The 124,665-nt window shown below is 50.4% G+C and overlaps 5 protein-coding genes across 10 annotated transcripts; 3 read left to right on the forward strand and 2 right to left on the reverse strand.

Moving 5' to 3' along the window:
* Positions 1–8,892: 8,892 nt before the first annotated feature.
* P2RX2 (purinergic receptor P2X 2) lies at positions 8,893–12,059 on the forward strand (the record flags this gene model as incomplete). 2 transcript variants are annotated; one of them, XM_082853350.1, is made up of 12 exons in its annotated part: positions 8,893–9,068; positions 9,364–9,499; positions 9,615–9,686; positions 9,797–9,872; positions 9,954–10,050; positions 10,224–10,304; positions 10,437–10,575; positions 10,955–11,085; positions 11,322–11,412; positions 11,533–11,598; positions 11,685–11,762; positions 11,955–12,059. In XM_082853350.1, the coding sequence occupies 12 exons, from the start codon at positions 8,893–8,895 to the stop codon at positions 12,057–12,059; spliced, it is 1,248 nt and encodes a 415-aa protein (XP_082709476.1). The 2 variants fall into 2 exon arrangements, with proteins under 2 accessions (XP_082709476.1, XP_082709475.1); XM_082853349.1 differs by having other exon boundaries at positions 11,685–12,059.
* A 2,935-nt stretch (positions 12,060–14,994) lies between these two features.
* Positions 14,995–70,012, reverse strand: POLE (DNA polymerase epsilon, catalytic subunit). The gene is made up of 49 exons (XM_082853323.1): positions 69,912–70,012; positions 64,869–65,010; positions 64,342–64,422; positions 63,866–63,910; positions 63,620–63,712; positions 63,155–63,309; positions 60,398–60,539; positions 60,191–60,271; positions 59,350–59,457; positions 58,919–59,029; positions 58,559–58,644; positions 58,262–58,381; positions 56,669–56,801; positions 56,462–56,575; positions 56,139–56,351; positions 55,755–55,862; positions 51,393–51,521; positions 51,216–51,318; positions 50,978–51,124; positions 50,423–50,568; positions 46,487–46,635; positions 45,344–45,436; positions 44,956–45,100; positions 42,564–42,721; positions 41,991–42,186; positions 41,138–41,352; positions 39,527–39,629; positions 39,013–39,093; positions 38,777–38,899; positions 33,149–33,361; positions 32,720–32,929; positions 32,316–32,459; positions 30,800–30,940; positions 30,440–30,593; positions 30,257–30,363; positions 29,857–30,033; positions 29,528–29,751; positions 29,174–29,394; positions 28,719–28,923; positions 27,426–27,599; positions 26,356–26,481; positions 24,513–24,645; positions 22,850–23,033; positions 21,705–21,836; positions 21,397–21,590; positions 17,095–17,295; positions 16,606–16,731; positions 15,840–15,929; positions 14,995–15,716 (listed from the first exon to the last, which is right to left on the reverse strand). The coding sequence occupies exons 1-49, from the start codon at positions 69,971–69,973 to the stop codon at positions 15,603–15,605; spliced, it is 6,852 nt and encodes a 2,283-aa protein (XP_082709449.1). The 5' UTR covers positions 69,974–70,012; the 3' UTR covers positions 14,995–15,602.
* Positions 70,013–70,146: 134 nt separating this feature from the next.
* On the forward strand, positions 70,147–79,907 carry PXMP2 (peroxisomal membrane protein 2). Its single transcript, XM_082853476.1, is given in 6 exon segments — positions 70,147–70,439; positions 72,113–72,229; positions 73,755–73,798; positions 73,801–73,916; positions 76,774–76,893; positions 79,354–79,907. Coding segments are annotated over 5 exon segments (507 nt in total). The 5' UTR covers positions 70,147–70,317; the 3' UTR covers positions 76,882–76,893; positions 79,354–79,907.
* A 2,764-nt stretch (positions 79,908–82,671) lies between these two features.
* PGAM5 (PGAM family member 5, mitochondrial serine/threonine protein phosphatase) lies at positions 82,672–89,483 on the forward strand. Of its 2 annotated transcripts, none has more exons than XM_082853475.1 (6): positions 82,672–82,868; positions 85,221–85,399; positions 86,358–86,483; positions 86,550–86,638; positions 86,807–86,940; positions 88,567–89,483. In XM_082853475.1, the coding sequence occupies exons 1-6, from the start codon at positions 82,678–82,680 to the stop codon at positions 88,715–88,717; spliced, it is 870 nt and encodes a 289-aa protein (XP_082709601.1). In that variant the 5' UTR covers positions 82,672–82,677; the 3' UTR covers positions 88,718–89,483. The 2 variants fall into 2 exon arrangements, with proteins under 2 accessions (XP_082709601.1, XP_082709600.1); XM_082853474.1 differs by having other exon boundaries at positions 82,677–82,868; positions 86,810–86,940.
* A 1,447-nt stretch (positions 89,484–90,930) lies between these two features.
* On the reverse strand, positions 90,931–115,029 carry ANKLE2 (ankyrin repeat and LEM domain containing 2). Of its 4 annotated transcripts, none has more exons than XM_082853137.1 (13): positions 114,834–115,029; positions 107,445–107,915; positions 104,659–104,865; positions 103,433–103,626; positions 103,167–103,355; positions 100,272–100,394; positions 98,565–98,631; positions 97,191–97,363; positions 95,721–95,827; positions 94,699–94,889; positions 93,756–94,398; positions 93,076–93,207; positions 90,931–92,769 (listed from the first exon to the last, which is right to left on the reverse strand). In XM_082853137.1, exons 1-13 carry the CDS (start codon positions 115,018–115,020, stop codon positions 92,628–92,630), a joined length of 2,826 nt encoding a protein of 941 aa, XP_082709263.1. In that variant the 5' UTR covers positions 115,021–115,029; the 3' UTR covers positions 90,931–92,627. The 4 variants fall into 4 exon arrangements, with proteins under 4 accessions (XP_082709263.1, XP_082709265.1, XP_082709266.1 ...); XM_082853138.1 differs by having other exon boundaries at positions 92,590–92,769; positions 93,045–93,207; XM_082853139.1 differs by lacking the exon at positions 104,659–104,865.
* Between the last annotated feature and the right edge of the window lie 9,636 nt (positions 115,030–124,665).

A 124,665-nucleotide genomic window follows, 5' to 3' on the forward strand; every position in this document is an offset into this window, starting at 1 on the left:
AAGAAATCAAAGAGGAAATCAAAAATACCTAGACAAATGAAAATGAAAACACAATGATCCACAACCTATGGGATGCAGCAAAAGCAGTTCTAAGAGGGAAGTTTACAGCAATAAAAGCTTACCTCAGGAAACAAGAAAAATCTCAAATAAACAACCTAACCTTACGTCTAAAGCAACTAGAGAAAGAAGAAGAAACAAAACCCAAAGTTAGTAGAAGGAAAGAAATCATAAAGATCAGAGCAGAAATAAATGAAATAGAGACTAAAAAAAATAGAAAAGATCAATGAAACTAAAAGCTGGTTCTTTGAAAAGATAAACAAAACTGATAAATCTTGCAAATAGAGATTATCATACTAAGTGAAGTAAGTCAGAAAGAGAAAGACACATACCAGGTGATATCACTTATTTGTGGAATCTAAAATATGACAGAAATGAACTTATCTGTGAAACAAAAAACAGACTCATGGACATAGAGAACAGACTGGTGGTTGCCAAGGGGGAGGAGGGGGTGGGGGAGGGATGGAGTGGGAGGTTGGGGTTAGCAGATGTAAGCTTTTTTTTTTTCTTTTTCTTTTGTGGTGCATGGGCCCCTCACTGCTGTGGCCTCTCCCGTTGCGGAGCACAGGCTCTGGATGCGCAGGCTCAGTGGCCATGGCTCACGGGCCCAGCCGCTCCGCGGCATGTGGGATCTTCCCAGACCGGGGCACGAACCTGTGTCCCCTGCATCGGCAGGCGGACTCTCAACCACTGCGCCACCAGGGAAGCCCTAAGCTTTTATATATAGAATGAATAAACAACAAGGTCCTACTGTATAGCACAGGGAACTATATTCAATATCCTATGATAAACCATACTGGAAAAGAATATTATATAAAATGTATATACATAGATGAATTAAATTCTTTATGTAATAAAGAAACAATAATACTTTGGATGTATTAGGTTAAATAAAACATATCAAAATGAAAAAAATATGATAGAACTTTAGCCAAAATCATCAAGAATAAAAGGGAGAGGGTCCAAATCAATAAAATCAGAGATGAAAAAGGAGAATTTACAACCAACACCACAGAAATACAGAGGATCATAAGAGCAACTATATACCAATAAAATGGACAACCTGGAAGAAATGGATAAATTCTTAGAAAGGTACAATCTTTCAAGACTGAACCAGGAAGAAATGGAAAATATAAACAGACCAATTACCAGTACTGAAATTGAAGCAGTGTTTTTGGCCATGCCACATGGCTTGCCGGATCTTGGTTCCCTGACCAGGGATTGAACCTGGGCCCACGGCAGTGAAAGCACGGAGTCCCAACCACTGGACCACCAGGGAATTCCCTGAGTCAGTAATTTAAAAACTCCCAAGGAACAAATATCCAGGACCAGATGGCTTCACAGGTGAATTGTACCAAACATTTAGAGAAGAGTTAGCATCTATCCTCTGAAACTATTCCCAAAAAAATTGCAGAGGAAGGAAAAGTTTCAAACTCATTCTATGAGGCCACCATCACCCTGATACCAAAATCAGATGAAGATATCACAAAAAAATCAAATTACAGGCCAGTATCACTGATGAACACAGATGCAAAAATCCTCAACAAAATACTAGCAAACTGACTCCAATAATACATTAAAAGGATCGTACACCATGATCAAGTGGGATTTATCCCGGGGATGCAAGGGTTTTTCAATATTGGCAAATCAATCAGTATGATACACCACATTATCATACTGAGGAATAAAAACCATATGATCATCTCAATAGATGCAGAAAAAAGCTTTTGATAAAATTCTTTAACTTATTTAAATATGTTTATGCAGATTGTAGATTTTAACTGACACCTTAACTGTCACCACTGACTCTGTGGTTGGGGCCATGCTTGTTTCCTCCCAGCCTGAAGTTTGCATTAGGACTTTCCACTTTTAATTTTCCTTCCAGGACGCTTCAAGACAACTCACCTGAACCTCACAATGAGCGTTTGGGGTCCAGACACAGGCTTCGCACTGACTTTGAGAGGCTGCTAACGGGAGAGTTCTAACGGGGCGGGTGCACACGGCAAAGCCACCTTCCTGGGGGCACCCTGCAGCTGTCCTGTCGTCCTCAGCATGATCATAACACTCTTCTCAAACAGTGAAAGAAATCACTAAATTCTTGGACAAACGAGATTTTATAACATACCTTTTCTTCTGAGAAAAGATAAGGAAAAAACATTATACGTTTTCAGAAGACAGAACCCCTGCCACAGCTGGCCGGGCAGGACTTTGCCCAGGGGGAGGAGGGTGACCTGCAGGGGAGAAATCTCCCTGTTCGTGTGGGTTTCTTTCTATCCCTGAAACGCCAGTATTTTGCCCTGACATTTTAGGTGTGAACCTTTTTTTTTAATATATAAATTAATTAATTTATTTTTGGCTGTGTTGGGTCTTCGTTTCTGTGCGAGGGCTTTCTCTAGTTGTGGCGAGCGGGGGCCACTCTTCATCGCGGTGCGCGGGCCTCTCACTACCTCGGCCTCTCTTGTTGCAGAGCACAGGCTCCAGACCCGCAGGCTCAGTAGTTGTGGCTCACAGGCCTAGTTGCTCCGCGGCATGTGGGATCTTCCCAGACCAGGGCTCGAACCCGTGTCCCCTGAATTGGCAGGCAGACTCTCAACCACTGCACCACCAGGGAAGCCCCCGGTGTGAGCCTTTTTAAAAATCCTCTTGCCTGGGGCCCACCAAGTCCATTTATCACTTCTCCCCAGTTTCTCTTCTTTCCTGAACCGTGTGACAGCCTCTCAGAGCTGCTCACACCTCTCCTCCCTCACGACCTCTGTTCGTGGGGTCAGTGCCAGATGTTGAACGCGCAGTTGTTGGGGTCAGGCCACTAGTGGGCCACACACAGCGACCAGCCCCTGGCCTGTGGAGAGCCCTGTACTGTGTGCTCCTGTAACCCGTGCTGGGCAGACTGGCCAGCCACTCCCCTTCAAGGCACAGGGAGAAACCGCCTCTGCTGACGGCAGCATCCGTGGGCCCAGGAGCAGGGCAACACCCCAGGGAAGGGTCTCTGTTGCCTCCAGATCGCAGGCAACGAGGGAGCAGGGCCCCATCCCACCGTGGCCCCCTGGAGGTCCCAGGACTCTGTAGCCCTCACTCCCCATCTTCCCCCCACCCAGTGCCTGGCAACCATTAATCTGCTTTCCAGCTCTATGGATCTGCCTGCTCTGCACATTCCATATAAGTGGATTCATACAACAGGTGGTCTCCAGGGACTCCCTTCTTTCAATGAGCAAAATTTGTTCAAGCTTCACTCACATTGTAACGTAAAAGGTCCTTCATTTTTTTCATTGCAGAGTCATTCTGTTGTATGGATATACCACATACTATTTATTTATCAGTTGATGGACATTTGGGCTCTTTCCAATTTTAACCATTATGGATAATGCTGCCGTGAACACTTATGTACAAGTTTCCATGGGGACACGTTTTCGTGTCCTCTGGGTGTTCCACCTAGAAGTGGATTGTTGGGTCCTGTGATAACTCTAGGTTTAACCTTTTGAGAGACTGCCAGACAGTTTTCCAAAGCGGCTGCACCACTGTTCATTCCCACTGGACATAAAAAGTATCTGACTTTTCCATATCCTCACCAACACTTGTTAGTATCTTCTTTTCAATTACAGCCATCCTGGTGGGTGTGAAGTGGTCTCTCACTGTGGTTTTGATTTGAATTTCCCTACTAGTGGATGCTGTTGAGTAGAATTTCATATGCTAACTGGCCATTTGTGTATCTTCTGTGGAAAACTTCCTATTCAGATCCTTTGCTCCTTTTTCAAATTGGTTATTTATTATTGAGCTGTAAGAGTTTTTGAGGTACAATCCCTTATCATATTTATGATTTGCAAGTATTTTCTCCCATTCTATGGGTTGTCTTTTTACTTTCTTGATGGTGTCCTTTGAAGCACAAAATTTTTTTAATTTTGGTGAAGTTCAATTTATTTATTTTCTCTATTTGCTTATACTTATGTTATCATTTATAAGAATCCATCACCAAACCTAAGTCCACAAATATTTACACCTATGTTTACTTCTAAGAGTGTTATGGTTTTAGCTTTTACATTTAGGTCTTTAATCTTGAATTAATTTTCATATATGGCGTGAGGTATGGGTCCAAGTTAATTCTTTTGCATATGGATATACAGTTGTCCCAGCACCATTTGTCGGAAGACTACTCTTTCCCCAGTGAATTATTTTGGTATCATTGTCAAAATCAATTTATTTTATTCTGGTTTACATATTTATATTTTCTTTCTTTGTTCTCAATTCAGTTCCATACATCTACATTTCTATCCTTATGCCAGTAAGTGCAAGTGAATTGTTGGGTCCTATGGTAACTGTTCTGATTACTGTAGCTTTGTAGTAAGGTCTGAATTTGGAAGTGCGAGTCCTCTAACTTCACTCTGCTTCTTCAAGATTGTTTTGGCTACTCTGGATCCCTTGCATTTTTATATGAATTTTAGGATCAGCTTATTCATTTCTGCCAAGAAGCCACCTGGGATTTTAATAGAGATTGTGCTAAAGTTGTAGGTAAATTCAGGAAGAATTGCTATTTTAACATCATTAAGCCTTTCAATCCATGAACATGGACTGTCTTCCAACTTACTTAGATCTTCTTTAATTAAAAAAAAAAGTTTTATAGGTTTCAGATAAGGTGGGCACTAGTCCTGTTAAATTTATTCCTAAGTATTTTATTCTTTTGAATACTATTGTAATGGAACTCTTTTCTTTTTATTTATTTATTTGTGGCTGTCAGGTCTTAGTCGCAGTGCGGGGTGGGGATGGGGGGCTTAGTTGCCCCGAGGCATGTGGGATCTTAGTTCCCCGACCAGGGATCGAACCCACATCCCTTGCATTGGAAGGCGGATTCTTAACCACTGGACCACCAGGGAAGTTCCTGGAACTGTTTTCTTAATTTTCAGATTGCTCATTGCAAGTGTTGTAAATATAACTGATTTTTATATATTTCTGTTTTTGGCCACACCGCCTGGCTTGCAGGATCTTAGTTCCCCGACCAAGGATTGAACCCAACCCCCCTGCAGTAGAAGTGCAGAGTCTTAACCACTGGACCCTCAGGGAATTCCATATATATATATATATATATATATATATATATATATATATGTATGTATGTATGTATGTATGTATGTATGTATGTATGTATGTATGTTTTTTGGTGTTTTTTTTTTTTTTTTTGCGGTACGCGGGCCTCTCAGTGTTGTGGCCTCTCCCGTTGCGGAGCACAGTCTCCGGACGCACAGGCTCAGCGGCCATGGCTCACGGGCCTAGCCGCTCCGCGGCATGTGGGATCATTCCCGGACCGGGGCACGAACCCGTGTCCCCTGCATTGGCAGGCAGACTCTCAACCACTGCGCCACCAGGGAAGCCCATTTTTTGAGAATTTTTGCATCTATATTTTAAGGAATTAGTCTGTTCTTGTGATGTCTTCCTTTTTTTTTTTTTTTCCACAGAGCAATGCTAGCTTCATAGAATTAGTTGAGATGTGTTCCCTCCTTTTCTAAATTTTACAAGTTAACATTTAAGGAAGTTAAATTAACATTTAACACCAATCCTGGAAGTTCTAGCCTGAAAAATCAGACAAGAAAAATAAATAAAAGGCATCCAAATCAGAAAAGAAAGTCTCTGTTTGCAGATGACAGGATCTTATATCCAGAAAATCCTAAAGAATCCACAAGAAAACTACTACAACTAATAAATGAGTTCAGCAAAGTTGCAGGGTAGAAGCTCAACCCACAAAGATCAGTTGTGCTTCTACATACCATCAATGAACAATCAGAAAACGAAATGAAGATAATTCTCTCTACAATAGCATCCAAAACAAACCAAAAAACCATAGGAATAGATTTAACCAAGGAAGTGAAAGAGTTGTATAAGAAAAATGAAAAAGCATTGTTTAAAGAAATTAAAGAAGATGTAAATAAATGTAATGACACCCCATGTTCATGTATTGGAAGACTCACTATTGCTAAGATGGCTATGGTACCCAATGCAAACTGCAGATTCAATGCAATCCCTATCAAGATTCCAATGGCCTTTTCTGCAGAAATGGTATGGCTGCTCCTTAAATCCATATGGCATTGCAAGGGGCACTGAATAACCAAAACAATATTGAAAAAGAACAAAGTTGGAGGACTCACATTTTCCAATTTCAAAATTTTCTATAAAGCTATAGTTATCAAAACAGTATGGTGCTGGCATAAGGATAATACAGATAGGACAATGGAATAGAATAGAAAACCCAGAAATAAACTCTATGTCTATGGCCAGTTGATTTTCAACACAGATGCCAGACCCTCAGTGGGTAAAGAATAGTTTCTTTAACAAATGGTGCAGGGACAACTGAACATCCACGTGCAAAAGAATGAAGTTGGAGCCCTACCTCACACCATAAGCAAAGATTAACTCAAAATAGATCAACAATCTAAATATAACAGCTAAAATCATAAAACTCTTAGAAGAAAACAGGGGTAAATTTTCATGACCTTGGATTTGGCAGTGGATTTTAGAAATGACACCAGAAGCAGAAACAACAAAAGAAAACATAGATAAATTGGACTTCATCAAAATAAAAGACTTCTGGGTTTCCCTGGTGGCGCAGTGGTTGAGAGTCTGCCTGCCGATGCAGGGGACACGGGTTCATGCCCCGGTCCAGGAAGATCCCACATGCCACGGAGCGGCTGGGACCGTGAGCCATGGCCGCTGAGCCTGTGCGTCCGGAGCCTGTGCTCCGCAATGGGAGAGGCCACAGCAGTGAGAGGCCTGAATCCCGCTAAATAAATAAAGATTTTTGTGCATCAAAGGTCATTACCAATAAAGTGAAAAGACAACCTACAATGGGACAAAATATTTGAAAATCATATATCTGATAAGGGTCTACTATCCAGAATACATAAAGAATTCTTACAACTGAACAGAAAAATTTTTTAACCCAATTAAAAAATGGGCAAGGTGGGACTTCCCTGGTGATCCAGGGGTTAAGAATCTGCCTTCCAATGTGGGGGCCATGGGTTCAATCCCTGGTCTGGGAACTAAGATCCCACATACCACGAGGCAACTAAGCCTGCATGCTCTAGGGCTCACATGCCACAACTAGAGAGCCTGTGCGCTGCAACTACTGAGCCTGTGCTCTAACTAGAGAGGAGCCTGCATGCCACAACTAGAGAGAAGCCCACGTGCTGCAACGAAGGGCCCGGGTGCCACAACGAAAGATCCTGCAACTAAGACCCGATGCAGCCAAATAAATAAATATTTTTTAAATGGGCAAGGGACTTGAATAGACATTAATCCAAATAAATTATATAATTTCACCCACTAGGATGGCCATAAGTGAGTGGAAAATAACAAGTGTTGAAAAGGATGTATAGAAACTGGAATCCTTGTATATTGCTAACTGGAATGTAAAATGGTTCAGCTGCTTGGGAGACATTTTGATGGTTCTTCAAAAAGTTAAACACAAAATTACCATATGACCCAGAAATTCCACTCCTAGGCATATACACCAAAGAATTGAAAATAGTTGTTCAAATACTTGTACCCGGATGCTCATAGCAGCACTAGTTACAATAGCCAAAATATAAAATATAAAAGCTCAAATTGTCTATCAGTGGATGAACAGATAAATTGTGGAATATCCATACAGTGCAATATTGGTCTGCCATAAAAGGGAGTGGAGTACTGACACATGCTACAACCCAGATGGACCTTGAAAACATTACGCTAAGTGAAAGAAGTCAGACACAAAAAGGCAAATATTCTACGATTCCATTATTTGAAATATCCAAAGTAGATAAATCCATAGAGAGAAGGTAGATTGGTGGTTGCCAGTATGTGCAAGGAGCAGGGGGACGGGAAGTTCTTGATGGGCATGGGGTTTTATCTGGTGATGATTAGAATGTTTTGGAAGTAGATGATGGTGGTTGCACAATATTGTGAGTGTACTAAACTTCAATGAATTGTTCATTAAAACGGCTAATTCAATGCTATGTGAATTTCACCTCAAAAATGTGTAAAACATTTATCATTTTGTGAAATAGTACGATGTCTGGGATTTGGTCCAAAATAATGAGGTGGGGGTAGAGGTACAAAAAGTAAAAACAAAAACATGTTTCCTCCGAGCTGTATAGGAAACAAAACAAGAGACGGAAATGGGTAGAAGCCTAGAGTGCGGAAATCCAGGTGAGAAACGCGGCGGGGCGCTTTGTGTGGGGGGGAAGGGGCTAGAACCCAACAGCCCTGACGTGTATCTGTAGACAAAAGCAAGAGGACTGTTAGGGCAAAGAAAGAGATCCAGATTTTTTGTCTGAACCCTGGAGGCAGGGGTGCCTTTGCCGAGCTGCGGGGAACCGCGGACACGAATCAAGGATTGCTCTTGGGAAATCATCTCCTTGTGCACCTTAAACTTACAAAACTTCACGCGTCGGTTGTATCCCAACAAAATTGGGTAAATATACATATATTTTTTTAAAGGGATTGCTCTTCGGGTTTAGCGCGCGCTGCGCATCAGACACCGGCGGAGACGCAGAGGAGGCGGGCAGTGCTCTGCCGCGTCTTCCCCCCGAGTTTTAAGTGTCCTCCCGAGGGACGCGAGGGCCTGCACCGTCTTCGCGCCCTCCCTGAGCGGGCTGGGGGCGACGGCTGCCGCGACCCCGACCCTGCCCGCTCGGGGCCCCACCTGGCGACACCTGCCAGGTGCGCTGCGTGTCTACGCCCGGCGCCCCCGCGGCTCGGGGACCGACCTGGGGCGGGGCGAGGCGGGACCGGGCGGGGAGCGCGAGGCCACGCCCGGGAGGCGGCCACGCCGGCGCCCCCCAGCCCGATTTCCTGTCCCAGCAGCTCGGGGCCATGGCGGCGGCCGAGCCCAAGACCCCCGCGGGGACGGCCGCGGCCCGACGCCTGGCCCGGAGCTGCTGGTCCGCGTTCTGGGACTACGAGACGCCCAAGGTGATCGTGGTGAAGAACCGGCGCCTGGGCATCGTGTACCGCACGGTGCAGCTGCTCATTCTGCTCTACTTCGTGTGGTGGGTGCGCACGGGGGGAGACCCGGCGGCAGGGGGTGTCCAGCGGGGTCAGGAGCGTACGGGAGGGCGCCACCGGGACGTCCCAGGTTGGAGGGGCCGCTCTGGGCAGGGGGCGAGGAGAATGCCGGCGGCCGCCGCCAGGCTGGCCCCTCGGGCGCCGCAGAGCCTACCCGGCCGGCCCCCGAGAGACGGTGACGCAGCCTCGATCCCGCCGGAGTCGAGCTGACTCGGCAGGGGAGGGGTCCCGGGCCTGCCGCGGGGTCGCCTCCAGAGCCGGCCCTGCCCGTTCGCACAGGTACGTGTTCATCGTGCAAAAGAGCTACCAGGACAGGGAGACGGGCCCCGAGAGCTCCGTCATCACCAAGGTCAAGGGCATCACTTCGTCCGAGAACAAAGTGTGGGACGTGGAGGAGTACGTGAAACCCCCCGAGGTGCGCCACTCGGGCCCCGCCCCCGCCCCCCCCCCCCCCGAGCACCCCGAGGGTGGGACCGAGCGGCGGCCGAGCTGCCCGGCGCCGGCCGACCGTCCCTTGTTTCTGAGCCCAGGGGGGCAGCGTGTTCAGCATCATCACCAGGATCGAGGTCACCCCCTTCCAGACCCTCGGAACCTGCGCCGAGGTGAGGTCGGGTAGAGAGCAGAGCCGGGGCGGGAGGGAGGGGCCCTGCCTGGTCCGCTGTGCCTGGGGGAAAAGAGTGTCGGGCCCCTGACCAAGCAGCCTCCTCCCTAGAGTATGAGGGTCAGAAACGCCACGTGCGACTCGGACGAGGACTGCGTGGCTGGGCAGCTGGACATGCTGGGAAACGGTCAGTGTGTGCCAACTGGGGGCGGGGGCGGGCCGCGCCCCTGAGGGCGCATCTGCCACCTGAGCGCGCGTCTGCCCACAGGCCTGCGGACCGGGCGCTGCGTGCCTTATTACCACGGGTCCTCCAAGACCTGCGAGGTGTCCGCCTGGTGCCCGGTGGAGGACGGGGCCTCAGTCAGGTGTGCACACCCGCTGTCCCCACCCACCTGGGGCCAAGCTCCTTTGCTCCTTTCTCCTACCTGACCGGAGTCGGGGTGTGTGGGGGGAGAAGGACGGGAGGGGCAGCGCAGCAGGGGAGCCTGGGGGACCGGGAGAAGGGGAGACTAAACACACCCGGTTTGTGCCTCCTCAGCCAGTTTCTCGGTAAGATGGCCCCCAATTTCACCATCCTCATCAAGAACAGCATCCACTACCCCAAATTCCAGTTCTCCAAGTAAGAGCCATTAGCGCGTGGCGACAAGGGATGGGCTGCGGGGGGGGGGGGGGTTGCCTCTTGGAATGTGTTGTTTGGGGGTGCATGGCTTCTGCTCCCTCCCCATCTGATGCCACTAGGCCTTGTCTTTAGGGGCAACATCGAGAACCGGAAGGATGGCTACCTGAAACACTGCACATTCCATGAGGTCTCTGACCTCTACTGCCCCATTTTCAAGCTGGGCTACATCGTGGAGCAGGCAGGGGAAAATTTCACGCAGCTGGCACACTCGGTGAGGGCACCAGGGAGAGTGGGTGGGACAGCTGTCCGTCCAGGTGCTGGCTCCCACCTGCACACAAAGGGTCTCATTACAGCCGAGTCCGTCTGCAGTCTTGGCCAGCCCTGGCCCTGCTCGGGCAGAGGAAAGAGAAACACGATCGTCTGACCCATCTGGGTGTGCATGGCTCCTGCTAAATTATTGACTCCTGGCATCCCCTTGTGCCTCAGAAGCAGGGCACTCAACGAGCCCCCTTCCCCAGCTCTCTGCCCTGAGCTGCCCTGGGTGCCTCACAGTATGCACCCCACACATAGCCTCAGCAGGACCTTGGGGCTGTTGAAGGTCCTCTCTGTGAGCCCACCCTGACCCCGTGTCTGTGCCCACTTCTGGACAGGGTGGTGTAATTGGGGTCATTATCAACTGGGACTGTGACCTGGACCTGTCGGCGTCAAAGTGCAACCCCAAATACTCCTTCCGGAGGCTCGACCCCAAGCATGTCCCAGCCTCATCTGGCTACAACTTCAGGTACCTTGGCCTTGGGACACTGGGTCCTCGTCTGCCCTAGCCGTGGAGGTCCAGGAGTCAACAGGGCAGGTGCCCAAAGGTTCAGGGGCGCCAGTGGTCGGCTGAGTCTTGGAGCTGCCCCATTTGGGCAACAGGTGCACCCCCCGTCATGCTCCTCAGGGTCAGGTGGCCAAGTTTCCTGCACCCGGGTCATTCCCTCCCAGATTCTGACGTGCTTCCGGGTCATTCCGCCCTAGGTTCGCCAAGTATTACAAAGTAAACGGTACCACCACCCGCACACTCATCAAAGCCTACGGGATCCGAATTGACGTCATCGTGCACGGACAGGTAAACCAGCCCACCTTGCCTACCTGAGGCTTGGGCTGGCCCAGCCTCAATCTCTCCTACCACACCCCACGCCTCCCTTGAGCCCCACTCCCGCATCTCAGGCAGCCTCTTTGCCTCCAGGCAGGGAAGTTCAGCCTGATTCCCACCATCATTAACCTGGCCACAGCGCTGACCTCTATCGGGGTGGTAAGGGATGCACACTAGGGTCACAGGGGGTGGGGGGACGGGGGGGCAGGTGCCAGGCCCTTACGCATTGGTCTTGCTGGTCTCAGGGCTCCTTCCTGTGCGACTGGATCTTGCTAACGTTCATGAACAAAAACAAGGTCTACAGCCATAAGAAATTTGACAAGGTGTGTACTCCAGGGCCTTCCTCAGGCAGCTGGCCTGTGACCCTGGCCCTTGTTTTGGGCCAGGGCCCTCCCCCACCCTATCCCTGCTCCGCAGACCCAGGCCAGGCTGGCCAACCGCAAGGTGAGGGGCAGAGCCAGGCCTGGGCTGTCCCACCCCCATTGCCTTGCCCCACCTCTGCCCCGTCTGAGCAGATGGTGGATGCTCCCAAGCGGGGTGCAGGACCAGGGCTTGGCACCTCTGAGCCTTCCCAACAGGACTGCGCTCTCACAGACGCCCGAGGATTGGCCCAGCTCTGAGCCCACTCCCACCTTCTGTCGTGCTGCACTGAAGACCTGGGCCTGTTGGGGGCCCCTGAAGTCTGTGGCCCCAGGAGCGCCCCACTCCCCAGGGCAGCATGGCTTGGACCTTGGACCTGGGCCCTGCCCACACACCTCAACACTGCGTCGCAGCAAAACCAGCAGCCAAAGGGCCCCGTGCAACCAGGCAGTGGGATGACATGAAGGGGACGGCACCTGATCCCGGCCTGTCCATCTTGTCCCCCAACTGCCCAGGGGCCTGTAGGGGGCAAGTCCCCACCTCCACCTTCTCCCTAGCTGTTCTCCTCCCAGGCTCTTTGCTCCTCCCCTCACCCTCCACCACCCCCCCCCCCCAGACCCTTCACTCACCTCATAGCCAGGAAATCACACATCCAGAATCCAATAAAGCTGTGACCAGACCCTCCTGGCCTCGTCTTCGGGGAAAAGCATGTTCAGGCTCTTAAAAAGACAAACATGCAATGGCAGGTCTTTGCGCACGGGGTCTCTCTTTTGGTGTGCTTGGCCCTCCGTATCGCTCCTCTAGCCAGCCTGCGTGCAGAGTGTGTGGATGTGTCTGCTGCCCCCACGTCCAGCCAGGCTACAGTCATGTCTGACCTGGGGGCCAGTGGAGGTGGGGGACACACAGGCTGAGAGCGCACAAGGACCCCTAGACGACTCATCCCAGCATGTCCTTCAGGCAGTGCACTTACCAGCTTCCTGCAGGGCTCATCCCGGGCCCCAAACCTCAAAATACAGGAAAAGGCTCCTCCTAGACCCCAAACCTCTCAAGGAGGAAGAAAGCCAGGAGGGAGGCGATGAGAGTTGTACCCAAGGAAAACGAAAGCTTAGGCTCACACCAAAATGCCCGCCCGGGCCCTGCGGCTCTATTTCAAATGGGGATTGGGGTGGAGGAAGGAATTCGGTGCTGGGGAACAGGGGTGGACAGGGCAGAACGAGGTTGGAGGAGTGTGGGAAGCCGGCACTAGCTGGATCAGGCCTACCGGTAATCTGGTTACGGCCTTGGATGCTACAGTGGTCATTCCACTTAGCAGCTCTGCCTGGCCAGGCCCTGCTCTGAAGACACCACGACCTGGTTGGACGGTGGTTTCCCCAGCAACGGGTATGATGGTGCACAGACCTGAGGAGGCATAGTCCCTCCCACAGATCCTTTCACCTGTGACCCCGTCACTCCCAAAGTAAGTCAGAGCTGGCCTCCCCACCTGCCAACGAGACCAGCACCACTCACTGGAGCCACAAACCCTTGAGAAGCCCCCACCCAGCCCCCCTGCAGATTCTCCTATGCTCGTCAGCTCCCTGGGTCACTCAAATGCCTGTGACATCCAGCTCTAGTTTTAGAGAAACCAGCTTTTCCAGTTGGAGCTGGGCTGCAGCTCAAGAACCAGGGCCAGGGGCTCAGGTTTCCCATCCCCAAGCATGAGAGTGACCCTAGGACCTCCACCGCCCCAGATGCCCCCAGCCCCTAAGCTGGCCTCGCTGGCACCCCCGGCCCCGCTGCAGGGAGCACAGTGGGGTGGGGTGGGGCGAGACATGCAGCCCCACCTCCTCGTTCCTCCGTGCTCCCCTGGGACTTCTCCAGCTCTGCTTCCAGGAAGCGCCGTTAGCCCTCCTCCTCCCCCCCAACTCGGCCCTAATTTGATTTGATCTCCATCTGGGGGCTGACGGGCTCCATCCCCTTCCAAGCCGAGTCAGGTTTCTTGCAGTCACTGGGCCTGGATGCGCCTGGTGGGCAGTACCCAGGGGCCAACAAACCCAGACAGACAGACGTCAGTTACTTAGTCTTCTTTCCTTCCTTCCAGAAACCCAGGCGCAGTGCACAAACATACACACAGTGAAAATTGTAGGAAATGTCAAAGTGTAAAATTAAAACGAAAATCCAAAGTGTAAATTGAGATAACGAGAACAAATTTAAACCAGGCTCCACAGCCAACAGTGGGGCCCCCACTGCCCACCCGTTTGGGGTTTCTGAATTTACGATTCACTTTTTTTTTTTTTTTTTTTTTGCGGTACGCGGGCCTCTCACTGGTGTGGCCTCTCCCGTTGCGGAGCACAGGCTCTCCGGATAGGCAGGCCCAGTGGCCATGGCTCACGGGCCCAGCCGCTCCGCGGCACGTGGGATCTTCCCAGACCGGGGCACGAACCCGCGTCCCCTGCATCGGCAGGTGGACTCTCAACCACTGTGCCACCTGGGAAGCCCCTGTGATTCACTTTTAACATGTCTGTGTTCTCGCCAATTTGGCTGGTTTTCTTTTGCTTCCAGTTGCATTTAGTTAGAAATGAGGTGCACAGAGTTGATCTTATGTTCTGGGGCTGCTGCTGGCAGAACGGAGCGAGAACTCATGCTCAGCAAAGGGTCCCCCAGCCTGGCCCATTCTCCTCTTTCAGCCCCACCGGGGAGGAGAAAACAGCACGGCGCACATCTCTGTGCAGCAAGGGGCACATCTCTGTTCCCCTCTGTTCAGGGCCCTGAACAAGCTGGTGGTGAGTGTCGCATTTTAAAGGGGGTACAGCCCAAGGACCCTCTCTGCCTTGGGGTCACAGGTCTTGTACTGATCCCTGAGGCTGAGAAGCAAGAACAGAACTGCCTCAATCCCGATAAAACTGCTGTTGCCCTTTTCTCCATCCTCTCCCAACCACTCCTCAGACCTGAAGGAAAGAACCTAGTCTGGCATGTGAAGAAATACTTCTCTAGAATCCAGGTGCTAACATATGATGTCGAAGTCCGCGATAATGGCGCGCCTCCTCCCTCCCCGGGGCCCTCAGGCCTCCTGCTGCAGTGGCCCCCTCACAGCACAGGCAGATTCAGAGGGAGAGGTGCCACGCCCCGCTGCGGCTGAGCCCCAGCCTGAGATCCTCCCCTTCCTCAGCCTTCCCGCCCCCCGCCCAGTCTCGCTGCTGCCGACGAGGTGACTACGCCATGATACGGACACTCCGGCAAAGGCTGCTCTGACTGGGAATCTCCACAGACAGAGGGGCCCAAGCCCCAGAACTCAGTGTGTGAGAGACGCCCAGGTCTCCACAGGTTCAGCCAGGGTCCCCAGGATGCGGCCCGCATGCCGCTGGCGTGGACTGTAGGACAGCCACCTCTCCCGGAAGCAAGGAACTGGAGAGCTGGGGCTGCAGACTCCCACTCAGGTGTCCCTCGCCCTGCGTCTGGCTTCCAGCCACCCTCAGGGGCTCGGCTCAAACATAAGACCTCCAAGGGCACCTCAGGGCAGCAGAGGAGTGGGCAGGGAGGGCCGTGCAGCAGCAGAGGGGTGTTCATCCAGCGAGAAGGCAGCCCTGGGACCCCTCGCTGGAGACGCTTCTCGGGCCTAGAGAGGGCTGCCCCAACCGAGGCTGGGCCTAGAGAGGGCTGCCCTGGCCGAGGCTGGGCCCCGGGAACCTGGAGGTGGAGCCACTTCCTGCTCTGGCTGGTTCACGCTTCTTCTGGGCTGCATGACCTGCTCCCTGAGGGTCGTCTTCCTGGGTGCCCGTCTTGGATGTGGGTAGTCAGAGAAGAGAATGGGGACGCTGCCCAGCTTGCTAATGTCCCAGCTGGGGGTTCTGCTGCAGCAGCCACTCCAGGGTCTCCATGAGGTACGACATGCCATAGTGCTGGGCAATGTTCTGGAAGGTTCTGATCTGCTCCATGAAGACCTACAGGAATGACCAGTCACAGTGAGAACTAGTCCCAGAGGAGGCACAGAGATGCAAGGCCGAGACCCAGAAAGGGCCAATGGCCGAGGGGCAGCAGGGCTGGCTGTCCACGGGAGGCCCCACCTTGGTGTGGATGGTGAGGGAGAAGGTCCCGGCACAGCTACAGTACGTGGCCATGTTGGTCTCCTTCACACCCCGGCACTTCAGGCAGATCTGCAATGAGAAGCAGCCCCAGTCAGGAGCCTCCCTGGTCCAGGCCAGGGCTGGCCAGTCGCTTGGCACCTGACAGGCTTCCCTCCCCCATGGCCTTCACCTCAATTCTGAATAAAATCTGAGACTCGATAATGGGCTTTATCCAAACATCCCAACTGCTTCCCAACACCCTCCCGGTGGACACCCTACCCTTGACTCTGAGTCCGGGGCTCCCCCATCCATCACACCAGGCACCAGCTGTTCCCTGTCTGGACCGCAACACCTTCCTCGGGTCTTTGCTGAGATGTTCCCTCTTGGTGAGGCCACTCCTCCATCTAATGCTGAAAGCTTCCCTCTTGCTCACACACTGCCTGTTGGTTCTCTTTACTCTTACCATCACTTAGTTGTCCTGTTTACTGTGTATCTCCCTCCACTAGAATAAAAAAGGTCCATGAAGCCAGCACTTGGCCCCTGTAGGTGCCTAACAGATGCTGTAGGAATGAATGAGTCACCTGGGCTCATGGACAAGGCCTGACCCAAGAGGTGGTTACCTTGGAGGACCAGGTAACGATGTTGAGACCTGCGTACACCCCTAGTTTCCCGTGGGTGCGAACTGCTTATCAACAAACCCTCCACCAACTGGAGGGGCGGTCGGGCTGGGTGCAGAAAAGCCCCAGCACCAGGCCCCGCTGCTCACCAGGTCCTGCAGGGTGAAGGCCATCAGTTTCTTCTGCAGGGCTTCCACCAGGGCCATCTCAATGACTGACGAGTCGTAGGCTACCTGACAGTTGGGGCAGAGCCACTGAGGCAGCACAGACCCATCCTAGGCAGAGAAGGAAAGGGACCAGGTCACCTCCCTCAGCCCCAGTATTGAGAAGGGACGGAAAGAGAAAAGCTCGTGGTGAGAACTGTGGTACCGCTTGCTCACAGCTCCAGGGCACACTCACATCACCACTGTCATCACTTACGTGTTTACCAGGACAAGGCTCTGGCATGTGGCAGCGGCGTGGCCTGAAAAGGGTGTTTGTTTCTAATTCACATCAAAGCTAGCTGGGGGCCCAGTAGGTGTAGCCCAGTAAAGGTGGAGACTGGGGTCACTTGATAGGGAGTACTGCAGGACCCCCCGATCCACTGATGCCTGGATATTCTGGCTTTACCAGCAAGGGGCCTGACGGAGCTGGCCCACCTGAGAGAAGGAGGGCTCTTTGCACAGGTCCAGGTCCCGGCAGAAGTTACAGCTGCGGCAGATGACCTCAGGGAGCACGTAGGAGCGGCAGGGGTCTCGGAACTGGGCCTCCTCCGAGAACTCGCCGACATCTACCAGGCGAAGCAGGTCTCGGTTTAGCTTGTTCACCTGGTTTGTGATGTTCGTGTCCAGAGACAGGACCTGCAGAGAACAGAGCCCACATCAGGGACAGCTCCCGGGGCCTCCCTGCTGCTGTTTGGACCAGAAAACCCCACAGCCAACTCTCTAAGCTACTGTTTCTCAGCATCATCTCAACTCTTCCTGCCTTCTGTACATCAGTGATTCCCCGACTCGGGGCCATAAGAGTGGAGTGGAGGCCCTGCCCCCAGGCCTTGTGGTCGCTGTCAGCTCCGGGGAACTCTGGGACACACCGAAGTGTGCTCTACGTGTTCTCCTTACTGGCTCCTTCTTCCTCAATGACAGGCAGTCCTAAGTCTACCAGAGCTCTACAGTCTCACTGCAAAGGGGTTGACTTCAACCTTCCACGGTGGGGGGGCTCCCAGGCCAGCCGAGAAACGCCTCTGCAGCACACGTGTGTGTCAGTGCCCGCAGTGCTGGCACTGGAAGTCGCTCCTGCAGAGCCACAGGAGACTCATTAACCCCCCATCTGTAAACAAGAGAAGACAGCACTGGCATGTTTCACTGGCCTCTCCCAGCCCTACAACTCCTGTCCTAGCACAATGCCAAGAGCACAGAACCAAACGCCACTTAGAAGACTTCTTTAGGAGGAGCGTTTATGGTCGATCTGAAACAAAGTGGGTGGATTTGCAAGCACATTTATAATGAGGATCGACAGCCTACTGGGCAGTATTATTTAAAATATATACATTATACATGTCTTTTACATAGGGAGAACACTGGATGTAATTAAGAGACAGAAAAAAATGAAAGTGAATTTACCAAAACATTAAGGAAGAAGTAATGCTGATTCTACACAGTATCTTCCAGAAAACACAAGAGGGAGAACACTCCTAACTCATCTTGTGAGGCCAGTATCACCCTGATACGAACACCAGACAAAGACAGTACAACTATAGTAAAAAAAAAAACTGTCACACACACAGACTCAAATATCCTCAACAAAATACTGGCAAATTGAACCCATTGGTATCACGACTAAGTGGGATTTACCCCAGGAATGCAAGGCTGGATCAACATTTGAAAATCAGTGTAATTCACCATATCGAGACTAATGAATAAAAACCAATACAATCATCTCAACTGACACAGAAAAAGCCCTTAACAAAATTCAACATCCATTCATGATTAAAACTCTCAGGATAGGACTTCCCTGGTGGTGCAGTGGTTAAGACTCCATTCCTCTGATGCAGGGGGCGCAGGTTCGATCCCTGGTCAGGGAACTAGATCCCGCATGCTGCAACTAAAGATCCCGCACGCAGTAATGAAGATCCGGCGTGCTGCAACTAAGACCCAGCGCAGTGAAATTTAAAAAAAAAAAAAAAATCAGTGCCGTTAAAATAGCACCAAAACCATAAAAACCTGAGGTGCAAATATGTGCACTATTTTTATGCTGAAAGCTCCAAAAACACTGATGAAAGAAGTCAAAGACAACTTAAATAAATGGAAAGATATAGTGGTTCATGGATTGGAGGCCTGAACATTAAGATATCGATTCTCCCTAAATTAATCCAAGACTCCAAACAACTCCAATCAACAATCCAAGAGGATTTTTTTTTGGTAGAAATTGATATGCTGATTTGAAATTTATAAGGAAAGGCAAAGGAACTAAAATAGTCAAAATAATTTTGAAAAAGAAGAATAAAGTTAAAGCATTCACACTACCTGGTTTCAAGACATATTGATAAAGTTACAGAAATTTAGACAGTGTGGTATTGGAGAACAGACAGATATTCAGATTGATGGAGACCCAGAAACAGACCCACACACATATATATGGCCAGTTAAGTTTTGAAAAAAGCACAAACATATTTAAATGGAGTAAGGCTGATTTTTTCAACAAATAATGCTGGAATAATTGGATATGTTTATGCAGAATATGAACCTCAATTTATAACATGCACATTGCACAAAAATTAACTCAAAATGAATCACAGACTAAATATAAAACCTAAAACTATAAAACTTCTAGAATCTAGAAGAAAACATAAGAGAAAAACTTTGTGACCTTGGTTAAAGCAAAGATTTCTCAGATATGACACCAAAAGCTCAACCCTTAAAAAGTGACAAATTAGATAAAAGATAAGACCCTCTGCTCACTGAAAAATGGAATTTTGAAAAGGCAAGCCAAATTCTGGGAGGAAGTATTTGGAAATCACAGATCTGATAAAGGACTTATATACGGAATATATGAAGAACTCTCAAAACTCAACAATAAGAAAAACAACCCTGATTCACTTTGCTGTACACCTGAAACTAACACAGCATTGTAAATCAACTATACTCCAATAAAAATTATTTTAAAAAGAAACAATTTTTAATAATGGGCAAAAGCTCTGGACATTTCACCAAAAACACATGGAGAGCAAAGAAGCACATGCATAAAATCTCCACATCATTAGCATTAGGGAAATGCAAGTTAAAACCACAATGATATACCACTACACACCTATCTGGACAGATAAAATCTTGAAAATCAACACCACCAAGTTCTAGCGCGTTGTGGAGCAACTGGACTGTAGCCATACACCACTGATGAGAGGCCTGAAAAGTGGCAAAACGGGGCCACTTTAGAAACAAGCACGACATGACCCAGCCAGTCCCCTGCTAGGTTTCTATCAAGAATGAAACTTATGTTCACCCAAAACCTTCTCTATGAGAATGTTTACAGCAGCTTTACTAACAGTCACCAAAAACGTGAAAACAACCTGAATGTCCTTCAACCGGGGAACTGCGGTTCTCCCACACAACAAGGGAGAAAAAGACTCAGCGATGGAAAGGAACGAAGCACTGAGACAAGCAATGACATGGAGGAGCCCCAGGTGCATTCTGCTGACTGAAGGAAGTCAGACCTAAAAGGCTACATGACCAACCATTCCACTCGTGTGACATTCTGGAAGCGATCACAACGCAGGGACAGATAACAGATCGGCGGTTCCAGGGCTGCAGGCGCGAGGAGCTGAGCCCGAGGGGAAGCGTGGGGGAGTCTCTGGGGTGGTGACCGCTGTGTACCTACCTGGCTGCTGCTGGCCAGCCCTATCCATGTGTGAAAACTCGAACGACTGCACTGCACGGAGAGTGACTTTTACTGCATGCAACTTTCAAAAAGTAAATGAACACAGGGACAGACAGATCAGAGCGTGCCAGGGGTGGGGACTCTGGTTCTGTATCCTGAAGGCGTGATTGGGTACCTCACGGAATGCACACTAAAATGGTGAATTTTCCTGTATGTAAATTATACTTATTCTTTTAAACATGTATTTATTTCTTTACTTGGCTGCGCCAGCTCTTAGTTGCGGCACGTGGGATCATCGTTGCTGCATGTGGGATCTTCAGTTGTGGCACGTGGGATCTAGTTCCCTGACCAGGTACTGAATCCGGGCCCCCTGCACTGGGAGGGCAGAGTCTTAGCCACTGGACCACCAGGGAAGTCCCTGTAAATTATACTTTAATAAAAATAAAACTTAAAAATTCTGAAGTCTACCAAGGAATTAAAATGGTACACTAAACCATTTCTTCACCACAATCAGAAGCCAATTGATCACTGTGAAACTGTGATTTGCTGGGAGGTAATTTAACAGACAGGAAAATGCTCCGTAAGGGATAACGCCGGCTGGGTCCTCATCTGGTAATATTATGCCATCGTTTGATGCAGCCTGCCTTTCCCAGAAAGGCATTTAGCATCCGAGCAAGCTCTCCTCTTAGGTTTCACAGCAGCCCAGACGTTTTGGGAGCCCTGTCCAGTTCCTAGTCTGGCCCACCAGCCCCACGTGATCCATGAGCACCTGCCGTTCCACTACTCACCTTTCACCAGCACCACCAGGTCATCCCTCCCCAGGGTCTCTGCATCCCCTCTGCCCATGGCCAGACCCTCTTAGCCACAGTGGTCTCATTCTCAGCCCCAGGCCCCATCAGAGGGCCTTCCTCACCTGCCCCACCTCTCAGCACCTGTGCTCTCTGAGCTCACCTGTCCCTCACTGACTTGTGCCCCCTCAGCGGAGTGAGAACAGAGGTCTTTCCCACAGCGGCTGCATGGAGTGGGCGCAGTGGGTGTTTCTGGAAGAAAGGAGTGACCTGCACACACGTCAATGGGAGTGTCCTCACCTTGCACACATATTTGATGAACTCCAGAGCGGGGTTATTGAGGAGGAGGTGAGAACCGGGGAGGACAGGAAACATTTCTGAGAGCTCAGTCGAGTTCCGAGAGCCTGTGACTTTCTTCTGAATCTTCTGTGTGATGGTGAAGAAGTTCTGAGTGAGTTCGTTTGCCACATAATCTTGTGAGAAGGTGATCATTCCTGGGAAGAGAAGCAACACGATGCCTGCTCCCTATTTTGCACGGCGATCGCGACACCGAGGGAAGGACCCCTGAGGAGCACACAGTGGTGGCCCCCCGTGGCAAGGGCGCTCACCTGGAAGGGCTCCGGCCTCTCCCTGGGCCTCCTGGGAGAGCTGGCTGGCCCCCCTCCTCCTCACAGGGGTGCTGCCCGGGGCGCTGCGCCTCAGCTCCTCCTTCATGCTGTGGTACACGGCCACGATGTACGCTGCAGAGAGAGGGCAGGCTCAGGCCACAGGCCCCGAGATTTGCCATTGCCGCCAACATCCCAGAATCCGGGGGCACCCTGTGGCTAGTCACACTGCCGGCCAGACTGGCTGAAATGTCATTAGTAGCGATGATTCTATTTGCTGCACTAAGATGAGCCAAAGTCAATCAGAGAAATGGGGACACGCAGGGCACTCGCTGACGCCCAAGCTCAGGCAACACGTGTCAACCTTCACACTGGACGGCAAGACAGAGGGCTCGCCTCGACCCCCAGGCACAGCACACTTCTCCAAAGTCTCTACCAGGCCCACACATTCCAGAAGAGAACTTAAGAAAGCAAAGGGCTCAAAGACAAGTCGACAAAATATAAATATAAAATATAAAATAACCACAATGGAACTACCTCTGTCGCTATGTACGTGGGTGCACCTATATCTACGTCTATGCGTCTGCTGACAATTTATGATTTAATTTATGATGCTCTTCATCAACTGTTCTAATGATTAGCTCTGAATTATAACAGGTGTTTAATCTACACACTTCGTTTACACATCAAGCTAAATAATTTGATTTGTAACACTAAAACTTTTTCTTCGTTTTAAAAAATTTTGTTGGAGTATAGTTGATTTAAAATGTTGTGTTACTAACACTAAACCTTTAGACCCAGATGAAATATAGGCGTTTCTTACACCGTAAGTTGAGCCTCAAGGACCAGCCAGTGGGGCAGTCGATTCAGGAAGTGTCTAAACTTTTCTACTTGGGGTTTACCTTGATCACTATACGTGCACGCGCACAAACCTCGGGGGCAGGGCCACGAAGCCTTCGTGACGCCCCGAGAAGGGCAGCCTTCCTCACGGTGAGCTTCTGCGAGGGCCGAGGGTCTCCTCCCTGCCTCTCACAGTGCTGTGCAGCCAGGGCGCCCCTCAGGGGCCCCCGACTCCGGGCGTGCTCCCACCAGGGCCACGTTATTCCCAGTGCGTGGCTCAGGCGCTATGGAGAGTGTGGACGACTCACCTGAAACGATCATGAGGAAGTAGCTCTGGCAGGAGGCTGCCTGCGGCAGGAACTGCAGGATGTTCCAGCTGTTTTCCAGCAGGTCCTCGACATCCAGCTCCTGTGCACCTCCCTCCTCCTCTCCCTCCTCAGGTTCCTCCTCAGGCTCCTCCCCCTCCGCTCTGCCCTCTTCGGGGGAGTCTTGCTGGGACACAGAGACAACCCCAGTCACGTCTGCGCACAGCAGCACCGCCCAACGGGTGCCCTGTTCGCCCCCCAAGCCCAGGTGAGATTCCTGCGGGACGGCTTTAAGAATAAGGTCATTTATGGAATGTGCCTGGTGCACAGAAGCACTCAGTACACAGCTGACTGCTACTCTCGTTTGCTCTTTCAGAGGATTCACTTTAAAATTATTCAACTCCCACCTCCCAGGAAGGCAAGAATGTTCAACATCTGAACTCTGACGGCCGCCATCCTTCAGAGCAGCAGCCACCACTGCCTTCCCTTGATTCGTCTACATGGCCTGCACTTCCTTCTCTCCCATCGTGGTCTCAGTGGCCCTCCCAACCCCAGCACCAAGGGCAGCCTCTGTTTCCTATCTGCTCTCAGCAGCACGGCTCCTTCCTTCTGGGGCCGCTCTCCCTTTGATGCCTGAGGCCCCATCCCCCCAGTTCCCCTACCCACTGGCAGCTTCCTCCATGGGGACCTGCCCTGGGGGCACTCAGGCCTCTCAACCCACGCTCACCCCCAGGTGTTCTCACCAGCCCCAGCTGCCAGGCTCAGCAGCTGGGATGACCCCAAGTTCCCACCCCCAGCCCCTCCCCTGACGCCCCTGCCACCACCTGACCTCTGCATCTCCACCTTGTGCACGTCAAGCAAACGTCAGGCTCGGCAAACACCACATGCTGCAGCCAAGCACAGCTCCCTTCTCCCCATACTCGCTCTCCTGCCCCGTCCATCGGGCTTCACACACCCAAGCACAGGCCCACCTACAACCTACTCGCCCAGACATCGCCCCTGTGCCCCCGGGCGTCACCCCACATTCATTCTGCTGGCCCATCCACTCCACCTGCAATGCCCACCAGAGTCCTTCTCCCTGACTCCACCCTGCCCCACATCCTCCCCTGGGCCGACACTAACCAGGCTCCACTCAGACCTTGACCTCCTGCGGTGCTGTCCACTCAGGATCCAAGTGGAAGTCAGGCCCTGACACTCCCCCACTCAGAATCTCCCCATCACTGAAAGCCAAGTGTCCATCACAGCCCTCAGGCCCAAGTGGCCTGGCCCCGGCCAGTTCTCTGCCCATACCTGTGACCACTGTCTCTGCTTGTCCTGTAACTCACGGCAGCCTAACACTGCAGTTCCGTCACCCCCTCAGAGGACTCCTCGACCTCCCCATCCAAATCGGCCCCTCCCCCGTGGCTCACTCTCTATCTCTACCCTGCTTTTTGTTTACTCCGAGCCCTCATCATTGCTGACACTGGCGTATACATCTACTTGTTTGCTTGTTCGTGATCTTTGCCCTCACAGACTCCGTGAAAGCAAGGACTACATGACCGGGGCCTAGAACCGTGTGCCTGGCACTCGGCCTGCGACCCTCAAGTGTGCACTGAAGGGACCAACGTGGACCCCTAAAGTTGCTTCAGATTCCAACCTCTGCTCTCTAAGACTGGTTACCTCTTACCTGTCCACAGTGAATACTAGATGGAACATTTCCTTTGATTCCACCATAGTTAGAGGGATCCATCCAGAGAAGAAATTCCCAGCATCGAGAGAAAGAAATTGTCAAAGAATGGAAGATCTCTTTAGAATGGATGCTAAAACAAGCAAAACAGAAATTGCTTAAATGAAATCAATAGTTTTCCCCTTTTTTCCCACTTTCCCCACTTCTTTTATTATCTGTTTAACCCTCTACTTATTTAAAGAGGGATATAAAGTAGACGCACATTTTATCATCCCTCAAAGTTTCTAGGGGACACGGGAAACATGATACTAGGGAGGCATCTGCGTCCAGCCACGAGGGGCCGGTGCCGCAGGGATGAGAGGCGAGAGCGGCACAGAGCAAACCCCACACTCAGCAGAGCATGGATCACACGCAAGTGTGAGAAAACCACACCAGGCCTGGGGTGCTTGCTTCCCGCCGCTCTCAGAACCTCGTAACTCAGAGGCACGTGCAGCTGTGCTCACAAAGTCTTGCTTCAACAGTGGGAATAATGAGCCCTAGACTAAACACTGCTCTGGCTCTGCCTATACATCTCAAAAAATGCCCCAAAGGATCAAACTGTTTCCAAGTAACATAACATAAAGCTCAAGAATATTTACAGGAATGCAAAAGTACCCAACGGACAAGCCAAGATTCTTAATGTCTGGCATCCCATCCTGTATCACCAGGTGTGCAAAGAAGCAGAGAAAACACAACACATAATAAGGAGAAGAATCTATCAACTGAAGACAAATCAGAGCTGACAGAGACGTAATAACGAGCAGAACAGGAATTAAAACCGTTATTAGGGGGCTTCCCTGGTGGCGCAGTGGTTGAGAGTCTGCCTGCCGATGCAGGGGACACGGGTTCGTGCCCTGGTCCGGGAAGATCCCACATGCCACGGAGCGGCTGGGCCCGTGAGCCATGGCCGCTGAGCCTGCGCGTCCAGAGCCTGTGCTCCGCAATGGGAGAGGCCACAACAGTGAGAGGCCCGCGTACCACAAAAAAAAAAAAAAGCCCGAACAAACAAAAAAAATCCCTGTTATTAGGGGCTTCCCTGGTGGTGCAGTGGTTAAGAATCTGCCTGCCAATTTAGGGGACAAGGGTTCAAGCCCTGGTCCGGGAAGTTCCCACATGCCGTGGAGCAACGAAGCCCGTGCGCCACAACTACTAAGCCTGCGCTCCAGAACCCGCGGGCCACAACTACGGAAGCCCGTGTGCCTAGAGCCTGTGCTCCACAACAAGAAAAGCCAACGCAATGAGAAGCCCACGCACCGCAACGACGAGTAGCCCCCGCTCGCCGCAACTAGAGAAAGCACGCATGCAGCAAGGAAGACCCAACGCAGCCAAAAATAATAATAAATTAATTAAAACAAAAATAAAAAACCTGTTATTAGAACAGTATTGCATGTGTTAAACCAGAGGGAAGACTGACCATATTAAGTAGACTCTAGAGATGTATAAAACCCAAACCAAGCTTCTAGAGATGAAAACTGTCAGTGTGAAATGAAAAATATACTAGATGGGATTAATGGCTGATTGAACACTGCAGAAGATCAGTGAATTTAAAGACATAACAACAGAAATTATCCAAAAAGAAACAAAGAGGAAAAAAAAGACTTTCAAAAAAGATCCATCTGCAATTCTATGCCCAGCAAAAATATCCTTCAAAAACAAAGGTGAAATAAAGGCTTTTTCAGATACCCAAAGGCAGAAAGCATTCGTTACCAACAGAGCCATGCTACGAGACACGTTAAGGCTGTCAGCAGCAGGTGAATGGATCAGATAAGACACAGATGAATGAAGGGTACAGGAATGCTGACACCTGTTGGTGATGTACTCCACGTAGGCAAGGGCGTCCTCCACCCGCCGCTTCTTGGTGCACAGGATGATGCGGTTGAAGTTGGCATACACGACTGATGACCCCAGGCGCTTGAACTCAGCAATGAGCCTGCAGACCAAGTTCAGAATCAACGGTCAAGACACCAGAGAAGACCAGAAGACACTGTGAGAAAAAAGCTGATCGTCCTGAAGCAGAAAACATACTTAGAACCCAGAAGCAACAAAGAACAAAGAGGTCTGCATTGCAAAACCCTACCGTAAACAAAACCAAAGACAAAGACTGAGGAAAAAGTGTGCAACTCACATCACAGAAAAATGGCTAATTTTTATCTAGAAAGAACTCATACAAATTAATGAGGGAAAAAAAACCCCAAATCTACAGAAAAATGGGCAAAGGATATGAAAAGGAAGTCCAATTTCATTCATAATAAGGACTGCATATTAAGGGTATACCAAGAGAGCATTTTATCCCATCTGGTTGGCAATAATACCCCGCATGGCGGCGTGGCCTGGAGTGGGGACATACATTCCCAATCATATCTAATAGCACAATGAACTGTACGACCTTTACAGGGAGCTCTCTGATAATACTGATCAAATTGGTGTTTACCCATCTAGATTTATCTGATAATATCGATCAGATCTGCAACAGCGTCACTTCCTGAAGACTATTCTACAGACATGTTTGCACGATCTCATCACGTACAAGGCCACTCCACGTTGGTCACTGTGACAGCAAAAGTTGTGGAAGCAGCCTAAATGTCCATTAGCGTCGTACATCCACACACAGCTCTCTAAGATCTACTGTTAACGAAGGCAAGCGAGGTGCAGAACAGTAAGCACAGTGTACAATGACTTATGAAAAAGCAACAAAGACTATGCATCGCACAGCGTGTCTCTGGAAGCTGCGATGGCAGCTAAGCTCTTCCTGGGACCCATCTGATCGCTATGGTTCAAGTGGGCTCTTGACTCCCAGAGGTGCTGACTGCCATCTTTCTGGCTTGGGGACTGAGGGATCAGCATAGCCCGGAGAAGGCCACGGGCAGCACTCACTGCAAGAAGAGCTTCTTCATCATGCTGTGCAGCATGCGGTGCAGGGTGGGGTCGTGAAGCAGCGAGGACGGGGACCGGAGCCAGCGGTAGAAGTGCACCACCTGGTTGTCGGCGTAGATGTTGCGGTACTGCGTGATCTCCTTCACCCAGCCCACCACCATGCTCTTCAGGATCCTGCAGGAGGGGTTCAGAGGGCGCCCCCTCTGTTGCTGGCACCAGCTCTTCCCTGTTTTGCTGTCACCTTTGCCCCCTCCCTTCTCACTGTTCAGATCCATTCCTCGGCCCTCTGTGACTCATCTGCACCCCTCAACACCACCACACTCAACACAACCTTCCACGTTTTCCCTACGGCTGGTGCCAGGACAGAGCTGAGAAGACGGGGGTGCCCCACAAGAAGGCACCTCACCTGCTGGGAGAACCAGGAGAAGACTGACCCCAGAGACCTGCAGGGCCCTCCTCCCTTGGGCCAGTCATGGGCCTAGCGATCTGCTTCACCACGACTGCCCTGGTTGTGTCGCCCCAGGTGGCTCGCAGCCATCCCCGCCCCGTGGCAGCTCTGCTGCCAGCACCTCTCAGGACACAGCGGCCGCTTCCCTGCCCAGCAGCCCTCGGCCCTGACCACACCGTGCCTTCGGGCCCTGAGCCTCTTCTCCACCAGCCCCCTGGCCTGCAGCCCGCTCCTTCCAGCTCTGTCCGCCTTCTGTGAGAATGCAACAGGAGTGGCGGTTGGAGAAAACCATTCTTGAATCCCAAGACTTGCTCCTGAGCACCAACCCTTCCCCTCAACTGCAGCACGACCACAAGCACGGGGCCTCAGTTTCCTCATCTTTACAACGGGCCACAGTCATATCACCTGGTGGGCTGTGGAGAGCACACATGCTCCCTGCCCGTGTCACCGCTGCAATTCGCACCCCCTTCTGTGTGGCTTAACCCACTGTGCATGTCCTGCTGTGCATCCCACAGCAGACACTCGATACACACCCGCACCCCAAGTAAACTGGCGATTTCCTGCAGGCACGCCTCTGGCCACAGGAACTGTCAACCCATACCTGGAGGGCAGCAAAAGACCCATGAGCAGAGGAAGGAGCCTGGCCCTATGCTGGTTTCTGGCAAGGCGGAGGGAAACCCCACTGACACTGTCTTAGCTCTTAGTTTCCGAAACAAGGACAGAAGATAAAAGGATTTCTACTGCTCCTTCTAGAACCCAAACTGTTGTTTGGCCTTTGGAGAGGAGAGGGCACAAGAAGAAGAAAAGGTCAGGTGATGTTCTCAGGGTCGCAAGCCCCTGGGTACCTGAAGGTGCTGGAGCAGAGGGCCGTCTCGTCGTAGCTGGTGGGAGCGCTGGCAGCCTGATTGCCCGTGATCATGTCCTCCAGGGAGGCCTGCTGGATCACATCGAAGCTGATGCCCATGCTGTTGGCCCCCTCCATGTCATTGACGTGGTGAGATTGCAGGATGGTGTTGACAGCCAGGTTCTGAATGTCCAGCTCCACGCACACTGCACACAGACACCACCGCTTATGCACTGACCCCTCCTGGGTGCGGAGCCTGACCCCAGCAAGCACTATCTCAGAAAAATCCCTGAGGCTGCTGTTGGGGGCGGCCAACTGCAGAGCACACACCCGCAGAGCCCTGCAGGCTCGGCTCCCAGGCTCTCGGCCCAACAGGGCTGAGCGTTCCCAGCAGCACAGAACGGCAACAAGCGGCAGAGGCAGCAGCCCAGGCCCCCAAGCGCCTCACCCACCCACCTGTGGAGTAACAGCCTGAACTGTTGACCTCCACAGGGGCTCGGTCATCGAACTCCACGACAAGGCGGTTGTCGTCAGCCTCCTTCCCGCCCAGGTCAGGCCGTGATGTGGAAGACAGCCAGAGCAGGTGGTTGTGGCGCTGGAGATGGCGGGCAAAGAAGAGGTCGGAGCCAAACGTAGAGATGTCCTCTGGCAGATTCCCAACGGGGATGTGGAAGTACCTGCAGGGGCACGGGGTCAGCCAGCCCCAGAGGGGACAACGACCAGGGAAGCGGGGAAGGCCGACTTGCCACCAGAGACCCGTGAGGCCAGCCACAACCAAGATGGGCAGAGACACCCCTCCACTCGGCTCACCTGCTCATCTCGAAGGCCTGTGACAGACAAGTGTCCAGGTTGAGGTAGTGCCGGATCATGCGCCGGGCTCCGTGGCGCTGCCAATCCAGGACCCCGTAGCTGACCTTATCAGCCACACGGACAGGCACTAGCGGGAACTCCTCCAAGACGGGCACTTCGCCAGCCAGCCTCTTCAGCTCCCAGTTGGACTGAACAGCGATGAGTGTGGGCCCACGGCGCTCCTCCTGGGCGCAGGGAAGGAGACAGCTAGGTGGACCTGGCCCAGGGGAGGGAGGGAAGGAGGGAAGGAGGGAGGGGCTCCCGCAGTGTGGGACCCCGACGGCACGCACTTTGTAGGCCAGCAGGAAGCGCTGGATGGCTCTGCAGATGACCTTCAAGTCTGTTTCAGCCCGAACTTCAAAAGTGTGTTTGCTGGGGGGCAGGAGCTCAGGGCCCACTTTCTCCAGCAGAAGGCTGTGCTCGGCTGAGTACAGGGCACTGAGGCTGGGCATCTGGTTGCTTCGTACCTAGACAAACAAGGGCTGGGTCGGCGCCTCTCCCCACAGGGAAGGAAGTGGGCAGCCCGGAGTGGACATGGGTGGCCGGGCTACCTCTGCGGATCCACTTCTAATTGCTGGGCGAAGGCTTTTGGAAACAAGGCAGCAGTGGGGTCAGGGGTGCGAGAGTTCCGTGCCCAGGGATATGCTCCTCCCCCAGCGAGGCTCGCCCACAGCCTGGCCCAGAACTCACGGTATCCAACACAAACACAGACGCCTTGCGCTGTGCGGGCACGAAGATGCCGAAGAGAGCTTTGTGGCCCTGCGCGTGGTGATACAGGTAGATGTGGCGGATGCTCCCTGCAGGAGGACATGGCCTGTCACCCTGAGATAAGCAGGAGGTGGGTCAAGCAAGGGCGGCTGGCACATGCCATACCTGGTTCCAGGTAGCTGAACTGGGCCAGAGAGCGCATCTCCAGGTGCTCAAGAGCGAAGGTTTCTGCTTCCCAGCCTGAGTGATGCCTCACCAACTGTTTATTGACCACACACACACAGCCCAGCTGCACCAGGGCCCGAAACAATAACGGAACCTGGAAGGGGGGCAGACAGAGTGGTGTGAGGATTGACGGGGGAGAGCACAGGCCCGTGGCCATCTTCGGCAGACATGCTGCTGAAATTCACTGTGTCCATGAAGTCCACAGCCAATGCTGCTAGCCTGTCCATGCCTCTGTGGGGTTTGTTTCCCTCTATTCCATCCGGATAGATCCTTGCACAGTTCAGCTGGGAAAACAGTTACCTGAGTCTCGTACACGCCCTCGATGTCCGGCGCCGCCAGCTCAGTGTTGATCTCGTTGATGTGCTCTTGGTACATGTCCTCTGGCACCGAGTACTCATAGAGATTGTAGACCACGTTGGAGCGAGGAAGGACCCGATTCACCTGGTGACACAATATGGCGATGATCTCACCCCACAACTAAGTCGTAATGTGTGCTACAATGCACAGGCAAACACATGTGCGCACACTCTTACAGCCATGCATCGTTTAAACAGGCCTAGAACCTCTGGTGCCCACAACCATGGAGTAAACCCCTACAGCCCATCTCTCCCAATGAGTAAAATGAAAAGGTCTGGGCATAACTTCAAGAAGCTGCCCGAGGCTTCTAAAAAGCAGACAAGCTCCCAGACTGTGAGGGGCAGGTGTTCCCGCTTTATATTCCTCTTTTCTCTCCTGGGTTTAACCTTAAGGGTGCAGGAAGCAAAAACCGCGAGAGAAGCCATGTTTTCCTGGACAGAAGACTAGGAAAGGAGTGTGGGAATCCTGGCGAGGAGGGAGCAGGAGAGGGGTGCCCAAAGGGGAAAATATCCTACAAGGAAGGATGTCCTCCTACAAACTTACATCACATCACATCCAAGAAAGCTACAGAATTCCAGATCATCTGTCCTCTGCTGCCCAACACCCACCCTGTCCTCTCTCTAGATCCATATTTTGCTGAATATTCTGGTCAGAATCGAGTTTCACCTTCTCCAGAAGGCTCCTCTGTCTAGTTGCCAGTTACCAATACTCGAATCTCATCTCCTCAACTAGACATCAACCTGTTAATCGGTTCCTAGCACCCAACCAAGAAACGTGCTCATTTGCTCAGTGAACGAGCTCTGGGTGGAGCTGACTGGGAGCTCGGCCTCTGAAGACACCACAGCTGAGAGGAGGACGCCTGCTGTAGGACCCCACGTATGTGAAATGTCCACAAGAGGCTAATCTAGAGGTAGAATGTGGACCAGTGCTTACTGAGGGCTGGGAGAGGGGAGAGACTGCTAAGGGGCCCGGGGTTTCTTTGGGAGTGATGAAAACGTTCTAAGATTGACAGTGGAGATGGCTGCATAACTCTGTGAATACACTAAAAGCCAACGAATCGTACACTTTAGATGAGTGAACTGTATGGCATGTGAATTAGACCCCAATAAAGCCGTTAACATCAAAAGAGCCTATGGAGACAGAGCCTGCAGCCTCTGACTAATGTCCACCCAGTCCTTTCCCTGCTACATGGACGTCAGATGCAAGAGGACGGCGCAGCAAGGACAATGACACCCACAGCTTCCATCATTGAGCGTTCACTTGGCGCTTCACAGCACCATTTCAATTAATTTTTACAGCATCCCAAGAAGGTCCTCAGGAGATGGAGGCTCCAGAACACCTCGCTCAAGGTCACAAAGCTCACTAGGTCTTTGCGTGGCCTCCTCCATAGTGGAGACAACCTCAGAGGCTGAGCAGACAGCTGACCTCAGTGATCAGCAACGCCAGCTGCCCCCCGTACCTTCCGATAGGAAGGGCCCTCCTCCGCTTTGGCCACCCGCTGGTTCACATAGAATACCCGGGGAATGTTCAGCTTGATGCAATACAGGTCACTGCTGATGACAGCCCACAGCCTGAACAAGCCAGCCTGGCCGGTCTCGCTGATCTGAAAGGAAACACAGGTCGCACAACAGTGCGTGTCTCACCGTGTCACAGAAGGCACTCAATACCTGTGGACAGGCCATCTCCCAGGTGGCCTCCAGCACCAGGCCCTGTCACAGAGGCACAAAGGTAAAGCCCTGCCCTTCCTGCTCCATTCCAGACCAGGTCCCCAGGATCGTGAGCCATCCAGATACCCCTTCGTTCCCATAAGCCATGCTCCCGCCCTCAGGGGTGTCCCGCCCTCCCACTGCTAGCTGTCCGCACTTGCACGATCTGCCACGGGAGGTCCAGAATGCTGCGAGCAGTTCTTCGCAAGAAGCCCCCCAGCCCTGTGGAGGGCCCCTCTCGGATGGTCCCAGGCCTCGGTGCACCTTCTGGCCCCGCCAGACGCCGCCTCTTCTTGTGAGCGAGGCGCTGTCGAGCCTGTAGCTGCCACTTCTTCTTGTGGAACTGGAGCCAGACCAGCCACTCTTCCTGGGATAGGGCAAGAGGAGGAGACGGGAAATACAGTTGAGCACGAGTGAAACAGAAACACCCTTCCACAGTCCCCAAGCGCTCTGTAAGAACTGGGTACATCTTGCCAATTTGCTCAGGGGTCAAGGCCCAGTTCAGGGCCCAGACCCTGCAGGGAGACGGCTCGTCACAGGTCAGGCCTGACCAGCGTCCCTGCTTCCTCCCCCTGAGGATTCTTGCCTGGGTGGATCCAAGCCCCGGAGGCTGCCCCAAGATCTCCTGCCAGGGCACCATCAGCTCCAGGTCCTGCGCCTCCTCCTGGCTCTCCCAGTGGCTACGCCTCCTCTTGGTAGCAACGGGCACTGCCGAGTGCAGCGGCTTCACAAGGCCGAAGTCCTCCATGTCGGGGGCGCCAAGGCTCTGGGCACCTTCTGAAGTTTGTGCCACGCCCACCTGCAAAGATCCAAAGGAGCCTTAGAACAGCTCTCTCTAGAAATCACCGTAAGTGCACCTCTGAATAAGGTAAAATACTTGTATGCAAACGTATTCATTTACAGACTAATCTATTTTTAAACTTTTAAGAGTGAAAAGGTCAGACAGAAAATGTCACTCAGGCATCACCATTATGAAGTGAATGTTTACATTTTTCTGTGCTTGCTTCAGAACTCTCTCCTCTTCATAAGAAATAAAATACTGCAAAGAATAGGTAAAGGCCCCCTGTTTCTCCCTCCCAGCCCCCAAGCACAGTGCCTACCACTCCCCACACATTTTGAATTTTTACTCCGTACCTATAAACCCATATACCATTACTTTAAGCTGCAGTTTTATATGAACAGAGACACATGGTACACAACCTACTGCAACTTGTTTTACTCAATAACGTATTTTTGAAATTGATCCCTATTGATGCATGTGGACATTGTCCATTCATTCTAACTGTAGGATATTCCATTATGCAAATAAATCAGCTTACCTATCCATGACATTCTAAAATGAAGAATGGTTAATTTCTACTCTTTCAGAACTAGAAACTGGGTTCGTCAACAACCATCCTTCCACATGCTGCCTGAAGACCTTGTGTTCGCACTCCCACCAGAAATACAGATAAGCTCCTATTTCCCCACGTGTGCTAATAGTTGGTGTCACCATACTCATTTTTTGGTGTGATGTGGTATCTAAATACTTCATTTTTCATTTACCTGACAGTGGGGTTGACCCTGGGGCAGTCAGTCTTCTAAAATGGCCCTGATGACCCCCACCTCCAGCTGTTCATGCCCCTGTATGACTCCCTCCTGAGTGTGGGCTGGACCCAGTGACCTGCCTCAAATGAACAGATTACAACGAAAGTGACAGGATGTCATTCTGAGATTAGATTATAAAACACAGTGACCTCTGAACTGCTGGCACTCTGGCTCTTATCCAGTGCTTGCTCTGAAGTCAGCTGCCAGGCTGTGACCTGCCCTCTGGATAGGTCCATGGAGCAAGGAAATGAGGACGGCTCCACTAGTGAATCCTGCCACCAGCTACCAGAGTGAAGCACCTCCTTCCCCAGTTGCTGGGGAAGCCTTCAGATGAGACCACAGTCCTGATGACACCTGACTGTAGTCTGTGGGAGACCTTGAGCCAGGGGACCTTGATAAGCTGTCCCCAGATCCCAGAACCACAGGCCACAGAAAGTGCAAGATAATAACACACCTGTGGGACTTCCCTGGTGGTGCAGTGGTTAAGAATCCACCTGCCAATGCAGGGGACACAGGTTCGATTCCTGGTCCAGGAAGATCACACATGCTTCAGGGCAACTAAGCCCGTGCGCCACAACTACTGAGCCTGAGCCCTAGAGCCCGCGAGCTGCAACTACTGAGCCCGCGCGCTGCAAACACTACTAAAACCCATGCATTCTGGGGCCTGCATGCCGCAACAAGAGAAGCCACCACAATGAGAAGCCTGCACACTGCCACGAAGGGTAGCCCTTGCTCGACACAACTAGAAAAAGCCCGTACGCAGCAACAAAGACCCGGCGCAGCCAAAACAAAAAACAAAAACACCTGTGTTACTTAAGCTGCTACGTTCTCAGATTACTTGCTACATAGCAACAGAAAAATATACACATGCTTATGGACCATTCCTAACTTTCGTACATTCCAAATATCTTCTTCAAATTATGACTTGTCTCTTTATGGTGACTTCTGTACTATAAAAGTGTGTGTGTTTTTTACTTTTTATTATAAAAATTACAAAAGTAATGAATATCCATGGTTCTTATAACTCAGATTCAATAAATACCAACGTTCTGCCATTCTTGTTTCAGACTACAGAAAATTTACATTTTAATTAATTGAATGTATCTGTCTTTCCCTTTGTGATCGTTTTTTATGTATGCCTTAAGAAGCTCTTTCTACCTCAGCATCATAAAGATAGCCTCCTGTGTTTTTTTCTAAACAGTTGTTTTCTTTTTCAATTTAGATCTGTATTTGGAATTTGTTTTCATACTCAGTGTGAGATAGCTACTTACTTCTTGAAATATGAAAAAACATTTCCCCCAGTATCATTTATTGAATAAGCACTCCATTCTCCTTAATAATGTATAATGCTACCTCTGTGACAGACCAAGCTCCCATACGTATTTGGATCTGTTTCTAGGGTACCTATTAGCGCTACTGCTGTATGGTCTTGCCTTAATAAGACTTTCTTGTGTGTCTTGTTACATACTAAGACAAGCTTCCTCTTGTTAATCTTCAAAATTGTTTTTGTTTTTCTTATACTTGTTCTTCATATGAATTTTAGGATTAGACTTTCAAGTTACATGAAAAAACTTTTTGCAGGACTTCCCTGGTGGTCCAGTGGTTAAGAATCCGCCTTTCACTGCAGGAGGCGCAGGTTCAATACCTGGTTGGGGAATTAAGATCCTGCATGCCGGCCTTCCCTGGTGGCACAGTCGTTAAGGATCTGCCTGCCAATGCAGGGGACATGGGTTTGAGCCCTGGTCCGGGAAGATCCCACATGCCACGGAGCAACTAAGCCCATGTGCCACAACTACTGAGCCTGTGCTCTGGAGTCCAAGAGCCACAACTACTGAGCCCACACGCCACAACTACTGAAGACCGCACGCCTAGAGCCCATGTTCTGCAACAAGAGAAGCCATTGCAATGAGAAGCCCACACACCGCAATGAAGAGTAGCCCTCGCTCACTGCAACTAAAGAAAGCCTGCACACAGCAACAAAGACCCAACGCAGCCAAAAATCAACAACAACAACAACAAAATCCTAATTGTTTCTAGTATAAGATAAAGCTACAGATTTTTATATATCAGCTTTGTATCTAATGATCTTGCTGAAATGTCTTACTAGTTAAAACAATTCCTGGGTTTCCTTACATTTTCTGTGTTAACAATTATATCACCTGCAAATGACGAGTTTTATGCCTTTCTATCCTTAAAATTTAACTTCTTTTCCTTGTTGAATTATGCTGGCCAGGACTTCCAAACAATTTTGAATAGAAGTGATGGTAACAGGCACCCATCTCCTGTTCCTCAACTTTAATGATTCTCATGTGCCATGAAATATGATGTGTGCTATTGAGTTTCGGCAGAGACTTTACCAGAGAAACATCTCATCTTTTATGACTTTGCCTGCTCAAAGTTTTATCACGAACAGACATTAAAGTTTATCAAATGTTCTTTCTTGCCTCTATTGGAAATGATCCCATAAGTCTTCTCTTTTGATGATGATGATGAACAGATTTTTCCTAAAATTAACTGAATTAGCAGATCTCTGAAGTTAACACCTGCCATTCCTTGCATAAGTCCTGCTTGTACACAATGTTACTGTTTTTATACGGTGCGAAATTTAGTTTGTTACTATTTTTGTACCTGTTGTTTGTTACTGCCAATGGCCTATAACACTCCTTCCTTTTCCTGGCCTGTCAGTTTGTTACCAAGGTAACAAGTGTTATCAAGATTACCAAATGAGCTAAGGAGCCTCTTTTTTTATTCTCTGGAATAATTTGTTTAAAAAGTTCGGTAAAATCCCTCTGAGAAGCCATTTGGGTCCAGTGTTTGTTTCTTTCTAATTATGATTCTTTTTTTTTTTTTTGCGGTACGCGGGCCTCTCACTGTTGTGGCCTCTCCCGTTGCGGAGCACAGGCTCCGGACGTGCAGGCTCAGCGGCCATGGCTCACGGGCCCAGCCGCTCTGCGGCACGTGGGATCTTCCCGGACCGGGGCACGAACCCGTGTCCCCTGCATCGGCAGGCGGACTCTCAACCACTGCACCACCAGGTGCAGGTTAATTTGAATAATTTGGTTAGGTTAATTTGAATAATTAGGTTAATTTGAATAATTCTTCTAGGATACTATCCATTCCATCTAAGTTTTCCAATTGTTTAGGAAAGGTAACTACTTATTTATTTTCAGGCTTTATTATATCTGCAATGATAATGTTTTCATTAAAACAAAACCTGAAATACCTATCTTGACAAAGATTTGTCTATTTCATAAGTCTCTTCAAAGATCAAGGTTTTGGTTTTACTGTTTGTTCGTTCATTTCTGCTCTTGCCTTTATAACTTCTTTCTTTCTACTTTCTTGGTTTACTCTACTGTTTTCGAATTTTTCACAGCTATAAGCTTACTTAATTTTCTACTGGTTTTTCTTTTCTATTATATGCATTTAAATAGATTATGTGTTATTTGTAGTCCTCTTTAGCTGCATACTACAAATTTTGATAGTATTTTCATTCAGTAAGTACTTCTAATTTCCATTTTGACTTCTTTGATCCATGAATTACTTATAAATGTGTTTCTTTTTAGTTTCCAAACAATATGGTCTGTATATAAATTATTTGGAATCTGTCGCAATGCACTTTGCAGCATACAGACAGTCTTATTTTAGGTGTTCTTGAAAAGAATGTGTATCCTTTAATTACTGGGTGCAAGGTTCTATTTGTTAACTAAATCTAGTTAGCTACTAAATCTAGTTAGCAATTGTGTCATTCCAACTGTACCCATTTTTACTAGTTTTTGGTCTGCTAGATCTATCAATTGAGAGAGATGTGTCAAAATCCCAAACTGATTAGATGTCAATTTCTTCTACCTTAGGTAATTTTTACATTAATTAATTTGAAACTAAACTATTAGAATTGTTATATATTTCTAGTGAATTGTGATTTTCAGTATAGTTTAATACCAGCCTTATCCCTACTAATATTTTTTGGCCTAAATATTTTTTTGGTCTGGCATTAATATAGCTACATCAGCTTTGTTTTGGTTAATATTTACCTGATATATATGTTTTTTCATCCTTTTAATCATTTTGAGCCCTTTTAAGTATAGCTCTTATAAATAAGATAGTTAGACTGTAAACATTCAACCTGAGCGTCTGCTTTTAGCAGGTGAGTTTGTTCACTGCTCTGGCTGAAGCTCACCTTCCATTTTCAGCACCTCAGAATTTTCTTCTTGCTCTTCTGATTTTAGCTGTGCTTTTCATTACACTGTCTTCAGTAGTTTTTGGAGTTTCTAACAGAATTTTTTTTTTTTTTTTTTACAGTTTAGACAACTGAGGTCTCAAGGTACAGTGATGCATTCCAAGTTACTGAGTCTAATTAGTATATCCTCCATTTACACATAGTTCCTCACCCTAAACTGATGATTCACAAAGTTTCTTATCACAAAAGAAGAACACTGGGAGGAATTAAAGGATAAAGTATCAATGTGTACATTTTTAGAAAGAAAAAAAACATTGTAAATGCCTGAATGGAAGGAAGCATCCAAAATTATGGACAGCAGTGTGGAGACTTTGGTGCCCTGTGTGCCCGTGGGACACTGCCCAGCACCAACCGTCACAGCCTCTGTTGGCCTGGGCCAGGCCCCATTACCTGTCTCTTGCCCTCAAGGACGAAGAGCTCACTGATCTTCTTCTGCTTGTAGACATCGTTCTTCTCCAGCAGTTTTTTGTGCAGCCAGTCAGGGTGCTTGACACGTGGTACTGGGTTCTTCACCTACATAAAGGTGAGATCGATCACTTGTCTGATGCTGTTAGTCTGGGCCAGGCCCAGGTTTCTGTAGCTTTTAGGTCACACTGCGCCCTGTTTCCACCAGTTCTCAACCTCACCTGCTGCAGAGCCGCAGGGATTGTGATGATCTTCTGTATGGCACTCCCCAGTCGCTCGATGTAGTAGTCCCAGTCCAGAATCTGAGCGCGCAGGAAGCCAGCAACAAGCGGGGTGTGCGAGAGAAAAGCAGCAGCGGCGGCATGCTTCACGTGTCTTACTTAACCCTCTCAGAAATTCTAAGGTAAAAGGTCCCATTTCGCAGAGGAGGAAACTGAAGTGGAGAGTGTAAACGACTCTCCCGGGATCAGAGCTGGTAGGGGCCAAGCCAGCACGGGAACCCTGTGCCAGACCCCAAGCCTTGGTCCATCCAAGAGAACAGTTAAAAGGGCCTCCCCAACATTTAGCTTCTCCAGTTTTGCCCTAAAATGTAACTATTTCCTCATTCATTACATAACAGAAAGGAGGAAATCAAGAGTGAAGTCTCCAGCCAAAAAGGAGACCTGAGTCAGGGATACTCTGCCCTGTCTAGTTTTCCTCCTAAACTTCTGAGAGTAGGAAAAAACCAACACTCACTGTCCGAATATCAAAGTCTTGAAGGGAAGAACTCTTAAGCCATTTCCGGAGAAAGTGCTTCCTCACCGTGGGCTCTGCCTGGAAAATGGCGAGTGGAATGGCCCTGGGCAAGAAGAGACACAAAACTCAACAATGTGAAAACCTCCCTAAACCAGGTCATAGCACTTATCAAGTACACACATATTCTACATGGAAATAAGTTATTATGACCTACTTTGTAACCTATGTTTCTATTTATTGTAGTTATTTGTATAAACTATACCTATATCTGATGTTTATCATACTTAATAACTAAAGAATACTTCATCATATTAAAATACCACGGTTTAATGTACAATCCCCTACCATTGGCCATCTGGTCTGTGTTTGGCCACTGTTAACAGAGCTATTTATACAAGTGTCCTTACATAAGTTATATATTCATGTGCATGTATGTAATTAAACACTTAAAAAATTATTATTCATTGGGTAAAATATTAGAGAGCCCACCTGCTCACCTGAAAATGAAGCCAGTTTTCACATCATTAGCAAAGCAATAGGGCAACTGTCACTACCCCTTTCTTTCATTGGAGGAAGTATTTGTTATTGTGAAATATCATGAAGAAACTTAGAAAGAACACAACAGACACCTGTGCACCCACCACCCAGTCCTATCAAACTGGCCCTGCCGTTTTTATTTCATGGATGAAAAAATAAAGATGACGATGAAGTCCCCAGTGCAGCTCTCCTGACCCTCCTCATATAGAAGTAAACACCATATTTTTCTCGGTGTTTATCAATCCCATGCATGCTTTATAGAACTATTTTGTGTACCCATAAAAAAATAAGAGTACTTTCTATGTGTGTAAACTTAAACAGATGGAAGTACACTGCATGTGTCGCCCTGCAGTCTGCTTTTCTTGCTCTATCAGTGATGTAACACGTAGCTGTGATTCAATCATCCCAACTCGAAAAGCACAGCATCAGTCTCCTCGGGGGTGTGAGTGATCTGGAGTCCTGTCCTAAACCTGAAATGGACCGTGTGATGGGGCCCATCGTAGCAGACCCTCCAAGACATCCCCACTCCCCTATGCCTGACTGAGAGGGTGCTCTCAGTCTGGTCTCCCAAGAACCCAGATTCTCTGAGCTCCAGGTGGATGGGCTCACCACGCTCTCTCAGGGGTCCCACCAGGGCCCCAGAAAGCCTTCTTGTCATCTGATCTGCAGGGGGTCTGAGGCCTAGTTCCTCCCTTTTCTAAATCCAGACTATCCCTACACTGTTTTTTTAAATATTTATTTATTTTTGGCTGCATCAGGTCTTAGTTGCAGCACAGGGGATCTTTTCTTGCAGCGAGCAGGCTCTACAGCGCACGGGCTCAGTAGCTGCGGCATGCGGGCTTAGTTGCCCCACGGCATGTGGGATCTTAGTTCTTCGACCAGGGATCGAACCCACGTCCCCTGCACTGGAAGGTGGATTCTTAACCACTGCACCACCAGGGAAATCCCTCCCTGTACTGTTTAAGGAAGCTCATCTCTCTATGGAAGGACAGAGGTTCCACAACAGATGCAGGTTTTCAATGTGAGCATACGAGACCCTTAAGGAATTCCTTCCTTAACACTGGAAACCCGTACCTCTCTGTGACCGGAGACCCCTCAGGCTTCCGGGAGATGATGTAGCGGCAGCTCAGCCCTGCATCCTTCACCATCTGATCCCCCAGGAACTCAGCCAGGCGCCTGGCCGTGCTGATGGATGTAGACTTCTGCTCCCCATAATCTTCCAGCTTCCGAGACATGGAACGGTTCTCAGAGATCAGCTCGAACAGCTCGGAATCAGGCATGTTAGCTGCCTGGAGAAAGAGGCAGTGGGCAAAACGTCACGCAGAAGGAAGGGAGCACCACCGTGAGGCTACCCGAGACTTTCCTCCAAGTGAAAGTCTGCGTTTCTCTAGCCTGATGAGCTGAAGGCAGCAGTGTAATAGGGCTGTCTCATACCAGCATACAGCAACACTTACACCACACACAAAATCGTACCTTTTATTAAAGTGTGCAGAAAAATATCAAGAAACGTTTATTGAGCTATTAGCACAAAGACTGCAGAAAAAGAGAAAAGACAGAGAATTGATTTTTCTCCTAAAAGGAAAAGAAAGATGGGGAAAGGAGGAACCAGCAGGGAAAAGAGGCATAGGCCAGCCGGACAGCAGCTGGACCAACTGAGGAGCCAGCAGCTTCCTTCAGCGATGAGGAGTCCAGGGGGCCTATCTGAGGACAAACAGCTTACAATTCGTTCATTATCATGCTATTTGTTTCCTTCACAGAATTCTGTCACTGGTTATAGAAGTTAAGGGGGAATTCTGAGAGGCCCTGGAACTAAGGAAGTAGTGGGAGCCCATCAGAATTATTAGCCTTGAGTTCACCTGTCACCTTGCTCACCAGGACCCTCTCTGACTGCAGGACCCTCAGAGCCAGGTGAGGAGGGTGGCCTTACCTTGCTGTACAGCACGTCCAGCCAGTAATCGGCCACCTTGGCAACAGAGCCATACGCCTCCTCTAGGGTGCTGCCCTTAAGGAAGGCCTCGAATACTGAGGACTGGAAGATTTTAATCAGCTGCAGCTCCCCACGGCGTTTGACCTCGAAGCCCTTGAGCTCAGCCAGGGAACCATCCTCGTTGAATACGGCATACCTAGAAACACAGGCAAGCACAGCAGAGAGGGAAAGCCTGGGATGCTGGCTGCTTCTCCTCGCCCTCGGCCTTCCTCCTGCTCTTACCCACCCCTCTAGCATCCATCAAGCAGCAAACATCTCTCCATCCTGAGGTTTATGCTTCTCCAAACTAAAAATGACTTAAGGGCCTGCCATCTGTAGAACCAGAATATAACAGGTGGAGAACAGAGTTGGTAGCATCAGTGTCGAGAACAGCTTTCCAAATTGAATCAAAAAGGCCAAAAAACTAGAACTGAGGTCTGTTCCCATCCTGGCTCCTGGTCCACTTCCTGGAGGAGTTGTTAAACCTAGTCTATCCATTTCCTTTCCTAAGCATAAAGTCTGTGGGATTCCTACCTCTTCTTCAGTTTCTTGCCTTCTTCCTTGGAGGCTGGAAGAATCATGGCAAGGTAGGGTCCGTCAACCTCAAAAAAGATGCTGTTCTCTGAGCGGGAGACATAGGTGAGCGAGGAAGGCTCAGCCAGCTCCTGGTACTGCTCATTGGTGAAGCCTTCCTGCACAGCAAGAATGAAGAGGGGCTCAGCCTCACTTGTGATCGTCCAAACCTGGAAACCACCAGCTGCCCTCCAAGGGGTGGACAGATCAGCCAAGAGCTGGGGCTCTTCCATACAATGGACACCACTTGGCAAGAGAAAGGGATCAAGTTCTGACACGTGTCCAACGTGGATAAAATGAAGTGCATCCTGCTTGGTCCAGAAAGTCACACGCATGTTTCCTTTCATAGGACACGCTGGAGAAGGCAAAACTATCACACAAAGGACATGCTGGGGAGCCAGGCTTGGGTGTAAGGAGAAGGGCTGACAACAAAGGGGCAGCACCCAGGAACCTCTGGGGTAGTGGGCTATTCTGTGTTGCGCTGTGGTGGTGGACACACACCTCTATGTGTGAATCAAAACCCACAGAACCTCACCCTGTAAAAAGTGAATTTTACTGTAGGCAAATTAAAAAACATTCAACCAGGATCTAGGGTGACCCCAAGAGAGCCTGCAGACTGGGACAAACGAGCTTAACTTCATTATCGCTGCATGACAGAACCCTGCCAGAGGGCTGGCTTAAGAAACTCTGGCAAACCTTGTGTTGCCTGGGTGGTGTAAGACTAAAGATAAAACGCTCGACTGCAGCTGGTGAGCTTACTGCTCACAGACACATGGTTCTGAACCTATTTTACACAAATACTAGGGTTGAACAAATAAATAAATACATTAGGAAAACTAGAAACAGGAGAAAGAAGTTACTAATAAGGAAAAGAGAATAGATTGGAGCTGGATATATCAATAGACTCAGGTTATATATTTTTAAATATATATGCAGATAAAGAGAGAAATAAACATACATTCATGTGTGCAGGGTTATTATACACACACACATTTCCTAGCCAATCTGCTGTGAGCAGCAGTGACACCTCAGACCCCATCTCGGTTTCTAACACCACTCTCCAATAAAAGGAAGCCAGGCTCCTTGGGGAAATGGCTGATTCCAGGGTGGGACAGGGGAAATACAAGATGAGGCTGGAGTGTCTTGTAGTCCCAGGAAGTAAGAAAGTACTCCAAAAAAAGCCAAACCCAAACCCCAGAATGGGGCATGTCTCAAGGACACGCGGGTGAATATGGAGGAGCCCCCAGCGGCCAAAGGGGAACAAGCTGAGTAACAAAACATTGCCAGGACAGAACTGGGTTGTGGCCCAACAGAACAAACATGCGCAAACCCACACTGACCTAACAAATGACTCAATAAAGAGACAAGCAAGGGAGTAAGTGGGAGGGAAGGGTGGCAGCTCTTCCTTACAGAAGGTTCCGATGAATAATTTTCAAGGAATGAGGGAACTAGAGTCGCCTTGGGCAGAGTGATGCCTGCTGTAACCACTGCTGAGACCACTGCTAGCGCTAAAACCAGGGGGCGAAGGTTCCAAGCGAAACGGCACATCTGCAGAATCTCGAAAGTATCTCCTCCACTGTCTTTACTAATTACAGTGGTGGCTTTGCTATGTGGCCAGACTCTGCCACTCCTCCTGGGAGTGTGGACTCACTGGCTCACTCCAATAACGTGACACTGGGAAGCCAGCAGGCAGCGGGAGTGCAGGTCCCAACACCATGCCCTGACAGAATGCCAACACGGGGCATGTACTCTGGAGTGTTCCTCCAAAAACCCCAAATAACCTCAGTCTAATAACAAACAACAACAGACAAATTCAAATTAAGGGTCAGTTAGCAAAGCACCTGACCAGTATCGAAGTGTCCTGGTCATAACAGACCAGAGAGACCAAGGGGCTGCCAGGCTGGAGGGGACTAAGGAGACAGGACGCCCAAACGCAGTGCACAAAAAGTGGGGAATCCAAATACAGCTGTAGTTGAGTTACGGTGTGGTGCCAAGGTGACTTCTTAATTCTGACAATTACACTGCGGTTTATAAAAGATCTTACTTAACATTAAGGGAAGCAGACTGAAGGATATACAGAAATTCTCTATTCTATTTTTGCATTTTTTCTGTAAGTCTGGGTATTACGCTGAAGGCGAATGTAGACTCAGGTAACTTTTGAGCATAGCGTTTTCTGGACAGATGCTCAGGCTAGAGAAAAACAATCTGAACGTTGGAGACAGGGAGGCCTGAAGTCAGGATGGGAGCATGTCAGTGACAGCCAGCCCAGCCCCCTTTCCCAAATCCCCGTCAGAGCAGTGGCACGAGGAAGCCAAGCCCAGACGGTAGCCCCCTACTGGAGACGCAGGCTCACCTTGACCATGATGTTTAACATAGCCCCAGGGTAGGAGATGGTCACCTTGGGCTTTTTCACACTGGTCGTCTTGATGACAAAGTTTTCTGGGAAGCTGTTGGGCAGGACACACCATATTCCATCTGTGTCCAGCTCTAAGGGCCTCCTTCAGGGAAACAGAGAAATGAGACCACATGGATGGTGGACATCGACGCCTACAGAGCAAGAACCCCCTTGTCAAGTCCTTACGGTGGACAAGGCTCCCCTGGTCGTGAACCCACAGAACGAAAGACCTGCCCCTCTCCAGCTCTATCTTCATCAACCTGTCCCTTCTCTCCCCCAGCCATCCGGCCTCCCCACCAGGCCGCGGCCCACCCAGCCTCAGCAGCTGACCAAGTGCAGCACTCACCCAATCTGCTCAATCAGCTCCCGTGCCTGGGTGATAATGTTGGCCCCCGTGAAGCAGACGATGCCAGCCATCTCCATGGAGTACCAGCGGGCCCTGGGAGGGACAGTCACAGCAGAGGGGGTGGGAGGGGCTCCCTCTAGAGGGTCATTAGAGTTGGGGCTGGGAGAAGGGGACATCTGAAGCAGGGAAGAACTAAGGCTGAATTTAGCTCTGTGCTGAGGACACTCCTCTGTTCCTACTTCAAGGTGCAGGGCTCCGCTCAGGAAAGTTCTGGAAGGATGCCACATGCTGCCACTGCAACAGCTCACAACCTCAGCTCAGCAGGACTCTCAATACCAGCCAGATGGCCGTGTGTCCCTGAGTCCCCTCCCACTCTCCCCAGCACCGTCTCACGCCTCCTCTGTTTTCCCAAAGCCCACTCTCATCCCCTGACTTCTCAGGGAAAACACCAGCCCACCTGGCTCAGTGTTCACACCGGGTCTCAGAGGTGTCAAGCGACCTGAGGCCAGGCCCTCCTGCCCCAGGGAACTCTGCTCCGGTTCTAGCCCTGCTCTCAGCCCCTCCCTCTCTGCCATTAAAAAGCAGCAACAGAGAATCAAGGCCTCTCCCCCTCAGGCCAGTCCCTGGCCCCATCACCACCTTTCCCCTTCTCCAGGCCGCCATGCCGACCCTCCCAGTCTCCAACCACAGGGGCTAGGCCTCACCTTCGATCACCTGCTCTCCCGAGGCCCCCACCCACCTGGCTGTCGGTCCAATGGACACAGGCCCCACCTTGCCTCATCTCCCTTTGGCCTCTGATCATGGGCACAGTCTCTATGGGGCTTTAGGACACCCGGCCCTGGCTTTCTCGACTTCTCAGAAGGCTTTATTTACACCCCTCACTGGTCGTATGCCAGAAACTACCACACCACTGTCTGCAGCCCAGGATGCTCAGAAGAACACGCCCAGCAGTACTGACCCCGCTGATGCCCAGGACCCTCTGAGCCAGCGTGACCTCCACCCCTACCCAACCTGCTCTGCCACATTTCTTGAACTGGGGCCCTGCCTCTCCCCTCACTCGTGCCCATGGGCCCCACGCATCTCAGCTCCTCCCTTCGTCCACTAGCCCCACCGGCCCCACCAGGCACCCGGGCAGGAGCCTACCCCTTGCGCATGACGTAGCCGTAGAAGGAGTTGAGGATGCACTTGTGAGCCAGCTGCAGGGAGTCGTACAGGACCTCCATGTTCCTGCAGCGCTTTGCTTCCGCTGCCTCTCCCACCTCCACCGCCGCAGATAGCTTTTTTCTCCACACCTGAGACCCACACAAGGTGATCATCCCCCACTCTTCCAGCTCACATTCTCTATGGCCAGTGGCCCAAGGTTTACTATGTTGCAAATTTCCAGTCTATAGGAAACTTGAAAAAAAGTAGAGTGAAGACCATATGCAAGAGGGGCCACTATTGATATTCTGTGCCATATTTCCTTTATTCCGTTCTCTCTCTCTCTCTCTCTCTCTCTCTCTCGGCACAAACAATGGGAAGATGTAGCTCTCATGACCAGAGCCCCCTAAATACCTAAGCATACAACTTCCAGGAACAAGCACACTCTCCCACAGAATCTCAATACTGCTATCACACCCGAGAAACTTAACACAGAAACATCAACTTGTTCCTCACAGGGTCGGCACGCTTGGTTCTCACCAATCCAGAATCACCTTCAATCTAGAACTGCCCCATGTAAGACAGATATCCTGAAAGGAATGCTGAACACAAAGGAATATATTGATATTACATTTTTATTTCTTGTGAGACTATGGCCTAGGAGAAAATACTCTATGACAGCAACAACTCACTTGGACACCTCAGACGTGGGGCAACTTCAGCCTCCTGGGACAGAACCCAGAACCCGGCAGCTACCTGGAGAAGGAGATGAAATCCACGCCTGAAGACCAGTGACAGAGGCAGGGGTTTCGCTCCACTAGAGGCCCAGGGGCTCCCAGTCCAAGTCCTGTCATTCCATTTACTCTCTTATTAATAGACTGGACAAGCTGAGTGACAGGGTCTCTCAAACTACGTAACTCACAAACCACTGACTGAAAGCAAAGTGCACGTCATTAGAGGCAACATCTTAGAATAACAATTTACCCCTTAGCCAATACTTATGAACACACAACTGTTTACCAGACACTAGACCAAGCGGTGGAAGATGGACACCGCAACGCTAACCAGGACCGTGTGCTACTGTAATTGGTTGCAAAGGAAATGTTCTCATCACTGTGGTGGTGGTTACACAGCTGTATGTGTTTGTCAAAATCCATAGAACTGCCCACCTGAAAGGGTCAGATTTATCCCACGTCAATGTTACCTCAATAAAGTAGACACAGCCACTAGGGACGGTGACAGACATGGACGCTCGGGGGCGTATGAACTCACTTCCTGCCCGAGCAGCATTTCTTTCCGTTTGCTAGGCTACATGCTGTCACAGTGGTCAAACACCGGACATTCTCCTTGCATCTCAGAACATTTCACCTTTACTCCCCCAGCTGACACCTTTTCAGTACCTAGAAGAATGTCGGGCACATAACAGGCACTCCGTAAACGTGCTGAGCGAATGAAAGGCTTCCCAGGATTTGTATCACACGGGAAGACATCAGGCTGTTAGTGCTGAGGGGGTGGGGAGGGGGCACGCAGGACTCCAGGAGCGCCCAGTGCCAGCCGGGGTCGGGGTGGGAGGCTCAACATGGTGACACCTGGCCCTCGTGTCAACACAGGCTGTACCTCCCGGGACGCTGAGCCTCAAGGAGGCCGACAGGCAGCTCAGCTCCCCCAGCTCAGCCCCAGCAGCTGTGAGGCTGGCGTTTGGCAGCTTAGCTCCCCCTGCTCCATTGAAATGAAGCGAGTCTCAGCTGACAGGAAGTGTGGGGGGCCGGCGACACCGCACTGCCAAGCTTCCGCGATGCGAATGGCCGTCCTGAGGTACCCTAGGACAAGAAGCCAGGCCCATCTGTGTCTTATTAACTAGGGAAACAAGAGCTACTCAGGAGGTCCCTAGTAAGAGCAACTGATAAAGAAATGCAAAGAAGGTCATAAATATTTCAGCAAATTCCCCGTCCAATGTGAGAAGAAATTCTTTTAAAGGTCTGGTATTTAAAGAACAAAAAAAATTAAGAAATTTATTGAGTGCCTACTATGTGCCAGGTAATATGTTAGACTCTAAAGAACAAGACAGTCACTACACTTTCGGCACTCTGAGGAGGCAGACAGATGAACAAGTAACTCAATAGTTTAATTAAAATAAAGTGAGAAGGTATAGTGGTTCCTCAAAAGATTAAAAATACAATTACCGGGACTTCCCTGGTGGTCCAGTGGTTAAGACTCCACACTCCAAATGCAGGGGGCCCAGGTTCGATCCCTGGTCAGGGAACTAGATCCCACACGCATGCCGCAACTAAGGAGCCAGCGGGCCTCAATTAAGACCCAGCACAACCAAATAAATTAATTAAAAATTTAGAAGTAGGGCTTCCCTGGTGGTGCAGTAGTTGAGAATCTGCCTGCCAATGCAAGGGACACGGGTTTGAGCCCTGGTCTGGGAAGATCCCACATGCCACGGAGCAACTGGGCCCGTGAGCCACAACTACTGAGCCTGCGCGTCTGGAGTCTGTGCTCCGCAACGATAGAGGCCGCAATAGTGAGAGGGCCATGCACCGCGATGAAGAGTGGCCCCCGCTCGCCACAACTAGAGAAAGCCCTCACACAGAAACGAAGACCCAACACAGCCAAAAATAATAAGTTAATTAATTTAAAAAAGAAAAAAGAGTTCTGAAACTCTTATTAAATATTTTTTTAAAAATTTTAAAGTAAAATAAAATTTTTCTCCTTTAAGAAAAAAAATACAATTACCATACGATTCAGCAATTCCACTTCCGGATATATACCCAAAAGAACTGCAAGCAGGATCTCAAAGAGATGCCTGTACACCATGGGTGAATAATTCACAGCAGAAATATTCACAATACCCAAAACATGGAAGCAACCCAACTGTCCACCGATGGATGACTGGATAAACAAAATGTGTTATGTCCATACAATGGAATATTATTCAGCCTTAAAAAGGAAATTCTGACATAAGCTACAACATGAATGAACCTTGACAACATTAGGCTAAGAGAAATAACCTAGTCACAGAAGGACAAATCCTGTGGGACTCCACTTATATGAGGTCCCTAGAGTGACCAAAGTCCACAGAAGGTACAGAATGGAGGGTTATTGTTAAGGTAGAACAGAGTTTCATTTTTGCAAGATGAAGAGTTCTGGAGAGGGATGGTGGTGACACCTGCACAACAATGTGCATTTGCTTAATGCCACTGAACTGTACACTTAAAAATGTTAGATTTCATGTTGTGTATATTTTATCATAATAAAAAGGCAAAAAAGTTAAAAATAATAACTTTTTTATAATAAAAATAAAGCACATTTAATAATAACTTTTTTATAATAAAATAAAGCACATTAAATAATAATAAAGCACAATGATGACAGTCTATCAAGGCAGGGTGGGATGTGAAGACTCACTGAGTCTAGCAGTGAAGGAAGGTCTCTCAGAAAAACATGATTTGCTTAAATAGAACACAATTATTTGTTGATATTACAACTGAGGTATTGTTATGTATTTCTATGTATTTCCCTTAATCCTAATCCTAATCCTGGATCAAACATGTCAGTAAAAACACCCCCCTCACTCCTCCTGGTCAGAGGTTGGCAAAGTAAAGGGCCACATGGTGTGTACTGTACACATGCAGGCCTCAGTTTCTGCTGCGGGCAAATGCAGCTCAGTTCCAATAAAACTTTATTTATAAAAATGACTGGCCCAGCCATAGTTTGCTGACCCACTGCTCTAGATAATTACTTTAAAAGCAATCATTCAGAATAGTTGCGAGGCCCCAGGCCCTTAATTCTTCAAAGTTAAGAACAACTGCACATTTATTGTCTGAATGCAGGTACCAGCCCAGAGGTGGGGAGTAACACATCCAGACAGCGCCAAGCAAGGATTTTCACCTCAGAAACTAGACTCTGTTCCGACCTCACAAAGGTCAGCCTCACCTTGTGGAGACCTTTGAACTCGTAGCGCCTGTCCCGAAAGGCACGCACTGTGTCCACATAGAAGGAGTTCTCCCGCTGGCAGATGGTGGTAAGACGTTCTTCCACCTTGGTCACGTGGATTTTCTTGTATGCCTTCCGGCAGTAATCTGAGGCACAATTGAGAGTAGGGGGCACGTGAGACTCCACACAGCAGACAGGCCTCCTGGACACAGCCAAGAAAGCTAGGCAATGGATGCCAACAAACGTGGCTTTTTAGGTTAATGCAAAGGAGCAGAAAACTCAGAAAGACGTGCTAGCGAAGCATATCAAAGAAACGGCAGCCCCGTATGAACGGACCAAACACATGAAGACCACAGGGAGGGTTTGGTAGCTGAACACGCACCGAAGGATAAATGACAAAAAGAAGCCTATAGGAAGAACTAGTTCCCAGTGGTCTCATCTAGTTCAACAACTGGTTCGACTGACCTCAAGGGGTGACACACCAACACAGCCCAACGAAGACTCAAGTCAGAGAAAACGCAGCCTGTGGAGATGCGCGCTGTCCCAACTGCTCACCTGCCAGCCTCCGCTTCTCGTATTTAGCCTGCTCCTCGCGGGACAGCTCGTGAAAGGCCCGGGCTGGGCCCTCTGGCGTCAAGGGAGGGAACTTCTCTGACTCCAGCTGGTGCTGGATCCGATGATACTCGCTGCGACTGGCTGGCACTGGGAGGGGTGATGGGAAGAGAGTGTGTGATAGAGACCCAGCCCCTGCTGGGCTCCCTGCTGAGCAGCACCACCCAGGGCGGACACTCACTGAACTCGCCCCTCCACTGCCAGGCCATCTTCCTCTGGCAGTTTGCTCCAGGCTTGTTGAAGTCACAGGCAGCACAGGTGGCCTCATCCACCATGGCAGAGGGCTGTGAGGGGACAGGAAGGGAGCAATTAGGGTTTGGGCAAAAGAGCTTGATTCTGATGTGAGAATCTCTCTCACCTGCAGGCGGTTCGTCAAGATGATGTTGGGGTACATGGCCCCCACGTCCAGGTGGTAGATAAGGGGACACTCAATTCGGTTAGGAACATCTTTCAGGGAGGTGAGCTTGGCCTTAATCTGATCACACACCTACAGAGAAAGGGGAAAGAAGTGGAGGCTGGCGACCAAGACGAAAACTTGGAGACTGTACAGAGTGACAGAGAAAGCACCATGGGTTGCAGACGGACGACAGATGACAGGCACCAACACCAGGCCCTGGATGTGCAGGGGACTTGCAAGAAAAGACAGGACAGCATCACGGGAAGCAGCAGCCTCCACCCCAAAGAACTCTGGGGTTCGGGAGAAAAGTGCAGAGTCTGTGGCCTCACATGGCACGGCCCATCTGCTAGCAAGTAGGGGACCCAGCTAGATTATCAAGAGCCACACTTCCTGGGTGCCCCGAGTGCCCCCATGGTGCAGGTGTGTGACACAACATCAACATCCCAGCAATCCCTCATCTGATGGATGAGAAGTTTCGAGAGGTGAGTATGGGCTCAAGAACGGGCCCTCTTAGACCAAACACCTGCTCTGAACTGTGATGCTAGACTGTTTCCAGCATTACTTTATAAACCAATGAATCAGATTCTGTTTCCAGCCAAGGCTATTAGCTTAAAAACCCTCCTAATGCCAAACACCTAGAAATCCTAAATGAAATGTGAAAAATATCCCTGTAAATGCAGTTCTGAGCTTCTAAGTCATCCCCAGAGAACAAAAGTGATGAGCAGACTCAAAACCAGAGCAGTGAGTTGACTCAATGGGTGCCTGGCAGGGCCGGGCCCTGTGTTGGGGTCCCCAAGACCATCCCCAGGTTTGGTGACTCACAGGGAAAAGACACAGAGCTCAATCAGCAAAGGAAAAAGGCGCTTGGGGAGAGCCCAGGCTCAAGCTTGGATGAGCTGAATTCTTCCAGCATCAAGCCATGACAACACATGAGAAGCGCTGTCTCCCAGAGAAGCTCGTGGAGACCCACTGCCCAGGGTTCTTACTGGGGGCCGTTCACGTAGGCAGCTCTGCCTGCATGGACCAAAACCCGGAATCCCAGAAGGAAAGCAGGTGCTCACACAGACCACCTTGTTTGCACAAGAAACTGAGCTTCCGTGCGGCCTTCCTATCAGAGGGAAGCGAGAAACCTGCTGGAACCCGAGTTCCCAGACGCTAAGGGCAGCCGAGCAGCAGGCCTTTCCGAGGTCAGCGGCCTCAGGCCTGTGCTGTGAGCTCTTTCCTTCACACTTCTCATGCCTCCTCAGGGAGGGGCAGGCTACACACAACAGGGAGACAAAACACAGAGCCCCAAATAAAGGCAGGACTCTCAAAGGCCACCTCCATAAAAGAATAAACTAGAACAAGTCTGCTCACCAAAACCATGTGCATTCTGGGCTCTGGGCAAAGAAAGCATCTTCCCTGAGCATCTGTCATCACGGGTGCTAAGAGGTCTGTGATTTGCATTAAACTCTCCACTAAGACTGAGACCCTCCAGCCAAGGAACCAGATAAGAAGGGACATCAGGCCTGTGTCACTTTTGTGGAACCAGGAAGAAACTGTAAAATTACCTGACAGTCCTCCTACTGAAGAGGAATTCACATTCCAAAACTGCTGAGCATGGGGAAAAAACACCCACCGTGACTGAGAGAAGACACAGTGGGAGGAGACCCCTGAGAACGTCAGAGAAGTAACCTCCTGGAGTAAACATGCTAAAATGAGGCTAATTAAAGACAATAAAGACCAAAAATCTAAAACACAGGAAGAGAAACAACAAAGACCTACTGTATAGCACAGGGAATTATATTCAATATCCTGTAATAACCTATAATTGGAAAGAATATGAAAAAAAAAATATATATATATATAGGGAATTCCCTGGCAGTCCAGTGGTTAGGACTCTGCACCTCTACTGCAGGGGCATGGGTTCAATCCCTGGTTGGGGAACTAAGATCCTGCAAGCCACGCGGCACAGGCAAAAAAAAAAAAAAAGAATATATGCATATGTTATGTACATACGTATGCGTATGTGTGTGTGTATATATATATATCTCTATATATATATATAACTGAATCACACTGCTGTACACCTGAAACATAAATCACTATACTTCAAAAAAAATTAAAATTAGAAAATAAATAAAACAGCAAGAGAAAAAGTCCACTTTAAAGAAATAAAGCACATTTGAAAAAGAACCAATAGAGCTTCTAGAAATAAAAATATTGTCCTAAAAAACAAAAACAGTCACTGAAACGATAAAAGGCTGAACAGGCTCTGATAGCCGCGTATTTTTGTTTTATTTTTATTCACTCCCCAAATGTAACACCTAGCTAAACCAGAACATTAGGTATGTACTTATTTGATCCAAAGTGTATATGCAGCACTAAAATTTGAGAACTACTGTATTTAGGAGTTATCTAACACTCATTAGGTAACTTAATTGAATACACTGGCATTCTGAGACAAGCTGGCTAAAAAAAAAACCTTTAGATCTGGGGTCGGCAAACCTCTGTGAAGGGCCAGATAATAAATACTTCAGGTTTTGTGGCCACAATCTATCACATATTTTTTTACAACATTTAAAAAATATGAAAACCATTCTTAGCTTGCTGACTGTACAAAAACAGGCCTTATGGGCTATAGTTTGCCAATCTCTAGACATTCAAGTATAAACTGGAAAACATCTAAATTATGCAAAAATTAACCAGAAGAAAAACATCAATCAGAAGGGTAGCCATATTTTATGAAATACATTAACTTTGGTAAAGTCACATTAGAAAATCACTTGAATGCAAAATTGCCCTTAGTATTAAAAAATTCCTTAAAACCCTCCAAAGAAGTCAAACTCAAGCTAGTAAGGAAAAAATGACTAAAAGGAACATCTATCAAGTAGAACAGGAAATACCAGAAACGTAATACTTATTGTTTCTAACTGAATCTCAGGCAAATGAGCCATTTGGAGAACAATCCCCCATCCATCTCTGTGCTAAGGCAAGGTCTGAAATGCTGCTCTGGAGGGAAGATGAAGACGACCCAAACAAGGGGCGGAAGGCTGGGATGACAGGGGATGACACCTGGACAGGCCAGATGTCGCTGTGAGCCCCCAGCTGACACCTCCCACCAGCTGTCATCATACCACTGCCCGGATGATCACTCAGGAACAAAAAGGTGAACCTGCTGCCCTTCCCCTAAAGACCCTGGGCCACCCTATAGAGAAGTTTCAGGGACTTTGGAGACAGCTACTAAGACATACTACCTGTCACCTAGAAAGAGTTCACATCCAGATTCACTAAGGTGTCTGGAGTCCCTCCAGTTAGCATACCTTAAGCCTCACCCCTCACTCATTTCATTGGTTCTTGGACGTGAAAGTAGTATCTTTTGGGAACTCCCTCGTGGTCCAGTGGTTAGGACCCAGTGCTCTCACTGCCAGGGGCCTGGGTTTGACCCCTGGTCATCTGGGAACTAAGATCCCGCCTGCTGCGCCCACACCCACACCAACCCCTCAAAAAAGAAAGTAGTAACTTTGTTCCTTTCAAGTTGTTCTTTAACTCCTATTTGTTATTCAGTCTAGACTCCCTTCTCAGGTTGGTTCACAGAGAGTTCCCAAAGTACATGATAGCTGCAGCTGACAAGAGCTGCACAGTACTTCATGGTTTGCAGAGCATGTGCACACGTTCTTGTTTGAATTTTGCCTGGTGAATCTGTTATAAGGCGTTTCTTGAAATCAATCCTAGAAATGGTAAGAACTGCAAAGTACTAAAGTAGCTGAATATGTTAAAGTGTTGAGCAGGACCTGACAGAGACCCAAGATGTGCCGCATCCAAAGGAACAGGACAGCGAAGTGGGAGGTGCCTGGGGCCTCCAGTCATGTGACACGCTTTGCATATGGCATTTTCTAACCATTATGTGATGGACTTTACAGTCACTATATTCTGCCCTGTAATTTGTAGGAACTCCTACCATCATTTTTTAAAGTCTCTTGACAATAAAAAGTTAAAATCCTCCAATGGCTCCTCATTGCCTACAAAATACAGTTCAGGTAAACTGGCACGAAACCCTTCACTTGCCTTCCTCTCTCCCACATCACACCACTTTGTCCCGAAAGCCTTCGCCATCTCTGTGAAATTCTCCCACCTCACCAAATCGAGTCACTCACTGCGAGCATCACTGCGAGCACCACGCTCTCCTGTCCTAACTAGACCAGACCAGGCCCCGTGTCCTCTGTCTCGGCGCCCAAGCGCCACCACACAATAGGTGCACAATAAACATGCTGATGAAAGAAGCCAATGTGCAAGGCGAGACGTGTAAGCGGACTGTCCCCCCTCCAGCCCCCCGTGCGTCACCTCTTGGAAGTTGGTGACCTGCTCCATGGGCACCTTCTCCTCTTCCTCGATGGCGTGACGCATGGTCTTCTCCACCCGCTGCAGCAGGAAGTCAAAGGCAGCAGGATTCTAACACAAACAACCAAGAGAGGACATGAGTAAGAGAGGAAAATGCCCTCGCACCAAGTAACCTGCCTCAGGTGGGACGCTACACAGAGAATGCTCCAGAAGGAGCCAAGTGCTCGCCCTACAGCACCCTAAAGGGCAGGCCAGACAAAGGACGGCTGGCAAGGGGCCCAAGGGGCAAGGGCTTTATTTCAGCCCTTGTGGGCTGGGTCCTTCCTGGGTCCGCCCACAGCACTGGCGGGAAGAGACCCAGCTTCAGGAGCCTCAGGAGGGGCGCACCATCCGGAACCGGCAGGGGATATCGCTGCGGAACACGCCCGACTCCAGGGCTTCCACGTGGCCACCCACGTAGGTCTCGGCATCCAGCACGTGGCCATCATCTGTCAGCTTGCTGAACTCTGGCTCCTGCTTGTTGGGGAAGACGATGTTGGCGTGGAAGGCCTGTACCATCAGCAAGGCCTCACACAGCGTCCCGGAGCCCTTCCGCAGCACCTACGGGGGAAACGCCAGGCTTTAAGCCAAACACCAAACTCCAACGGCTGCGTCCGCATCAGCTGCCTGGGACCACCCCTGGCAGGCAGCGGGCCAGGAGAGGCACTGACCTCATCGGGCTCCATGGGGATAATGGTGCACAGGGCGAATATAAAGGGGTGGACGTACTTCATGTACAGGTAGTATGTGGCCACTGCGTCTGACACCGAGTAGGTGGCCAGCGTCTAAGGAGAGAATATCAGAGAGTAAGGTCAATGAGGCGCCCGGCAGGCCACCACCGCCAGCCGAAGGGCGACTCAGCGAGGCAGGGCACGTGCCTGGGGCTGCTCAGTGGCCATCCGGCACATGTCCTCGGGGTCCAGCTCCACGGGGTCATAGCCCAGCTTGGCTTTGGCAGCTGCTTTGAGGTTGTGGCTGCCCACGGGAAGGTAACTGTCCCTCTTCACCCACCTGGGAATGAGAAAGAGCAAAAGCCAGAAATGATTCTGAGACGAAGCCCAGGAACCTGTGAGAGGCTGCAAAGCCGGACACACCACAGGAAGATGCAGGGTCCTGATGGGCACCCAAAGATCTCCAAGGCGTCACGTGGTGCAGGCCCCTTGTGAAAAGCTTTCACCCGGATCCAGTCAATTTCACAGACAAACCCACCAACAAGGAGATGCCAGAGCCAGTCCTTCCAGCCCCACGGCCTTCCTCTCAGCCTCACAGAGAAACGCAAAGGGGGGCAGGCAGGAACCTGCGCCCTGGCGTTCTGGATCCCTCCACAGCTTGTCCCCTCTACAGCCAGGCTCTGCCCTGCTCTCCCCGCCCCTCACACCCTGTCGTCAAACTCTCCTCATCCTCTTGCACCATCCCTTTAGCACAGAAACACTCCAGGCCACCTCGCGCCCATCTCCACCTCTTCCCCCACGACACACACCGTTGTCTCTCTAGGACCCACATCTTCTTACTGGCAGCATCCAATCTCACCTTCCTTGGCCTCTCTGCCCTGTGGGCCGTCCTCTCCCTCAGAAATGCCCCACTGGGGCCTCCATGGCGCTGCTGCCTCCACTGAGGGTGCCCGCTTCTCTTTTACTTCTCTTCTTGAGAATCTATCAACTATCACTTTTTTTTTTTTTTTTTTTACCACATCACAGTGCCCCACAGTCTCCAGGCCCTCCACGTGGGTAGGGCTCCCAGGCCTGCTGCTACTCAGAACCCGAGCTCTGTTCTATTCCCCCATAAGCCCACCCCAAGCCCTGAGAACCAGAGTTCACCATGCCTCCTGCACCTGTCCCCAAATCTAGAGATCCCCAAGTCCTCGGCTCTCAAATATCTCTAGTCCAGCCCTCTGCACTCCTGTGCACGTTATGACCCAGCCTGCCCCTTCAATCCACGTGCCGTAACACCAGGGCTAAAGAGAAAACGCATCAATGGCTCCCCATGACCACCAAGATAAAAACCCCTCCCCACCAGGCACAGAAAGCCCACGAGACCTCCTTCCACTCCAGCCTTGCCCCTCAGCACTCTGGGCCACTTTGCACACTTGTCCTCAGCCTGGATACCCCAGCCTGCCTGGACACCATGCACGAGCCTGACTACCACATCCCAACCTCGTGTGGGAAGCCAAGGCCCCTCCACGAGCTCCCATAGCACCGGGCCTCACTCTACCAGGTCTTTCTTTCTGGTCTGGTTTCCACACCCTGAGGACCAGTGCTCAGCATGTGTTTGCTGACTGAATGAAGGATGAACAAATGATGAAAGACACATCCCGGGACCTGGGCAGAGCCGGCAGCCACTGTTCTCTCAGATGATGGGAGCTACTTCTTGTGGACAGGACCAGCGTGTGTGAGAAGGGAACCTTGGACCTCACTCACAGGAAGCCCTCATGAGACACTGTGACCAGCTGCCAGGTGAGCTGTGGGGCCTACCTGAGACAGTCCATGTGGATGCACTGGGGTGCTTTGTACTCCCCCTGGCTGTCCTTCTGGAACCCAACCTCCTGGTACATGCTCAGTCCATGGACCGCTGCTCTGGCCTCCACAAACGGCCTAATGATGAGAGGATGGACAAGCACGTGGGGCAGTGAGTCTCTAATTCCTAAGAGACCGGGAAGACTGCCCCCAGGGGACGCCTCACGCGAACTCCTCTCAATCACAGTGCGGAGCCCGCCCGCGCCACCCAGCGGTGCTCCTCCCCCCCCACCCCCCACCCCCGTTCTGACTCACCAGTCAAAAAAGTCCCCATTATAGGTGACCATGATGTTGGGTTTGGTCTCCTGGATGTGTTCGAACCATCTTTGGATTAGATGAACCTGAATTCAACAAATCTTAGCAGTCAGAGGGTTGCTTTTACTCTCCTTCAAGCGATTTCCAGGCAGCTCTCCAAAGCTGAGGAGCAGCAACCTCACGTGAGCCTGTTATTTCCAACCCAACAGGGCCTCCAGGTGAACGAGGACCAACCATTGGGGACTGAGTCCAGCTGCTGCTATGATTAGAGGAATGCTGAGGCCTAAGAGGGTCACCAGGCCTGCCTCCCCTTCCCACTCTACCCCAAACATCAGGCAGTTTCCCAAGTGACACCTCTACCTCATCAGGTGCATTGAAGACATAGAAGGGCCCTTCATATTCTGGCTTGGGGGTGAACTCGAAATCTTCTATATCTTCTGAGACGATCTCCCTGTTGGTGATGAGGTAGCCCTGGGAAGTTCATTAGCAGTCAGTATGAGTTAGAGACACAAAACCAAAGACACACCTCTCACACGCAGCCCAGAGACTCTCGCTACAAAATCTCTGCCGCAGCTTGAAGCGCCCTGGCTTTCCCAAGAAGAGACACTCCACCTAATCCTCAGATTTGCCTGGAAGGCAGGGCGTGGCTGGATGTTAGAATAGGTTCTGTGGCCTCCACTCACTCATTATTCACAAAAAAAGTACTAACCAAGGGTGGACACTGTTCTGGTTTGGGGACCAGCTATGGTCCTTGTTCACAGAGAGCTTACATCCCAGAAGGCACCACTCACCTGACCATCAATCATATAGGAAATCATCATAATCTGATCAGTCTCAGCATCGGGAAACTTGAGGGGCAGTTTGGTCGTCTCAATGTCAAATGCTAAAACCACAGGGTCCTGAAGGGACAAAATGTAGCATTAAGTCGGCCACAAACCAAGCTGAGCTCTGGAGACCCTGTGGTCCTCTTGACACCCACCACCTCCACCTCTACTGCCAGTTACTAAAAGTAAGAGTCAAGCTGCTGCCGGGAAAGGTTCAGGAGGAAGTGGGACTGGCATCTTGGGGATGAATGACCTATGTCCAGAATACCATGAGGATATGAAAACTTAAACATATGAAAAAATGCTAGAGTAGCTGTTCACAGGAAAAGTCTAGAATTACAGAACACCTGAGTCTCAAAGCTCTTTAAAATGCATCACTCATTTTGTCCTTTATGGCAACCCTGACAGGAGATTATGATACAGAACTGACAACTTCATTTTGGATGTGAGAAAACAGAGTATAGACTTTCCCAAGATCACAAAGCTGTCCCCAAACCAGTTATGAATCTACTTTTCAACATATCACTTTACTATTAACCACCCAAAATGGAAGTCAGAGCTTTCCCTCAAATGTTCCGATCCAGCCTAGCTCAAATACTGACGTCACGTGATGTCTGTGTGCAAAGTCAAATTATACTGTCAGGTCAGAAACTGATGAAAAAAACAACTACCCCATAATTCTTTTAAGAAGGTATCTGAGGAAAAAGAAGCAAACAAACCTTTGAATCAAATTCACCTTTCAGCGCAGAATTCACTCTCCAAAAACAACTGGAAAGTTTAAGATGGAAGAAATGCAAGTAGTACTTACGGGTCGTTCAACAAGGTCATCGCGGCGGGCAATTTCCACTGGAAAGGCACTTCCTCGGTACCGGATGTTGTACCAGTGAGCCTGCAGGACGTGTGGTGCATTAACTAAAGACTTCTACACCTGTCCAAGGAAGTCAACTCTATGGATCTATCCTTCAGTATCACCTCCTGGCTATCAGGAACTGCCCACATGCAATAGCCCACTCACCACATGGATCTTCAGGTCAATGGAGAGGCGGATGTGGTAGGGCACATCGTACTCTCGCATGTCCACAATGTTGTCCAATTGGTCAGAAATCTTCTTAGAGGCTTCCTCTTCGTCAGTAATCACACTGCCCCCTTGTAGAACACTGCAAAATAAAGACAGCAGCTTTTTCAACTATGCTCCGCTAGGGGCTGGAGGGGGGAAGACCAGTGTCCATACAATGAATACACTAAAGTTTTACAAGGTGGCTGAGATGATCAGGACAGGCCCTTCGTAAGGAATGACCTTGGATGAACCCCACCCCACCAAGCAGCAGGCCTCAGACACAAGGAAATTCAGTATACTTAGGACATTCATTTTATAGGACGTAAGTTACACCCCATTTAAAAGAGCAAAGAAAGGAAACTGTTACTTGGGAGGCATGTCTACAGATGTGACCCACCCTCACTGAGCTTATTTCTTCATCAAGAAAACGAGGATGACAGTAACAGGCCCACCCTGCAAGAGCGTCATGAGGTACTAGCCACAAAGCTGTAGGCATGGTGAAGTGACAGGTAAACAGTGACTATTTCTGTATCATAATTATTCTTACCATATCAAAGAGGGAATCATTGTCACTAGAATATTCACTCCAATATTAGCCCACTAAGCTTTCAAATACCGAATGGACTATTAAGGGGGGAAAGAAAGGCAATGGGTTTTAGAGAAGGCAGGCCTCTGGGGACTCGGTCTCTGGTTACAACTTGCAATATTCTGAAAAGTAATTAATGGGCCACTGTGGGGGGGTAGTGTGCAGAAATGTTCAGGGTCCCAAACTGATCAACTTTTGTCAGAGGATACAATTAGTTCTTCTGAAGTCATCTTAACTTTCTGTGTGCCTTTTTTAAAAATTGAAGTAGAGCTGATTTACAATGCTGTGTTAATTTCTGCTGTACAGCAAAATGATTCAGTTATACATATATAAACATTCTTTTAAAAATTCTTTTCCACTATTGTTTACCACAGGGTATTAAATATAGTTCCCTATGCTATACAGTAGGCCTTATTGTTTATCCATCCTATATATAATAGTTTGCATCTGCTAACCCCAATCTCCCAATCCATCCCTCCCCCCCCCACCTCCCCCTTGGCAACCACAAGTCTGTTCTGTATGTCCATGAGTCTGTTTTTGTTTCGTAGATAAGTTCATTTGTGTCATATTTTAGATTCCACATTATAAGTGATATATAGTATTTTCTTTCCCTTTCTGACTTACTTCGCTTAGTATGATAATCTCTAAGTCCATCCATGCTGCTGCAAATGGCATTATTCTATTCTTTTTTATGGCTGAGTTGTATTATTCCACTGTATATATGTACCACATCTTCTTTATCCATTCATCTGTCGATGGACATTTAGGGTTGTTTCCATGTTTTGGCCATTGTGAATAATGCAGCTATGAACATAGGGGTACATGTATCTTTTGGAATTATGGTTTTGTCCGGATATATGCCCAGGAGTGGGATGGCTGAGTCATATGGCACTCTATTTTTTAGTTTTTTGAGGAAATTCCATATTGTTCTCCATAATGACTGCACCAATTTACATTCCTACCAACAGTGTAGGAGGGTTCCCTTTTCTCCACACTCTCTCCAGCATTTGTTATTTGTAGTTTTGTTTGTTTGTTTTGCAGTACGTGGGCCTCTCACTGTTGTGGCCTCTCCCGTTGCGGAGCACAGGCTCCGGACGCGCAGGCTCGGTGGCCATGGCTCACGGGCCCAGCCGCTCCGCGGCATGTGGGATCTTCCCGGACCAGGGCACGAACCCATGTCCCCTGCATCGGCAGGCGGACTCTCAACCACTGCGCCACCAGGGAAGCCCTGTAGACTTTTTAATGATGGCCATTCTGACTAGTGTGAGGTGGTACCTCACTGTAGTTTTGCTTTGCATTTCCCTAATAGAGATGTTGAGCATCTTTTCATGCTCCTGTTAGCCATCTGTATGTGGAAGTCATCATAACTTTTAATTAGCCAAGATTTCTTCTTAATCTTTTACCCTGTTTCTTATTACTGTTGCTGTCTAAATATTTAATGAACAGTGTTTGTTGTCCTATATTTAAATTTCTCTGTATAATACCCAGGGATCTCTGGAGAAGATGTGCTATGTAAATATAGGTATTTAATAAAAATTGCAGACATCTTAACACTTACTAAAAACCATGAAAACAGACTGTGTTAAGATGGTGGGATTAGAAATCTAAAATGTCTACTGTTACAGCAACTAAATTTGGAGCCACAAATCTACCCTCTATGTAAGAAAAAAGGGACAGCTAAAATACAGCCTGGGAATCCGCCATTTATTTAACACAAAGGGAACATATAAGAAAGTCTACCAGGGCTTCCCTGGTGGCGCAGTGGTTGAGAGTCCGCCTGCCGATGCAGGGGACACAGGTTCATGCCCTGGTCCAGGAGGATCCCACATGCCGCGGAGCGGCTGGACCCATGAGCCATGGCCGCTGAGCCTGCGCGTCCGGAGACTGTGCTCCGCAACGGGAGAGGCCACAACAGTGAGAGGCCTGCATACCGCAAAAAAAAAAAAAAGAAAAAAGAAAAGAAAGTCTTCCTAATTGCTCAAAACTGTTTCCACATTGAATGGAGCCAATCATTAAGGTAATTTTATTGCTGAGTTTTCCCACCTCCTACCCATCTTCTAAACGTAGGAAAAATGGGAAACAGTCCTTGTGGACTGACTGGCTGCTCTGCTTATGTGAATGAAGCTTACCTGGTAAGCATAGCCGTATAGGCATCACTGGTGTGGCCCTGTTCCCGGTTTTTCTTCACAGCAGGGGAGATCTCCTTCCTCACTTTGACAAGGTCCTCCACGGTGTTGAAGGACAGCTTAATGTAATTTCGTTTCAACCCAACCAAGTGATTTGGCTACAGAGTGAAGAGATGGTGCTCATGAATTCAAAGAGAAAAAAAATACTACATTGGGGAGAGGAAATAAGGCGAGACGATTCAAAGGTAAATAAATGATTTGAAGAGTTGGCAACTCCAAAGCACCTTGTTCAACTCTGCATGTGGCACCAACTATGCCACTAGAGTTCTCTAAGAGGATACAGGGACAGTCACCAAAGCCCATCATCTATACTGTCCCACAGGTGTGGAACTTGTCCTCTTCCCATCTCACCCCATGGGCAGGGTGGACCCGGCCTCGTTTACCCTGAAAGGGCTGGGTGATACTCACCAAGTCCAGATCCTCTTTAGGGACAGTCTCTACTTTAGCAATTTTACCCTGAAACTTCTTAGAGAGAAAAGACGAAACTTCTCGCTCACAACCCTAAATCAGGATCAGAATGAAAGGACTTCCCATTAGTAAAATCTATTTCCTTCCTTGCTTATTTCTCTTGAAGCCTCTTTATTTCCAGTTTTAAATCCCCCCACAAAACGAGGCACAGGTCGTTTGACCTGATGCCATGAACCACAGACTTACCTTTCTGGTTGCAATGTAGAAATATGGCTTATAGGGCAAGGCCACCTGCAAGAGTCACACCCATCCAGGGGGGTGATGAGAAAGAAAAAAGGAAGAAAAATGAAGACAGGCTGTTTGCTGTTATACCCGTGATATAGCCTAGCCTAGATCCAATGCATCCTTGACCTTGACATATCTTAAGAGAGACAGTGCAATAGAAAATTAGGACCTGCACATATCACAGGGGCAAGAGTCTAAGAGACACAATGCTGCTCATCTTTCAGTCTTTCTGAGCTAGCTTCTCTTAGGACAACTTAAGTGGTGACTAATGTGGCTCCAAGGGGCCCATGTCCCTAAAGGGCTTCAGGAAGCTGCACACCGCAAGCCTCCCAATTCTTCTCCTCACAGTTGCAGAGCTAAAAGGACACTTGCCATTTTGAGCCCAGCTATGCCTCATTACTGAGTGGTTGTTAGCTTCTTGGATGTCAAGGGCTTACCTTAAATCTGCTCCCATCATCTTGAATAAAGTAGTAATCCACTGCACTAACTAAGCGTTTATCTTCATCTAAAATCTCCGTCTACAAGAGAAGCAGTCAACATGGGCACAAAGTTATCCTCTACACAGCACAAGAGCCTTTTCCTCCTTCTCTGGGAAACTGAGCACTTTAAAAACAAAATCTTTCTCTACCCTTTTGCATAAACACTACTGGCCCCATTCACAAGAACCGCATCATAACAGCCTCCAAATGGGAATTTCTCTGTTCCCCCCTCATCTTTGAAAGCTTTATTCTTATGGGTAACAGGGATGCCCCTTACCTCAGTCTTCCCAGTGGCCTCTTTATGACCCAAAGAAGTTAGAGAGGAAAGCAGGAGAGCTACGAACAATCCCATCTCTACCTGCATTGCCCAGACAACAGGTTCCCGCTGGGGGTCACCTACTCTTCAGACAAGGGCTATGCCACAAGGGGTGCAGCCACCCTCCTGAATGGAAGGAGGAAGATGGAGGAAAAGCACAGGTGCTTACAGGGTGCATGTTGATAAGCCAGCCTGTCTTCTCACCAGGCTCCTTGAGTCTCTCAAAACCAAACCGCAGATCCATCTTATCTGTCCATTGACTGCGCTCCAGGCGCTTGAGTGCCGAGACAGAGGTAGAGGGGCCATCGTCCCTGAGTGAAAGGAGAGAAATCCGGTCTCCGGTGATCATGACACTATCTACTCCCGCAGCCCTCAGTCTGCCTAGTGTAAGAATTTCATTTGTGACATGGTAGGAGCATCCCTGAAAAACCTCATATTTGGCAAAATAGCTCATTAAGATAACAGGTCTCAGGAAAAAGACGACTGGGGCAGAACCCTCAAAACTTGTTTACCTGTGCAACCAGAACACTAATAAAAACAACAATCTTGGCTGGACACTGCTGCCTCATGGGATATTAAAAATGCACAAAGTCCAGTACTGCAATCCTGGGCTTTTATCCCAGAGAAAAGTCGTGCTCATACCAAAAACTTGCATGTGAATGTTCACTGCAGCTTTGTTCACTACAGACAAAAAGCCGAAACAACCCAGATATTCTTCAACAGGTGAATATTTAACCCATGTTTTATCCTTCCCATGGAATACAATTCATTGATAACAAACTTATTGATACATGCAATAACCTGGATGGGTCTCAAGGGAATTATGCTGAGTGAAAAAGCCAACTCCCCCAAATTGCATATTTTATTCCACTTATACAGCATTCTTAAAATAACAGTTAGAGATGGAGAACAGATTAGTAGCTGCCATGAATGGGGGAAGGGAGGTGGCTGTGGCTATAAGAAGGTAGCACGAGGGATCCTCGGGACAGAACTGTTCTGCGTCTTGATTGTGGTGGTGATGGTCATGAATACACAAAGTGCACAAAACTAAATACACACACACATAAATAAGTGTACATGCATTGTTGTATCATGTCAATTTTCTGGTTGTGACATTGCACTCTAGTTACATCAGATGTTACCACTGGGGGAAGTTGGCTTAAGGGATCTCTGTGTAATTTCTTACAACTGCATAAGAATCTACCACTATCTCAAAATAAAAAGTTGTTTCTTTATTTTTTAAATGTTAGTTCCCAAATTTAGTTTGTTTCTTGGAAAATGCAATTAACGGTATCTACCACACAGGATTTTCATGAGCATTAGAGACAATGAATGTAAAAGCACTTTGAAAAGTGCCAAGTTGGCAGCACAGTATTATGTATGAAAAAATGAATGACCAATGGAGGGGAGTCTAGTTCTACCAAAAAGGAGCAGTGATGATTAAATCACATGATGCATATGATGTGAGGATAGGATTTTTTGTAGCTGAGTGGGTGCTTGATATAGTATGTGTGATATTTACTGAAGATCAATAGAAACAGAGGGGAATATCTGTTTTTTGTCATCTACAAGGTAAAATTCTGTAATGTCAGAGTTATTTGAAATAACTTGAATGAACTAATTCATCTGTGTTTTCAAGTCGTGTAATTTGAGTTGGAAAAATATTGACTGAACACTTTTCAGGTACTACCCTGTGCAAGGCACATGTAAATAAAGCACAGTACTCCTACACACACTGAAGTGGCTACAGCACATCTGGGAAAGCGCATTTCACACTAGCAAAGTGCAACAAGGAGGTCTGCAGTGCCTGAGTGTATAGAGACAGCAGTGACCCAGGCTAGGCCGTTTTCTCTTTTACCTGGTTTATAAACATTGTAAGGTAGCTTTAATTTCTACACAGCAAAGTCATTAACCACGTTTTTAAAGAGCTGTTTGTTTTAAATGCACAACATGAGAGGAGAGGTCCTGGTTTATGACTGCTGAGCACAGGAGAAAAGTGTAGCCTGCCACCCAAGATGGGAGGGAGGCCCTGGTGCAGGCGCTCAGATGAAATTTTCTTCAAACAGAGCCAACAGTGCACATGTCTGTGCAACACTCCAACCAAGAGCTCTTTCCTTCCCTACTGCGGATTCCAACCCCCTTGCCTAGAGAAAATTGCAAATGAACCAATATAATCTCCACATGTTACTGATATTCTCCTGTTTACCAACTACATATGAGCAAACTGGGGTTACGGAAACTCACCTGTTGTGGCAGAATAAAGTGTACCTTAAAAACACGATGTATCTTCTGGGACGCCTGAGTCTAGATGTCAGTAGAACCACATATGGATAAAAGTGGGGATATAATATTGTTCTGTGTGAGAGGAACTATCTCAACTGAGAAGGGAAATCACTTCTCAGCTCAGTACATCTGCTTCAAACTTCCCAAGCCTTTCTCTGGTTAGGATTTTGTAAATAACTCTTCATACAGATTTGATCATAAACCTTAAATTAAGTACTTGACGAAGACTTTCCACCAACAGAACTATCCAAAACTGTTCTGATTCCAGAGGCTGGGATGATCCCAAATTGTTCACAATCTTTAACTCCACAGGTGTGATCCCATCTAGATCGACCAGAGTAATTATGGCTTATCTATCTTCAAAACAGAACAATTATTTTATTAGCATCCCAACTTAAAACACAAATGCTAGGGCTTCCCTGGTGGAGCAGTGGTTAAGAATCGGCCTGCTAAGGCAGGGGACACCAGTGCGAGCCCTGGTCCGGGAAGATCCCACGTGCCGCGGAGCAATTAAGCCTGTGCACCACAACTACTGAGCCCTCGTGCCACGACTACTGAAGCCCGCGTGCCTAAAGCCCGTGCTCCGCAACAAAAGAAGCCACCGCAATGAGAAGCCCGTGCACTGCAACGAAGAGTAGCCCCCGCTCTCTGCAACTAGAAAAGCCCACGTGCAGCAACAAAGACCCAACACAGCCCCCCCCCCCCAAAAAAAAAGCTAGTCTCTTCTTTAAACTGCAGTTCTGAGATTCTGGACCCTATATATTTTTAGCAGAAGGCCTATTTATTAGCTAAGCCAACTATATTCTGCACTCCTCAAAAATGTACAGCTAAGAATCGATATCCCTTGCCTTTTTGTCTTTTTTTTATTTTATTTATTTTTGGTTGCATTGGGTCTTCATTGCTGTGCTTCATTGCTTCATTGCTTTCTCTAGTTGCGGCAAGCAAGGGCTTCTCATTGCGGTGGCTTCTCTTGTGTGGAGCATGGGCTCTAGCTGCGCGGGCTTCAGTAGTTGTGGCACGAGGGCTCAGTAGTTGTGGCTCACGGGCTCTAGAGCACAGGCTCAGTAGTTGTGGTGCACAGGCTCAGTTGCTCCGCGACATGTGGGATCTTCCCGGACCAGGGCTCGAACCCGTGTCCCCTGCTTTGGCAGGCGGATTCTTAACCATTGCACCACCAGGGAAGTCCTGCCTTTTTGTCTTAATGTAAATAAACGAGCTACTTTATAAACCAGTGAGCAGAGAAAAATATGTATGTGCAATCCAAGAAAGGAAGCAGTCTAAGAAAGCTAAATATACAAAATAGAGACCAGATTAAAAAGAAAAAAAAAAAAGATCTGAACTAAGCCTGTGCAGAATTCATGTCTTTAATTACTGTAACACATTTCACTAGTTATTAACTTATAAACAAAAGTGGTCAGAGAGTTGTTTAAGAAAAACTCCTTTGCCTGAAGGTAGTCCTTCGGTCTATCACCTCCACTTGAAGAACACAATGACCTATTTCAAGATTAGGATCCTTATTTTTCACAAAAGATTACAGCCACCTGTTGTAAGCAGGATACTTGACAACCCTCCCCCCTCAGACGTCTATGTCCTAATGCAAGGAACCTGTGTTATCCTACATGACAAAAGGGAGTCTGCAGGTGTGATTACGTTCAGGAATTTGAGATGGGGATCACCTGGATGGGCCCACTGCAATCATAAAGGGTCCTTACGCGAGGGAGCCAGAAATCAGAGCGAGAGACTGGAGATCCGACAGTGTTGCTTTTGAAGGTGGAGGAAGAAGCCTCTACGAACTACAAAGGGCAAGAGAACAGATTCTCCCCTCAAGCCTTCAGAACGAAAGAAGCCCTGCCCCATCTTGAGTTTTAGAACTTCTGACCTGAGAATACACTGCCACAGTGTAAGCCACTAAGTGGTCGTCTGTTACAGCAGCAGTGGGAAACCAACACACCACCGCACGGTATGGCTTTAAAATCTCTGGATCCACCTTCAATCAAAACCGCAGAAAAACTGTATTCCAGGCCCTGCTAGAGAACACAGGTAACTTCAGTCTGAGGCCCAGATCTTTACCCAGTCAAGACTGAATGGAGTGCTACTTACGGAGAATTGCTCCCGGGCGTGCGGCGCTCTGTACTAGTAATACGTTCCTCCAAATACCCTGGGTTCTATCTTGGCATCAAGTGTTGGATTAAGTGGACTCGAAAACTGTTCACTTGCACCACACCGCCTCTCAAAACTTTTCTCAGGAGCCGCATAACTCCCTTTTAACCCCGTGATAGTACAAAACCCGAACGACGGAGGCAACCGTAACAAAGACAACCACCGTTACTGACCGCTTACGACAGGACCGACACTGTCCGAGCGCTGCGCCCAAAGTCCACAGCGGCTCTTCCTATTCGGCAGCGGCGCCACACCGCGCTCAGGGCCGCCGGGCCCGCGCCAGGCAGCGGGCGGGACCGGGAGGCCGACGCTGCGCGCCTCCACCGCCGCGACTCGAGCACACCACGCGCCGACCACAGCGCGCGCCCAGCGCTTGGGCGCCGACCCCAGGGTAGGCTACACCGCCTCGGCGCGCTCCTGGCGCGGCCCCGGGCTTCTCCCCCGAGGAGAACGCACCCGCAGCGCAGCCCCGCACGAGCCCCGCTCCGGCGCGTCCCTCCCCACGGCCCCGTCCCAGAGACGCAGAGTCCCCGCTGAACCGCCGCCAGGCCGCTCGCCGAGGGCCCCGGACACGGCGCCGACAAGGCGGCACCACCGGGACGAGGGGCGGCGGCGGAGAGACGCCGGACTCTTAATCCGGAGCCCACGTCGGGCGGCCGTGGGGAGCGCCCCAGGCGCTCTCGCCGCTGCTCGCGGAAGCCCCGCGCGCTGAGGAGGGGGCGCTCCCGTGCCGCCCGCCCCCCGCCCGGGAGGGCGGGCCCCCCCTCACCGGCTGGCCTCGCCGTCCGAGCCCGGCTCCGCGCGCCGCCGCCCGCTGTTCCTCAGAACCATAGCTTCGAGCTGGCGCCAACTCCTCCGCCGCAGCTTCCCCGTAAAAATTTGGCGCGCTCCCACCAACTCTCGCGAGAGACCGGAAGCACACCATCGCCCAATCAGAAGGTTCGATGCGCCCCGCCCCGCCGAGCTCCAATCGCCGCCGGCGCCCGAGGCGGAGGTGGCCCGTTAGGAACTCCCGGAAAAGTGCGCGGGTGCTCACGCGGCGCGCCGAGGGGTGTGTCCCGGGGGCCCCTGCGGCTCGCGGCGGGGCGGGAAATGTCCGGCCGTCCCAGCCCCTTGCCCCGCACCCGGAGCCCAGTGGGGTCAGTGTCCCCGGCCCGCGCTGCGCCGGGAAGGCGATGGCGCCGGCGGCATCGAAGCTGAGGGCCGAGGCCGACGTCGGGGCATTCCCGCGGCGGGCGCTCGCCCAGTACCTGCGCCTCCTGCGGCTCTACCCGGTGCTCACTAAGGCGACCACCAGGTCGGCGCGGAGCGGCGGCGGAGGGGACGGGCCTGGGCGGGGGGCCGGAGCTCGGACGGCCCGGTGACGCAGCCCCATAGGTGCATCCAACGTGGGGGTTTGAGCGTGAAAGGCAAAATCTGGTGCGTCAAAACGACCCTCCAGAGGCCTTAAATTAACCAGAAAGCTCAGCACGTGCCGTACTGTATATTCGGTTCCGAACCGTAACTCTTAGACACCCTAAAATGTGGACCCAGGGACCAGACTAAAGGAGTGCACGAGCCGAAGGACCCTGCAGACCTCGGGGCCTCCAGCCCCTCTGCCCCGGAGGTGACGGCCATCCGGGGTGAATGGGGTCCCGGGGGAGAAGTCTGACACCCGCCAGCCTGCGCGGCGTCCGCTGCTACCTTCAGGCTTGTTAGTACCTGCTCTTGTTTTGAGCACTAGAATGAACTAGAATGGGTTGAGGTGAACGCCTTTAGGAAGTGCGCGGGAAGCCTGGACGGGGTGGGAGGCGTTAAGGCTTGTTTTCTTTGGCAGCTTTGCATGCGGGAGAAAGCCGACACAGCGCTCTCGGTGCTCGGTTAGGTCGGCCCTTTGATTTGGAGTACTGAGCTTTTTGTGAGACATCCCCCCTTCATTACTTTCAATTAGTCGACTTTATAAGTTTGTCCCCTTTTATTAATTTAGCCGTTCATACTTGTGCACAGCTGCTTCCTGTGTGGGGAGCATTAGCGGTGATTAAGGTAAGTAAGTTCCTACCCTGACGGAGCTTGTATTCTAGTAAAGAACTAGACAAAAAGCAGATAAATGTATAACACAGATAAAGTGGTCAGGGCAGTTTTTATCTGAGGAGGTGACATTTAAACAGCGGGTGCAGAGGTCCTAGCTAGTAATGGTGGAGTGGAAGATGGGTCTGTGTCCCTGGAGAACATGAACAGTGAGCAAGGGGGACGATGAGAAAGAAGTAGCCAAGGACCAGATCAAGAGGCTCCTTACTGTCCCTTCTAAGAATTTTGGATTTTATAGCTTAGAGAGCTTCTCAGAACGCAGCTGTAGACCAAGCCTTTGAGCAACTGGGCCTGTCTCCACCTTTTTATTTGAAAATTTTATTGTGATAATTGTAGATTCACATACAGTTGTAAGAAATAATACAGGGAGATCCCTTGTATACTTTTCCCAGTTTTCCTCATTGGCAACATTCTGTAAAACTGTAGTACAGTATCCCAACAAGGACACTGGCATGGATACAGCCCATAGGTCATATTCAGATTCCCCCAGCTTTTCTTGTACTCGTCCATGAGTGACTGTGTGTTTAATTCCATGCAGTTTTATCACATGTATAGGTTTGTGTATCCACCACCATAGTCAAAATACAGAAAAGTTTCATCATAAGGATCCCTCCTGTTGCCCTTTTATAACCACACATGGTAACCTTTTGCAAAATTATAGGATAACATCACAATCAGGATATGACACTGATACCACCCACCAGATGGAAATCTTACTGTGCTCCTGTGTGTGTATATTAAATTCTGCCGTCTCCACCTTTTCATGTAGGGACCTCACATTTCGGCTGCTCTGATAAGGGTTCATCTCTACCCATCCCCAGCATGTTCTTAGAACCGCCATGCTAATTACGTGCAAGAACAGATGCCCTCCTGCACGTTTTCTGAATACCTCTCTGTCCACAGTGGCATTTTGTCAGCACTTGGGAACTTCCTGGCCCAGCTGATTGAGAAGAATCAGGAAAAAGAAGACTGCTCTCAAAAGCTAGATGTCAGAGGGCCTCTCAGATATGCCATTTACAGGTGAGTTCCATAAAGGGGCTGGTTTACCCAGTAGCAGGCTAAGTGTGACAAAGCTAGGATATCAAGACCTGGAATTATCTACCTCAGAAAAAGTTTTTTAAGAAGCATCGAAGTCATCATGGGAGAAAGTCAGAATGGTGGATAACATTAGCTTCACTTATTTTATAGTTTCATTTGGTTTTTGTTTTGAATTGCATGGGTGAGGGTGGCCATTGTAATTGGGCTGAGAAACCTGAGAGCAGATAGGTCACCTGAACCTCAAATCAGACTTCAAGACCCAAAGACCCTGAAAGAGGAAAACAGACTCGAATATGGCCAGTTAGTTTCTGTTGTTATTTTCATAGCATAAACATCCAGAAGAGAAATACGTACGTATCCTGAAAATTGTCGTTTCTGAACCACTTTTTGAATTGCAGAAGCACAGAGATTCAGAAGCTTTACCTATTAAATCCACCCTGAGTTCTCTGGCGAACAGTAGTGTTTGTATAGATGGATTATTTTGAAGTCTTTTGCAACAAGAGTGATTTTTTTCAGTTCAGAATTCACAAATAACTTTTTTTTTACAAATAACATTTTGTAAGCATGCTAACTCGAGTTATCTCAGCTTTTTCCATAACATATTTAAAGTCCTAATCCCCCCAGAGAGGGGGAGTGTATCAGAATCACCTGGGAGGTCATCCAATCACAATCTTCCATCCTCAAGACTTCCGTTCTCTTCCTCCTGAGCAGCCCTGCCCTGGGCCACTTAACATTCCGTGAAAGGGTGGGGAAAGACGGGAGAACTGCTCGTTTAAAGACTCTTCACTGCCAAGCTGGGAGGCCCCTGGGCCCTCGCCCATCTTTTGATTCTGGACTCTGTGGGGCCTCAGGTCTGTTTTCCCTGTAGGCGTGGTGGCTGGGTTCAGTTCTCTCCTGAGTGCTCTGTGCTCTTTGCAATGAATAATCCTGATACGGACAAGCCAGTGCACAGCACCGGGTTTCAGCCCTGATAATGATCCAAGAGAGACTGATGACAAGTTCTGACACCAGGGATGCTCCCATTATCTACCGAGCACCTTCTCTGAGCCAGGCCCTGTTCTAGGCACTGCAGACACAGCAGTGGACAGACAGACACGATCCTGTCTTGTGGCGTTTACCTTCTAGGGGTGAAGAGAGGGCACTATATAACTAAGCAAATGAGACCATGACAGTCAGTGATCAGTGCTCTGAAGAAAATGAGACAGGGCCTGGAGTAGAGAGTGGCTGGGATGGTGGTGGGTTCATTATTCAGGACAGTCGGAAGGAACTCTCCAAGCCAACGTGTTGAGAAGGAGCCAGCCATGTGACAGCTGGGGTCAGGAACGAGCCTGTCTGTCAGAGGCAAAAAAGAATGCCTGGAGAGGAGTCATAGAAAGCGTATTTTCTAGAAGGGCCACACAGACCTGTGTGGTCAGTGCTGAGGGACTCAGGGTTTAGGGTCTGGGGTTTGGGGGTGAAGCTGGCCCCAGGATGGGTGTGTCCAGCTCAGCCCCACCGCGGGCCTCAGGTTCTTTTTCACAGGGCCGCTGGGTCACTCCTTCCACCTCTTCGTGGGGACTGGATCCCTCCCAAGGCCCCCTCGGCAGGCGTCACGAGGCTGCTGCTGGGCCGCCTCCTCTTCGCACCCGCCTTCCTGTCATCGTTCTTCCTCATCGTGAACTCCCTGGAGGTTGGTCTCTGCCATATAGCACTCATGCAGGCCAGCTCTTCTTTGGACAGGGATGCTGTGGTTGGAATGCAGAGGCTCTGTGAACTTTACACTCAAACTTAAGTTTCACATTGTCCTCTGTGAACGTCAGAAGCAAAGCACAGTCATATTAGCAGCACCTGTTGGCCTGCGGTGGCCGTCCCAGAGAGTGGGCTGTCACATGTCCATTGTCACAGTTATAGCCCAGAGTATCAGTGATGCTTATCACTCCTTACACCTGCTGGCAAGTCTCAGCACTGAATGTGTTAGTAAAGAAGCATATATACTGGTCTGTCATAAAATTTTTTCTGAATATTTTGATAGCTGTACTTCAGTATAATTGGTTTCTTTGTAGTCCCACATATTTTATTTTATACGTTACAAAACATGATTCTGAGAAGTGGGTCCATGGGCTTCACCAGACTGCCAGAGAGATCCATGGCACAGAAGTTCCAGCCCCCTAATGGCCTTGCAGAAGCCTGTGGTCACTCAGGGTCTGGACATCACAAGTGCTCTGAAGAGGCAACTTACCAGTGTAGACTTAACATCACAACGGAAGACCTGGGAGGTGTGTTTGCCCAACCTCACTCCACTAACTGGCTCCCTCACCATCCCCTCTCCACCTCCGTGCCCGAGACGTGTCATGTTCTGCCCTGAAAGCAATTCGTTCAACCAGTCACAGCAGGTGAATGCTTCTCACTTGGGTTTTATTTTGAAACCTCACCTCAAGTTCTTATTAGTAAGGAGAACACCCATGCTGTCTAAAGTGACCCTGGTGGGCAGTAGAAAAGATGTTTAAACTTCACTGTGATTGCTAATAAATCCCTGATAGTAAAAAGAAATATTTGGGAAGTCCTTGGGAAATCAGAGGTAGGAGAAAGTAGAGGGTGCCCATGTTAGGAGTGAGGGCGCCACAGCAGTTTCTCCCTTTTTTTTCCTTCCAAATAGGAAGGGAGTATATTTCCATTAAAGAACAAAAACATTTGCCTCTACGTATATGGCAAATGTTACCAAAGTGCATAAAGTACCCACCACATCATGAGACACGTGGGACCACACTATCCATACGGCACACACACTACAGGTGCTTCTGCATCCAGCATTCTGTGATGCAGACGTTGTGTTACAGACTGCAGACCGTTCCACCCACCGTATGCCTGTCCCTTTTGTGTAAGGATTCCTGCTTGGTTAATTCCTAGAATTGTTGTCCCCAAAAGGCTGTCGTTTTCTGTCCTCCCTGCAGTGGTGCAGAATAATAGCATCAGCAGACATTTATTGAGCACTTGCCTTGTTCCAAGCTCTGCATCCAGTGCTTCAGGTCTTTGAGCCTCACATCAACCCCACCTGACAGTTGAGGAAGCTGAGGCCTTCAGTTATTTGCAGGGTAAACACTGGCCTGAGGTTGTGTAACGAGTCCGTGAGTCAGGATTCAGACACAGGTTTTGTGACTCTTGAGAGCTCCTAACCCTTGTGGCTTTTCCCTCTGTGTGAAGTTTGTTTCCCTACACTTTTTTATTTTAATTAATTAATTTATTTACTTTTGGCTGCGTTGGGTCTTCATTGCTGCGCGCAGGCTTTCTCTAGTTGCGGCGAGCGGGGCTACTCTTCGTTGCGGTGCGTGGGCTTCTCATTGCAGGGGCTTCTCTTGTTGCGGAGCACGGGCTCTAGGCACGTGGGCTTCAGTAGTTGTGGCTCGCGTGCTCTAGAGCGCAGGCTCAGTAGTTGTGGTGCACAGGCTTAGTTGCTCCGCAGCATGTGTGGTCTTCCCGGGCCAGGGCTCGAACCCGTGTCCCCTGCATTGGCAGGCGGATTCTTAACCGCTGTGCCACCAGGAAGTCCCAGGTGTTTGTCTTTTAACTTCATATAAAGTTAAATTGTTTGCATAAGTTATATAAATAAAGGGTGTTATGGTGGCTTTCTCCATACAGGAGTTTAAAAAATTCGTGCATTCAAATCTGTCATTCTTTTCCTTTGGAGGCTTCCTTAAAGGAAGATAATGGAAATATTCTCCTATATTTTCTTCTTCTACTCTTGTGATTTTTTTTTGTACATTTTGATAGGCCAAAAGATAATAGAAATATTCTCCTATACTTTCCTCTAGTATTATGTGTTTGTTTTTAATATAGTGAGAGATATACTTCAGTCTTAGTTTTTTCCACTTAGATAGCAAACTGTCTCGTTACCATTTATTGAACAGTCCCCAGTATAGGAAAATGTTAACTTTATCATATTCTCATTCCCATGTGTACAGGCCATTATCTGGGCTCTTTGTTCTTTGCTGGATTCTATTCATTTCCACATTTCCATGATTTGGTTTGTTTTGGGCTGTTGCTACTGGACTTTTTAATTGCCATAATTTTACAGCATTTTTAAAAATTTCTAGTAAGGTAAGCCTTCCTTTCTTATTCTTTTTCAAGATGGCTATTCTTATGCATTTATCCTTCCAGATGACAATTAGAATCAATTTACTGGGGTCCATTTTTTAAAAGCTCCTGACAACTTTTGATTGGAAATGCATCAGCTTTGGAGATTATTTTGGAAAGAATTGACAGCTGAGCCATCAGCAGAGCAGTTCTGGTGCCCAGACCAGCAGCGTGAATCACATCGTCAGCTCAGCTCTCAGGGGTCATTGGGCGAAGGTCGCGCACAGTGTGAGCGCTGTTCTGATGATTTTCCTGCTGGATTGTTAGCTCCTTGCTGCACCGCTGCTCAAGCACACGTGTGTGCTGTGTCCATATAAATGGAACAAACTGCAGTTTTAAAGAAATCACTGTGTCAGGCTTTGGGGCCCCGGTATTGCTCACGGTCTGCGTTTCCCCCTGCGTTCCCCACTCTCCAGGGGAAGGACGCGGCCGCCTTCACTGCGAAGATGAAGAGAGGATTCTGGCCGGCGCTGCAGATGAACTGGCGAGTCTGGACTCCAGTGCAGTTTATTAACGTCAACTAAGTCCCTTTGCAAGTAAGGCCAGCCCGGCACCGCGGGGCCAGAGAGGGGCTTCGAGCTCCCCCAAAGCCCACCCCCGCCAGCCTGCTTTTTCTCGAGCCTCAGGGTCACCCCACGTTCCGATTCCTTCTGGGGCTTTCCTCTTCGCCCGGAATCGTTACCGGTCTGGATTCTGGCAGGCAAAGGGACATAGAAGGAGGGGCCTCCCAAGCGGCGTCCACGCTGCGCCCTTTCCTCCCGGGCAGCGCTCGGCTTTCTAGGGCTGGATTGCAGCCCGCGCCCACGAAGCTGCGGGAGGGCAGCCTCCCCTGCAGGGACGTCAGGGCCACAGCGGGCGGGGCAAGGGGCTCTGAGCCGAGGGTCGGAGCGTCTGGGTGGGGAACCTCTGCAAGCAGGACCGCAGGCCGCAGGCAGGCTGCGGTGAGGCTGCCGTCCGGTTTGCTGAAGGCCCTGCCGGTGTCCACTGCCTCCACACGCAGTACAGCCCATCTGTGTCTGGGTCCCAAGACCACTGCCGGGTGGACGGGCTCACAGCCTAAGTTTATGAGGGCCACGCAGCCAGGATGCACAGCTGGATCCTGGGAATCCATTGCTGGCATCCTGTGCTCCCTCCCTCCCTCCCCTGAGGACCACACAGAGCAAGCCCTCACCCACCCGCAAAACGCAGGCACGTGGCGTTTCTGCCCAGGCTTTAATGGGGGCTGGACACATGGGCACCGCCCCCTGCACCAGAGTTCCCTACACCCCGGGAGGAAAGGCAGGAACCCCACATGAAATCCAAGTTCCCAGACACCAGCCGAGCACCAGCCTCTCAAACAGGCCTTTCCAGGGATTCCCAGGCCTCAGGCCTGCTGTGTTAACCCTTTTCTGCACACCATTTAAGTAACCTACCTGAAACTAGCTCATACAGGCTGATTTCCATCCTGCTTTAGGGAGAGGAGAGAAAGAGACCTGGGGCAGGAGCCCCCTTGGGAAAGAGGTACCTTGCAAGGGTGGGAAGAGGGAGGGGACGGGCTTGGTAATCACACACACACACCCCAAGGGGTAGCAGAAAACCAGAGGCAGCGATGGACAGCAATAGCTGATGCTGCAGGAAGTTAAATCAAAATAAAAACCGGAATGTTTCCATTGGCTTTAAAAATGGCCTTCCCAAGAGCAGCTTCAGTGGCTCGATGGGGCTGAAGCCAGATGGCTGAGAACTGATGAGTGGCTGGGGAGGTAGAAGATAAACTACAAGTCTAAAAAAGTCTCTCGGACTGTTGGGAAGCGGAGGGGAAAATGGCAGTTAGCAGTGGGCCAGGGGAGGAGAAGGTTTTGCAGCTAGGAGAAGAGTGGCCACGCTGCATGCAGGTGGCACCCCAGGCTGCCCCAGTGCCGGGGGTGGGCGTGGGACTGTAGCGTAAGCAGAGAGGCACTTCAGGTGGAAGGCTCGCCTCCCCTGTGAGCACAGCAGAGAGAGGAGGTCACTGTTCACTGGGGACCCCGGCCACACCTTGTCTTCCCTCTGGGAGGGGGAGGGGTGGGGAGGCTTGGGGGGATGGGTATTTTGAGGGGAGTAAAGAAGTGGTCACCTTGGTGCTGCGGAGGATAGGAGAGGAAGCTGACTGGAGACGGGGGAGCCAGGAGAGGCTGAAGACTCTTACGTGCAGGGGCCTGGGGCCTGGGGCCGGTGAGAAGGCAGGAGGATCTAGGTTTTTCCAGGGAGTGCATCTGAGGAACAAGAAGGGAAGGAAACCAGGGCTATGCACTGTGGTTCTAAGGCATATAGAAGATGAAGTAAAGACATGAGAAGACAGACCGGCTGAGGACGTGGAAGGGTCTATGGCAGGGAAAGTAGAGAGGCTGGAAAATGGAGTCCTTCTGACTAGTGTAGGGACAGTGCTGCAAGCCTGGGGTTAGAGACCTTCCTAAAAGGTGGTTGCCGGTGCGTGCTTAAGGGGCAGGGAGTTTATTCAACACATATGTATTGAGCACCTGCTGTATGCCCTGCTGCTCTAGACTCTGGGGCTACAGTGACTAATGAGATAGACCAGACTGCTACGTTCATGGAGCTTATGTGCCTGGGAGACCCAGTAATTGACTACAGGTGATTTCAGGTGGGAGTATGCCTGTCAGATCATAGAAGCAGGGTAGTGGCATAGGATGGGTTAGGGTGAAGAGCAGGTCGTGGGGTTGTCAGGGAGGAGCCGGGTGAGGCCACCTGCATGACTGGTCCTGGGGTGAGAGGCTGAGCCAGGAGCCGAAGTGCTCAGTGAAGGAGTATTTTCCTTGCTGTCCCGTAAACACCATCAGGCAGGGACTGTCCTCACCCCTCTCTGCTGGGCCCCATCACAGTGCCTTGTACGCAGTAAAGGCTCAGCAGGTACGGCAGTGGGTGCGTGACTGACCCGCGACTGAGCTCTGTCCTGGCGGGTGGGTGCCTGATGAGTGTGCCCAGGGCCCTGCTCTTGCTGCAGCCCGTGTTCTCTCCGGCAGTTCCGGGTGCTCTGTGCCGACTTGGCAGCTCTGTTCTGGCACACCTACCTGGCCTCTCTGCGGAAGTGAAGCTGACCGGGAGAGGTCCTCAGACACACTGATGACGTGGGGGGAGGGGGGTGCGGGTGAGAGAGCAGGAACAACCCAGCCTGCCTCTAGATCATGTGATTCAAGATGACCCTAAAATGACGGATGGAGAAACAGAAATCTCTGAATGTCAGAATCCGTTTTTAAAAAGGTGGTCCCTGTCCTCAGGTGGTGCTCCCCTAAGAAACTTAAAATACAGTAGAGATGATTTCTCCTCTCACCTTGGATTGAATTAGGATCACAATAAACTATAATGTAGTTTTTTCAGTGGTGATTTTAATTTCTCAGAATAATTGCTGTTGCTTTGAAAGAAATGGGTGATCAGAGGGCTGCCCTCAGATTTTTTAAAACGTTTAAGAAATTGTGGTAACATATATCACAGTACTACTGCTTGGCTACCTGGCCCCATAGGACGCGGGCCCCTCTAGACCAGGGCTTGCCCTGACCTGCTGAGCGGCCCTGTATGCCACCCTTTCAGCAGCGGGGTCTGCTTTCCCGTTGGTCACTTACATTAGCCCTCCCTCCCTGCTTTTTCATTCTTAGAACATCGCTTCCTGATTGCCTCCCATCCTTATTTCATGGATACAATATCTCTTGGGATCCTAATTATATATTTTTTGAATTTTTTTCTGTCTCGCGTGCTGCTTCTATTTTCTCAGGGTTTTTTGCTTTTTGTTTTTCCCCTGTTTGATCTTTGTGTTACCCCATCGGGATTTCCTGAAATGTCTATCGATCCTTTTCTTTCTCTTTTTTTTTTAAGATTTTTTTTTGAAGTGGAGCATTTTTAAAGTCTTTATTGAATATGTTACAATATTGCTTCTGTTTTATGTTTTGGTTTTTTGGCTGAGAGGCATAGCTCCCTGACCAGGGATCAAAACCACACCCCCTGCACTGGAAGATGAAGTTTTTGTTGTTGTCGTCATTGTTGTGCCGGGTCTTAGTTGCAGCTTGCCGGCTCCTTAGTTACAGCATGGGGGATCTAGTTCCCTGACCAGGGATCAAACCCGGGCCCCCTGCATTGGGAGTGCAGAGTCTTAACCACTGTGCCACCAGGGAAGTCGCTGAAAGTCAAAGTCTTAACCACTGGACCGCCAGGGAAGTCCATGTTGATCTTTTTTTTCTTTTTTTAAAATTAATTAATTTATTTTTGACTGCGTTGGGTCTTCTTTGCGGTGCATGGGCTTCTCATTGCAGTGGCTTCTCTTGTTGCGGAGCACGGGCTCTAGGCGTGCAGGCTTCAGTAGTTGTGGCTAGTGGGCTCTAGAGCACAGGCTCAGTAGTTGTGGCGCACGGGCTTAGTTGCTCCACGGCATGTGGGATCTTCGCGGATCAGGGCTTGAACCCGTGTCCCCTGCATTGGCAGGCGGATTCTTAACCATTGCGGCACCAGGGAAGCCTGGGACCCAGTTTTGTTGGGGACCACCCATTTTCAATAACTGAGGTATTTTCTCCTGGGCTGGTCAGTTTACCCAGAGAGGAATCTTTTCATTTCTTGCCCAGGGTGGGGGGGTGGGGCAGGGAGAGTGGTGGCTGTAGGGGAGCATGGTATAAGCACAGTGGCCAACATTCTTGTGGCGAACTGGAGAAAAGGGGTTAGAGTCCTACTATTAGTATGTGAACTTCATATAATTTCATCTTTATTACTGCAGCCCAGTCTCACCTGTCAGGTGTTCTCAGATCCAGAGGCCTTCTGGTTCAGATCCTCCGTAATGAAAGTTCTCTAGTCTTCTGCCATGTTGGAGGTGAGGTAGTCACCTGAATACACTGGTGATGGAGGGGATGAAGAGTGCAACCTCTCAGGTTTTCAGTCAGTCCTGCTGTGTCCTCAGAGCTCAGAGGTGGGGCTAGTAACTGTAACTGGCCAGGCTCTGCCAGACTCACCGGAATAGATGAACTTGCTTCTTGGCTTCCCTCAGTGCAGGCGACAGATATTCCATCTCCTCAGATCAATAACAATCTGATTTACAGCTTCCAAAATTTTGTCAGCTGATCTCTTGGCTTTGTTTCTTCTGTGGACTCAAGTATGTCCTTGTAGATTTGTCTTTTTAAATTTTTTTGCTATCATTTTAATAAGCGACCTTCTGGAAGAAGGAGACATAAATATATGGGTTCAAGACACCATGCTTAAGCAGAGGTCTGGGTATTTCTGTGGAATACATTTATTCTTCAAAATCCAGAGTGACTTAAAAATGTGAATCAGATCGTATCACTTCCCCATTTAAAAGTCTGTCAAGATGATCCAGCAATTCCACTTCTGTGTATACACCCAAGAGAACAGAAAGCAGGGACTTGAAGAGATATTGCACACCCATGTTCACAGCAGTGTTATTCACAATAGTAGCTAAAACTGGGAAACAACCCAAATGTCCATTGATGGATGAATGCATAAACAAAATGTCGTCCATCCATACAATGGAATATTATTCATCCTTAAAAAAACGGAAGGACATTCTGACACATGCTACGACTCAGATGAACCTTGAGGACATTAAGTGACATAATCCAGTCCGCAAAGGACAATACTGTCTGACTCTACTTCTTTGGGGTCCCTGGAGCAAATTCATAGAGACAGGAAGTAGGGTGGTGCGTGCCAGGGGCTGAGGGAAGGGGATGGGGAGTTAAGTGTTTAACGGGGACAGAATTTTAGTTTGGGAAGATGAGAAAGTTCTGGAGAGGGATGGTGGTGATACTTGCACAACAAAGAGAATGTCCTTAATGCCCCTGAGCTGTACACCTAAAAGACGGTTACGATGGTAAATTTTGCGTTATGTGTATTTTGCCACAGTAAAAACAAGGAAACCAGCAAACCCTGCGGGAGTTTCCCAGCTCACTTAAACCAGAACCCCAAGTCATCTGCGGGGCACGGGTTCCCCATGGGCTCTTCCCGCATTTAACTCGGCCCAGCCGCTCGGCGCCGGCTTCGGTCCTCCCGTTGCGCCCCCGCCCAAGCGGCTCCCCGGGGGCGCCGCGTAAGCACTAGCTGCTCGAAGGCAGGAACGACTCCCGCCCCGGGCCCCCCGCAGCGGGTCGAGGGAAGGGTCTCAGAACCACCGCCTACCACCGGGCTCCGCCTTCGTTCCCGGAAGTCGCCCGCGGCAGGCAGGGCCATCCAGGCGTCTCCCGCGCAGCCCGGCGGCCGGAAGCGCGCGCCCGCCGAAGCCTGTCCCTTGCGGCGCGCCGTCCGCGCCCGAAAGCGCCTGCGCGGAGTCGACGCGGCCCCGCGTGGGACGGGCCGGCATGGCGTTCCGGCAGGCGCTGCAGCTGGCGGCCTGCGGCCTGGCCGGGGGCTCGGCCGCGGTGTTCTTCTCGGCGGTGGCAGTGGGGAAGCCCCGCGCGGGCGGGGACGCGGAGCCGCGCGTGGTCGAGCCGCCGGCGTGGGCGGGGGCCACGCGCCCCGGGCCCGGCGTCTGGGACCCCAACTGGGACAGGTGCGGGGCCGGCGGCGGGAGCCTTCCCGGGCCCCGGCCGTCCCGGCCGGTCGGTGTGGTCGGTTCCGCGGAGGGGCGGGCGGGGCAGGCTTGCGTGCGGGTTTCTCTTTCGGTTCTGGCCACAAGGGTGGCTGTGGACGTGGGCCGTCCTTCGACCCCTCTTCTGAGCGCCAGTTTCTTCGTCTGCCCAGGGAGTCGTTCTGAGGAAGGAGCACCGTGATGCCAGGGACAGTGCCTGGCGCACAGGGAAGCCCAAAGTGTCGTTTTCAGTCCTAGACGGAGGGCTTGGACCTTTGTAGGGCTCTTGTCCTTGTTTCCGTTTCCCACCTTCTGAATCCTCAGATTGGGTGACGGCACGTTGGTCCCATATTTGCGATACAGCTGAGACGGCGAGGTGGAGATGGGCCCTGGAAGGGGCCTCCGCGAGGCGGCCTCGCAGGGACAGGACCAGCAGCCATCTTGAGTAGGAACGTGAGGTCCAGGGGTCCCGGTCCCACCCGGCCGCGCGCTGTCAGTGTTCTTATTGAGCCCTTTGAGTGTGGCTCCTGTGATCAGGAAGCAATTTTTAGTCTTATTTAACGTTAATTAAATTTAAAAACCAGAGCAGTGCAGATCTTAAAATACTGTATTGAAACGATAGTAGTTTTGGTATGCTGGAGTAAATAAAGCGAGTTACTGAAATTTCACCAGTTTCTTCCTGCTTTGTAAATGTGGCCACTTGGAAATTTTAAATTACGTATGTTGCCGGTGTTCTGTTTCTATTGGACAGCCCTGCTCTGGGTTGTGGGATGGTTTACCCAGTCCCAGCTCTTCCCTCCTTGACACTCTTGAGTGTGGGGCACAGATCCAGTATTTATTGCTGGCCTAGTTGTATCGGGAACTTCATAGGTATTCTTTTTAACCTTTAATTTTTGAAAAGTAAACTTATCTTAGAATCATCTTGTATTTACAGAAAAAGATGATAGAGTACCTGTACACTCCACACTTAATTCCCTCTGTTGTTAACACCTCACACTAATATGGGACACTTGTCACAATCAGTGAACCAGTATAGATACGATATTTTTAACTGACGTCCGTACTTTATTGAAATTTTCTCAGTTTTTACATGTTGTCCATTGTGTCTTCCCGGATCCCACAGGACAGTCAGGCTTTGACGGTTTCTCAGACTTGACTTGTTTTGATGACCTTGACAGTTTTGAGCAGGGCTGATCAGGGATTTTATAGAATGTTCCTCAATTGGGATAAGACTGGGGTCATATTCTCTTTTTCAAACATCAGTACAATCTTGTGAATTTCTTGGGCCTTTTTAAGGAAACAGAGTCACTCTGAGGTTAAAGGACTGACTTGAGGTAGAGCCAGACTCCAGCCTTGTATGAGGCCAACATGCTGTATTTACTTGCCAAGTCTAGATTTATGGGGGGGTGAGGGGGGTGGTGTCCATGCTAGAAAGTTCCAGGGCCTCATCCAGTGAAATCTCCAGCCTCTTTCTGAGGAGCCAGGCTTCCTGCATCTGTGCCTGTAGGTCCCAGATGTCTTCTCTGGCTCAGCCCCAGCTCCCACGTGACCGCCAGTGTGGCATCTCGGCCTGGCCATGTTACAGGCACCCCAGGTTCCCCAGGTTCGCACGGCCCAAGCAGAACCCGTGAATTCACCATTATTCCCCTCAAAACTTATTCTTCCAGCACTGCCTCAGCTGAGTACATTCTTTTCCCAGCTCTGCCAGTCTCACAGGCATGTAATTTCTGTTAGCTTGAGGCCAATGAGCCGTCAGAGTGCCTGTCTTCATCAGACTTGCTGGTGTCTCAGCATCTTTTCTGCTGCGGCTCCCTCCCAGCATTCCAGCAGGGCCATCCAGGGGGTTTCCGTGGTAACGGGAGCATTTTCCTCACTGTCCGATGTGATGCCTACTATCCCATGTGCTACTAAGCATTGAAAATGTGTTTAGTGTGATTGGGGAAATGGAGTTTTAATTGTATTTAATTTTCATGATTTTGAATTTAAGTAGCCACATGGTCAGTGGCTACTGTTGGGCAGCACAGCGTCCCCGTCAGTGAGGCCACCCTGTGGGCATTTCCCACCTGCCCTTCCACAGACACTCCTTCCTCCTCTCTGCGTCCCTGGTCCCCTTGCTGTGACTGTCAGTCTCCTCACAAGGACGTGGGCAGCACAATAGCTTCGCCTGTCTGTTCTGTTCACATCCAGCCGCCCAGGGCGGGCCTGGCGCCAAGAGAAGGGGGGCGCTGGCTCCTCCCCTGTGCCTTACCAACCCAGGAAGCCCCTCTGTCAGAAAGACTGGGGGTGACTTGTGAGCAGGGGCACAGGACACACCGTCTCGTATTTCTGCATCAGGAGAGAACCACTGTCTCTGGTCAACCTGCGGAAGAGGAACCTGGAGCCCGGAGAAGAAGAGCTGGCGTCCAGGCTGGACCACTACAAGGCCAAGGCCACACGGCACATCTTCCTCATCAGGCATTCGCAGTACCACGTGGACGCCTCCCTGGAGAAGGACCGCACGCTGACGCCCCTGGGTACGTGGCTGGGCCTCCTTGAAGGTGCCCTTGGGGCGCTGGGCCTCTTTGGACCTGTGTCGGGTGTTCTCGACCCAGATGCGAGCCTTGTCATTATTAGTAATAATCAGCCAAATCTGACACAGGCTTTGAAAACGTCCTCGTTAAGGTGGATCCTGCCCGCAGGCCCGAGGCTCTCTGAGGCGCCCCGCCCGGTGCTCCTTCTGGCTTGACCTCGTTGCTGGAGAGCCTTCCTCATAAACGGTGGCGGGTCTCAGCCGCCCTGCGCTGCCGGGCGGGACCGCCTCGGTCTTTGTGCTCATGTGTCTGTAGGAGAAATTCCTAGCAAGGAAACGGCAGGGAGGTTGGAGATAGAGTTTACATTTAAAAAAATCTCTCTGTTGAATGAGATAGCACCCACTTGTGTGAAGGGGCTTGCTGGCCTGTCCTCAGGCCCGGGTGGAAGTAAAGCTGCATCTGTGGTATCGTGCATCCAGCTGAGACTGACTTTCCAAGGGCGTTTCGACTGGATTCTAAGATACATTTGAGGAAAAGCATTTGTATTTGCACCCAGGCTGCAGCAGTGCTGAGGCTGTCCGTCCTCACGTGTTAACACCTGGTGGTGGTGATTGAGCGGCAGGTGGTCACTGGCGCACTGACACCCAATCTTTGGACAAAGTTGAGTAGGAATGGTGTGGGGGACCCAGAAACAGTAAACAGGACCCCACCCAAACTTCGGCCAGCCTCCACCGTGGCCGTTGTCTTCAATGTTTCTTCCTTATGGGGCTGAAGGTGGCTGGCTTGTCTCATTGATTTTACCTGTTGAAAGCCTGACCCCTTCCTTAGGCCTGAGCCCCGGGAGGGGCTGCCCGTCTTGTCCCCCAAACCTAGTGGTGCTTGGTAAGGACTGAAGTATTTGTGAGGTAAACAAACAGGGACTCCGGCGACGTGTAATTCTCCAGTGTATTCCACCTTCAAGGTCGTGAGCAGGCTGAACTAACCGGTCTCCGACTTGCAAGCTTGGGGTTGAAGTTTAATAAAATCGTCCATTCCTCCATGACCCGTGCAATAGAGACCACTGACATCATCAGCAAACACCTGCCAGGTGAGTGCCAGGCGCCCCCGGGCCGGCTGCTCCTGAAGGGGCCCTGAGTCCTGTGTCTCTCCGCAGGCGTCTGCAAGGTCAGCACAGACCTGCTGAGGGAAGGCGCCCCCATCGAGCCTGACCCCCCCGTGTCTCACTGGAAGCCGGAGGCTGTGGTAAAAACTCCCCCCGGGCGGCCTTCCCCGGGAGCGGCCTCCACTCCACCCTGGGCTCCTGGCGGCCCCTGGGCCCCTGGCGGCCCCTGGGCTCCTGGCGGCCCCTGGGCTCCTGGCGGCGGGCCCGCGCACTGCCTCCATACGGACGATCCCTCCCTCTGCCCCCAGCAGTATTATGAGGACGGGGCGCGGATCGAGGCTGCCTTCCGGAACTACATCCACCGGGCGGACACCAAGCAGCAGGAGGACAGCTACGAGATCTTCATCTGCCACGCCAACGTCATCCGCTATATCGTGTGCAGGTGAGGCCCCAACGGGGCGCCCGCGGCCCCGCCTCCCCCCTCCCCCGCCGGCCTGTGCCCCCAGCGCGGCTCCCCCTCCTCTTGTCTGATGGTGCCCGCCAGGCCCAGCCGGTGGTCTGGTAGAACGGCTTTCTCACGACTGCATGTTTTTGCTGGGAACAGACCAGACTGAGGTGCCCCCCGTGGGCGGCCTTTCCCGGGCGATGCTGACGTGGTCGCTTGGTTTAGGCGCTGTGCGCTGCCTTTCCCAACGCGAAGTCCCACTTTGTAGGAGGCAACGCGAGCGCCCGTTTCCCTGAGGTCCCCCAGCTGGTTTCAGCACCTGTCGATGGCTCCTGCCCCCGTGGTTGTGCGTGGTGTTTGCTTAATGGTTTCGTATGTCCCTTTGTTTGTTAATTGGAATGTGTGTGACGAAGGACCCACGGATCTGTTTTGTGCAGGGTGATAGCCTGTGAGCGCCTTAGTCCCTGGCAGCTCCAGCTGCTCCTGCGGGGCTCCTGTGTCCGTGGGGCAACCAGGTCCCTTCGTCCTGGCACCAGAGGTCCAGGGCCCTCACAGTGATGCCTGCGCTGAGCCCCGGGCAGAGTCACGGAGGGCCCTGGACCTGGGAAGGCCAGCTGGGTGCTCGTGTGTTTGACCACATCCCACTTAGTGCAGGTGGGGACCCAGCCTCCCCTGGGGCCATTCAAGGTGCTCCGCAGGTGCTTCAGGAGCTGAGGGGGTCCCCCTTCTCACGAGGGCCCATTCACTTGCCCTCAGAAACCGCCCGCATGGCCCGGGGCGAGCAGCCCTGCGCCGGAGGAGCAGGCTGCGGCGCCAGGTTCCCGGCCGGGTTGAGAGCTGCTGGGAGGAGGGGCTGGGCTTCGGGGGCAGCCCGAGCCCGTGTGCCGCTCAGGGCGACTTCGGGGCTGTGTGAACACGCGTCCTCCCATATCCCGGGACAGCACTGACCCCAGTGCTGAGGGCCAGCCGGAGACGTCAGGGCTGGGAGCGGCCTGTGCCTCCAGGACACGTGAGGGCGCTCTGCTCCCTAACTTAGGGCAGTTTTGAAAGCGGTGAGGGTGACGCTGAGCCTTGAAAAATCAGCGTGTAGGTAGTTAATCCTTCCAATCGGCAAAACTCTCGACAGAGGGCGTGCCAGTTGAAGGCGGGCCACAGGGATGCCGCTTGTTCACCCCAGTGTCCTGGGGCACAAAGGGGTCCGGTGGCTCGGACGGAGGCCATAGTCCTGCTGGGCTCTTCAGCAAATACCAACTGTGCCTAAGAAGCGTTAAGAGCATGGAAATGCTCCGGGGTTGTGGGTTGCCCCTGCCGCACCTTCTGGCTGCCCCCGTCCCCTTTTGGTGACACTGGAAGAACAATTCAGTTGCATGCATTTGTTAACTAGTGTGTTTGTGACTCACATGCAAGCCTTGAGTTGGGTTGATCCCCCGTCCCAGAGGGGCTGGGCTGTCACCTCCCCCTTGTTTGATTGATGGGTTGGCATCCACCCGACAGTTCCTTCCTCTGAGAAACCCCATTTGAAAATGGGAGGGACTTGCAGATGTTGGCCCCAGCCCCAGGGAAGTCCCCTGAGGCCTTGTCATCTGGGGTGGGCCCCTTCCCAGCCTGTGCTCTCTCCTCCAGGGCGCTGCAGTTCCCTCCAGAAGGCTGGCTCCGCCTTTCCCTCAACAACGGCAGCATTACCCACCTGGTAGTCCGGCCAGATGGCCGAGTGGCGCTCAGGACCCTCGGGGACACGGGATTCATGCCTCCTGACAAGATCTCTCGCTCCTGAGGGCCACCTCGAGGCCCCGCTCTCCTCCTCAGCCCCATGCCGGCCTGGTGTGGGTGCCACCGAGACTGCGGGCTCATCCCCTGCCCCCCAACAGGCCGCGCCGCAGGGCCAGGGCTCCAGGGCGCAGCAGCCGGAGAGAAGGATCCACGAAGCAGTGCTGCAGCGCTGAGCTTCTGGCCCAGGATGCAGAAGGGAAGCACTCAGGTCAGATCAGCTTCGTCTGTCGCAGTGTCTCTGCCTCACTCTTGTCCACCAGGATGAGCCTGTTTCAGGAACAGGAACGAGCAGGCCTGTTTCAGGGACTGGACGAGGCCCCCAGATGCCGTCCCCACAGGGGCCGCGGCAGACGCCGCAGCGAGCTGTCCGTCAGTAGAGCCCGTCAGGCAGGAGGAGGTGGGCACCAGCGCTTCTTCCATTCGTAACTTATTTCGCTGCTTTTTACACTCTTTTCACTTCCTAGAACTCTTTGTCACTTAAATTTTCATCGATTGAAGATTTTCCTCATCTGGTTCTTGTTTTGAAAACCCATTTCTCACTCCCGAGTCGCACAGCCCGGACACCGTTGGATCTGAACTCACGTGTGTTGCTAGGCCTTTCCGACACAGAGGAGGGGCACCTTGGCAGGTGAGGGAGGTGACTCGACCTGCTGCTCTCGTGGGAGGGGCTGGGCAGTGACGGACCAGGGGGGGCCCTGTTTCAATAAAGTGTCTGGCTGACAGTTCAGTCCTTGTTTACCTGTGGCTATTAATCTTTTATGCTTGTGGATTAAAATATTTAGATACAACACGTCCATCCCAAGTCTCCATTTATTTAGGCGGAAGTACAATTTCTATGAAGTGGTTATGAACATTTTTGCAATCAGTGCAACTAATTGGGATATTCGATCCATTTCTGTCAATTTTGGAAATACCTACAAAATGAAATTGTGTTTTACTGGTTTTTCAAAGTACTAATTGTGAGTGTTTTAAAGGAAGCAGGAAGCCTGTGCAGCATAACAGCCGCAAACTTGCTGAGACAGATTGGGCAGAAGGCTCTTTCCCCGGTATTTTGTGCGCCCTGGGCTGACAGTTTTGCAGGGTGTCTGCCCGCCAGGGACCTCAGTGAGAGGCCCTGACCCAGGACAGTGAGCTCGGTAAGTAAAACCAGCAGGCACACACCATTCTGCGAAATAGTTGAGACAAGTCACCCGGGGCTGTGCTAACGGCTGAGACCAGAAAAGCCAGAGGCAACACCGTGTCTGGCCTCGGGCGCTGTGAGGCCCCGTGGCCGGGCCCTGGGCCCCTGGACCCTCGGGCTTGCGCGGCCACCCTGCTGTCCTGTCTGCAGACCTGGCTTTTCTGTGGCGTGTCCACCCTTTACACTTGACCTTTGAGAAGCAAGGCAGCATTTTAGAAACAGGAAAGGAGCCCAGGAGCAGGATAGTGGTGTTTGGACGGGGTCAGTTAGTTACAGGGGCCCAGGGAGGTCGCACTGGAAACCGCCCCGAGGTAGGACAGATGACCGAGAACTTCTGAAACGTGGGGAACGTCATCCTAAGCTTGACCAAGGTGGAAAACCACCCCAAGAGCCCGTGTGACAGGAGGGATCCTGAGCTGACAGCAGTGGGAACAGTAGTGGTTCCTACTGACCGTGTTGCTGTTTGTTCCAAAATATTTTCTTTCTTTTGAGACGGCTGAGGAAAGAGGCCGAGGGCACGTGTAAGAAGAAACCCCTCCCTGCGGGCCTTGCGCGCACACAGACCTGCGCGGTTCCAGCAGCCTGGGGGGCAAACCCGGCTGGGGACACCTGACGAGGCAGTCACCCCACAGCTGTTCCCTCTGAGCTGCAAATGCCTCTGGAAACATCCAAACACTATCCCGGAGGGTCCGTCTGGATCCAGGAGCGGGGAACCTTCTGGAGCCGCCTGCATGCAGCCCGTGGCACCTTAGCCGCTGCCCCCTGCTCAGAGGGTTCCTGTCACCTCTTCCCAACTGAAGAAGCGACACACTGTCAATGTCACAAAAAGGTTCCCCATTTCCCAGGGCAGTTATAAAATATTCGATAGTTGAACTGATGCCAAGGTTTTTCACAACCGTGTTGTTAGGAAGGAAAGGGCCCCAAACAGCAGATAAACCACTCTCAGATCAATGTTCTGTTTAACCAAAACACTGCTTTAAAGTTTGCTAAAAAGGACACTTTGCCTGGGCACAGGCGAGAGAGGTCTTCCTGAAAGCTCAGAATGATGACCGCATGGTTTTAAAAATGATTTATTTCATTAAGTAGTTTTAAAAAGACAAAATCACCACAGGACACATGACTATGCATTCAGTGGAACCGGGGCCAACTTATACAAACAAATGGAGAAACAGTCAAAGAAGGCCTAAACTTCAGAAAACAGGAGAAGTCTGCAAAATACGGGCAAATCACTTTAGCTTCCATCTGAATATTTACAAAAATATATAGGACGGCACAGTCAAATTTTAGACAAAACAGATCATCACTATGACTACATCTGTGTTCTGATTTCTTTGAGAATAGAGATGTCTTTTAAATGCCATTTGGTTTTTAGAACAGAATGTATTTTTCTGTCTTAGGCTTAAGTCGTCTGCTACACAAGTGAAAACACCCTGTGTAACAACCTTTTGAATTTTAAAATCCAAATCTTGGTTCCAATATTCCTGACCTGCCTCTCGTTATCGTGTGAAAGAAATAAGTTTCTGGGTTTTTTTTTACATAAATTTAAATTCAGAATATTTACAACTAAAAAAATCTCACGTCTACTTGCTATCCCTGTATATTCTCAAAAAGTAAGTTCGGGAAAACCAAAAGAGATTTACAAAAGGCACTGAACTCCGCAGAAGCGTTAGAAGTTTTCACTTTGGATAAAACACTGGCAGTGTCCCCAGAACACCGCTGTGAGCAGTCGTTGGTGACACCCAGAGAAACAGCCCTCAGCTCAGCTGCAGCGTCCTGGCACAGAAAGCTCTGTGCGCAGACCCTCCAGCAGGTACAGCCAAGGGGGAGGGACGACAAACTGCACTAAAGGAACGGAGCTGGGATCAGATACGTCCTCCAAAGTAAACCTTTCTTTTCTGTACCAAAACGCAATGCTCTTTCATAAAGCAAATCCAACTGAAATGTGTTCTAAAATATGGGGTACATTTCGAAACTAGGCAACGCCTTTCAGATTATTTTATTACCACTGCACTGGCAGCTAAATAAGGTGCACTGTGAAAGGTCAAGTGCTGGTGAAAAGGAAATCACCTTCCAGTGACTGCTGGTGAGGGAGCTGTGTGTGACTATTTGCATGGCTCCCAACGGCTAGACTTTTTCCAAGAGAAAAGCTAGTTTCATCCTCTGGTCACTCACTTAAATGACTCAACTTGTAAGTGTCGCTGCAAGTCCCCAACACGTTGAAGGCTCGTTCACTCCTGGATGCCCACCTCGCCACTGTCTAACCAGCGGGGCTGAGCAGCAAAGCAGAGAGGCTTTTCTGTCACGAGCCGGGAAGTCAAAGACCCTCCCCAGGAAAGGAAGAGGCACGAAAGTCACCTGTGTTTTAGGAACAAAGCTGAAGTGAGTGCAGCTACTCTCGGGGGACGGGGGCCCGCGGGGCGCCCCGGCCTCTCTGGCGCCCTCCTGTGCCCCTGGGGCAGCGAACGAGCCTGTCGCCACCACACTGACGGTTTCCAGGAAATCTGCGTCTGAGTTCGCTTTCACCCACTTCTCTCCAAGTATCAGAAAGCGACATTTTATACAGGACACCTGCATCTTCTAGAATTCTTTTACCCTCTAAACGAGGACTGATATTCTTTTTCTGGGTGAAACTTTAGCAATAAACACATTACCTTTCCTTGTTCCTTTTTTCCTTTTGTTTTTTTTTTTTTAAACCCAAAGAAAAAGCTGACCGCCCCAGCAGCGCGCACGGGCCCTACAAGGTGGCGAGCTGGGCCATCCGGTGGAGGTGGCCCCTGCGAGCGGGGCTGTAGCGCCCGGGGCTGCCGCCGCTAGGAGGGCCACCGATGTCCAGCAGCTGAGACTTCACCTTCCCTTTCAGCGAGGGGCTGGGCCAGCTGAGGAAACGGAGAACGGGCGGTCAGCAGGGACGGCGGGGCGGGGTGGGGAGAGCAGAGGCCACAGACCGGAGCCGCGCCCCCGACCCGGGGACCGCTGGGGCTCCGGGAAGAGACGCCTCCCACGTGACTGCAAGCTCACACTACGGCGTCCCGCACGAGGGGCGCGGGACCGGAGCGGAACCCTGGCTGCCCCACCCTGCCCCCCTCAGCTCTCAGCAGCACCCCTTCTGCTCCGCCACCCCCGGCCAAGGGCGGGGAGCTCCCCCGTGAACCTGGCGACACCGTCCGCCGGGCTGCAGGTACCTCTGTCTGTCCGCGGGCGAGTAGCGCAGCACGGCACTCCTCCACCTGTGCAGGGCCGGGTACTGGTGAGGGTCCACGTCCGCACACTCCAGGGCCGCCAGAACATCGCGATCCAGTTTTGACGGCTCTTCTCTAGAAGGTGCGAGAGAAGCAGAACAGCCGTGACCACACACGCACCTGGCGCCACCGCCCCCTTCAGAACCAGCAGAGCAACAGAGGCGTGTGTGAGGGCCCAGCACCGCCACCGCAGGCTCCGGCGGTCCGGCCGACATCCAGGCAGCGGGGGGGACGCACTGCCCGCGGGAGGAGACTCCGGCCCCAGCCCTGCTGGGAAGATGCGCTCTGCGTACCCCCCCTCCAGGATGATGGAGCAGAAGGTGGGACGGGCCATCAGCCGGGCAACTGAGACCGACCCCAAGACGACCTTTCTTCCAAAAACAAACTAAACCCACAGGACAGCTCAGTGATTGTGGGAAGCAAAGAGGCTGCAGGACGAGTGAGCAAGGAGACCGCCATCTCCCACCGGCCTGGAGGACACCCGAGGGGCCACAGAGACTCGCGAGGGAGACGGAACCACAAGTGCCCGTCAGGCAGGCCAGGGTGGAGGGAACTGTCTGGGGATCACACAGTGGCGCCCGTGCCCACTGCCCCTCGACGTGTGTGTGCTTCCCAACTCATACCCAAAAAGGAAGAGGCTCTGGACGGACTCTTTCGAGGCAGGGACCCCCGAGGGCTCAGAACTGCCACCGTGACGGGCCTCTTGCGTGGGACTGTCGGGGTCCAGGCACATGTCAGCCATTCCAGCTGACATTCCGTGCTCTGTCCTTCCTTGGTCATTCCCGAGTTTGTCAGCAGCAAGAGGTCCTAACATGTCACTTTCTGCTGGGTTCACTCTTGATGTCAGGATCCTCTTATCTCTAGTTTTCACAGTTGGACGGGGTGTCTTATTAGAAAAGCTACTTTGTAGATTCTGCAAATTCAGTTTATCAAACTCCACAGTCAAGCCGGAGACAGGTGACAGGAAGGCGTCCTCCCCACTTGGGGCCTTTGGCCTTTTCCCACCCAGGGTCTTGCTGTCACTCGGGGGGCTGCAAAACCCATTTTTGCTGCTGCGGGGACTGGTCGGGGCTGAGGCTTCTATGAGGTCTGTCTTCTGCTCCAAGGGAAGGATGTCACACCCCGAGTCTCCAAAAGCAGCCACCGTGGGCTGGGTGTTGTTTCGGGCTGTGTTTTGCCGGTTTTTGATCTCTTCCAAGCTCATGTCATCATCTTCATCTAGAAACGCCCTCACGGAGATGGAATTGCTGCACTTCCTGTGACGGGCTGTGAGGGAGAGACGGTATGGATGGGGGCTGTGGGGTGTCACCCCGCACAGCGCAAACCCTGCGACGAGTCACTCCCGCATTCCAAGCCTCCTCCCTCCTCAGATTCCACGACAGAAAACCACTTGCAACATGCCTTGGGAAAGGCAAGCAGGAGCCCGCAGACAGAATGCCAGGCTCCAGGCCCAGCTGTTCCCCCTCACAGGCAGGAAAAGGAGAAGGAAGCCGGCTGGTTGCCACGGATGCGGCCACAGGACGGGCTGCCAGTCCCGCCGGCCGCGGACGCACTGCATGCTCTTACCGAGGGCTGAGGCGTCCTCCTGCAGACAGGCGGCATTTTCCCCCATGTCTTGTTGGGTCTTTTTGCCCACTTCCTGCTGGGTGAGATATTCTTCTAGTTTTTGCAGGCCCGCCTGGGAAGACAGATCAACAAAACAGCCCAGAAAGTCCCAGTATTCGACCCAGGGATACCCCAGCTCATGAGCCAGCTGCCTGTAAGAATAAAGCAAATTAACCAGTTGTGAGGCCAGAAGAAAAACTCACAGAACTAACTAAACAGAAAAGGGCCATTTGACACTGGAAGTGCCAAAACGGCACCTGCAACCTTGGCTACAAGTCCATGTTCTCCTAAATTTGGGGCTGAATTAGCGCACCCCACTTCCTGAAGCAGCACCCCCTCACTGGGTAGGACCCTGTTACAGAGCAAGCCAGGGCCACAGGGAGAAAGGGGGCGCCAGCTGAAGTGTGGTGCTCGCGCGACACTCACGAGCCATCAAAAAGGGCAAACGGTAAAACTCCACTAACAGGACAGTTTGGTTCTCATGAAACCGTACAAAGTCGGAGATGATTCGGGTTTGGGCCAGACGTGAACATTTAGAGGTCCTTTTCACTTCCAAGTCGTAAACCTAAGGCTGGGCACATATTTTGAGAAAAAGTTCCAAAATGATTCAATTAAGCTTTATTTGCTCACACTGTAAATTAGCTTCTGAACTGTGGAAAACACTTTTCAGGGGCTTCTTTCACTAGCAGCTTCTGGCCACGCCCCCCTCTTGTGTTTGATCTTCTCCATGGCGGCACCTTCTCCCACACACTGTCATGCCCCTCGGCCACCCCACCCCCGGGAGGGACTGTTTTAGACTTTTGCTGCACAAGCTGCAGGGGGCACGTTCGCAAGGAATTAGACCTTAGTGAAAAGGCCTTAAAAGTCTCCAGTCAACGCTTTCTGGGAACTGCTGTTTTGAAAGCCCCAGTCAGCACACGAGGGCACAGCACGTGAGGTGACACCAGCACTTGGCCCTCTGTCACTTCGTGCCCTTTAAGTACCTTCCCACTCTCTCGATGCCTCTCTCCGGATCAGACTTCCTGACGCTGTGGAAGAAGCCCGCTTTCTCTCGAGGCGGGGTTTTCCAGAGTCGGCGAAAATCTTCTGCCTAGAACAGAAGTGTGTTGAGCTGCGCTAGGCATCCACGTCACCAGGCAGCCCTCCCCCACCAACCCAGCGCGCGCAACATGCCCACTGCCCTGGAGCTAAGGGGCCATGGCTGCGTCCCGGTGAGGCCAGGAGGGACCCTGGCAAGGCCTGGGCTGGGCTGAGGATCAGAGCTGACCCAGGAGGCCCCGAGGGAGACACTGCAGAGCTGTCACCCCAAGGGCCTTGAGTCACCTTCCCATCACATGACAGGAAAATAAATATTTGTGCTTTCGGTATTTCATGCAGCTGAATCTAATCCTAACGTTTTTATAGTTTCAGGGAACTAACTATCGATAGTCACAACTTTCTTTTCTTTTCTTTTTTTTTTTTGCGGGCCTCTCACTGTTGCAGCCTCTCCCGTCGTGGAACACAGGCTCCGGACGCGCAGGCTCAGCGGCCGTGGCTCACGGGCCCAGCCACTCCGCGGCATGTGGGATCTTCCTGGACCGGGGCATGAACCCACATCCCCTGCTTCGGCAGGCAGACTCTCAACCACTGCGCCACCAGGGAAGCCCATAACTTTCTTTTAAGAGGAAAGATTATATACAGGTCAGTGTATGAAGTACCTCAGTCTGGAAGGTGAACACCGGAGTCTGCAAATGGAAGTTTCCTAGTGACAGTACAAATCCAAGGACCCTGGAATGGACAGCCTAGCCACCTGGGCAATATGGTGTGCGAAGGGCCATGGGCACCTGGGGGAGGGGAGTCAGGTGACGCTGGTGTGAGGAGCGTTAGCCCAGTTAAACCTCGCTTCTCGGAAGCACGGCTCATCACACACCTGCCCTGGCTAATGAAAACAGGGGCAGGCTTCCCTGGTGGCACAGTGGTTAGGAATCCGCCTGCCAATGCAGGGGACATGGGTTTGAGCCCTGGTGCGGGAAGATCCCACGTGCTGCGGAGCAACTAAGCCCGTGCATCACAACTACTGAACCTGCGCTCTAGAGCCCACGAGCCACAACTACTGAGCCCACGTGCCACAACTACTGAAGCCTGAGCACCTAGAGCCTGTGCTCCACAACAAGAGAAGCCACCGCTACCCGCAACTAGAGAAAGCCCATGTGCAGCAACAAAGACCCAACACAGCCAAAAATAAAATAAAAATAATAAAATAAATTTAAAAATAAGTACATAAATGTTAAAAAAGAAAGAAAGAAAGAAAGAACAGGGTCAAGACACTCGTTTCTCCAGGGAAGTTCTGAAGCCTCACTGACAACTCTCTGGGGTCCTGGTCTCCAGGACCAAACACAAAGCAAAAGGCTGAACAACCCAGCATGCTGGTGGGATGGCCAGGAGCTATTCCAGAAGCTTCCACAGATGCTCACCTTGGATGGACTCAGGGGCCCTGCAAAGGCTCGCAGGGTCAGAACGGGGTCTCTGGGGCCACCTCCACCGTGGCCGATGTGAGAGACCTCGCCTGGGTGGTCTGAAGACCACAGCTCCCCGATCACGGGAGAAGACGTGTCCTCTGCCCTCAGGAGGGGCACGTAGTAGTGACCTGGGAGAGGAAACACACCAGGGCTGGACCATCTGCGTGGACAGCCCCACACCCAGTGGATGTCAGGCACCTGGGAACCAGCCTGGGAAACAGCGCGGTTGCTACCCCACGGGCTCTGCACGCGAGTCAGCGATGCTAACGGTGAATAAAAAGGCTGCCACAGCTCCGGAGCCAAAGGAGCCGGGCAAGAGGCCAGTCCACGCCAGACTCCTGCACATAACGAGCCCTGCGTTCTTCCTCTGCAGGGAAGTAAAAAGAAGCGGGGGGGGGGCGGCAAACACCTGCTCACCCCCAGGTTCTTACGAGGCAGGACCTGTGAACCAGAGCAGCGGAAGCCAAGCAGAGGAACATTACAAAGAAGACACGTTTGACCCCCTCCCTCCCCAGCTCCCTCTTCTGTTTTGTACGTTACAGTTTTGTATCATTGAACACCCATCTCCAAACAGACCTAGAATCACAACCTGGAAAGAAGAAAGGCAGCGAGGCCACAGGGATGGGGCGGGGGGCAGGAAAGGCCCAGAGACATCGGGCGAGCGACAGTGGTGGCTGCTGGGCACCACCGCAGGCCTGGCCGACCCCTGCACTAAACAGAGACCAACGGGGAGTCGGGTAGGAATGGCAGCCGAGAGAGAAGTAAGGACGGGCAGACGGGGGAGGCCGAAAAGCCTCAAGCATCCGAGGCCAGGCCATCCAGCGCGCGGGGCCAACTCCTCAAACTGCCCGGAAACAAGGCAGAGGAAGGGCTGGGAAATGCCTCCCGCCCCTGGCTGCCTTCGCGCCCCTGCGGCCTGCGAGCCGGGAGCTTGGGTCCAGAGGCGCCAGGCCCCGAAAGCCGAGTGCGAAGCGCTGCCCCGCAGGCCACGGTCTGAAAGGCCCTCGGCCTGGAGTGTGGCGATCCGGGGCGGCGAGGCCACAGGGCGGGGGACCGGCTGGCAGAGGGGCTCCAGGCAGGTCCCTCCCGCCTCCCCGCCGCCCTGCAGGCTGTGCCCGAGGAAGAGGGCCGCGGAGGTCGAGGGGCAAGGCCGTGAGCAACAGACAAATGACAGACAAGTCGGTCTCCCAGGAGCGGGAGGTGCAGCACAGGGTAACTCGGAGGCTCCCAGCAGCCCCCGCTTCACTCCTGCACACAAGGCCTGGCCTAGATGCCGCCCAGGACGTCCCCCACCGTGGGCCACACTTCGGGCACCCACTCCCCACTTACCCTTTAAATAGTCTCTAATCCGCTCCTTCAGTTCCACAGATTTATTTTTGCTTCTTTCACAAATAACCTGTTTTAAAAAGACAGAGTACGTAAACGCTCTAAATCTGATTGATCACATCTTATCGTTAAAATGATTTCATAAAGGCAAGTTGTAAAGTCGGTGAAACAAGGGTAGTGTCCTAATGCTGAGCATCTCATAAAGGCCACAATAAAAACGCGTGTGGAACAGCGGAACCCTCCTCGTTCTGTAACGGCTTCGAGGGGCCAGGACAAAGAAGAACCAGCTCTGAGATTACAGGCGAATTTTGTCTTCTTTCTTCATGCTGCTCTCCATTTCCTAATTTTCTGCAAGGAAAGGAAATCTTAAGGTGCACCATCAAGTCAGAGCAGAGATGCAGACACGCCCGCACCTTCGGTCTGGGCGCCTCCCTGGCTAGGAGCCTGTCTGCTATGGTTTGGCTGGGTTGATATACAACTCCCATCTAACACGAACACAAGTTTTATCCTTGCAACTACAGGAATCGATGTTCTCAGCCATTAGAGAACTGTGAACATTTTACCTACAAACAATAAAAAAAAACAAAAGAACCAATAACCTTAAAATAAGAAGGAAGGAACCACAAAATTACCACCTCCTGCCAGCCTGTGACAGAAACAAACTATAACCGCACCGTGGACCCTTCAAGTAGTGCAAGTATTTTCTTTTAAATTCTGTAACTGATTGTGAGAGATGTCCAACGCTCTAAAAACGTGTTACCAAATAGCACTTTATATTGAGAAAATACACATACACATGCACACAAAAAGTTGAGTCAGATTTATGCAAAATAATGGTAATTTCTGAGTTGCGGAATTGCCCGGTAAATTTTATCCTTCTTACCTGTATTCTAAACTTTCTACAGAAGTGGGCACGACTTACATAATCCCAGCAACTACAGAGGAAGTGGCACTGCCAGAATCGGACCTTACAGATTCTACTTCCAAAGGGCTGGCAGGTCCAGGCCAGCTCACAACTCCAATGCCTGGTACAAATTAACCATCTTCCAGTTCTTTTCAGGCCCACTCTCCTCTCCACCTCACTGCACAGAGGTACCTCTGCCTTCTCTAAGGCACATGTGCCCAACTGCTGACAGATCATGACAAGGCCTGTTTCCTAAGGCTTGTACGGGCCAGGTGAGAGTACCGGGGAGGGGCTCAGGACAGCGCCTGGTGCACACTGAGCTCAACACATGTCAGCTACTTTCAGCAGTAGCATCCTCACCAGCACGTTACCCCACCATCATCACCATCTCCACCATCCATCAGTCAGTCACCACCATCCTCACCAGCACCATCCTCATCACCACCATCCTCACCAGCAGCAGCAGCAGCGTGAGTGCCACCTCCTCTGCTCGCTCTGACCCTGGTCAGCTGAAGGACTCACAGAGGGAACTTGACAAAAGACAGTGAGCTGCTGAGAACAACCTGACCACCAGTTTCAGGAAAATAAAATCAGCAAACAGGCAGTTCACTCCCTCCTGGCTTTACAGAGGCAGCGTCTTCACAGAGTGCATCTTACTCAACAATTAGGGCTCTAAGGTGTGCCACAAGGCACACACAGTCACACAGAGTTACCTGCGTGGTCACAATAGCTGTGATCGCAGACTGTAATTTTATGTATTTTCATTTCTAACACTATGTAGTAATAGCATTTTAATAGGTACTTACATCTTCAGGTGTTTTATCATATTTATTTCTTGGGTTTTTTACAATCAAAGGGTGTGAAGAGAGCACATTGACCACATCTGCGTTTCCAAACTTACAAGCAAAATGCAATGGTGTGTCGTAGCCCTGAGAGAGATGAAAAGGAAGAACACTTACTTCTTATACACACTTTTTTGCTTCAAGGTAAAAATAGGTATTTAGTAAAACAAACAATCAAACAAAAACACTCAAAAATAAAAGACTATAAAAAGACAGTGCTTTTATAACTGAAAAGCAACTGGCATGCTAGCACACACCCACTTTATGCCAGGGCGTGAGCCCGGCACAACGTCCCAGTTCCTGCGTGTCTAGTGCCTGTGGGAAGCTTACAACAGAGCTAGGGTGTAACACCTGCTCAGCAAATGGCAGCTTTAACAACTCAGGGCCCTGTACAATGTCTTAAAATCAATGTTCAAAAAGCAAAATAGGGCTTCCCTGGTGGCGCAGTGGTTGAGTGTCTGCCTGCCGATGCAGGGGACAGGGGTTCGTGCCCCGGTCCGGGAAGATCCCACATGCCGCGGAGCGGCTGGGCCTGTGAGCCATGGCTGCTGAGCCTGCACGTCTGGAGCCTGTGCTCCGCAACGGGAGAGGCCACAACAGTGAGAGGCCCTCGTACCGCAAAAACAAAAACAAACAAAAAAAAACAAACAAACAAAAGCAAAATAAACAGATGAAGACAATCTCCAGAATGAAGCAAAGACCACGATCCGGTCTGTGCTGAGAACTTTCTCTAGTCGCTAGTGTTGCAGCAAACGAAACTCTCCCCTCCTGACTTCACGGGGTTTTCCAGTGCGGACCTGCCCCTGGTGGCATCCTTCCCCGGGCTGCCCGCAGGCCAGCAGCCCCCGAGCTGTGGAACCACCACCTCCGGCACCTTCACCTGGACAGCCTCAGGCTCAGAGGCAGCTCATCCCAAACAGAACTCGCTCAAGTCCACCTGCGGCCACCGCACGTTCCAGCCCTCAGGTCCCTCCCTCCGGACGCCATGCTGCATTCGCCCAGAGCTTCTCCCCCAGCTCCAGCCCCCACTCCACTAGGCGACCCCGGGGCCTTGTGCAAGCAAATACCCTCAGGCCGGCTCCGATCCCTGCTCCACACCTTCTAGGGGCATCTCGCTACCTCAACATCCTGTCGGCACCACCACTCCCTCTCCCACACAGTCAGCCGCCGGGGCTCCGTGGGCCACCCAGGCCCTGTCAGCACCCCCGGCCGGCCTTCCACAGCTGCAGACGGCACAGGAAGAACGAGCAGAGCTATGCTCCAGTCAGGCGCTTCCTGGTCCATGGTCTACCTGAGTCGCCTCCAGCCCTGCGGCCCAGGCTCCAGCATCGGCACAGCTCCCGGCCAGCCCCACGGGGCCGGGGCCGCTGCACATCGGGGCAGCCGCGTCCACTCGGCGTTCAGGGCATCAGACCGCAACATGCCCCCCACACCCCTTTCCTCCTGGCCACCCCTCTCCCTCACCCACACAACGTCCTTCTCTAACCTGCTCCGAGCCCCGCCAACTTGACCCCAGCCTCTGCCCCATTCCCGCGCAGCCGGCAGGCTGTGGGCCCTCCCGCCACGCCTGGTGGCCCCGCTTTCCCTCCGCACCACACCCTCTGGGGAGCCCCGGCCTTGCTGCACAGTCCAGGCGCTCGAGGCGATTCCTACTCTTAGCGCCTATGGTCAGGGGATGTGACCGGTAACATCTAGTTTCAGGAATTTATTCAGCGGTCTCTGTGGATCCACAGATGCGTATTTTCAACAAGCGCTGCAGGCGTTAAGAGAAGACTATTTCCAGCCGGGCACGTGTCCTGCATCGCGTGTAGGAGCTACACTTCCCGACTGAAGTGTCGCACAGCCTTATTGTGTTCACACTTAGTCTCATACACTTGGATTTGGTTCCTTCTGCCCTATTTCACACTTACTATTGCTTTCATGTAGCTACCGTTTTCTCTTTTATGCCCTTCTTTAATTTTGCTAGCATGGCCAAATTTATCTCCATTCCCCCTTTTCTTTCTTGCTAATTGAGAAGTTATTCTTGCTTGCAGTTCTGGGGTTCAATGTATCATATTCAGTATGTTACGAAATAATACAATAGGCTTTTTAAAATTCCCTCTCCTGCCCACCACGACTTCTCACACCCCTAGGTTTCTCTCAGAAACAATCCTTGGTTCTCAGCCATCTCTGGGTTTTCCCTCATATAAATATGTAAAAACTCTTCTGTTTCAAGAATCCTTACTTAAGCTTTGTGCACCATCTCCCCACTGGAACTTCCCTGGTTGTCCAGGGGTAAAGAATTCGCCTTCCAATGCAGGGCACGTGGGTTCGATCCCTGGTCGGGGAGCTAAGATGCCACGTGCCACGGGGCAACTAATCCCGCGTGCTGCAGCTACTGAGCCCACGCGTCTTAGAGAGAGAAAAACCCAATGCCACAACTAGAGAGAAGCTCGGGCGCCGCAACGAAAGATCCCGCATGCCGCAACTAAGACCTGACGCGGCCAAAATAAATAAATAAATGAAATAAAAATTTAAAGAAAGACATATCTAGGACACTAGACTACAAGGCACCAAAACCTTCCTACGTCCTTCTCCCTTTAGCTTTGTGGCACCCGCCCACCCTCCTATCAGCTTGGGACTCTCTGAACAAAGGCCAGGAGGGACGTGTCCTGGGGACGGCTCCACCCCAGCTGGGACCCCGGCGCGCCAGCCAGCGGGGTGCACTTCTCACGTGTGAGCAGGTCTGGGTCCAACCGTATCTTTCTGAGTTCTCTGACCTCAACAAACGCACATCTCCTCTGAGCTGACGCAGTGCAGAGACGCGGTAAACAAACACCCAAACACTGTTTCCACCCTGAGCCCGGCTACGAGGCGCACCACTCTGTCAGGGGTGTTGAGGTACAGGTCCACCACGTAGCAGATGCGTTTCTCCAGCATATGCGGCTCGTCGTCCGGGTACATGAGCCGCATAAACTCGGGGTTCTCCAGCGTCTCCAGGGTCAGCTGGCACAGGGCAGCCTGGTTCTCTCTGGCAGCGACATGCATGACGTTGTACCGACATCCTTCCTGGAACAAAACCACAGGTTTTGGGCTTCACTTTCATCGCCGCAGTCTTGATGCTACGATGCTGGAAGCGGGCTCACCTGTACGATGGTCGGGTTGTCCCCCGAGCCAATCAGATACCGGGGATTACTCCAGATAAGGTCGGAGAAGGCGCCCCCCTCTCCCCGCCCCACGGCCGTCCGCAGTTTGGCCGTGAGGTCTTGTGTGCGAGGGCTCTTGTAGCTGTTTGCTCGCTCTTTGCTTGCTGCCTCTGAGTCAGACAAGTACGACCCATCTGTCAAGAGACAGAATTGAAGAACGTTTAAGTTCACATTTCCTCATCATCCACTATGCGCTTCACTGAGGGCAAGAAAATCTTTCCCACAGAGGCTGGCGATCTCCTTGCAGTGAAAAGTAAGAAACAAGCTGATCCACAGCAGGCGGACGTGTGTCCCAGCCCGCAGCAGCGAGGGGAGGGCTCTGCGGAGAAGGCGGGGGAGGAGAGCGAGGGCACGCGGCCAGGACGCCACCCACACTCGCGAGGGGCCTTCCAAGAGCCAGGAGCACCCCCAGAAAGGCAGGGAGCCAGGAGGGACTTCTGCCGAATCACGACACCTGCGGAGGTAGGAAGGCTATCTTGAGGAACCTTCACCAAGTGTGAGGGGCCTCTAAGCGCCCCAAATCACTCTGGCCTCCGTGAGGTGGCACACGGACTCTCGATCCAAGGCCAACCGTCTGCAAGGAAAGGCGCATCCTCGGGAGCCCCAGCCAGCCTGGGGAGCAGAGCAGCCGTGAGCCCATGGAGTGCAGGGGACCAGACGAGGCTGGGATGCCGGGGTTCTGTACGATGCTGACAGCAAAGGCCCCTCACAAGACCCTGGTCCTGAGCTGGGAGTGGCGCTGGCCAGCTTTCTGGCTGGACGGTTCAGCCACCGCAGAATCGTCTGCAGCCAAGCAGGTGCCACAGTCCTAGAAGGAGGTGTAGCTTCACGGGGGGAAGTAGAAAGGTCTCAGCACCTAAAAAGGCCCTGAACCCAACAGGCCGCAGGGACAAGAGTGTGACAAAGGGGACAGGACAGAAGGCAATGGAGGCCCTTTTGCGGCTTCTCCCACGGTCCCCTCAGCAGCTGCCTGACCCACTTGGCCCCTGCCACCTCCACCCAGACCAGCCTACTGACCCACCCTCCTCCAGCTGCTCCATGGCCTGGGCCTCAGCTCTCTGTTCCCAGCAAACCAGGCTGCTCTCAAAGGTGGAGAGAACTAGTTACCAGGAAAGAGGGAACAAAATACCCAGGAGTAAATCTGACAGTAATGCCAGACAATTTACCTCTTAACCCACCACTGCTAAAGAGCGGCACTGTTTTCACAGGAGAAAGTGGTGAAGAGGTTTTGCTTGGAGAAGGGAAATAATCACAAATTCCTCTAGCAAATTTCTCTGCATCTTCTCTGCTTGTAAAAGCCTTGAATCGGGATCCTTTGATCATTTTGACAGCTTGCAAGGCTTCCTTCTTGTCTTCATAAACATGAATCCTTTCTGTGTGGGAAAAGCAGAGACGAGGAACTGCAGCCACCGTCACTTAGTTCACACTTGAAGCCCTGGGTTTGGTAACTAACGACTGTTAGCCAGTGGTCTGGTTTTTCTCTTATTAATATTTCAGAGTTTTAATCTTCAAGAAAAAAGGGTTTACTTAGTGAAAAGAACACAATAACTTTGGTCATATGTATGTACATGGATATAAATGATACATATCTTGTACCTGTATATGTAGTTTTTATATCCAAGGATACTATTCCATACCAAAAAATAAAATTTTTGGACTAACGATCTAAATAAAAATAATTTTAAAAAGTAAGTAAAAAACTATGACTAGGGACTTCCCTGGTGGTCCAGTGGTTAAGAATCTGCCTTCCAATGCAGGGGATGTGGGTTTGATCCCTGGTCAGGGAAGTAAGATCCCACAGGCCGTGGGGCAACTAAGCCCATGCGCCACAACTACTGAGCCTGTGCTCTAGAGCCCGCGAGCCACAACCACTGAGCCCATGAGCCACAACTACTGAGCCTGCGAGCCACAACTACTGAGCCCACGTGCCTAGAGCCCGTGCTCTGCAACAAGAGAAGCTACCACAATGAGAAGCCCATGCACCGCAACAAAGAGCAGCCCCCTGCTCGCCCCAACTAGAGAAAGCCCGCGCGCAGCAACGAAGACCAAATGCAGCCAAAAATAAATAAATTTATTTACTTATTTAAAAAAAAGGTCAGTAGGGGCTTCCCTGGTGGCGCAGTGGTTGGGAGTCCACCTGCCAATGCAGGGGGCACGGGTTCCTGCCCCGGTCCGGGAAGATCCCACATGCCGCGGGGCGGCTGGACCCGTGAGCCATGGCCGCTGGGTCTGCGCGTCCAGAGCCTGTGCTCCGCAACGGGAGAGGCCACGGCAGTGAGAGGCCCGCATGCCACAAATAAAGAAAGAAAGAAAGAATGAAGTCTTGCCATTTGCGGCAATATGGATGGACAAGGAGGGTATTATGCTGAGTGAAATAAGTCAGACAGAGAAAGACAAATACCATATGATTTCACTTATGTGGAATCTAAAAAACAAAACAAACAAAACAGAAACTGAGTAACAGATACAGAAAACAAGTGGTTGCCAGAGGTGGGTGGGTGGATTAACGGAAAAGTTGAGGGAAATTAAGAAGCACAAACTTCCAGTTACAAAATACATGAGTCACAGGAATGAAATACACAAGGAAAAAAAGAAAAAAAAAGGTAATAGACCTAAATCAAGATAGAGATTTCCCTTATTTGAAAGACAAAAAGGGAAGTTTAATAACATGCAGTATGGTTGATGGAATAGAAACAAGACGCCCGTTTTCTGTTTTTAGATAGATAAGAATGTACATTCCATATTGTATAGCAGAGAGACTGGAAAAGTTACTCTCTCATCCACAGTGAATGGTAACACCGTTTGGAGGGCAGTAGCCCTCAAAGTTTTAAAAATGCATACCTTTTGACCGGACACTTATAGTTACCAATTTTATAAAAATAAAAACAATGTACATACATACAGATATATTTTTTTCTTAAATTTAAATTAAAATATATTAAAAATAAAAATAATGTAAATTTATATATACGAATAAAACAGAGTAAGTAGGGTCAGGAATGATACACAAAAGTACTTATTAAGTGGTTACTTCTATAGAGTAAGATTCTGGTGGGGAGGAAGAAATTTCACTTTTACTTTACAGACTATAAAATGTATACATCATATATACTTTGTTTTACAAAATGCAACTTCATTCTGATCAACATCAAGCTTTCATTACTTCTTTCCAATCCTATCTATTTTAGTCTTGTTTAAAATTACAACTCTTTAATGTTGAAAATTATTTATACCTTCATTGGCCATTTGCATTCATTAATATAAGAGGTGGTCAGGTTACAGTGAATTTGAAAGAAAAGGAAAAAGGAGAAAGGAGGAGAGGAACTTCCCTGGTGGCGCAGTGGTTAAGAATCTGCCTGCCAATGCAGGGGACGTGGGTTTCAGCCCTGGTCCGGGAAGATGCCACATGCCATGGAGCAACTAAGCCCGCGTGCCACAACTACTGAGCCTGTGCTCTAGAGCCCGCGAGCCACAACTACTGAAGCCCATGCACCTACAGCCCGTGCTCCACAACAAGAGAAGCCACCGCAATGAGAAGCCCGCGCACTGCAATGAAGAGTAGCCCCCGCTCGCCGCAACTAGAGAAAGCCCGCGTGCAGCAACAAAGACCCAATGCAGCCAAAAATAAATACATGAATGAATAAATAAATTTATTTTTAAAAAAAGGGAGGGAGATGGTTAATCAAAAAATGGAGCCAGCCCATAAATATCTGTAAGTGAAGTATATCTCCACAGAATCCAATTTTCTTAATTTCTAAAACTTTCTATATAGATTTACAAAAAATTCAGGAACATACTATATAAAAATGCTAACAATGGTTAATTTGGAGTGATAAGATTATGGTGTTTAAAGTCTTCTTTCTTCTCCTCTGTAGTCTGTGATTTTCAAAACCCCTCTCCCCCTGCTGTCCACGCACCACCTGTGTAAGAACCATGGCGCTGGTCACATTACCATTTCTCGCCGGGGCGTCCTCGTACGCTGGGCACACCCCATAGTATAGAGGCGGCTCTGCAGAGGCCCGCAGCATGGCTTTGTGGCTGCCGACCCCGGCCAAGGCACTGAAAGGCACTGAGCAGGTCTCAGACGTCACGGCATCTTCCTCCGGAGGATTCAAGCCCACACTATAACCAAACTCTCTGTCTTCAGAAAAGCTGACCCGCTCAGCCGGGCTCCCTACCGCAGACTTCACAACCCTTTGTGTGTCCTGGCCCAGGGCTGGGGCACCTGCAGTGGCGTGGTCTGGAGGGTGCGAAGGCAGTGTACTGTGCTCTAATAAAGCCCGAGCCAACTTTTTCTCAAAAATAAACCTTGTGGTTGATGTAATGGGTCCACATTTCAATCCAGCTTTGATAACTTCTTCTCTAAGGTCATCTGGATTCAGGAGTTTCAATCGAGCCAAGATGGTATCCATTGTCATTTCACCTAGGCCCAAGACAACAAAAATCAATCTGATGGCTGTAAAGTACATCTTCTCTTAAACGAATTCAGCAAAGTTGCAGGATGCAAGATTAATGCACAGAAATCTGTTACTTTTTTATACACTGATAATGAACTACCAGAAAGAGAAAGTAAAAAATAAATCCCGTTTAAAATCACATCAAAAAGAATAAAATGCCTATGAATAAACTTAACCAAGGAGGTGAAGACCTGAATGGACAGTTCTCCAAAGAAGACATACAGATGGCCAACAGGCACATGCAAAGGTGCTCAGCATCACTAATCATTAGAGAACTTCAAGTCAAAACCACAGTGAGGCCCCACCTCACACCGGTCAGAACGGCCATCATTAAAAAGCCTACAAATGATAAATGCTGCAGAGGGTGTGGAGAAGAGGGAGCCCTCCTGCACTGTTGGTGGGCATGTGAATTGGTGCAGCCACTATGGAGAACAGTATGGAGGTTCCTCAAAAACTACAAATAGGGACTTCCCTGGTGGTCCGCCTTCCAATGCAGGGGATGTGGGTTCAATCCCTGGTCAGGGAACTAAGATCCCACATGCCGCCAGGCAACTAAGCCCATGCACTCTTGAGCCCTCACGCCACAACTAGAGAGAAGCCTATGCACCGCAACGAAAGGTCCCGCATGCTGCAATAAAGATCCCAAGTGCTGCAACTAAGACCGATGCAGCCAAATTAAATAAATAAATAGACAGAACTACCATATGATCCAGCAATTCCACTCTTAGAAAGAAAACAAAAACATTAATTTGAAAAACTATGTGCACCCCAATGTTCATAGCAGCATTATTTACAATAGCCAAGATATGGAAGCAACCTAAGTGTCCATCAACAGATCAATGGATAAAGATGTGGCGTGTACACACAATGGAATACTACTCAGCTATAAAAAAGAATGAAATCCTGCCATTGGCGGCAACATGGATGGACAAGGAGGGTATTATGCTGAGTGAAGTAAGTCAGGCAGAGAAAGACAACTACTGTGTGTAATCACGAATGTGTGGAATCTAAAAAATAAAACGAACTAGTGAATACAACAAAAAAGAAACAGACTCACAGATTTAGGGACCTAGTGGTTACTAGTGGGGAGAAAAGAGAGGGGAGGGGCAAGATAGGGGTATGGGATTAAGAGATGTCTATGTATAAACTAGACAAGGAACGAGGATAGATTGTACAGCACAGGAAATTATAGCCATTATCTTGTAATAACTTTAACTTTTAATGGAGTACAATCTAAAAATACTGAATCACTATGCTGTAACCTGAACCTAATATGATATTGTAAATCAACTATACTTCAATTTTTAAAAAGTGGCAAAAACGCTCGCTTCAGGGAATTCCCTGGCGGTAGTGGTTAGGACTCCATGCTTCCATTGCAGGGGGTTCAATCCCTAGTCGTGGAACTAAGATCCTGCAAGCCTCGTGGCACAGCCAAAAAAAAAAAAAAAGCTGGCTTCAAAATTTCATTTCAATCCACTATTTCCCCATATTCTCTGGAGTCTATGAACTTTCTATGAGAATTTTCATTAGGTTTTTGTTTCCGGATTTATAACAATCTATACAAGATTAAGATAGGCAGTGTCTGGTTCATTCGGACAAGAATCTTACAGCCCAGTGTCATGACATGATCTGATCACACCAACATTCTAGGGAGGTCAGCATGCTGGGGAAACAGGCACACCCATCAGCTGTCACCTGTAGTGTGATTAGGAACGAATTCCCAGGAAAGCAACTGGATAATATGCGTCAAAACTCCAACTGCAGAAAGTTATCCTACGGATACATTTGCACTTTATTTCATAAGTCATGAGAAATTATGCAAAGATTTAAACAGAAGAGCATACAGATAGCTCCACAGTCATTTGCTAATACTGAAAACAAACAGCTAATGTTTAACGTCTGGGGGGCTTCCCACATGCCTGGCTCTGTCCTAAGCACCCTGCCTGCACGAAATTATTTAAAATTCACGGTAACTCCACATGGAGATTTTTCACCACTGCTCACTCCTGCTGTACAGATGGAGATCCTAAATCAGAGAAGCTAAGTAAACTTGTTCAAGGTATTCAGCCACCAAGCAAGCGGATGTGAACTGCAGCTGGAGCTTTAATCAGTATATTTACAGAAAGAGCAGTTAAATCTATGGGGTAGAGGTTTAAGCATGGTCAGCCAGAATTGGGGAGAAGGTAAGAAATGACAGGGTACAGGCCACTGCTGCAGTTAATGGGGCTGGAGATGAGTGCTCAGACTAGAGAAAAAGGATGTCTCGACCACAGATTAGATGCTGGGGTCGGTGAGGGGGGGGGTGTCTGAGGGATTGCAGTCAGCCTACGATAGATAATACCTAGGTTTCCAGCCTGGACGCTTAGAAAGAGATTCTGCCCAAGGCAGAGAATATGAAAGAACAAATGGGGATTTAGGCGTTGAGCATTAGAAACACCCACTGCACATCAAGTGGGCATTCTGATTTTCAAGTCTGAGATTCAGAAGATAAGCTCAGAGTGAGAAAAACAGCTCCGGGAGTCATGAGCCCATAGGCGGTGGCTATAACCCAGGGATAACAAGGAACACACATGGCCAGTACGCCAAGAATGGGACCTGAGTAACAACAGAGATTGAAAGACAGGTGAGAAAGAAGACAGACTTGAAGAGGCGATCAAGAAAGAACTGGACGTATTAATACTGTTTATCAGTGAAGCTAGAGTAGAGGCTTTTAGGAGGTGTTTACAGATTAAATTATAGGATATCCCAGGATTGGCTTTAAATTACTCCAGGAGAGCAAAACAGAGGGGGCAGTGACAGATAAAACAAGACTCAAAATACTAATACCTAATACTTGCAGCTGGATGATGGAAATTTCTGCATATTTCTTTTTTAATAACTTTTTATGATACCACCCTCCCCCCTCCAAGATTTCAAAAATGGCTATTACTTATTTTAAACAGTGAATGTATTGCACAGCCCCCTCTAGAGCTGCCAAAGAACATGAAGGGGGAGGCCAACTGACCACAGGATTCCACTCAGGGAGCACCCCTAAGGGTAGTCTCTGAATATTGGGTATAAGGGCAACAGAAGTGATAAGGAACTGATATGAAACGTATAGGACAGGCTGAAGCCACATGCAAGGCAAAGTCTGAGGGGTAGGAGCGACTAGGGCAGATGCCAGGAATAAACAGAGAGGAATCCACCCAATCCTGGTAATATTCTCTTCTGCATACCCTCCCTGTGTGTTTACTCAAAAACTACCTTTTTTCCCAGTAAATTTATTTATTTATTTATGGCTGTGTTGGGTCTTCATTGCTGCAAGTGGGCTTTTCTCTAGTTGAAGCGAGCAGGACCCACTCTTCATTGCGGTGCGCGGGCTTCTCATTGTGGTGGCTTCTCTTGTTGCGGAGCATGGGCTCTAGGCACGCGGGCTTCAGTAGTTGTGGCTCGCGGGCTCTAGAACACAGGCTCAGTAGTTGTGGCGCACAGGCTTAGTTACTCTGCGGCACCTCGGATATCCTTCCAAACCAGAGCTCGAACCCATGTCCCCTACATTGGCAGGCGGATTTTTAACCACTGCACCACCAGGGAAGTCCTAAAAGCTACCTTTTTAAGACAGGCTAGTCTGAGGGGGTTCTGTCCTTGTAATCAAGCAAGCCCCAAATGGAACAATTACATTACATTATATCACTAACTGGGTGAGCTTGGGCAAGTTATGTAACTCTAAGCCACAGTTTCCTCATCTATAAAAAGGACATAACAACAGCTCTACTTCCTAGCTTGTAATGAGAATTAGATAAAATAATGGATGTGTTTGACACTGACAAATTATCCATTAATGTCAGTTAGGGCTATGAAGTTATCAAGTAATACAGACTTATCAGCCTTGGAGAATACATAGCATGCTAGAAAGTCAACCTGAATAAAGACAAACATGTACACTCTGTTTCTAATATTCTTTTCTTTTTTTTAATTTTTGGCTGCGTTGGGTCTTCGTTGCTGCGTGCGGGGCTTTCTCTAATTGCGGCTAGTGGGGGCTGCTCTTCCTTGCAGTGCGTGGGCTCTAGACACGCGGACTTCAGTAATTGTGGCACATGGGCTTAGTAGTTGTGGCTTGCAGGCTCAGTAGTTGTGGAGCACGGGCTTATTAGTTGCTCCACGGCACGTGGGATCTTCCCGGACCAGGGCTCGAACCCACGTCCCCGGCATTGGCAGGTGGATTCTTAACCGCTGCGCCACCAGGGACACCCTGTTACTAATATTCTTAATACAATAAACAAGTATCTGCTCACGTGTGGAAAAGAAACAAAGGATAAAGCAGAAAATAATGAGACTGCTTAGCTTCAGGGGAGGGTGTGAACCAGACAGTAAGGACAGAGGGCAGGGGGAGCAGCACTTCTGAATACGCCTTTACATGTTCTGACCTTTAGAAGCATGTTTAATTCACATACTCAAAAAATACGTGGATAAACAAATAGACAGGGGGAGACCCCCAAGTGGAACACAAACCAAAACAAATTCGCTCAAGGGTGTTACAAGTTCGTATCATAATGAGTGGGAGAGAAGGAACGTACTAACTGAAAGATAACAGCACGTGACCACGTCCTCTAAGGGTAAAGACAGAGGAAGGACAGACAAACACTATACTCTAGCTGGCAGGTGGGTTTTCACAGTGGTATAGGTGAGCAATTCCGAAGCTATCTTATGTGTGCTCTAGGAACCAGCAAATAATTGGATACACTGTGGCTAATGAGAGCCAGTCTCCTCGCTGAGAAGGGAGAAGCCCTCAGCAAACTTCTGTAAAGGGCTGGGGAGTAAATTTTGAGTCTTTGTGAGCCTAAGTCCCCCCAAACACTCAAGAGCCTCAGAAGGAAGAATATGGCTGTGTTCCAAAAACAGGTGCGGGCAGGATCTGGCCCGTGGGCCACAGTTTGCTGACCCTGGGCTGGAATTAGAAGTGTCTGCCAGACCTCCATCCACTGACTGATAGACAGACAGAGATGTAAAGGTACAGGTATAGGAAACTGAGGTAGGTCTGCAGACTGGATAATACTTCCTGGCTTTCCTACTTGTAGTGATTATGTAAGATACTAACGTTGGGGAACCTAAGTGGATTTCATTAACTGCTTATTTTGTAATAATAATAAACACAAGAAGTTGAAAAACAGTACAGAGAGGTCCTGTGGACCCATCACGTGGCTTCCCTCAGTGGCACACCGTAAACACTGCAGTGCGTCATCCAAACCAGGCAGCTGACCCTGGCGCAGCATAGCGAACTAGACCGTGGCCTCACCAGGTTCTGCAGCCACTCTCCTCTTGTGGCTCTCTGTATGTAATTCCATGATCGTTTATCACACGTATAGCTTCACATGGACATGACTGGTTCCTGAACTGTTCCATCACCACAAAGATCTCCCTCCTGCTGACCTTTTACTGTCATATCCAACCTCCGCCACTGTCCCCTACCCTCGGCAACCACTGACTTGTCCTCTGTCGTTATAATACTTCCGTTTCAAGAATGTTACATAAATGGAATTGTACACTACAGACTTTCTGAGACCGGCTTTTTTCACTCAGCGTGATGCCCTTGAGCTCCACCCAAGCTGCTGATGGATCAACAGTTCTGCCTCACTGCTGAGCAGCATTCCACAGCTCGGAGGTGCCAGTTTTACCATTCACCCCTCGAGACACAACTGGGCTGTTTCCAGTTTTTGGCAATTACAAATAAAGCTATAAACAATCGCATATGGGTTTTTGTGTGAAAATAAGTTTTCGTCCTTCTAGGATAATGCGCAGGAGTGCAGTACAGGTTCGACTATTTGAGAAACTGGCAGTCTGACCTCAGAATGGCTGCACCTTTGAAATTTCTACCAGCAGTAAATGAGACCCAGTTTCTCAGCATTTCCACCAGCATTACCAAATGTCGTCGGTATTTTTTATCTTAGCCATTCTCATAGGTGTGTGGTGGTATCTCATTGTAAGTTCGATTTGTATTTCACTACTGGCTGGTGATGTCGAACATCTTTTCACATGTGTTTATTTGCTCTGTATTAATGACTTAGAAATGAAAGCTAAAAATCAAAAAAGAATTTAATGAATAAGTCACTCGAAACTCTAATCTCGTAGCCCCAGACCCCACTGGCCTCACACGTCCTTTAGCTTTAGGGTCTGCAAGCCTTTCGACTCTGGCGTTCTTCGCTGGGTTCTCTGGCACGGTGTTGACAGTGTAACTGGACAACTGAGCATGCTGTTTCCTAAAAGTACCACCTGAAACTTTCTTAAGGGGATGAGAGAAGGTAGGACAATCAGCATCTCAACAGGGTGGAAGGCAAGCTGGACCTCGTGTCAACAGGCCTACGTCCCCACCTGGCTTCTGCCTTGGACCTGTGTCATCTCTGACGAGCAGGACCTTCCTGGAGCCTGTTTCCTCAGCTGTAAAAACTAAGTCACCCATAAGGACGGCTTTAGCCCTCAGAGTTCAAGGTAGGTCATCAACTATGCTTTCTGCTAATAAAATTTCATCTTATCAGGGTACTTGAGCTCTTGCTTATCCTCCAGGAAGAAACCAGACTTGCGGGTAAGAGGGTGAATGAAAACTGAACGAAGGCGCGTTCCGGAAGCGCGCAGGGCGCACACGGTCTTCTCAGTCAAATCAGGGGGTCAAACCAGCAAAACTGCGCACAGACGCGGCACCCAGGCTCCTACCCTCTACTCTCTCCCACCGTCTGTGCGCGGAGGACTCGTCACTTTTACTCCAGGTCTTTTCCCAGAACCCCCGACTCAGGCCGGGGAGGAGAGCCCCGGGAGGCGGGAGGGGAGGGGAGGGGGTCCCGGGCTGGGGAAGAGGGGGCTGAGGATCCAGGCCGGGGAGGGGCGCGGGCCCACCGGCGGACCTGCCTTACCTGGATCAGGGACTGGGCCCGCGGCCGCGCAGGGCGGCGGGTCGGGGGGCCCGCTCCGGCCCAGGCCCCGCGGCCGCCTATCCAGCCGCCGCACCAGCCAGCGCACCGCGATCAGCAGCACCGAGGCGCCCAGCAGCTCCCAGGCCAGCGCCGCCCACTCGGCCGCCGCCAGCCGCGGCCACAGCATCGCCGCCGTTCGTCCTGTCGCCGTTGCCGTCGCCGCAGCCGCCGCCGCCGCCCAGGTCCGCCCGCCCGAGGACCCCGCGTGCCGGGCTGCCTGCGCCACTGCCTGACGGCGCCGCGCACGGGGACGGCCGGCGCGGGGCCGGGTCTGCACGCGCGAGACAGGGCGCTCGCCTCTGCGCCCGGCGGCCCGACGGAGGAGCGCGACCGCAGCCCATGCAGGCGCGGGGCCGGTGAGGACGCTGTCAGGCAGTGGCGCGGGCAGCCGGCACGCGGGGTCCTCGGGCGGGCGGACGGCCCCCCGGGGCGGGTCCAGCGGTCCCAGAGGCCCGGGGCGGGGTGTCCGGGGGAGGGGTCGTCCTGGGCGGGCTTCGGGGCGCGGCCATGCGGTCCGCGAGGATTCCTCGCTGGGGCTTCAGTCCGCAGGCTGGCCGGGCCCAGGTTACGGTCGCGGCGGGACCACAAATGAACCGCTCCGGTTTCCCTGGAAACAACCAGCTTTGTGTTGCGCTGGGTGGAAACTTGGCTGCTTCGGCAGGTAAAAGCGACCAAGATCCTACAGGCGAACGTCGGGTATGTTACTCTCACGGACACACTTTCAAACAGCAGAGGTTCTGACAGCTTGGGATTCTAAAGAACGAGTTTCTCCGCCGAAGCAAGCCGACTTTCCAGCCGCAGCGTGACTCCTGTTAACTTTGCAGCAGACTCGTCTCTGCGTCTGGCTTATCGGGCTCGGATTACTCTCTTAGCCGGAGTAGGTTACTTTCTCACCACCCTAGCCCTGTGGGCACCCACGGCTTCCCAGAAACGGATGCACAGCTGTACCTAAGGTGTCAGGCTCCACGCTGTGTGACCCCATTCACTGGACGTTCACGCAAAGGGACAGGCAGGGGAGTGGTCGCCGCGGGCGGGGGAGGGGCTGACTATAAAGTGGCTTAGGGAATTTTAAAGACTGCTGGAAGCTTTTGTCTTAATTGTGGTAGTGTCACACAACTACATATGCTTGTCAAAACTCTCAGGCATGTACAATAAAAAGGGTTAATTTTACTGTGTAATTTATACATTAACTTTTTAAATAGAAAAAAAACCTAAAGAAATAAAATTGACATCCTTGGTTAAAAAAAATTGGATGGTACTAACAGTCAATCGAGCACAAAAGAAGAATCAGTGAATTTGAGGATGGGTGAAATGCAAATTAAACCCAGAACGATACTACTTTACACCCACCAGGATGGTTAAAATTAGAAGACAGTATCAAATTTTGGTGAGAATGTGGAGCAGTTTTATAATTCTCATACACTGCTGGTAGGAGTGTATAATGAGCCAACCACTTTGAAAACTATGAGGCAGTTTCTTGTAAAGTTAAACGTAGGCCTCCCTATGGTTCAGCAGTGCAGCCCTAGGTGTGAAAAAGAAAGTTCACAGAATGTTCATAGCAGCTTTATTCATAATAGCCAAAAGAGAAACACCCAGATGTTTGGATAAACCCCATAAGAATGGATACACAAATTTGGAATCATCATATGATAATCCTATGGAGGTTTATTATTAGCAACAAGGTGGCTGAATCTGAAAACCATGCTAAGCAAAAGAACCCCACACAAAAGTGGTAAGGCAGAGCTTATGGTGATAGAAATCAAGAACAGGGGTTGCCTCTGAGTGGGGTGGTGAGCTGGGAGGGACATGAGGGGACATTCACTGTGAAAGAGACGCTCTGCATCTTATTGTGTTGATAGTAATACAGGTACACATTGGTTGACATTTGTCAAAACTCACCAAAATATACACTTAAAATCGGTGCCTATTTTAGTGTAAATTCTGTCTACATTTACAAAGGAAGAGGGGGGCTTCTCTGGTGGCGCAGTGGTTGAGAGTCCGCCTGCCGATGCAGGGGACACGGGTTCATGCCCCGGTCCGGGGGGATCCCACATGCCGCGGAGCGGCTGGCCCCGTGAGCCATGGCTGCTGAGCCTGCGCGTCCGGAGCCTGTGCTCCGCAACGGGAGAGGCCGCAACAGTGAGAGGCTCGCGTACTGCAAAAAAAAAAAAAAAAAAAAGGAAGAGGGGCTTCCCTGGTGGTCCAGTGGGTGGGACTCCGCGCTCCCAGTGCAGGGGGCCCGGGTTCAATCCCTGGTCAGGGAACTAGATCCCACATGCATGCCGCAACTAAGAGCCCGCATGCGGCAACTAAAAAAAGATCCCGTGTGCCACAAGTGAGATCCAGCGCAACCTAAATAAATAAAAAGGAAGAGCAAGCACCATGTTAGAATGAAATCTTACCATTTGTTGTTTTTAACTTCTAAGTACCTGAGAACAGACCTCAGTCCCCAGCTGCTCCCCAGTCTTGACCTTTCTGTGAATCTGTGCCACTGTGCAGTGATGAGTGCCAGGCCCTGGGCAGACCTTCCCTGCCTGCTGGGTAACTGTAGGTGGATTCTTTCATCTCCCTGTGCTGCAGTTTTCTCAGGGGTAACATGGGATAACTGCCCCTGTCTCAGAGATGAGGATTAATACGTGCCAGGCTCTTGCTACAGAGCAAGGTGAGGACTTCATAAACGTTAGCTGTTATTACCACTTCTTTCATACTTCAAAAAACATAAAAGTTGTATATATATACATGCCTTTCAAGGGTAGCAGGGTCAGCCCCCATCATGAGGGATTTTGTTATAGTAATCATAAATCCCAGGAATTCAGAGCACAGGGGACTGATTTGAGAGATTGTGTATTGTGATAGAGGCCGTTGCCAGTAGCATCCAACCTCTTGATAACAGAAAGTCCCAGCTGGAGCTGGACACACTGCTACAAACACACATCCTGTGGCCTGGTGACTTAGTGGAGGCAACAGACGGTGTACACAGCTAGTGAGTGACACCCTTGAACGAGGGTGTGCGACGTGCCTTCCACCTGGGAAAATGCAGACAGTAACAAGTGGAACCTGGAGCAGCTGTCCGAGGCCACAGATGGGACTGGAGGTTAGAAGGCACTTGTGTCCTCGGCACCAGAAGCTGCCCTCATCAGTCCTGTTTTTCTGCTTCGGCTGTTACACGAAAGAGAAACCTCTCTCATTTAAGCCATTGAATTTCGGGGTCTCATAGCCTTTACCAGCCTAACCAGTATCTTAATACCACGATTTTCTGTGGAATCCAGCTAACAATAGGTATGCTATTATGGCTGGATTCTCCTCACCACCATCTAATGCAGTCTACACTCCATTAAACAAGACTGGGATAAAAGCAGGGGTGGGGGGAAACACAATTCCACTATTAAGAAGCCAACCCTACAGATGGCCAAGAAGCACATGAAAGGATGCTCAACATCACTAATCATTAGAGAAATGCAAATCAAAACTACAATGAGGTGTCACCTCACACCAGTTAGAATGGGCATCATCAGAAAATCTACAAACACAAATGCCGGAGAGGGTGTGGAGAAAAGGGAACCCTCTTGCACTGCTGGTGGGAATATAAATTGGCGCAGCCACTATGGAGAACAGTATGGAGGTTCCTTAAAAAAGTAAAAACAGAATTACCCTATGAACCACCAATCCCACTACTGGGCATATACCCAGAGAAAACCACAATTGAAAAAGACACATGCACCCCAATGTTCACTGCAGCTCTATTTACAATAGCCAGGTCATGGAAGCAACATAAATGCCCATCAACAGAGAAATGCATAAAGAAGATGTGGCACATATATGCAATGGAGTATTACTCAGCCATAAAAAGGAACGAAATTGGGTCATTTGCAGAGACGTGGATGGACCTAGAGACTGTCATACAGAGTGAAGCAAGTCAGAAAGAGAAAAATATTGTATATTAAAGTATATATGTGGAATCTAGAAAAATGGTATAGATGTATTTGCAAAGCAGAAATAGAGACACAGACGTAGAGAACAAGGGGAAAGCAGGGGTATGTGATGAACTGGGAGATTGGGATTGACACATATACACTATTGATACTATGTATAAAATAGATAACTAATGAGAACCTACTGTATAACACAGGGAACCTGACTCAGTGCTCTGTGGTGACCTAAATGGGAAGGAAATCCAAAGAAGAGGGGATATATGTGCATATATAGCTGATTCACTTTGCTGTACAGCAGAAACTAACACAACATTGTAAAGCAACTCTACTCCAATAAAAATAATAATAAAAAAAGCAGCCAACCCTATACTGGCCACTATTCACCTGTGAGGTAGAAATGAGAGAATTTGAGATGTAAACCCCTGCAGGTAGAAGTGGATTTCCACGAATGAAGAGGAATTAAGTTTAGGGGAACTAATGGTCTTTTGGGAAAGGAGCAGGTTTAACCTAAGTGCTGATTGCAGTCGGTCTCCTAACTTCACTCCTGATCCCAGATCACGAGAGGGCCAGGGTCCGAGCCAGCCCCGGAGACTGAGGGGGGAGGTCTAGTTTCACATGTATTGTGAATAGCCTTCAATGAGAGGAGGAAAAATGTGTATGCTGTTACACATGGTGGGGGTCTGGTCAGGAAAGCAGCCCATCCCAGGTGATTCAAGAGGGGAAGTGCAGCCCTACGAGTGACGAGGGACGGCCACAGCAGGACGCCACCGAGATCCTCGGAGCCCTGAGATGGCAAAGATGCAGCCACTGAGGAAGCTGCAGTGGCAAGGGAGCCTGGACATTTCATTTGCAGATTAGCAAAGGGATTGTTTTACACAAAGCTGTCAGGATCTTGCAGAATTTTAAGAGATCTTGAAGGGCATTTATTCCTAATTCATGAGTGCTCTGTGAGCAGTGTTTTGTTGTGGTACTATATGTAGCCACCATTTCTACACCAAATTAGCGCGGAAGGAAACCCAGTTGGTGTTTGTTTACATGTCTTTCAGTTACTGAACTAGGCTAACTGAGGCTCATTGTCAATGAAATCCACCTGCTGAGTGTTCCCCATGCCCCTGATGCCCTGTAATCTAATAGGAGAAACAGGGACTCTCCAGAAATAACATTGCTGAAAAGAAACATGATGTAAAGTGGTATAAACTTATACCTATCTGTATAAACTTACACCTATCTGTAAGTGCACACAGGTTCAAGGGTCATTCGGGGTTGGGATCAGGGAAGGTTTTACGAAGCTGACCCAGGTCTGTTTTCTGCTCACTTGTCGCATCCCTAGGGGACAGTCTGCTGGGCCAGAGTCCCCTACCTGCGACAGCCCACACCCCTTCCCAGCTGCAATGACTGCACAGTGGGAGCGTCCCACGTGCCCCAGTGGGGTATTTACACCTGGGAATCACCAAACGCTGCGAATCAGGCTTCTTCCTCCTGCGGAGCTGCTCTTAGATAGCTCTAGGAACAGTGAGCGCCAGCCCGACTCAGACACGTGCTCAGTGAGCAGAGACAAGGCAGGGGCAGCTCAGGGCAAGCGAAGCGGGCAAGACGTCCGGGCAAGGCCAGGGCACTCCTGGCCTGTCATGGGCACGCGGACTGGCCAGGAGAGGCCGAGTCACATCGCAGGAACAGGTCACCCCAGTCTCCAGAGGCTTGAGCGGACAGGTTCATCGCTTGCCCCCATCTGCCGGCCCTTGTGGGTCAGCTGCTGGCACTGTTCCTCAGGTAGGTGCTCACGCTGACCAGAGCACCGGCCGAGGACAAGGCTGTCGCCATGCGGGAGGGCTTCGCAGCAGCCGGTCAATGCCGTGCACCATCTCACCGGCTTGAGGAGCTGTGCCTGCTGCCCCATGGCGCACATCTACGTCCCGGGCGAGCGCTGGCGGGGCCTGCAGAGCCCACCCAGTGCACGCGGACCAGCTAAGAAGGGAAGCCAGAGAGGCTGCTCCTGGCCAGATGGTAGCGGGCTGGGAGGCTGGGCCATGTGCGCGGCACTCGGGCCACTGGAAGGCTTGGGCAGCAGCGGGAGGACGACGACCCTGAAGGCTGGACAGCGTTAAGGGGCTGCCTCCACAGCTAAGCCAGGCTCCGGCTGATGCGGAGAAAGGCGGGGCACGGAACAGAGACAGGGAAGAAGCCGTGGGCCAGGCTGGGCTGGCGAGAACGGTGCCGAGGGTGGGAAACCCTGAGGTTTAGAGACCAGGGGACTGTATCACAATCAGAGTCGGTCAAAGGAAGGGACTCTTTTCTGGATGGAAATGAGGCGTTCCAGCTTTCAACACACCAAGGCTTAAGCACCGGGAAAATCGCTCCGCAATGTCCATCAGGTCTTTAGAAATGCACACGGAAAGCTCACAGACGAAACAAAGGCCCTGAGGCCCCAGGAGCCGAGAATTACCCCCGAGTGCTGCCTCTCCAGCAAGTGCCAGACCAGGCGAAGGAGGGCCGAGCGCGCAAACCTTGAGGTGCTTCCGGCCCGAGCCAGAAGCACGCTGTTCGGGAGGGGGTGCCCACTCCGCCTGGAGATGGGCTGGTGCGCAGGAGCGCCGCCCTCCGCACCCCACCGAACAGGCAGACAAAGGGGTCAGCAGCCCAGTGTCACATCTCCCGTGTTTCCAGGAAAAAGTCATTGCCAAAGAATGCTTCTTACGAGAACCCGCAACACTCTTCGTGACGTGAAAGCTAGCATGAAGGCAAGCAGAAGGATTCCAATAAATGCTGCTTCTGGGGCGGGCAGTTACTGATTGCTAAGAACTCCTCCTCATTTAGGGAAAGGCTTGGAGACTCTCCCAACAGCTAGCACGCTTGTCTACCACACTGGACGTCGGTGGCATAAAGAATCCTACTTCTGTCCCCACCTAGCCGGCTGCAGGACAGATGAGACCGCGTGACCGGGAGGGCTGAGACCAAGTCCTCGGGCCACACTCAGTGCACACTGCTGCCCATACTCGCACCCCCTCTGAGCCGGGGAGCAGCTGCCCGGGAGTCTGCACCTGGACCACTCCGGTAGCACCAACTGCACTACCGTTAAGAGGGTGCAGCACGGAACAGCTATCCGACGGAGAGACAACTTAAAAATAAACCCATCAACTCGTTAGTTTAGCGCCTGCAAGTGTTTAGCAGCTTTACAGGAAAAGGAAAAAGTTCCGATACATATAATCACCCTCTTCATGATTACTGTAGGAAAGGAAATTTGCATCCTCAGTACTTCAGGAAGTTAAGGCCACGAAAGGCGGCGGTCAGAGCATCTTCATTTAGGTCTGGGTGGTACACGTAATACCTGACCCTTGGTTATAGAAGCTCACGAGGTGGGGACACAAGAAAACATGTGTCCAACCCACCTCAAAATCGAATTCTGTGACCACTGGTTTACTGCTCCTTTTCTGTACGTTTTTTACCATGCTGGTTAAGTGATAACATTTAACTGAAGAATCTACATCCGGTCTACTCTCGCTGATCAAAAATGAAGTATGGATGAAGAAGGCGGGTGAGACTGGGGAGCCACAAGGTTGCGACTCGGAGTCACGGTCCCACTGCTGCAGGCGAGGGACAGTCAGTGGAGGCTGGGGGCTGGACGACACCGGAAGCACGCGTGCAGTGCGTCCGCAGCCTCAGGAGCGGTTCCCCGTGAAGGAGCGTTACTCCTGTGAACGCCTCCCACCTCCGTACTTACTGGCGTGTGGTAACAAGTGAAGTGCGGGTGAAGAAGGAAGCAACACGGCGAGACGCTACGCTCCTGCTGTGGTCGACAGCAGCCACAAGGAGTTAGATTTCACGACCATCTGAAACTCTGGCAGAACAATAAAATTTTCTTCAGTTATCTGAACAGAGTTGGTAACAACATGAGATAAAAGTTACTCCCAGTTATGAAAAAATATATATATGAAAATGAAAGCACCCCAAGGAAATATAAAAATCTTTAACAAAAAATAGTTTATTGCACAAAATTCAAGGAATTCCCAAGCACACTTAAATTTATAAAAAATCAACATGCTTTTTAAGTTACAATTCATTGTGCATGGTGACACTTTTCCCCTGAATAGCCCCAACCTGAGGACTCCCTTTTAACGAGGAAATTTTTATTAAACGTGAATAACTTAAAACCACCGAGTTTTCTAGATCCTCTGAAGCATTCCTGTCAAGGATCCTATTGTAACCTGAGACCACCATACACTGAGAGGCGCCCTGCGGGTAGTGAGTGAACTTGAGTGAGGCTCTGAGAAGACTCTCACAAGCCCCGCCCTGTGCACATCACGGCCCTTGGGGATGCTCCAGGACAGTTCTGTTTCAGATCCGCTGGTCCCTTACACTACTGGCAATCTTTACACACGACATTTAATTTTCGTTAAAAAAATACTCAGAAAAGTAGGAATATATGTCACGGTGCCCTTGCAGGCCCATGGCTTTTGCAGTATCCCTATACCAAGAAAAGTCTTTAAACCGAGGAGCAGTTGAATGAGAATTTTCCTAATGCAGCATTCCACAGGCTGTCTTCCTCGAGGCCCACCCTGGCACCTGGACCCCAGGCCAGAGTGTGAGCCAGTTTCACATCTCATCAAAGACACTGCCTGTTACAGCTTCCAAATAGTAGAACAAAGGCATGTAAGTCTAAAAGATCCGTGGCATCTATCTGACGTGTACCGTGGAAAAATCAACAACCACCACTCACAGTAAGTTATTTTAGGAGCATAAGAAAATCAAGTCATAACATCACGAAGTGTCCAAGCTGACATGCTCTCCAGTGAGGACACGAGGATGAACAACATACACAAATACAGCGCAACAGCAAACGTGTTTCTACACGTGCTCCAGAGTGGACTGCTGTTTTCCATGAGGAAGTTCCTAATTCCCACTTCTGCCCACAGTCGAAGAATATTTCCAATGCTGCTCCCTAAAGAATCAAGCTCTGGGAGACAGGAGCGCCAGTAAAGCCCCTCAGAGAAAAAACCCGCAGCAGACGAAGAGCAGGCGATTCAGTCCAACGTCCCCCTTCAGGGTGATTTGTTAAGGAAGCCCGGACACAAGGGCCCCTGGTCGGGAACTACAGGCCAGACGTGACAGCACGAGGGGCACACGCAGGACATGGGAGGGGGGCAGCCTGAGCGCTCAGGCCAGAGGCAGGCCGGGCGCGCACAGAACTAGAGGATGAAGCTGGCACAGGATGACAGCAGGAGCCCAGACGAGGCACTGCTGCTAAAGGCGCGCGCGCGCGCACGTACACGCGCACGTACACATGCACACGCACAGACGCGCAGACGCACGTACACACACAGAGGTGACTCGACAAAGGAAAAAGGGGTGGGGAACAGAGATTGCTTTCTCTTGATGGATATACTCAGGATTCCTTTATCCTTTCCTAAGGAAGATACACTGTGATTTTCTGGAAGACCTCAGCAAGGAGAGAGAAAGCGGCTCTAAAATTAAAACAAAGATATCGCAGCCAAAATAAATAAGAACATAAATTACCATTTTTCTTTTCCAATGGTACAAAAACAATTTTGTCAAAAACGATTTCCAACTTAAAATGAAGAGCAGGGGCTTCCCTGGTGGCGCAGTGGTTGAGAGTCCGCCTGCCGATGCGGGGGACGCGGGTTCGTGCCCCGGTCCGGGAAGATCCCACATGCGGCGGAGCGGCTGGGCCCGTGAGCCATGGCCGCTGAGCCTGCGCGTCCGGAGCCTGTGCTCCGCAACGGGAGAGGCCACAACAGTGAGAGGCCCGCGTAACGCAAAAAAAAAAAAAAAAAAAAAATGAAGAGCAGAATAAAGTTTTCAAGTATAATTTCCAAGATTAACCC

The sequence above is a fragment of the Leucopleurus acutus genome (assembly GCF_964270905.1).
Source record: "Leucopleurus acutus genome assembly, chromosome: 13".
NCBI classification, from domain to species: Eukaryota; Metazoa; Chordata; class Mammalia; order Artiodactyla; family Delphinidae; genus Leucopleurus; species Leucopleurus acutus.

Excerpts from the sequence above, each read along its gene's own strand:
- POLE (XM_082853323.1), bottom strand. The coding sequence starts at position 69,973 with ATGGTTCTGAGGAACAGCGGGCGGCGGCGCGCGGAGCCGGGCTCGGAC. Across the intron at positions 33,362-38,776 it reads TCCTTGAGGGCAAGAGACAG|GTGGGCGTGGCACAAACTTC; the intron begins GTAATGGGGCCT and ends GGATCTTTGCAG. Across the intron at positions 30,364-30,439 it reads GTTCAGCTACCTGGAACCAG|GGAGCATCCGCCACATCTAC; the intron begins GTATGGCATGTG and ends GTCCTCCTGCAG.
- PGAM5 (XM_082853475.1), top strand. The coding sequence starts at position 82,678 with ATGGCGTTCCGGCAGGCGCTGCAGCTGGCGGCCTGCGGCCTGGCCGGG. Across the intron at positions 85,400-86,357 it reads CCGCACGCTGACGCCCCTGG|GTCGTGAGCAGGCTGAACTA; the intron begins GTACGTGGCTGG and ends TCCACCTTCAAG. Across the intron at positions 86,639-86,806 it reads ACTGGAAGCCGGAGGCTGTG|CAGTATTATGAGGACGGGGC; the intron begins GTAAAAACTCCC and ends CTCTGCCCCCAG.
- ANKLE2 (XM_082853137.1), bottom strand. The coding sequence starts at position 115,020 with ATGCTGTGGCCGCGGCTGGCGGCGGCCGAGTGGGCGGCGCTGGCCTGG. Across the intron at positions 103,627-104,658 it reads TAGCAGTGGTGGGTTAAGAG|ATGGGTCGTACTTGTCTGAC; the intron begins GTAAATTGTCTG and ends GTCTCTTGACAG. Across the intron at positions 95,828-97,190 it reads GGCCCCTGAGTCCATCCAAG|GCAGAAGATTTTCGCCGACT; the intron begins GTGAGCATCTGT and ends CTTCTGTTCTAG.